This window comes from Sphaeramia orbicularis, chromosome 12 (assembly GCF_902148855.1).
Source record: "Sphaeramia orbicularis chromosome 12, fSphaOr1.1, whole genome shotgun sequence".
Taxonomy (NCBI): domain Eukaryota; kingdom Metazoa; phylum Chordata; class Actinopteri; order Kurtiformes; family Apogonidae; genus Sphaeramia; species Sphaeramia orbicularis.
The window spans coordinates 9,173,024-9,280,360 of record NC_043968.1 but is presented as its reverse complement, the minus strand read 5'-3'; the positions used below and the strand labels follow the sequence as shown (position 1 = coordinate 9,280,360).

Here is a 107,337-nt window from a genome sequence, read left to right as displayed (position 1 = left end):
ATATATATATATATATATATATATATATATATATATATATATATATATATATAGGTGGAGAGGGCATGGGGCACAATAGAAGAAGCTATACACCAGAGAGGATACAGCATATTTATATAAGATGAATATAGAATTATACACAGAGATAAAGGAATACAGAGAGGATTCATCTTCATTAATGGACTAATGAGGGTCAGAACACCAGCTTTTATATCCAGAGACATTTAAAAAATAAAGAAAAAGAAAAAAGATTATTATGACATGTATTTAAAACTTTTAATATACTGTAATTGATGAAAAAATATTACACACATCTACATGTGCACACACACACACACACACACACACACACACACACAATCACATTCATGATCACACAAAATTACTTATTTACATGAAAGGCATATATACATATGAGAAAAAGAGTGAGTTGAGTTCTGTACATATCAGAGCTATTCTGCTTGGATGCTATATTTCAGATATGGATTAATGCTCTATAAAAGTATTTTACCACAGCTGGTTGGTGTGTGTTGTCATTTTGGGTTCAGCTAAATAGTTTTTTTTTTTTTGGATCATTTATTCAAAATGCAAATGCATTCATAGAAATACGCCTGTGTAATTCTGTTTTCAGTGGCAAACATCTGAAAAAAAATGGTTCAGCGTGTGCACAAGCAGAGATTCCAGAATACATGCATCTGTGCCCTAAATGACTGACAACAGATCCAAATAAATTTAAAAAAAAAAAAAAAAAAAAAAAATATATATATATATATATATATATATATATATATATATATATATATATATATATAGAGCAAAAACCCAACATTCACACCTTGGTCTTGGCCGGTAAAAAAAAAAGAAAAAATGTTTGGTGGGTTTTTTTTTTCCATCTATCATGTGAAGTAGTTAATTCCAGGTTTTTTAGGTTAGTTATGAGGTCATGACAAACACAAACATTACCATCAGTGACTTTGTACTTTCATAATGAATTATAATTCCCATTGAAATCATATCATTCTGTTAAGGTTGGGTCCAAGGAACACCAAGTTTATCTTTTGAGTCTTAACCTGAAAGAGTTTTTGAACCACTGTTTTACATTAATAAAACATTTCCACCATAAGCTGACACAGAAAAACTAAATTCAAAGAAGCAGAAAAAAAAAGTGGTTCCAGACACAACAAACCCCGCCCCTCGCATGTAATTTAGTTTATTTTGGCATCGATCCAGCTGATGTCATCATGTCTATGCATGTGATGATGTCAGCATAAGCATATCAACTGCCTCTATATGTGCCAAGTCTGAACCAAATTGAAACAATTTGATGTTTTCATAGACATTTGAAATTTTGCTCATTAAAAGTAAATGGGAGAATTTTTTATTTTTTTTTTAAATCATTAAAAAGTTGAACTTTGACCTACTTTTCCCAAATTGTAACCACATCTATTCTGGATCACTGGCAATCTATAAATCCAACTTGGTATGAATTCAACTAATAGTGTTGTTGCTACAGACATTTGAAATTTCACCCATTATAAGCAAAATGAAAAAAAAAAAAAAAGATTTAAAAGATTCATAAAAAATTTTAACTTTGACCTACTTTTCCCAAAATATAATCAGATCTATTGTGGGTCACTGGCAATCGATAAACCCAATTTGGTATGAATTCAACCAATAGTTTTGCCGCTACAGACTTTTGAAATTTTGCCCATAATAAGAAAATAGGGGAGAAAAAAAAAGATTTAAAAAATTCATTAAAAATTTAAACTTTGACCTACTTTTCCCAAAATGTAACCACATCTATTATGGATCACTGGCAATCTATAAACTCAGTTTGGTATGAATTCAACAAATAGTTTTGCTGCTACAGACATTTGAAATTTTGCCCATTGTAAGAAAATGGGGGGGGGGGGGGGTAAAAATTCATTTAAAAAAATTGGAACTTTGACCTACTTTTCCCAAAATGTAACCGCATCTATTCTGTATCACTGGCAATTTAGAAACCCAGTTTGGTATGAAGTCACCTAGTTTTGCTGCTAGAGTGTTAATAAACAGAGAAACAAACCAAACCAAAAACAATACCCCTTCCCTCCCCTTCCCTCCCCTTCCCTCCCCTTCCCTCCCCTTCAGGGGGCGGGGCAATTACCACAATGTACAGAATTATGCGTTTGATGCACAAGATTACACACTTGGTGAAATTCCAGTTTGCAACCAACGCAGTCCATCTCCAAAGTGGCTGCAAAAAACATGGAATGACTGTTAAATATTTGTTCTGTCTTGGATTTATGTTCATGCAGATATAAACTGTGGTCCGCACTTTTAGATGCTAACAGCTTATTCTAGGGCACAGGTGTCAAACATATTAAAACCGGGCCAAAACCAGTCAAATCTGGCCCGTGGGATGAATTTGTGAAATACAAAAATTACACTGAAGATATTAACAAGGGTATCCAGGGTGTCAAAATCCATTTAGTTCATGTTCCACATTCAGCCCAATTCGATCTAAAGTGGATTAGACCAGGTAAAATACTATCATAATAACCTATAAATAATGACAACCCCCAAATCTTTCACTTATTTAGTGTAAAAAATGTCAATTACGTGAAAATGTAAACTATCCTTTTACTAAATATGTAAATACAATGAACCAATATGAACAACCTGAAATGTCTAAAGAAATGAAGTGCAATTTTAGCATATTCTGCCTCTTACTAAATGTTTTGTGCCTTTTAGATCTTATCAGTACTGTACATGTATAAATGAAAAGTTGAGGTGTAATATTGTTAAAATTATTTTTCTTTAAAAATTTCATTTTTTTCAGGTTATTCACACCTTTTTTTTCTTTGAATAGTTTGTAAATGAAAGTATTTTCTTTTCTTGCACTAAAACAGAGGGAAAAAAATTGTAGGTTGTCATTATTTATAGGTTATTATGTTTTATTTTACTGGTCCAGCCCACTTGCGATCAGATTGGGCTGAATGTGGCCCCTGAAAGAAAATGAGTTTGATCTTGCTGGTCTAGGGTGAGGAAATCACAATGATTTTCCTTTTTCTTGTGAGTATACTCCAATGAAAATATTAAGTGTGAACATTATACTCAGTTTGCTGCAGTTAGATCCTCCTCAGTCTTAGACACTGGACCTTTAAATGATCAAAAACCACTGATCTGTTGTTATCTTTACACATCTGATTATTTGTCAAAAGCAAGAAAAGGAAATGATCGTCTGGCTTCAGCATCAAAAACAACGTGTCACACATGTTTCAAGTGTTGAGCCCCCCCCCCCCATGTGACAGAGGCCTCTCAGTCCTCAGATGGTGTTTTTGACAGCCCACTTTCCTGGACACTTCAGGGCAAGTCTCAGGAAATTAAGCCTCAGCTGTTTGATGGCAGTGAGAAGCCACAAATATTACTACTTAGTAATTCATGACACACATAAGCTGCTTCTAGGAGGCTCTGAGGTTGTATGAGATTCTGGCCTCATTTATTCCAAACTTCGGAAAGTGTTTGCTCTCAGTTTGTTTGCTCACTTGTTTGGATTTTATTCCACTGTTGCCAGTTTCCACTCACTTCTGGAGACATCTGAAGGTTCTTGCTGACGTCCACGGCCCCTCATGCATGTAGGACACAGGTGTCAAACATACGGTCCATGGGTCAAAACCGGCCCGCCAAAGGGTCCGACACGGCAACGGAGGCATGGTTATTATCGTTAACGAAAACTAACGAAATGACAAAAACTAGAATTGAAAAAACATTTTCATTAACTGAAATAAATAAAAACTATAATTAAAAGAAAAAACGATAACTGAAACTGTATTGTGTGCTTACAAAACTAACTAAAAAAGATAAAAATTATACATAAAATTCCCTTCGTTTTCGTCTTTGTCAGTGTTGGATTAATACAAAATCGATTTATTTCACTCTAGCAATTTTAGCTAGCGGGACCATAGGGTACTTCAAGGTCCGACACTTCTCGTTTCCAGTGGTCTTCTGGTCCCCACTCTACCTGGAAACATGGAGACTAAAGTTGGGAGAAAGCAGCAGAGTCCTGTCTGGGATTTATTTGAATACGACGACAGAGAAGAAGAGAAAAGACACGACAAAACTAAAATTAATACTAGAACTAAACTAAAACTAAGCATTTAGAAAAAAAAAATGAAAACTAATAAAAACTAGCAAACCTGCTCTAAAAACGAATGAAAACTAACTGAATTAGAGAAAAAAAGTTAAAACGAAATAAAACTAAACGAAAAGAAAAATCCAAAACTATTAGAACCTTGCTGGGAAGAATTTGTGAAATTCAAAAATGACACTGAAGATATTAACAATCAATAGTGTCAAAGTCATTTTGATCAGACCAGTAAAATATTATCATAATAACCTATAAATAATGACAACTACATATGTTTGTTTTTGTTTTTGTGTAAAAAAGTAAAATTACATGAAAATGTTTTCAGTTACAAGCTATCCTTTCACACAAAAGGTGAATAACTGGAACAAATACGAACTAAATGAAAATATCTTAAGAGAGCTAAGTGTAATTGTAGCAATATTGTACCTGTTACTAAAGGTTTTGTGTATTTATAGATCCACAGTGATCTGGAAGTTATGATGAACATGTATAAATGATGTTAAAAATGCACTCCTTAACCTCCTAAGACCCAGGAAATGTCAGCAAAGTACAAGCTTTTTTTGTTTTTTATTAAATAAGTGCCTATATTGGAAACATCATGATGCAACAGTTTTTTAAATTTTATGGAATGTCCTTTTTTGTGGGGAAGTTTTCTTTTCTTTCTTTTTTTTTTTTTTGTATAAAGTTGTGAAACTCTTGTCCACAAATGTGGACAGAAAAGCCATAGCTGGGTCTGAGGAAGTTAAGACATTTCAGGTTGTTTATGTTATTCACATTTTAAGAAAACTTAGTAGATGTAAACATTTTCATAATGCCATTTTACTTTTTTTACTGTTATTATTTTACTGGTCTGGCCCACTTTAGATAATGATGATAACCCTGATGTAGGGCCTCGTAGCTACCTATGTTTTTTTTTTGTTTTTGTTTTTTTTTGCAGAGCTCAGTAGATGTGAAGCGTGAACATGTACACATGAGCATCACACTTCACTTGTTCAACACAGACCCCATGTTCACTGACTTAACTCCACACCCTGCTGTGCAACACTGAGGTGTAGAAGAAGTTGAAAAGCTTTTCCTGCGCACGTACCACCCATTTAAAATCAGCAACACATTTACAGACAAACCCACACACGATTGCACCCACAATCTCACAACTACACAATTACACCTCACACACACACACACACACGCACACACACAATCTCACAGCTAACATATTGTTCTCAGACCAACACAATGCATTATCTCCCCCGCAGTTGTTCCTCTCTCCCTCACAACCAGGCACACATTCCCTCCTAGTAGCTCTGTGTGCCGTGCGACGCTGAGAGGAGTGTAGAGTTGTCAGTCATTAATCTGCTACAGCACAGCCTGTAATCCTGATGACAGAGCGGAGCGGGCTTACAGAGAGGAGAGAGGATCTGAGCCCAGCCTGGAGTGGGGAACAAAAGAGCCAGAGAAGACTGGCTTTGAATCCATAAAGAGAACGCCATGTGTACGGACGCGTGCATGTGTGTGTGTGTGTGTGTGTGTGTGTGTGTGTGTGTGTGTGTGTGCAAGAAAGGAAAGATTCTGAGGTGAGGTAGGTAACTATTTTGTCAGCAATGCTGCAGTGCTATTCAAGAACGCTGGCACACACAAAAGCCAGAAAAAGCTCTACATCAGGGCTCTCAAACTCATTTTCTTTCAGGGGCCACATTCAGCCCGATTTGATCTAAAGTGGGCTGGACCAGGAAAATAATAGCATAATAACCTATAAATAATGACAACTCCAAATTTTTGTCTGTGTTCTAGTGCAACCTCCCCCCCATTAAATTAGGAAAATACTTACTTTTATAAACTATTCAAACAAATAAGATGTGAATTACCTAAAAAAAAAAAACCTGACATTTCTTAAGAAAAATAAGTGCAGTTTTAACAATATTATACCTCAGCTTAGGTCAGGTTAGGTTAGGTTAGGTTAGTGTATTTCAGACACAGACATAATACAAAACATGAAACAAAAATAAAATAAAAAAAATAAATAAATAATACACACACAAAAAATAAATAAATAAATAAATAAAAAATAATAATAATAAACAATACACAAAAAATCAAATAATAGAAAAAAAAGAACTGTTGTGCCTGAAAGGGAGCTTATCATTTCTACATGTGCATAATGGATCAGATCAAAGACACCAAACCACAGGTGTCAAACATGCGGCCTGGGGGCCAAAACCGGCCCGCCAAAGGTTCCAATCTGGCCCGTGAGATGAGTTTACAAAGTGCAAAATGCCAAAATTACCCTGAAGATATTAACAGTCAAGGGCATCCAACTCAAAAATAATAGCATAATAACCTAGAAATAATGACTCCAAATTTTCTTCTTGGTTTAATGCGAGAAAAATAATAATTTTATGCCTATAAATAATGGCAACGCCAATTTTTTCTCTTTGATTTATTGCAAAGAACATTAAATTCTGATATTCTTTAACAATACAAATGTCAATAACCTGAACAAATATGAACAACCTGGAATGTCTAAAGAAAAATAAGTGCAATTTTAACAATATTATACCCCAGCTTATCATTTCTACATGTGCATAATGGATCAGATCAAAGACACCAAACCACAGGTGTCAAACATGCGGCCTGGGGGCCAAACCGGCCCGCCAAAGGTTCCAATCTGGCCCGTGAGATGAGTTTACAAAGTGCAAAATGCCAAAATTACCCTGAAGATATTAACAGTCAAGGGCATCCAACTCAAAAATAATAGCATAATAACCTAGAAATAATGACTCCAAATTTTCTTCTTGGTTTAATGCGAGAAAAATAATAATTTTATGCCTATAAATAATGGCAACGCCAATTTTTTCTCTTTGATTTATTGCAAAGAACATTAAATTCTGATATTCTTTAACAATACAAATGTCAATAACCTGAACAAATATGAACAACCTGGAATGTCTAAAGAAAAATAAGTGCAATTTTAACAATACTCTGCCTGTTTTGTGCCTTGGTAGATCTGATCCGTAATGCACATGTAGAAATCATAAGTTGAGACATAATATTGATAAAATTGTACTTATTTTTCTTCAGAAATGTCAGTTTTTTCCAGTTATTCACATCTTTTTGTTATGGATAGAAACGGTTTCATCATTTAATGTTATTTTTTGCACTAAAAATTTGGAGTTGTCATTATTTATTATTATTATTATTATGTTATTATTTTACTGGTCCGGCCCGCTGGAGATCAAATTGGGCTGAATACAGCCCCTGAAAGAACATGAGTTTGACACCCCTGCAGTAGACACTTAGTAACAGGCAGAAAATAGTTCAAATTGTGCTTAATTTTCTTTAGACATTTCAGGTTGTTCATATTTGTTCAGGTTATTCACATTTTATTGTTACGGGATAGTTTGTAAATGTAAATATTTTCATAATTTAATGTTATTTTTTGCACTAAAACAAAGACAAAAATTTAAAGTTGTCATTATTTATAGACATAATGTAATATTATTTTCTCACTTCATCAAACCAAGAAGAAAATCTGGAGTCATTCTTTTTTGTAGTTTAGTCTGCTGTTATTATTTGACTGTAGATCATATTGGTCTGTCTGTGGAACCTGAACTAAAATGAGTTCCACAGCCTTGACTGTGAAATTTTTCACTTTGCAAATTCATCCCACGGGCCAGATTGGAACCACTGGTGGGACGCATTTGGCCCCCGGGCCACATGTTTGAGACCCCTGATCTACATGGAAAGCAACCTGAGCTACCGGTGTGTCACAGTGACACATCGGGGGGAAATGGGCTCTGGTCCAGATCGGTCATTACGGAGCTCCGGAGAAATATGGAGGCCTGCAGGGGGAAAAAGCCAAGAAGCAGATTTTGAAGGCCTCTTCAAAGAAACATCAAGGGTCAAAGTTAGCTCACGCAATTCAGTGCAACATCACTAACGGGCTCCGCTGAAAATGAAGGAGGGAAAAAAAAAAACTGTCTTGAGGCATCAACAAGCATGTATAATGGGCATGTGAAAACAACTACAACTGCCCCTGCATGCTGAGCGGAAGCAGAAAAGCTAATACTGCATGAGTCATTGAGCTTAGGCTGCTACAGAGATATTATGTTTCACTTTAGCACATTACAACTAAAGAGGTCATTTCACAGTCAATCAGACCGAGACGTCAGAGGTGCTGCAGATACAACCTGTCCGTGAAAGTGGCAGAGAAATAATATTATTTGAAGGCTAATGCAATAAATGATGCAACATAAACTGTGTCTTTTCTCAATGACTTAATAATGATGCTGATAAACAAGCCCGCAGAGTTGCAATGATACTTGAAAGAATTTTCCTTTCTTTGAACTGAAATGGGAGCCTCATTAGTGACCAAATAAAAGAAAAATGTGGACTGAATGTGGACCAGGGGATACAAATTAAAAATACACCCATGCACACACACACACACACACACACACACACAGACCGACACAATGCCCGCACACATAAACACACAGTTGTCATATCTCGATGTGTTGCAGAGCGTACGCACTGTGCATGTGTGTCACTGGGAAATGGTAAATAATGAATTAAAAAGTACCCATTTCAAGACGACCTGCCAAGTTTCTGAGTTAACTCCGATAGCTAGATTGGTTTAATAAAATATGAGCTAAATTCTCCCCTGACGCTGCTGTCAAAAATGAGCGGTGAAATGTAAATACATCCTGACTGAGTTCAGAAGGATGTACACAGACGTACAACATCAGCGTTCTCTGTTCTGCATGTGGCGGAAAAAAAAAAAAAAAAAAAATCTGATCTGATGTTCACAGCACACATGAAAAGTAATTCAATTTTCATTCTTCTTGAGTCCTCAGGAAGAAGAAAAAAAAAATAACATTAGTATGCATTCAGTTTGTCAATAAGTTGCACAAGCTTTGATTAGTTTTGGACATTTTTTGCTGTCGTGGGAAACTTCAGTCTTGGCTGGAAGCAGCAAAGATTTCAAGACAGTTTGAGTTGATACTAAGGGACAAGAGCCCAGACTGAAATCAAACCGGAGATGTTGGAAAAGGTTCACAAGCATCAGCAGAACTTCCCAGATGTATAGAACCTCAGAGGGGGGGCCTCAGAGGAACGTCAATACAGGACGAGGGTGGTTGGTGTAGTTCAAACTGTGGCCTCATTCCTGAAAATGACTTTTGTTATGTCTTTTTAGGACAGTTGAACTCAGTAGAAGTGTACAATGATACTGTAAAATTAGATTTATTTATGTAAGGATTTAACCAACAAAGTCCCAAACAGCAACTGGCAACCAAAGCCATCTACTGATCTGAAATGTTTAATATCTGTTGATCAACTAAGCCTATCATTACATGTAAATAATTGGTGTAAAATACAGTTTGTCATCTTCTCATGGTCATTAGATATGACCCATTTGGAAATCCAGAGGCCCTGTAGTGAACGTGGAAACACCGTCATCTTCTACAACATTGATTCACCAGTAAAACCCATGGAGTTGGATCAATAACAGTGGATGGACACACTGGGTTTATGTTCAGTTAATGAGAGATTTTGCAGAAAAAAATATATTTTTCTTTTGCAGAATTGTTAAATGCCATTAAGGTATTGGAATATTCTTAATGAAAATCAGAGTATCTTAATGAAAATATACATTAATTATTATTAATCTCATTGTTATTTTGTTGATAATTATTTTCCTAATTACTCAAAGTATTTTAAAGTTTGATGTGTTGACTGACCACTACATCCAACAACCCATAAAGACCCAAACATCCATTGTCGACCAAAACTATCTACTGATCTGAAATGTTTAATATCTGTTGATCCACTAATCCTATCAATACATGTAAATAATTGGTTTAAAATGCAGTTTGTCATCTTTTCACGGTCAACAGATGTGACCCATTTGGACGTTCAGAAGCTTTGTAGTTACCATGGAAACACCGCCATCTTCTCCAGCATTGATTCACCAGTAAAACCCATGGAGTTGGATCAATGACAGTGGATGGAGACATTTATTTTATGTTCAATTAATGATAGATTTTGCTGAAAAAACTATCTTTTTCTTTTGCAGAATTGTTAAAGGCCATGACGATATTGGAATATTCTTAATGAAAATGTGGGAATCTTAATGAAAATATGCATTGATTATTTATTAATCTCATTGTTATTTTGTTGATTATTATTTTCTTAATTATTTATAAAGAAGTCTGTCCATCGATCATCGACCAAAACCATCTACTGATCTGGAATGTTTAATATCTGTTGATCCACTAATCCTATCAATTATGTCAATAATTAGTGTAAAATGCACTTTATTGTTTTTTCATGGTCATCAGATATGACCCATTCAGAGGCTCCACCATCTTCTACATCACTGATTCACCAGTAAAACTGATGGAGTTGGATCAGTGACAGCAGAGACACTTTGTGCTCAGTTAATGATAGATTTGACTGAAAAAGCCACTTTTACTTCAGTTTCTGTTTTGATATAAAACCCCTCAACTTTAATCTGAGCTTATATGAACGTCTACATGATCAGTGAATTAAAAATAATAAAAAATCTGATTTTCACTGTAAAAATGCAAAATACAGAGGAAAATAGTATAATAAATGGTGTTAAATCACACAGGAAAGGCTTAGTAGAGAGAAAAATTCATTTGGGAACTGTCACAAAAGTAGCACTGGGTCTTTCTGGGTTGTCACATACTGTAGACCTGGATGTTACTGGAGTTTTCTCCCCTAAATTGTGATAACCAAGTGTAAGGTTTGACAAAAAACAAAAAAAAAAAAAAAGACAATTGAACAGAAGAGCAAAACCCACATGAACGATGACAGTGTTCAGAGCTTCAAACGGTGAACTTCATGTCATGTCATGTTGCAAAACTCATGACAACCAACAACGAGAGTTTATAGAACGGTACGAAATTGTGAACAAAGACTAAATAGGAGTTCATGCCTTGGCTGCCTTCGGGGCAGGCGGTGTGCTCAGGAACACGCTTGACAATTATTTTCAGGGGAAGGTGTCACTGTTTGAGAGGAGTTTTCTGAACATCAAAGTCAGTCTCTCTGAAGACATGTTAGATAACTTCAAAGTCCTGTGACTGTCTGCTTTGCCGAGAGGTGCTTTTCCTTTGTTTTGTTCTGCTAGTTTGTTTTGTACTCCATTGTGGAGTAGATGATAGAGACTGTGAGCGCATGTTGCATCATGAACCTGTCCTTTTCAATTCAACACTCAAGGACACGGTGGACAGCGAACATGACTTTAAACAGGTTGATGCAATTAGACACTTTTCGGCTTTTTCAACAACAAAAGTTGCCACTAAATTGTTCGGAGAAGTAAAAATAATTCTACAGGTTTTTTTTAGAAACTGTTTTACATTTAATAAGATCTATTTCTTTAACCCTTTAACCACTGAGACATTATTTTCATGTAAACGTGCTGCTGTGAATTTGCGTCTGTTTCAGTGTCATAAAAGCTATTGTGAGTAAGTGCTTGTGTTCCTTTTCTTCAATGGTTTCATTTTACTGTGTGTTTTAGGGTCAGAAAAAGAAAAAAGAGAGGAATTAAAGTTTGACAGGTTTTTACTAAATAAAAACATTCAGAATGTACATCAATAAGATTTAGGAAGTTGAACATGAACTGTGGGCTTGTGTTGAGCCGCATTATGTAATAAATTCCCATTATGTAATAAAAGTTCAAAATGTAATAAGAATGTCACATCATCTTGTAATAAAGCCGCATTATGTAATAAATGGACACATTTTGTAATAAACTACCTCAACGCATTATATAGTAAATTTTTTCACATTATGTAGTAAGTTACAATTTGAGAAATTTATTACAAAATGTACTTGACACATTTTTATTTAAAAAAAAAAAGTAATAACATGGTTCATTATGTAAGAACAATCCAAATTAATATAATTTCAGAGCAATTTAGAAGAAATTAGTCACAGGAGCTACAGGTAATGGAATCAGAACTTTAACCACACAGTTTAAAGATTAATTTAGCACATTGTTATTATATTGCCGTGTCAGCTGTGTCTGATACAGTATCTTACCATCTTGGAAAAATGTTCCTTGACAAACTCAGATTAAACAGCAAACATTTATTGTGTGTTTTATCGATTTATGTCACATAGATAAGCTCCAGTCCATACGTTAACGGTTTTCCCCGTCTCTCTGCGCCTTCCAAAAATTTACTACATAATGCATTGAGGTAGTTTATTACAAAATGCGTCAGTTTATTACATAATGCGGCTTTATTACAAGATGACATGATATTCTTATTACATTTTGAACTTTTATTACATAATGGGAATTTATTACATAATGCGGCTCAACAAGCTGGAACACACCAAGGTTATTATCGTTAATGAAAACTAACAAAATAAATAAAAACTATAATTAAAAGAAAAATCGATAACTAAATGAAACTGTATTGTGTGCTTACAAAAGTAATTAAAACAGAAAAAAATTAAGGATAAAATTCACTTAGCTTTCATCTTTGTGAAAGTTGGATTGATATGAAATCTATTTATTTCCCTCAAGCAGTTTTATCTGCTGGCACCATATGATATTTAAGGGTCCGTCACTTGTGTTCACTTGTGGTTTCCAGTCGTCTTCTGGTCCCCACTCTACCTGGAAACATGGAGACTAAAGTTGGGAGAAAGCAGCAGAGTCCTGTCTGGGATTTATTTGAATATGACACAGAAGAAGAGAAAAGATATGACAAAACTAAACTAAAACTAAGCATTTACAAAATAACAAAAACTATAAAAACTAGCAAACCTGCTCTAAAAACGAATTAAAACTAACTGAATTAGAGAAAAAAAAAGTCAAAACTAAATTAAACTATAATGAAAAATCCAAAAATGTAATAACCTTGGAACACACTGAACAACAACAAGGATTTGAATTGTGGCCCAGTAGTTTTTTCTTTCTAAATCAGTCCAGCTGCTTTTTAGCACCTGGTTGAATTCCAAAAACAGTTACATGGTTACAACTCATTAGAAACACAGAAAAAAATAAATAAATAAAATGAGGGAAAATCACAACACTGCAAAAAAACAGTAAAAACCAAAAACCACAAGGAAAATGGTGGGGGAAAAAAAACGTCTCTTTTCACAGCGAGTCGGTCTCACTCACTGCTCTGTGTTTTACCCCCTATTCCACGGGCGCCGGTGGGTGCACCGAGCATGCTCAGATGGCTATGGAAAGCACATCATCTATTCTATCAGCACATTCTGAAATTTTTCCCATTAAGCAAACGGCTGAATTTTTATGAATATTTAACATAAATCATACATTCCAAACGCTCACCGCAGCCACGTCAGGGGTTAAAGGGTTAATTACATTTCTATTTTCTTTGTCTTTCCTGGAACATTTCTCTACTTACTTCAAATACTGTCAGATCAATATGACTTGTTTTATTTCCATTCAGTCTGTATTTGTACTCGATGTGAGGATACGAGTAGAAGAACCGTCCAATAGACGCTTTTATTATCATGACCTAATGAGAAAAAAAAAAAGTGGTTTTGAAGTGATATGAAATACATACAGCATGTAAACATTGGATATCCCCGCAGTAGCACACTTCCACTGAATATTTCCATAGGTGCCTCTCATCTATTTCAATACACAGCCAGATATCAAAGACCATCTGCTGCCTTATCAGAAGTGATCAGCTGTTGTGCTGACTTTATTTCCCAGAGCATCAAGAGGATGAAGCCTATAACTCCACCTAATTAGTCAAGGTTCCAACAACATGCCGTATACATCACATTATTAGAACCTCATCTATGTGCCACACATAGAGGAATTAGAATTCTCTAGTGACATCATTATATATACAATTCTGCCGCATTAATTGGAATTACTGTCCCAGCAGATCAGTGTCGGTGGATTTTACAGGACTTTATTGGCCAGGAGCTGCTGTAGGTACAGTAAAGAGACACAGTATGTGATGTATATGAGGAGGCAAAGAAGAAAGACAGCCACAGTGGAAATGAAAAAGAACAGGTTGAGTAATATGTGAAATTTACCATTCAGGTGTTGTGCTTGTGCCAGGTATACATTGTGAAACTTTCGAAAATCAGGAAGTATCATCGTATCTATGGTTGTGGAAAAAAAATGGTGGCCCAACATTGTAAAGTCTGGGATGCAGTTCGAACAGTGTAAAACTTCACTTTTATTATGTACTATCTTAACCCTTTCATGCATGAATTATGAGAACTTTAATCAAGATTTTTTTTTCTGGAGTGTATTCCTAGTTTATTCCTCTTTAGGCATGAAAAAAATATCAATGCAATTGATTTGTTATTAATCTATTTTTCATGGCGTTACAAAAATGTTCACTCAGCTGGACACCATGTGTTTAATTTTAGAAGCAAAGAAACATGTATTTACAGATATACTATGTGAAAACTATGAAATAAAAACATTTTTAATGCTGCTAACCTGATGTTTTCTCACATTTTAACATACCTGCATGCTGATAATATGCCAAAAAAAAAAAAAAACAACCTTTTGTTTTAAAAAACAAAAAACAAAAAAAAACTAAACTGTTTATTTCAGTCTCGTAATAATTATCAATTTTTTACACTCAAACATGTTAGTGCAGATCAGGTTTACCTAGAAGAGCAAAGTTACAGTAATGGTATGAATTGCAGTGTATGGGATGACGCACAAAACAACAAATCCATAAATATAGAAAAAAACACCTTTGATCAGCTGTCCACTGTAGTGAACACTATGCATGAAAGGGTTAAATCCCTGTGGATCAGGGGTCTCAAACATGCGGCCCGGGGTCCAAATGCGGCCCACCAGTGATTCCAATCCGGCCCCTGGGAGGAATTTGCAAAGTGCAAAAATTCCACAGTCAAGGCTATTGAATTTGTTTTAGTTCAGGTTCCACATACAGACCACTATGATCGACAGTCAAATAATAACAGCAGAAGAACCAACAAAAATAATGACTCCATATTTCCTTCTCCGTTTGATGTAAAAAAAAATATTACATTATATCTATAAATAATGACAACTTCATTTTTTTGTCTTTGTTTTAGTGCAAAAAATAACATTACATTATGGAAATATTTACATTTACAAACTATCCTGTAACAATAACATGTGAATAACCTGAACAAATATGAAAAACCTGAAATGTTTAAAGACAATTAAGTCCAATTTGAACTCTTTTCTGCCTGCTCCTCAGTGTTTAGTGTCTTTGTAGATCTGATCCATAATGCACATGTAGAAATGATAAGTTGAGGCAGAATATTGTTAAAATTGCACTTATTTTTCTTAAGAAATTTCAGTTTTTTCAGGTTATTCACATCTTTTTTGTTTGAATAGTTTATAAAAGTAAGTATTTTCATAATTTAATGGGGGTTTTTTTGCACTGAAACAAAGACAAAAATTTGGAGTTGTCATTATTTATAGGTTATTCTGTTATTATTTTACTGGTCCGGCCCACTGGAGATAAAATCGGGCTAAATGTGGCCCATGAAAGAAAATGAGTCTGAGATCCCTAATCTACAACCTCTTAAGACTTAACTGACCAGGTTTGAAGTTCATTGAGTTAAATCTCAAGGAGGAGTTTGATCAAATACACTGTGAGGAAGTGGCCAAAAATTCAATATGCTTCACGTTAATGTGGTATTTTAAGCTGGAAGTGCTTCACTGAAAAGAAAACTCCTTCCTGCAGAGTGTGCATAATACTTTATGTTGGTCGACCTCTTGTGTTTTTTTGTACTCAAATTTCCCATCGAGAGGGCCAGTGTGCTGTTTAGCGTCTTCCATCTTTCACTGTTCACTTAATAACAAGTATTTGAATTTTTTCCCAGTAGTTTTTGTTTTGGGCTTTTTTTTTCTTAAATCAGTCCAGCTGCTTTTTGGCATCTGGTTGAACTCCAAAAATCAGTTACACCATCAAAAATAAAGGAAAATCACCACAACATTGCAAACAACAGTAAAAACAAAAATCAAAGAAAACGGTGTAAAAAAAAAAAAAAAAGAAGCCGAAACCGTTTAGTTTAATAGTGACTTGGCCTCACTCACTGCTCTGCCCCCGCCCCACCCCCATTCTACAGTCAACAGGGGGTGCATTGAGCATGCTCAGATGTCTATGGAAAGCACAAGGTCTATTCTATCAGCATGTTTTGAAACTTTTCCTTTTGAGCAAACGACGGTTGAATTTTTATGAATGTTTAAAATAAATCCCACATTCAGAACGCTCACCACAGACTCATTGAGAGTTAAAGGGTTAACCCAGTGTTTTTCAACCTTGGGGTCAGGACCCCATGTGGGGTCACCTGAAATTTCAAGTAATTGATAAAAATTAAAAAATTACTAATAAAAAATATATGGTGAGTTGACAGAGACAATCCCAATCCATAACAGACATGACAAACTGTGAGTATGAAACTGCAGCACTGTGGTTCTGTTTATCTGTCAAATGTTCACTGTGGTCAGTTTCAGATGCTGCAGCTCTTTCATAATTCATAGTTTCAGTTCTTGTTTGTTCAGTATTAATTGTCCTCCTTGTAAATCACAGCTGGACTGACTGGACATATCCTGACCAAGGAAAATCCAATTCTCTCTTTGTGCAGTAATCTACACCTGGATTTACTGCCTCTGTCCATAATGATATACTGTACAGTATATACACTAAATGTCCTCTAAAATTCACATTTGTTTGTAACATAGTATAGCAAACTATTACATAATCAACAACAAATTAATTTAACCCTTTCATACACAAATTATTACCTTAATCAAAATTTTTTCCTGAGTGTTTTTATTCCTCTTTAGGCATGAAAAAAATGAAAAATGTCTTCTGAAAAATAAATAAATAAATAAATAAAAATAATTAAAAAAAAAAAAATTATGATGAAATTTTTTTTTTTTAAAGTTCTTATGAACCTATTTTTCATGAAGTTGCAAAAATGTCCACTCAGCTGGACACCACACGTTTAATTTTTGACGCACAGAAACATGTATTTACTGATAAACAGTGTGAAAACTATGGAGAGGGCTTGTGATTCTGGAGGTTTATGCTCAGGAGAGATCTACATAATGTTACCAGTTCATGTCAGAAAAGATATGTAGTGTCTTAAAACTTTAATAAAGATATGTGTAAAAAAAATAACAAAAAAAAAAGAAAAGGACAACAAAACCCATGAATATACAAGAGAACAGTTCTGGAATAGCTGTCCACTGTAGTGACCAGTATGCATGAAAGGGTTAACAAAAAAAACTGTCTGGGGTCGCCAGAAATGTGTGATGTTAAAATGGGGTCACGAGTCAAGAAAGGTTGGGAACCACTGGGTTAACCACAGACCTCAGCAAAGTCCAGTAGCCGACTCTGCTTCTCATTGGCCCGTGCCCTACCTTTCCACCGAGTTTCAAAAACAGTGGTGCCATAGTTGTTGCGTAATCCTTCTGACTGATACACCAACAGATGGAAGGGATCATATTTCAAGTGCTAATCATATTAAATGTGATGTATATGAAATATTCAGTTGCCTTGTCTGACGTAAGGCAACAACATTTCTATTAAAAATGGACAAAGATGCAGCTAAAATGAACACACTAGGAAGCGTTGCATCACATATTCTTGTAATCCTCATCCAATCCCTGTCATTTGCAGCCATATGCTTCCCTCTACAGTATGTAACGCAGTTTTGAGGCACATGAAACATACCATTATAAGCTACTTTGGCACTGGATGAAAAGTTAAGATGTACTTTCTTTGTTGAACACTATATAATGAGCAGAAACACATCTATCTATCTCGCTCTCTCTCTCTTTCTCTTTGTAGATCATAAAAAGGGTTTCATTTAGTTCATCTCCTCCTCCAGTTGCTTTTCAGGCTTTCATCACAACAGTCCTTTACAAATAACAATGTATATGCAAAACAAGCTCGGATACCAACATGCCTCTGACTAAATGTTACTGCACCTTCAGTAAATAATGAGTCATACCCAAAAGTACGGCGTTGATTAAAAATCTACGGCAGAAAGCTTTACTATGACCTATTTTATGTTTCTGTATATGATTAAAAGTCAGCTCACAGTTATAAGGAGCGCCACGAGGCAAAAGACAAAACACAAACTACAATCAGCAAACACTGTCAGCCTTGGATGAGCTGCTTTGTTTCATATCATGTACTTAGTTCAATAAAGAAATACAGGGCATGTGAAGTCTTACCCTTCAGCAGCAAATCTAGTGTAGGTGACTGTTCAGTAAATTCACTTTCATGCCAAGAATTCTGCACTATTATCATTTGTTTAGATTGGATTTAGATTATTTCTTCATTTTACTAGCTCCTGTTTGTGCCCCAGACTCTATCATCACTGCATTAACTGTGAAGAGTACTACCATGTTGAGCTCTGGATAAAGACCATGGGCTGGATCTGCTGAAGCACAGGTGTCAAACATGCGGCCCGGGGGCCAAATCCGGCCCACAGGATGAATTTGTGAAATGCAAAAATTACACTGAAAATATTAACAATCAATGGTGTCAAAATACCAGTAAGATATTATCATAATAACCTATAAATAATGACAACCCCAAATTCTCTCTTTGTTTTTTTGCTGTAAAAAAGTAAAATTACATGAAAAAGTTGACATTACCAGACTATACTTTGACAAAAAACGTGAATAACCTGAACAAATATGAACAAACGTAAATGTCTTAAGAAAAGTAAATGCAATTTTATCAATATTCTGCCTGTTACTGAATGTTTTCTGCGATTGTAATGCACATGTGTAAAGGATAAACTGATAAACCGAGGCATAATATTGTTAATAGGGATGCACCGATACCACTTTTTTCCAGACTGAGTACGAGTACTTACATTTGAGTACTTGCCGATACCGAGTACCGAAACTAGTACTTAATAATCCCATTCCAGTTGTTGGTTCCTTTTGTAAATGTGCTTTATTGTCGTTGTCATTAGTCTGACCGGAACAAAGTGCTGCTACTGACATTTAATGTGTTGGAATGAGCGTTTGTCAATTAATCCACCAGGGGGCGCCGCTCTGAATTAACCATACTGGACAAATACAACGAAGAAGAGTAAAGTTTTAGAAGAAGAAGAAGAAGAAAGTCAGTAATAACAAACATGGAGACGACAGAGGTAACACTATTGTGATACTAATATTGCAGCGTTTTCACTTGTGAGGTTTAAAAGCAAAGTTTCAGCAGGAAGAGAAAAGAGAAATGAGCCAGAAGTTTGGTTTTCACTTCCACTGGCGCGATCCACACCGCTCTGTTGTACCTCCATAGCAGTGGCGGCAGCTCGTCTTTCAGACAGGGGAAGCTCATTGTCGGCTTACATAAAAAAAAAAAAAAAAAAGTCAAGTTATTTAAACATACATTCGGCCCTCCGTTCCTTTTTAAGAAAATGGTCAGTAACCTTATCGTACACAGTAGGCGTCTTTTCCAGGGACTGGACCAGTGTCCTCTCTGCTTAGATTGCCTTGGCCCAGTGTGTTGTGGGTGTAAGACTTCAGCCTTTTTAAACTACAGATGCTCCTTTCACTCCGACCTAGCCGACAGTATGATTGATTTAATTATGTACAAAACGATATTAAACTCGAACAAGAAATGATTAAATTATGGAACTGAAACAAGAAAACAGTGAAATTATGTTAAATTGAAACAAGGAAGTACAATGAGTGTGTTTTATTTACAGTGCAAGAAATGAACGAGTCATTTCGTAGTGGTTTCTCTGATTTCACAGCAGAATGTGTGACGGTATTAAACTGAACTGTGTCAGTGAAGGAGTAGATCTGAAAACAGCTGTCAATCAAACGGGATTCAGCCTTTCGAACGCTCCTCCAATCAGCACGTGGGATTCTGGCGCCCAGCCCGGTCGAGCTCCGCCCACAGCTCCATTCACCCCCAGAGACGCCCGGCGTCCGGGGGCGGGACAACATCGTGGCATTTATCCAATTACCGTCCAGTTTTGACGCAATGAAAAAAAAACTGTTCCACTCAGTCCCGTTGAAGCCCAGAGACGGACACAGTCTACGGACAAATGCACTGAGCAGAGATGGAGGAGAAAACACAGACACGGGAATGGAGGAGAAGTGAACAACATCGCGTCCGTTGATTTGTGATAAAGCTGATTTGAACGAACTCATCTTTAAGATGAACGTGTTCTAACACATTTATAGTCAATAAAATGTCAACACAACCGAACATATTTAACCATTTAATTTTCATAATTTTAGGGGAAGCTGGGCCTCCCTTGCAGTCTATGAGAAATCGCCACTGCTCCATAGTATCATCAGTAGGATGGAAACCGGCCCAGCCTTGGGTAGCTGTCATAAATATATCATAAATACTACTACTACTACTACTACTACTACTACTACTAATAATAATAATAATAATAATAATGAATATTTGAATTGGAAAAGAACAAGGTCTATTCTGTCAGCACATTTTGAAACTTTTCCTTTTGAGCAAACGGTTGAATTTTTATGAATATTTAAAATAAACCCCACATTCAGAACACTCACCACAGACTCATCGGGAGTTAAAGGGTTAAATCAGTGTTTTTCAGCCTTGGGGTTGGGACCCCATGTGGGGTCACCTGGAATTCAAATGGGTTCGCCTGAAATTTCTAGTCATTGATTAAAAAAAACAAAAAAAAACTTGCTAATAAAAAAATATATATGGTGAGTTGAGAGAGACAATCCCAATCCATAACAGACATGACAAACTGTGAGTGTGAAACTGCAGCACTGTGATTCTGTTTATCTGTCAAATGTTCATTGTGGTCAGTTTCAGATGCTGCAGCTCTTTCATAATTCATAGTTTGAGTTCTTGTTTGTTCAGTATTAATTGTCCTCCTTCTAAATCCAAGATGGACTGACTGTACATATCCTGACCAAGGAAAATAAAATCCTCCCTTTGTGCAGTAATCTACACCTGGTTTTACTGCCTCCATCCATAATAATTTACATTATATAGACTAAAGGTCATCTAAAGTTAATGTTTATTTGCAACATAGTATAGCAAACTATTACATGATCAAAAATAAATTAATTTTAACAAAAAAAAATCATGTCTCCGTTTTGAATGTCTGGGGTCGCCTGAAATTTGTGATGTTAAAATGGGGTCACAAGCCAAAAAAGGTTGGGAACCACTGGGTTAACCACAAACAGTCTGGGTGGTACTGAAAGGCCAAAGCGGTCTGAGGTGGGCTTTTCCTCCACTTCCACCCCAGGTCATTGAACTCCAGCTGAGGAGGCTGCACCAGGTCGGATCCACCCAAAGGACGCTCTTCAGCTGATCCCTGGCTCCCATGTTGAGACAGTAACATGATAGCAGCCATTTCCCACACAAGGAGAGTCAAGACTTCACAACTTGGACCTGTAGAGATCCTTCCGTTTCTGCGCACCTGATCGAGCTTATTTATGTGAAACGACGTAATCCCACAGGAGCGAGAGGGGGAAAAAAAAAAAACAGCTTTCAGCAATGATAAAAACCTTTAAGAGCAGATCTGACAACAACAGAGGAAACGCATGAGACACCTGAGCAGAGTCTGAACTGGAGGAAGCCTATTGTTTGCAGCTGTGATGATGATGCGTCTTTTTGTGTTTCTGTGGATGTGGACTCTCCTCCCGCTGTGTCATGCAGTCATTTACACCAACAAGTGGGCGATTAAAATCAACGGTGATCTTCAGTCTGTGAACAGGATAGCAGAAAAATATGGATTTACTAATATGGGTCAGGTAAGTTTTAGTGATAGACAAATAATCCCCAGCTCATAGTGTCATTTCACCCAGTCTGCGTAGGCCTTAAAGCATCACATGAGCCCACATCCCATTACACTGCTCTATAAAGTCTAAGATAATATCTGCTTCAGACATTAAATGTGCTAAATCTTACATACTTTAATAAGATGAATCAAAAAACAATTGACAAAAGTGCTGGTTAGCTCCTGTTTTAATATATATGATGGTATGTTATGTTGGTTTATGTACATTTATACAATAGATTTATAAATGTTCCACTAGATAGAACCTGTAAACCGGGGCTCTCAAACTCATTTTCTTTCAGGTTCCACATTCAGCCCAATTTGATCTCCAGTGGGCCAGACCAGTAAAATAATAGCAGAATAACCTATAAATAATGACAACTCCAAATTGTTGTCTTTGTTTTAGTGTGAAAAACCCCGTTAAATTATGAAAATACTTACTTTTATAAAGTATCCAAACAAAAAAGATGTGAATAACCTGAAAAAACAGAAATTTCTTAAGAAAATAAAGTGCAGTAAAAAATAAGTGCAGTTTTAACAATATTATGCCTCAATTTATCATTTCTACATTTGCATTATGGATCAGATCTACAAAGACACTAAACACTGAAAAACAGGCAGAAAATTGTTAAAATTGTGCTTCATTTTCTGTAGAAATTTCCGGTTCATATTTGTTCAGGTTATTCATGTTTTATTGTTACAGGATAGTTTGTAAATGTAAATATTTTCATAATTTAATATTATTTTTTGCACTAAAAGACAAAAAAAATACGTTTTTATGTTTATAGGCCTGATGTAATTTTTTTTTTTTCACTTCAAACTGAGAAGAAAATATGGAGTCATTATATTCTGTAGGTTCTTATGCTGATCATATTGGTCTGTATGTGGAACCAGAGCTAAAATAAATTCGCCAGCCTTGACTGTGGAATTTTTGCACTGTGCTAATTGGTCACACAGGCCGGATTGGAACCTTTGACGGGCCACATTTGGCCCCCGGGCCGCATGTTTGAGACCCCTGCTGTAAAGTGAATGTATTCTCATGTGCAAACACTGTTTTGAGGTAGATCTGAGACAAACATTTCTTTTGAATTAAACCCGTTCTCTCATTCATTCAGAATTTGATCTTTTGGCCCAAGACTGTATCTTAGAAAGTACAACCAATAAGCACTTTTGACTTAATTTTTCTTTATTAGTGACTCAAATTTGGTAAAAGTTTAACTACTTTTATTCTGGAGGCTTTTTATTTGTAGACCAGTGTTATCAGATATACAACACATCACATCTTTATTATCAGCTCCACATACAGATGGTTGCACATTTAATTGGAAGAAATAATATGAGCATGGATGTAATAAAAAAAAGCGCAGGCGTCTCATTTCATCAGGATATTTGTAATGATGTACAGTATCAAACGATGGCACAAATCCAACTGGAGCGCTGAAATACACTCGATGTTTTAGTTCACAGTAACTGCAACAGCAATTTTCATTTTGCCATTGTGCTTGTGCATCTGTCCGTCAGAAACGATAACAATATTTGTGGCATATGTGGTTTTACTGCTGTGATGGAGTTTTACCGTCTCTATTGTATTATATTACCAGTTGGCAGCTGCTCAGTCTACAGTACAAGCCTGCGGGATGTTTCATGGTGTGAGAAGGGGAGTGAGCTGCCAAAAAACACAGTTTCATCCCTCACCCATCACCTTTATTTTATTACCCTGACCCTGAATCACATAATTTTAATTATCCAAAAAGTTAACCTTATACAGGGTGTATTAAAAAAAACTACACATTTGGAAAAGTTACCCCCAGGTCCGCATTTGATAATTTTTGGAATTTTCTTTTATGGACATGGCTAATAACGTTCATTTTGTCTTCTGTTTATGTGATTATACTTTTCGTTTTTTTTTTGTTGTTGTTCAGATAAGGTATAGTTTTTTAGATGTTAGCTGCTCAACAGTTCTTTTCTGTCGCTTCTGAGGAAGACTGGAGTCACAGTCGAAACTGTCAAGCAGGTAACATCTAAAAAACTAGACCTTGTCTGAACAAAAGAAAAAAAGAGAAGTGTAATTTCTTTTATGGATGTCTTAAGGTAGGGGAGTGATGGCTACTTGTCCAAATTTACAGACCCAGGTTTTCATGCATGAGTAACCCTAACTCTAAATCTAACCCTAACTCTAACCCAAACTCTAACTCTAACCCAAACTCTAACTCTAACCCTAAACTCTAACCCTAACTCTAACCCTAACTCAAACCCTAACTCTAACCCTAAACTCTAACCCTAACTCTAACCCAAACTCTAACTAACCCTAAACTCTAACCCTAACCCTAACTCTAACACTAACCCTAACTCTAAATCTAACCCTAACTCTAACCCTAACTCTAACTCTAACCTTAACTCTAACTCTAACCCTAGCCCTAACTCTAACCCTAAATCTAACCCTAACTCTAACTCTAACCCTAACTCTAACCATAACTCTAATTCTAACCCTGAACCTAGCCCTAACTCTAACCCTAACTCTAACCCTAACTCTAACTCTAACCCTAAACCTAACCCTAACCCTAACTCTAACCCTAACTCTGACCCTAACCCTAACTCTAAATCTAACCCTAATTCTAATCCTAACTCTAAATCTAACCCTAACTCTAAATCTAACCCTAACTCTAACCCTGACTCTAACCCTAACTCTAAATCTAACCCTAACTCTAACCCTAACGCTAAATCTAACCCTAACCCTAACTCTAACTCTAGCCCTAACTCTAACTCTAAATCTAACTCTAAATCTAACCCTAACTCTAACCCTAACTCTAATTCTAACCCTAACTCTAACCCTAACTCTAATTCTTACTCTAACCCTAACTCTAACCCTAAATCTAACTCTAACCCTAACTAACCATAACTCTAATTCTAACCCTGAACCTAGCCCTAACTCTAACCCAAACTCTAACTCTAACCCTAACGCTAACCCTAAACCTTACTCTAACCCTAAACCTAACCCTAACTCTAACCCTAACTCTAACTCTAACCCTAACTCTAACTCTAACTCTAACCCTAAACCTAACTCTAACCCTAAACCTAACCCTAACTCTAACTCTAACGCTAACCCTAAACCTTACTCTAACCCTAACTCTAACTCTAACTCTAACTTGAATATGCAACAAAACAAAGTAATCCTACTGCAGTCCTTGGAAATAAAACAGATTGCAAGAAAACATGAAAAACTTTTCTATACACACATAAAAACAAAAGATGATTTCATTTGCATATTGGAAAAGGAGTGGGAGGAAGTATATATAAAAAATACACATTATAAAACATAATTTACTGCGAATTATGCATTCATTCATACACACATTTATTAAAACCAACTTTTCTACTACACACAGAAGGTACAGTCTCAACCAAAAAAGTAGGAACGCAAGTAAAAAAGTTAAGGTCTTGGGGAAAAATGTAGCAGTTTTGAAAAAGTCTGGAATTTTATGGTCTAATATTTAATGTTTCTCAGTCTTTTGTTGATATTTTCAAATGGACGAAATTGTAAAAAAACAAAAAAAAACTCACAAACTAACAATCACATCAACAATTGAAGTTTAACCCTGTAAAGCCTGAACCATTAAGTCATTGACAGAAAATTCCAGTTCTTTGAAACTGGAGCCTATATTGGTCCTTCTGAACAACCAAAATAATGTTTTTTTTTCAAATATTAATTTCCATATATGAGTTTCAATTTTGTATCATCAGAATCAGCTTTATTGTCGTGAGCATTTGTAAAAACTGAAGCCAAATTCCCTGTATGTGTTCACATACTTGGCCAATAAAGCTGATTCTGATTTTGATTCAATTTTGTATCATATTTGATACATGGGGTCTCAATGCTCAAATATTATTATTTTGAACAAACAAAAACATAACACAAACATGTCTAACAAATTGGTAATTCCTTTTTAAAATTGTCACAGTTCTTCCTCCTTCGTCATTAATAACGGTCTTGTAGTGTCACCCGAAAGGCCTCTGGTGAATGACTTCCTCCCCCCGGTGGATTATCTTTGTATTGCATGTATCTAATTGTATACATCAGGTTTTTCAAGAAAAAAAATATCACACTGATCATGTAAAGGGCTTCAAAACTCATATATCAAATATGACACGTTTGGCGTTATAGGGTTAAGAATGAACTGTCATTGAAGTGCTCGTCTTGCCAACCCTTATATGTGTGACACATGTACCCAGTAGGACATGAGCTGTAATCAGACTTACACGTCTCGTCTCTATGTTTTACGAAAACTAATGCAAGGGTCTCTGCAACTTAAAAAGTTACTTTGCTTTGTAGTTGTGCAATCAGAAATCAAAGAATGACTTTAAATTTCACATATGCTCCATCTGGGTATAAATTAGGATGAAATAAATTCCTGTCACTCACTTTTTTATTAAACAATAATGACCCAGGGCGTCTTTCCTCATGTGCTTTTGTCATGATTTTATGTAAAGTCAGTATGTACTTGTTCACATATAGTCCCACTCACACATTCAGCAGCTGCAGTGTGACTGGAGTCTTGTGGCTCAGGTTGCCTCGTCTGAAAAACTATCACAGGTGTAAGGTAGCCTCCTCAGTGAAAGATACCACTGACAGATTCATAATTGAAGAGCTATTTAGTACAGCGACAGAGCGGGATGAGCAACACACCTTCACCTGAAAACAAATGAATTTGGCTGATCTCATGTGTGTTTTGTCAGATCGGAGACCTGAAGACTTATTACAGTTTTCATCACCATGAGACTGCGAAACGCTCCACCGTGTTCAACAAAGAGGTGACTGTGACCATCGCCAAGGAGACCAAGGTATAGTAACATGATACAAGACTGTGCTACATTATTAATGACCAGCTTGTCCCCACCTCCCCAATTAAAAAACACATGAGCACACATTCAGGCACCGGCCCCACCTACACACTCACCTACTTACTGACTTGTTGTCTTAAAAAGAAAATGTCTGGTGTGTTACTTAACCCATAAAGACCCGAACAACCACTGGGAACCAAAACCATCTACAGATCTAAACTGTTTAATACCTTTTGATCCCCTAATTCTATCAATACATGCAAATAATTAGTGTAAAATACAGTTTATCATCTTTTCATGGTCATCAGATATGACCCATTTGGACGTTCAGAGGCTCTGTAGTTACCGCAGAAACACCGTCATCTTTAACAACATTGATTTGCCAGTAAAACCCATGGAGTTGGATCAGTGACAGTGGATGGAGACACTTGGTTTATATTCAGTTCATGATATATTGTACTGAAAAAGTCACTTTTTCTTCAGTTCTTTCTGTTTTTGATATAAAAACCCCTGTAGAACATAATAGCTTGTGGCCAATAACATTATAACTTATTACGTTATTGGCTCAGTTATTACATTTGCAAAGAATTTTTTTTTACCGGGCCAATAATGTAATGACCAGCATATAAGTTATAACATTATTGACCAAAAGTTATTACGTTATCGGTTCAGGACTTTTATTACGCTGTTGGCCAGATATTACGTTATTGGCTTATTACATTTTAAAAATGGCAAATTTATTACCTTATCAACCGTTATTACATTATCGGCTGTTATTACATTATTGGCTTCTACAACCCTTAACTTTAATCTGAGCTTTTATGAACATTTACATGATCAGTGAATTAAAAATAGAAAAATATCGGATTTTTCCTGAATAAATGCAAAATACAGAGGATAATATTAAAATAAATGGGGTTAAATCACACAGGAAATGCTTAGTAGAGAGAAATAATTCATTTTGGAACTGTCACAAAAGTAGCACTGGGTCTTTATGGGTTGTCACGCACTGTAGACCTAGATTTTACTGAAAAAGTCACTTTTTCTTCAATTTTTCTCTGTTTTTGATATAATAATCCTCAATTTTAGTCTGAGCTTTTATGAACATCTGTATGATCAGTCAATTAAATATAGAAAAAATACTTGATTTTCACTGAAGAAATGCAAAATAAAGAAAATAATATTACAATAAACCCATTTGCAAACTACCACAAAAGAGTCTTTATGGGTTAAATAAATCAGGGTGGCATAGCTGTTAGCACTTTTGCGTCCAGGGTTTGATTCCTGCATCAACCAGTGTGGGCATTTCTGTGTGGATTTTGCATGTTCTCCCATGCCGGTGTGAGTTTTCTCCAGACATGAATGTGAGAGTGAATGTTTGTTTGTCAGCCCGAGGGGTGTGCGATATGACGATATGAGATGGTGACGGACTAGAACATATCGACGATCCAACAACGCAGAGAGATCACAGAATCATCTATAACAGGGTTTTTCAACCTTGGGGTTGGGACCCCACGTGGGGTCACCTGGAATTTCTAGTAATTGATAAAAATAGTAAAAAAAAAAAAAAAAATCTTACTACTTAAAAATATATGGTGAGTTGCCAGAGACAGTCACAATCCATAAAAGACAAACTGTGAGTGTGAAACTGCAGCACTGTGGTTCTGTTTATCTGTCAAATGCTCTTTCATAATTCATAGTTTGAGTTCTTGTTTGTTCAGTATTAATTGTCAGCCTTGTAAATCCAAGCTGGACTGACTGTACATATCCCAACCAAGGAAAATTAAACTCTTACGACTTCAGACATTCGAAACGGAGACTTTTTTTTTTTTTGCTAAAATTAATTTGTTTTTGATCATGTAATAGTTTGCTATACTATGTTGCAAATAAACATTGATTTTAGATGACATTTAGTCTATATAACGTATATTATTATGGATGGAGGCACAAAAGCCAGGTGTAGATTACTGCACAAAAGGAGAATTATATTTTCCTTGGTCAGGATATGTACAGTCAGTCCAGCTTGGATTTACAAGGAGGACAATTAATACTGAACAAACAAGAACTGAAACTGTGAATTATGAAAGAGCTGCAGCATCTGAAACTGACCACAATGAACATGTGACACATAAACAGAACCACAGTGCTGCAGTTTCAGACTCAGTTTGTCATGTCTGTTATGGATTGTGATTGTCTCTGTCAACTCACCATATATTTTTTATTAGTACGCCTTTTTTTTTTTTTTTTATCAATTACTAGAAATTTCAGGTGACCCCATTTGAATTCCAGGTGACTCTACATGGGATCCCGACCCCAAGGTTGAAAAACACTGGACTATGTGGTTCAGAAAATGGATGAATGGATGAAAGAAACCAGTAGATTACCCAACAGGACAAATGTCATTGCAGGAAAAAGACAAATCAGCTGCAACACTTGGTTCTTCATGCACATCCCTGTTGTAAACAAATGTAAAGCAGAGGTCGAACGCTCCGTCAGTTCAGTGTACAGAATGGTCTGTGGCTTCATTTACAGAGTCAGAGTTTTCATACCTATATTATGCAAATGAAAAAGCTTTTTTCTAGGCCCTTATCTCAGCGTCTGGTGGTTCTCTTGTTCACAGTCACGCTTCTCCATGTTTGAGTCGCTTGCATACCAATTTCCCACCTGCATCTGTACGTTTCAAAGACTGCAGAGTGCATTGTGCAAAGTGTGATTTGCAATTCAACGAATTAAGCGATACAGAATAATACGACACAGTAGTTTTTTTCCTCTCGTCCCCCGGTATATAATTGTGCATCTGTACGCTAGGTGTTTAATTCTATGCACATTTATGAATTATCATGGTTGTTGGTTGAAAGCTTGGTATTTAACAGAAGCTAAACCCCTCGCTTTTTTTTTTTTTCTTTTCTTTTTCTGTCCTGTTCAGCAATTTGGCCTCCTATATAAGTGTACTGGGAGCCGGACAGTTTATTTATTTATTTTTTTTTACTTTTTATTTTAATATTTTAAATCACTTTTACAGTGCGGTAACAAAACAAAAGGAAAAGAAAAAAAAAAACAACAACACACACAATATAACAAGGGGGGATGCTGTGCCTTATGCATTCGGCTGCTTTTCCGTACCTGATCTGATATCAAGAATTAGTGTCCTTGAAAATGGTCCATTTCTCCCATCTTTGCTCAAAAGTTCCCATCTTAATCCTCAGATGAAGAGTAAATTTTTCCATGGTATATATTTCCTCTATAACAGTGGCGGCTGTTCGTCTTTCAGACAGGGGAAGCTCATTGTCGGCTTACATCAAAAAAACTGTCAAGTTATTTAAATATAAATTCGGCCCTCCATTTCTTTTTAAGAAAATGGTCAGTGACCTTATCATACCAAGTAGGTGTCTTTTCCAGGGACTGGACCAGTGTCCTGTCAATGTCCAGCAGAGCTCGGCTGCTCAGATTGCTTTGGCCCAGTGTGTTGCAGGTGTAAGACTGGAGCCTTTTAAAATAGAGATGCTCCTTTCACTCCGACATAGCCAACAGTTTGATTGATTTAACTATCTACAAAACGATATTAAACTCGAACAAGAAATGATTAAATTATGTAACTGAAACAAGAAAACGTTGAAATTATGTTAAATTGAAACAAGGAAGTACAATAGCTGTCAATCAAATGGAATTCAGCCTTTCGACTGATCCTCCAATCAGCATGTAGAAGCTCAGCGTCCAGCCCGGCCGAGCTCCGCCCACAGCTCCATTCACCCCCAGAGACACCGAGCGTCTGGGGGCGGGACAACATCATGGCATTTGTCCAATTACCGTCAGTTTTGAGGCAATGAAAAAAACAGTTCCATTCAGTCCCATTGACGTGCATGGACGCTGAGCGTCTGTGGACAAATGCACTGAGCAGAGATCGAATGAGAGAACAGAGAAACGGGAATGTATGAGAAGTGAACAACACTGAGTCTGTTGATTTGTGATAAAGCTGATTCTGAACGAACTCGTCTGTTAGATGAACGTGTTCTAACACATTTGTAGTCAATGAAATGTCAACACAATCAAACATATTTAACCATTTAATTTTCGTATTTTTAGAGGAAGCTGAGCTTCCCTTGCAGTCTTTGCTCTATAATGTCCAGCCATTGTTGTGGTTGAAGAGGGTCACTTTTTAACCAGTTCCTTGTGACTACCTTTTTGCAGGCAAGAATTAAATTTTAAATAAGTAAGTGTCTTCTCTTTTAATTACATCATCAGGTATTAGACCAAGGTAGATAGTCTGGGGGTCCATTGAAATTTTGTAATTTAAAATGTTCTCCATTGTCTGAACGGAGTCGGACAGTTTTGATCCAAGAGGGTTTTGAACCTTAGATCAATTCCCCCTAATGGTTGGATTTAATTATGTTATTACTGTACAGATGTTACCTGATGGGAGAACAGAACAAGGTTATACACAAACAAACATTTATACAGACCCTGAAACAGAAGCAAACTACAGGCAAAAACAGAACAGTAACGACAATAATAGAAGAACATCATCAGTGAATTGAGTCCGAATAGCTCAAACCCCTCTCTAAACACAAGGCCCAGGTTTATTTTCAGTCTGCTCACACTGCACTACATCAGTACAGTTACTTGCTGTGTGTTCATCTTAAGGTGGAATGGCTCCAACAGCAGGTGGTTCAGAAAAGGGCAAAGAGGACCTCCAGGGCCGGTCACGTCTACTCCACTGACATGAAGAGAAAGCCCTTTCCCACTTCACATCTCCATTCTAACCACACGCAGCAGCTGCACTACAACAGCCCGATGTGGAGAAACCTGTGGTTCTTTGTGAGTCTGATTTTCATTTCCCTGTTCCAAACTTCAACGTAAAACAAACAGAATCTAAATCAGAGGCCGAGTGATTCATTCTTTGCTCCCAATGGCTAACATGGACAGTTTACTTTGATGCGTACTATATGATGAAATGGACAGAGTTTATTTTTGATATGTTGAGCATTTTTGTGTTTTGTGCAGGCTTAGTCAATTTTTATGTTTTTTTTTTTTTATATTTATAAGCTTTATTAAGCGCACTTATGGGAGCTGACATGGGAATTTAAAAAGATAGAGTAAGGGGGGCGGGAGTATGCAGTTGCGGAAAAAATTATTAGACCATTAAAGTCATCGAACACAATGGTTATGCAATCAAGTATTAACTCCTGTGTGTATCATGTGACTAAAACAGACAGAAAAGAAAACATGGAATGCCTAAAAACACTGTTTTGTCTTATTTTAAAGGTGTGGGAGACTTTCGTGACAAGTTTTTCATCAGATCTGTCAAACCTCAGTCATATCCTCAGTATCATGAATCTGTAAGTCTGTCTGTCATTACTCACCTGAATCTCTTGCATTACAGTGAACAGTTTCTTAGTTCCATTCACCAGACACAAACCATGTGTTAACAAACAGAGCCGGGAGGGAACTCAGGCATCTGAGGAATTTTGTTGCGGCATGCATTGTGGGAAAGGGAGGCTCGTGCAGCCATCTGACGGCGGGAGCTGCTAAAGACATGACGCAGAAACGGCAGGAGCTCCATTCCCTCAATGCATATTCCTCCAGCCGTTTCCGCGTTTCAGCCGTTTCTGCATGTTTGTTTCATCCATATAATATCATATGATTGTGCTGCCGCTGCTGATGTCAGGTGGCTGCGCGGACCTCCCTTTCCCACAATGTACGTCACGACAAAATTCCTCAGATGCCTGAGTTCCCTCCCGGCTCTGTTTATAAACACATGGTTTGTTTCTGGTGGATGGAACTAAGAAACTGTTCACTGTAATGCAAGAGATTCAGGTGAGTAATGACAGAAAGACGAACAGATTCATCAAGCAGAGGATTTGACAGATTTGATGAAAAATTGCTCACAAAAGTCTCCCACACCTTTAAGTGTGATGAGATATTTTAACTAGAAATGAGAAAAATACACTTGGTAAGATTTAGATTTTTTTTCCAGTGTTCAAATCCCAAACAGTGTCAAGGACATGCAAGACTCATAAAACAAAAACAATTCCAGAGTTTATACAGTCAAGATAAACCTGTAAAAGTCATGGAAATAAATCAACAAAAGCTGAAGTGGAATTACATTTTTAGGGAAGTGAACTACTCACTGTCTGACTGAAACAAGTGATCAATGAGAATGAAAAGTTGAGAATTAAAGGTGAAATATCAACAGTTTAGTCACAGAAGTAGAAAATAAAATGAAATTAGAAAGAAGAAAAACTAAGGCTCAAAACCTGTGAGTCTACAGCCTACAATTGCGGAAAAAAATATTAAACCATCGAAAGTCCTCAGAAACAATGGTTATGCAATCAAGTCCTAACTCCTGTGTGTATCATGTGACTAAAACAGACAGAAAAGAAAACATGGAATGCCTAAAAACACTGTTTTTGTCAGTACAATGCCAAAGATAGTGATGTAAGAACTGAAGCGATTTTGGTTATTATCAAGAAAACATGGAAAATGGATAGATATCAGCTCTGAAATTAAACTCTTATGAGCTATTTTTGTTGTTGTCATTATATTTGTCCAAACAAATGTACGAGGCATTAAAATGAACAAGAAATTTATGAAAACGAGGGTGGTCTAAATTTTTTCCGTGACTTCATCCCGTTCCTTTTTGATGATGTTTTCTTTTATATTTAGATTTTTCTTGTATTGGTTTTAAATGTTGATATTCGAAATAATCAATCAATCCTGTTCTTTATTTCCACATCAGTGCACTGACGACTCCGCGGGCTGCCGGCCTTATATGAACATCGTAGGAGCCTGGAGACGAGGTTATACTGGGAAGGGTGTGGTGGTGTCCGTCCTCGATGATGGCATTGAGAAAGAGCATTTGGATCTCAAGCCAAATTATGTAAGTGCCCTGGGATGGCACGCTCTTCTCAGGAAGGGGACATTAATCATAAGCAATTTGGCAGAGCTCTCAGTATATGAGTGCATAGCTGAGACAGATATTGCAGGCAGAGCTTTTGGGCCAAAGGTTTAGAAAGGCCGACTAAGAGTATTGGAATGGACATTAAACGTCTGATCCACTTAACTGGCAAGTGGACTGTTGAATAATGCTCTTTGTGATTTGTTTGATGAAACTGAGACAGATTGCTGCTGGCATCTTGTTATGTGCTGTTACTTACTATCCATCTTATTTAGGATCCCCTCGCCAGCTATGATGTGAACGGACAAGACCAAGATCCTTCTCCAAACGACTCCGACGATTCGAACTAGTGAGGACTTCTAATTTCTAGATTTGTCTTTGCACCTGTTTTGCAGTCCACCCCCCCCACCCCCCACCCCCACCATCTTTAACTCAAACTTTAATTAATGCACACTTTCCTTTCCATTTTCAGTAATTACATGCATATATGGATATGAAAATTCCCCAGTCTAAATTCTGTCTTCTCACTGGTTTGATGTAACGGAAATAGCCTGTCTTTTCCTCATGCATATGCATCCACCCTCATGTTCTGATGTTCTCCTCCTTTCTCTGAAGCCATGGGACTCAGTGTGCAGGGATGGTTGCAGCGGCTGCAAATAACTCTCAGTGCACACTTGGAGTCTCTTTCCATGCACGGATAGGCGGTGAGTCCATGTGACAGTGTATGACGGTAGAACGCTGAAGGACTTCTAGAGGTCACACTGTAAGACCGGAGAAGTTGAGTTTACTTAAAAATTCTGAGGTAACCGGTTGCCTTAAAAAATGTAAGTAATGAAAACTTGAGTGTATTGAACTTAAATGCTTGATTTGAATGGAATTGCTATTTTAAGTACAACACACTAAACGCCAAGTTTGTTGCAATGTCAATTGCTTTGTATAATCATTAGACTTAATATCGTCAGTTCACTGGATTCAATTCCAAGTTGATTTTACTTAAAATCTTCTGCAGTATAATTATTCAACTTAATATATTGTAGCGTTGATGGAAGTAAGGCAGGAAGTTAGCTCAATGCACTTTGCCAACACAGGAAGTACTTTTAATTTGGTAAGGCGTAAAGACTTATATTGCTACAGAACTATCATAGATGAAGAGGAAAGCGATTGTTCGGCCTATGGCTCTGACTCATGGCCATGACCATTAGAGCTGCACAATATATCGTTTGAGCATCGTCATCGCAATGTACGTGTGCACAATAGTCACATCACAGGTCCTGCAATGTAGGAGGCAAATGAACTCAGCGAGTTCTCATCTAATTGAAACCTGGGTACACTGTAAGACCAGATAAGTTGAGTTTACTTAAAAATTCTGAGGTAACCGGTTGCCTTAAAAAATGTAAGTAATGAAAACTTGAGTGTATTAAACTTAAATGTTTGATTTGAATGGAATTGCTATTTTAAGTACAACACACTAAATGACAAATTAATTTAACTTAAAATTTGTTGCAATGTCAGTTGCTTTGTATAATCATCAGACTTAATATCATCAGTTCATTGGACTCAATTCCAAGTTGATTTTAATTAAAATCTTCTGCAATATAAATTGCTTTGTATAATTATTCAATTTAATATATATTAACATCGATGGAAGTTATGCAGGAAGTTAGCTCGGTGCACTTTACCATCACAAGGAAGTACTTATAATTTGGTAAGGTGTAAAGACTTATATTGCTACAGATTTAATACTGAGAAAAATAACTGTGTTTTCTGTGAATTTGAAATTGAGTCGTTAGAACATTTGTTTTTTGACTGCTCATACACCAGGACATTTTGGACAGCATTTCAAGACTGGACATCTGAGAAGGACACTCAGTCGCCCAAACTGGAGTATAAAGACATTAAATTTGGAGTTATAATGAAAAACAAAAAAACGAGAAATTATGTACAGCACTTTAATTATTATTGCTAAACAATTTATACACAGATGTAGATTTATGAAGACATACCCACTGTTCTCAATTTACATACATGAAATAAAAAAACTTCAAAAAAACACTGAAATATGTAAAAACCAAACAAGCCTTGATTGTTTGTTAAAATGGGAATTTATTGATACCTGATTAGACCTCTGACTTTATTTTGTTATTTATTTTATTTTCATTTTCTTTTTTTAAAAATTATTATTATTGTTTTATTTATTTATTTATTTTATATTATTATTATTATTATTATTATTATTATTATGATTTTATATATATAACGTTCTTTATAAATACTGCTCTGCATAAGTTTGATGTTGATGCTCCATTTGGTTAAAAAAAAAGTCTTTTTCTATGAAATTCCTAAAAATGTACAAGTTTGATTAATAAAGTTGGAAAAAAAAAACTTGTATTGCTACAGGACTATCTTAGATGAACAGTAAATCCATTGTTCTTCCTCTGGCTCTGACTCATGGTGCAGCTCTACAAAACTACAAAAGCAAACACAAAAAGGCCAATAAACACTGACGTACACACATTCAGTCCAAATTAACACTAACACCACAACCCCGCTGAACCCCTGCACAGAAAAAGAACACGTTCAACAACATGCCCAATACCCACAATGCAATGCACAGATAAAAAGGTGTGGTCATGACTAAAACTGAGTGATTTAAATCCATTCAACTGAAACTTCTTCGTACTTTCGACTATGTCTGCAAATTAGTAGAATATACTGAACATTTTATAGTAATGGAATAAAACTGAAATCATTTAAGTACATTGTAATTAAAGCATTTTAGTAAAAACAAAGTCCAGGCTTACAGTGCAGGATGTTGTTGATAATAGCTTCAGTCATTCTTGTTGCTCTGCTGCCCTCTTTCCTCTTTAGGCGTCCGCATGCTGGATGGAGATGTGACAGACATTGTGGAGGCACAGTCCCTGAGTCTCAGACCACAACATATCGATATTTACCTAAGCAGCTGGGGGCCAGAGGATGACGGGACCACTTTGGACGGACCTGGGCCTCTGACCCGGCTTGCCTTGCAGAACGGTGTCCAAACAGTGAGTTCAAAATGAAAGAAAAGGCTTTATGTGTGAATCAGACAGGACAGAACTGGTTGATATGTTTGTTTATGTCTCTATTCTATAATGGATTTTTATTTCATTTCATTTATTTGGATCTCCATTAGCTTTAACTTAGGCCAGGTGTGTCAAACTCATTTTAGTTCAGTTCCACATTCAGCCCAATATGATCTGAAGTGGGCCGGACCAGTAAAATAATAACAGTGAAAAAGTAAAATTATATTATAATAATGTTTACATCTATGAAGATTCCTTGAAAATCCGAATAGCATGAACGGATTGAAATGACTTAAGAAAACAAGTGCAATTTTAACAATATACATCAATTTATCATTTATACGTGTGCGTTACAACTTACATTACCAATACAAATACACAAAACATTTAGAAACAGGCTAAATATTGGTTTTAAGGCAATTCATGTTGTTCATTTTTGTTAAGGTTATTCACATTTTGATGTATTTTGCTCTAGCAATTTTAGCTAGCGTCACCATACGGACTTCACTAAACGGACGGTCACTTGTGGTTTCCAGCAAGGTTATTATCGTTAACGAAAACTAACGAAATGACGAAAACTAGAATTGTAAAAACATTTTCGTTAACTGAAATAAATAAAAACTATAACTGAAAGAAAAAAACGATAACTAACTGAAACTGTTTTGTGTGTTTACAAAACTAACTAAAACACATAAAAATTATGGATAAAATTCCCTTCGTTTTCGTCTTTGTCAATGTCAGATTGATATGAAATCGATTTATTTTCCTCAAACAATTTTATCTGCTGGCACCATATGATATTTAAGGGTCCGTCACTTGTGTTCACTTGTGGTTTCCAGTCGTCTTCTGGTCCCCACTCTACCTGGAAACATGGAGACTAAAGTTGGGAGAAAGCAGCAGAGTCCTGTCTGGGATTTATTTGAATACGACGGAGAAGAAGAGAAAAGATAAAGAAACTAAAACTAAACTAAAACTCAGCATTTAGAAAATAACAAAAACTAATAAAAACTAGCAAACCTGCTCTAAAAACAAATTAATAAGTAAATAGTAAGTAAGTAAGTAAATTTTATTTATAGAGCACTTTTCACAGACAGAGTCACAAAGTGCTTCATCAATTCAAATCAGAATCAAATTAAGTTTACAGAGACCCAACAGAATCCTTCAGGAGCAAACACTTGTGATTGGTGACAGTGGCGAGGAAAAACTTCCCTTAAACAGCAGAAACCTGGAGCAGACCCAGACTCCTGAAGGATGGCTGTCTGCCTTGACCAGTTGGGGTTAAAGAGAGAGAGAGAGTAAAGGAGGAGAAAAGAGAGAGCGATAGAGATATAGAGAGACGGGGGGGGGGGGGGGGGGATGACACATGGAGTATGTTATGATGAATACATAGAGTGTAATCAGTTTGTGGTGGCCCTGGGTCGGGTAGGAGACTAAAAAGCCTTTTTGAACAGGAGGGTTTTGAGGTGTTTCTTAAAGCTCTCTACAGAGTCCATGGACCGTAGGTGTAGAGGCAGGTCATTCCATAGACGTGGTGCCACAGCTTTAAAAGACCTGTCACCGTGTGTGCTAAAACAGGTGCGTGGAACCATTAATACTAACTGAATTAGAGTAAAAAGAGTCAAAACTAAATAAAACTAAACTATAATGACAAATACAAAACTATTGGAACCTTGGTTTCCAGTCGTCTTCTGGTCCCCACTCTACCTGGAAACATGGAGACTAAAGTTGGGAGAAAGCAGCAGAGTCCTGTCTGGGATTTATTTGAACATGACGGCGAGGAAGACAAAAGAGACGACAACACTAAAATTAATATTAAAACTAAACTAAAACTAAGCATTTAGAAAAAAATGAAAACTAATAAAAACTAGCAAACCTGCTCTAAAAACAAATTAAAACTAACTGAATTAGAGAAAAAAAGTCAAAACAAAATGAAACTAAACTATAATGAAAAATCCAAAACTATTAGAACCTTGCTTAGCGCCCTCTATTGACGAGCCTCCACTGCTATTAATGCAAAGTATGTGGTAAACTAATCTGCTGCCAAATCCAACGGCCCCTCCGACCACCACCAAACATTTATACAGTAGCAGCACTGGAGGAAAGGTGGGCGAAGTGTCTTGCCCAAGGACACAGTAACTAGGACAGAGCAGGATTCAAACCGCCAACCCTCTGGTTATTGGACAACCCACTCCTCCTCCAGAGCCACAGTCATCCAGCCTACACCTTACCTGTATATTTACTGTTATAACAGGTATTTTTCTGTCCTAAAAGTGTAAAAATCATCATGCTCCCCATTTGTTGCATAGTTTGCAGCCAACTACTGCTGCAGTGAGTTCCATGAATCTTGCTGAAGGGTAGGGCATGGGCCAAGGACATGTGATAGGACATAGATAAGGCATTTGATTTGACTGCAGTACTATAGGGCCTTGGCAGAGGTATGTGTTCTACTTCTAGTTAATAATAATTAATCACCGCTCTCTCCGCTTTCCCAATTTGTATCAGGGTCGGCGTGGACGAGGCTCCGTTTTTGTCTGGGCGTCAGGGAACGGAGGGCGAAGAGGTGACCACTGTTCCTGCGATGGATACAGCAACAGCATCTACACCATCTCTGTGAGCAGCACCACGTGGAGGGGAACCCCGCCAGGATTCACAGAGCGGTGTTCCTCCACACTGGCAACCGCTTATACGAGTGGAGATGCAAAAGACACGGTGAGTAGAGGCTGAGGGGGGAAAGGCCGAGATGAAGGAGAGACATGTTTTATGTTGCGCTACAGAGAGTAATTAAAGTCCATTTAACTAGGGATGCACCGATCCGATACCAGTATCGGGCATCAGCTCCGATACTCAGTGTGTGTACTTGTATTCGTACTCATAAAAGTAATCCGATACAAATGCACCGATACCACTTACGGCCATGTGACATTCACAGTTCAGTGCAGCAGGTACACGACGGTGGAATAATGTGTGGGGAGTGTGAAGAGTGTGGAGATTTTTCAAAAGAAACAAGAAGAGCACTCGGAGAGCGCAGACCGCCAAGACAGATCTGCCTCCCGTGCGTGCGTGTTTGTTTGTTTGTTTGTTAGCAAGATAACTCAAAAAGTTGTGGATGGCAAGCCCCCCCCCGATTGCCACCAAACTTTAATCATTTCTTCCTTGTGCCAGTATCAACATTTCCTGAAAATTTCATGACAATCCGTCCATAACTTTTGGAGTTATCTTACTAACAAACAAACAAACACGCACACAGCAAAGCGATCACAATACCTCCTAGCGGAGATAATGACGGTGATAAAAGTAACGCTGACTGCAAGTAACGTTACAGACACAGACAGATACAGACGCAGCGCTCTGTTCGTCCTCTGCGTACATTCCATCCATTTTCCAGGTGCTGGCGGATGAGTACCCAGACGGAGAATACCAGTGAAACATACCAAACATATTAGAACAGTGGATGCTGTTGGTTGTCGACAGTTGTTTCAGTCTTTGAAGGTTAAAAAGCTCAACATGTCACTCACAAAACAACTTTTTCATACATCAGTCACCCATATGAGAAAACATGCTATAAAAAAATATATTATCATATATTTTATAAGAATATTATCTTTTAATGGGGGCATTTTTCACGTCTGTTTGAGTTTAAGGGACGTTTTAAAGCCTGTAGTTTGATTTAATAATCCCACTCATGCTGCCAGACACTTTAAGAAACAAAACACACTTTGGGGAAATAAGGTGGTGGTGGTGTGTGTGTGTGTGTGCGACAACTACTGCACTGGAGTGTGGAAGTGTGAGATGTCTGTCAGTCAGAAAAGTGCTCCCCAGGTATGTCTTCTGTAAATGCAGTAATGAGGCAGAGCTGCTGAGGGAACGGTGGGAAGTGTCTTCCCCTCTAACGCTGCCTTTCCTACAGTGAAGGATGGGTCATGCAGGTGTTTTTATTGGGTCGGCAGCTGTCTGAGTACAACGCAGAACAACGCTCTGGTATTTGAATAGTCTGGAATTTACATCTGCCAAATCATATTATGGTAGATTTTACATTTTGTTGAGTAAATCTTCCAAAGCTCATCGTCATCACTGGCTGCTAAATGTTTACATTAAGGAAGTAATAAAAGAAAAAACCTCCTTTGACTGTTTTTAATGTGATTTGTATCATTTATCTGCACAGTGATTAAACTTTCTGCAATTTTTGTTTTTCCAGATTCAAAGATTCTTAGTTGTCAATTAGGCCTGTAAGAAAATATTAGTTCTGCAGTATATCGTGATATTTCATTTCACAATACTGTATCAATATTAAAAAGTACTGTGTTGATATTTTTAGGTATTTATTCAACGTAGATATGGTGGAGGTTCATTTTAGTTTTTTGTTTTTCTTTTTTGTTTAGATTTTATTTATTATTATTTAACACTCTTTTATTAAATAATGTTAGTTCCTTTGTTGGGATTGCACAAAAATAATGTTATGATGTTAGTTCTGAACTAATAGAATATGAACATTTGAACAGGATCTGAAACTGTAATGTCTGTAAAACAGAATTTAAATTTTAACACAGGAACATTTTGTGATATAGCATTAGATCCTGTTCTGATAAAAAAAAAAATGTGTTTAGTATTTGTGCATATTTCTGGTGTAATTCAATTCTTCAAGGAAATAATCGTTTTAAAAAAAGAAACAAATAAAAAAAATTGCCTTTTTGACAGTATCGTGATATATCGTGATATATCGTATCGTGATCTTAGGATTGTGATTTGTATCGTGTTTCCAGATTCTTGCCAATACACAGCCCTACTTATTACTGCACCTTAGTCACTTTTACACCTTTATGTATATAGTGTATTTTTACTTCCATTTCCTGTAGATTTGTCCATATGCAGACTTTTTTTCTGTTTTATTAGTGTATTCTATTTATATTATTTGTTGCTTTTATCTCCTCACACCTACTTGTTTTTTTGTTTTTTTTGCTTTTTTGCTAGTGTTTTTTTCAAGAGTGTTTTTATATGCAACTAAGTTATTGTGACCAAGTAATTTCCCGTGTGGATCAATAAAGTTTGTCTAAGTCTAAAATCTGGCAACTACTATGTACACTACAAACAAAAAGTTAAGGATATTTAACCCTTTCATGCACAGTGGTCACCCCAGTGGACAGTTCTTTTCCAGCTGTTCTCTTGTATATTCATGGGTTTTGTTGTTTTAGTTCCATATCAGCCAACACAGTGGACACTTATGCATCATCCCATACACTGTAATTCACACCATTACTGTAACTTTATGTTCTTGATAAACCTGATCTGCAGTAACATGTTTGAGTGTAAATCAATAAACAAAATAGTTTTTTTTTTGCATATTATCTCCATGAAGTGAATAATAACTAGCATTAGAGTATGTTAAAATGTGGGAAAACATCTGACTAGCAGCATTAGAAATGTTTTTATTGCATAGTTTTCCATATCACTTCCTGATAGTAGGTTTTAAATACATGTTTCTTTGCTTCAAAAATGAAATGCAAGGTGTTTGGCTGAGTGGACATTTTTGTAACTCCTTATAAACAACCTGATTGCATTGGGGTTTTTTGTTTTTTTTTTCATGCTGAAACAGAAATAAAAACACTCAGGAAAAATATCTTGACTAAGGTTCTCATAATTCATGCTTGAAAGGGTTAAAATTTTTGGGCTATTTTTTTCAGTAGGGATTCTTGCACAACGCTTTTTACTTTTTTGTGTGTGAATTGAATTGAAACACATTTTTTAATGACCAGACCAGTTTTATTTACAAATGGCAAAAATGACCAAAAAAAGAGAGAAAAAAAAAAAAGAAATATCCTTAAGTTTTTGTTTGTAGTGTATGTTGAATGTGTGACACACAGTTTAGAACTGGATACCCAGAAACATGACGTCCACTAATGGGCTGTCCACCTGCATGGTTTCTGTCCGACGTCTGTTGGATTCAGTAATAATAGGTCATTAGCGCTGTCATTCACCAGCACCGAACATGACCATCAGGCACAACTCTACCAGATGAAACCAGCAAAGACTGAAATCACTTTTAGGAAAACCTATTCAATGTCCAATTTTTAGTTGTTTTTTTTAAAAATTTGACTGAAGGTATATACATCTATAACACCATTAGGAACATGGACCATGTCTGCAAAGGTTATAGGACACTTATTGAAATACTCTGAAATTCAAAATTTCAACCTCGGTGTGTTATTAGACATGGTCATCTACCTCCTCTTGCAATAAAATATCTGAGCAGCACTTGCTAAAAAGTACACACATGTAATAAAACAACTGTTATAAGGTCATAAACTGACAAAAATCATTCATATTCACTATTTACAGCTTGAAAATGTCAATAAAATCACTCAAAATTACTGTATAGTGTTTCTAAAAACACAAAGCACATTTTCAAAAGTAACTAAGAACTGTAATAGTATTGTTAAGTACTCATATCAGTACTCGGTATCAGCAAGTAATCAAATGTAAATACTTGTACTCTGTCTGGAAAAAAGTGATATCGGTGCATCCCTAGTTTATTGTGTATTTTTAGTCTGAGGACGATATCAGCTTTATGGTTTGGGTCCTGAGCTGAAAAGGAAAAGGCCTAACACGGTTCAACAGCAGCAAAAACTGAAAGGTTAAAGATACGTTGTCCTTGACAGGTGACTCTGGGTCGGCATCAGAGCTGTACCAGGGCCGGTCCAGGCTCCTCCCTCTCCTCCTCCATGGCGGCAGGTGTCATCGCTCTCACTTTAGAGGCCAAGTAAGCAGCTCCCACACACACAGTCCATACCTACACACACAGCTTAAACCATTAAGTGCGATCTCCAGATCCAAGTATGATTCTTTTCTCTGACCTTTTCTCAGCCCCCTGCTAACCTGGAGAGATGTGCAACATATTATTGTCCAAACTTCAAAACCTCACCGCCTTCATGCACCAGACTGGAACATGAATGGAGCTGGATACATAGGTTCTCCCCTTGGATATCTGTTTATTTTCTAATTACAGTGGTACCTTGACTTACGAGTTTAATTTGTTCCATGGCCAAGCTTGTAACTCAATTTGCGCATATGTCAAATCAATTTTCCTCATTGAAATTAATTGAAATGCCATTAATATGTTCCAGCCCCCCAAAAACCACCCCAATCCAGAGATCCAGAGACATATGTGGCTCTTTCATCCCTCTGCTGCTTAATAATGCATATTTAATTTTATCTTGTAAGTGTTTTAACCCTTTCATGCATAAGTCACTCCAGTGGACAGTTATTTTCCAGCTGTTCTCTTGTATATTCATTGGTTTTGTTGTTTTAGTTTCATATCAGCCAACACAGTGGACACTTACGCACCATCCCATACCCTGACATTCACACCATTACTGTAACTTTGCTGTTCTTCATAAACCTGATCTGCACTAACATGTTTTAGTGTAAATCAGTTGTTATTTGTTAGACAAGAAGGTTTTTTTTTTTGCATATTATCTCCATGAAGTGAGTAATTACTGGCATTAGAATATGTTAAAATGTGAGAAGACATCAGATTAGCAGCATTAAAAATATTTTTATTTCATTGTTTTCATATCACTTTCTGATATTGGGTTTCAAACACGTTTCTTTTCTTCAAAAATTAAATGCATGGATATTTTTGTAACTCCATAGGAAAAAAAAAACTGGATCACATTGTTTTTTTCATGCCTAAGGAGGAATAAAAACACTGAAGAAAAAAATCTTGACTAAGGTTCTCACAATTCATGCATGAAAGGGTTAATGTAATTGGGTGCTTCTATGAAACTGGTCCCTAAAAACAGGACGTGGAGGCTAAACATTTAAGATGTAGAACACAAGTGCCAAACATGTGGCCCAGGGGCCAAATCTGGCCTGCCAAAGGTTCCATTCCGGTCCGCGGGATGAAAGTGCAAAAATTAACCTGAAAAGAGTCGAGGTTGTCAAAAATCATTTGGGTTCAGGTTCCACATACAGACTAATGGGATCTATAGTAAAAATAACAACACAAGAACCCATAAATAATGACAACTAAAAATTTTCTTTGTGAAAAATTATGTGGAAAAAATTTACACTGTGAAAATATTTACATTTACAAAACTATTCTTTCACAATAAAATGCAAATAAATACACAAATAAAAACAAAGATGAACAACCCGAAATGTGCAATTTGAACAAAATTCTGCCTGTTACTAAATGTTTGGTGCATTTATGGATCCACTGTGATCTGGAGTTGCCATGGCTCAGTTGGTAGAGCGGGTCACCCACACTGGTGTATGAATGTTCGGTGGTGGTCGGAGGGGCCGTAGGAGCAAAATGGCAGCCACGCTTCTGTCAGTCTGCCCCAGGGCAGCTGTGGCTACAGATGTAGTTTACCACCACCAGAGGGAGAATGTGAGCGCGAATGAATAATGGGTCAATAATGTGAAGCGCTTTGGGTGTCTAGAAAGGCGCTATATAAATCCAATTCATTATTATTAATAATAAGATATTTAATATTGTAGAAATTGTTCAAATTTTAGTTCCAAACTCCAAAATTTTAACAATATTCTGCCTGTTACCAAATGTATATGTAACATTGTGTGTAATGTACATGTATAAATAATAAGTCCAGGCATAATATTGTTAAAATTGCAACAATTTTTCAAATGAAATTTCTGTTTTTTCAGGTTGTTCACATCTTTTTTGTAAAATGTAAATATTTTCATAATTTAATTGGGGGTTTTTGTACTAAAACAAAAAGAAAAACTTGGATTTGTCATTATTTATAGGTTATTGAGTCATTATTTTACTGGTCGGGCCCACTTGAGATCAAATTGGGCTAAATATGGCCCCTGAACCAAAATGAGTTTGACAGCCCTGATGTAGACTAATGCTATAAAGCAAGTTTGGAAGCACTTCGGGTCTATTTTAAAAATAAACAGTTTCTGAAATAAAAGAAAAACTATTTTTCAGATAAAACACATTTTTATATTATTTTTATTTATGCAAAAATCTGCATGTAACACAGTCAAAAGGACACAAAAATTACGTATGACTATTTTTTTCAAGTATCTTTTTATTCTCTCACAGGTACATTTTGGGAATTGAACTAATTATGAAAGACAGAGTGCTTCCCACAAATGACTGCTGTTGCAAAATCACTCGCGGTTTATTTGTGTTTAAATGGGCAGGTTCTGCGTGTAACACAAGTGGACATGATGGCTTGCACATTCAAGTTAACTGCTACTAGCTAAATATATACAGTTAACAGTAGATGTACTAGAAACACATTAGTTGTAGGGCATTTTTTGCTGTTATTCAATAAAAATGTCTATAAATATAACTTTTTTTAAAAAATATTACACATAATATAACACTTCAGACAGCAGCAACAGCAGAATACTTAAGCTACATATATTGATGTAGCCTTTTTCAGCCAATACAAGGACATTTTGCGATTCAAACTAATTGTGGAAGGCAGAGTGTTTCACAAAAATGGTTGTTGTTGCAAAATCACTCACGATTTATTTGTGTTTAATTGGGCAGGTTCTGCGTGTAACATAGACACAAAACCAGGAATGAGACTGAGAGTCATTAAAATCCTGCATGTCTGGATTAGAAAAACTAAAAGGATCATCAAATTTAACACAGTGTCTTTATTTATAGCTTTATATAAGACCATTTACAGCCATGTGATCCAGATCAAATGTACTGACACCTATAGGTAGCTTTTCATGTCAAAATTTTGGTCCTGTTTTTGGAACTGGTATTTGATTAAAAATTCATTCATTTTGGGATGGCTCGGAGCAAGAGTATATATTTTTCGTATTTATCTGAAGTCATCATTAGGTACATCCTGGGGGAAAATATGTCTAAATTTCTGTTTTATTATTAAGTCTAAAAAGCTGGTAAAGTGCCAGATACCAAAATGAACCCAGTTTCATAGAAGCACCCAGTTCTAAATTTGAAGATTATGGTGATATTAGGTATTACAGGTATGATCTCCTGCTGTCGCTGTCCAGAGGGGAGGTGCTGAAATGCTTTGCCGTGTGTCTGGAAGAGGTGAAAAGAGGTCGGATCCATGGTTAGGAAAAAGAAATTTGGCAAAATAACTGCACAAAAAGCACAAAACTCGAGCACAACACAACAGAGATGTTTCCACGGCGAGGTAACCACCAAGGTTCTAATAGTTTTGGATTTTCATTATAGTTTAGTTTTATTTAGTTTTGACTTTTTTTTTTCTTTAATTCAGTTAGTTTTAATTAGTTTTTAAAGCAGGTTTGGTAGTTTTTATTAGTTTTTGTTATTTTCTAAATGCTTCGTTTTAGTTTAGTTTTAGTTTCGTCATATCTTTTCTCTTCTTCACTGTTGTATTCAAATAAATCCCAGACAGGACTCTGCTGCTTTCTCCCAACTTTAGTCTCCATGTTTTCAGGTAGAGTGGAGACCAGAAGACGACTGGAAACCACAAGTGAACACAAGTGACGGACCATTCAATATCAGCTAAAATTACTTGAGGGAAATAAATCAATTTCATGTCAATCTGACATTGACAAAGTTGAAAACGAAGGGAATTTTATCCAGAATTTTTTCCGTTTTAGTTAGTTTTGTAAGCACACAATACAGTTTCAGTTAGTTATCGTTTTCTTTTAATTATAGTTTTTATTTATTTCAGTTAACGAAAATATTTCTTCAGTTCTAGTTTTCGTCATTTCATTAGTTTTCGTTAACGATAATAACCTTGGTAACCACGTGGAGTGAACAAGTCAGACGCAGGACGCTGGGAAAATGTTGTGCCAACTAGTATCTGAAGCTCGCTCATAACTCAGACTTTGGCTCGCAACTTCAACTTGCAGGCTCGTTAACTCATAGGTTGAGGCACTCGTAAGTCAAGGTACTACTGTACTTCTAAGTGTTTCTTCCAGTATTTGTAACTAGTCTGGAAAGCATAAACATGAATTATATGACATATTCGAATGCAGTTATCTCATGGTTTTGAAATGAGGAAGATGAGCAACGATAAGTTAAGCTTGATAAGCATATTTTGGTAAATGTTCTCTCAGCTCTTTTTAGGGAAACTATAAAACAGCGAGCACACAAGCTAATGAGATACTCTGAGCAGAACAGTGATAAACGCCTACAAAGTCCCAGGAGTGTGTGAGGTCTTTTATAAGATACAGCAGCTTTTATGCCTGAACTAATGTGTATGTGTGTGTGTGTGTGTGTGTGTGTGTGTTTGTGGATGGGGTGGGCTGTCTATTAGTGAGCCACCTGTACGGCTTCGGCCTGCTGGATGCTGAGAGCATGGTGAAGGAGGCTGAACGCTGGAGACGAGTCCCCTCGCAGCATGAGTGTGTGGAGGAGGCTCCCAGCCGACAGAGCAGGTATCACACCAACAGCACAGCCAGATCTGCGCTTTGAGTTAGGGTTTCCCTTGATTCCCCCACCTCTTTTATCTCACTTTATCTATTTCTGTCTCAACCCTCACATGGATTTCTCTCACACTGGTTCTCATCCACTTTAATGGGTGTCATTTTCTCTAGCGCTCCTTTCTTGTAACTTCTTGTTTTCTGCCTCTTCTCTTATCTCTGCCGCTCTCTATGACTCTTTATTCTTTTTTTTCATGACAGTGTTATTCATCCGGGCTCGGTGCTGACGTCTGTGCATGAGACTACAGGCTGCTCTAACAAGCCCTTGCAGCACGTTGTTTATGTGGAGCATGTCATTGTCCGCGTTACCATCGTTCATAGTCGTCGTGGCGACCTATCCATTAGGCTCTCATCACCTTCAGGCACCGTGTCGCAGCTGCTTGATAACAGGTAACAACAAAAAGCAACTCCATCTTACATTCATCTGTGGAAGCTAAAATAGTACCACACTGGCCCTTATGTGTTTATCACACAGTGAAGTATAAGCATTAGTTTTAGTTTTTAAAACTCCACACTGGTAAATTCCTCAATTTGGCACCTTGTTCAATATTGAAGGGAGAAAAAAAAATTCTGAAATTTGGCATTTGCTAGTAGAAAATCTCTAGAGTGGTGCTTAGTTTCATTGGTGCCTAGTTTCAAGGGAAGAAGTATCTTGGCAAGCGTGTTTTCTGGCACTTTCTACTCGAGCAGCAGTTTACTTTGGGCAAACTATGCCACATGGAAAGTATCGCACAGATTAACAACACGACAGACCCAAATTGCTGAGGCACTGTGGTATAAAGCACAGTGGAAGAAACTAATCTGACTACATTACTGTACTTTATTTCAAGTCCAACATTTCATATAATACTGCTGTCATGTCTGACTAGTACTGGGCAGCATGACCAACATATTATAACATATGTTAAAATATAGGCTACTGCCACTGTACTGTGGCACAAAATATGTGTTTTCTGTTGCTACAGACCGATCAAATGTTAGCATTTGTACTAGAGCCAATCATGGATACTGTTCCATGAACTCATTGTCCTCTTGCTGCCACAGTCCTGTGGTGATATATGGCATATACTTCAGTGCATTCTTTTTTTTTTAACAACTTTATTTATAATTTTTCCTTAACATTGACATCATTAAGGCATTTCTTACACAATTTGTGAACTTGTGTCCCCCCCCCCCCCCCATCCAGGCAGCATCCCCACAAATACATCCCCACAAAAACATACGCTTCAAGTGGGCAAACAGAACACCAAAACAAAAAAAAAAAGAAATAAAAAAAAGAAATATACAAGTCAAAAAAAAAAGACTCAAACCAATCTGTGTTGATCATTCTGGTCATATCACCAACATTCTGGACCTCTGGCATAAGAAAAAAAAAAAAGTCCCAGCAGCCAGACTGTGGGCATTGAGAAGACTAGGATGGCAGTAAAAGAGTGAGGAACTTCAGTGCATTTTTTTGTGTATTTTGCTACGACAGTACTGTGGCAACTGATGGAAGAAATGACAAATTGGTGATAGTATATAGAATAGAATAGGATAGTTCTAAATACTCTATATGTTGTTTTATGGTGCTCTTTGCTCTGGAGGCTGGAGAAGGTGGGTACATGTTACATGCATGTTATGTGACTTCAGTTCTGTGTCAGTTCAGTGTATCGAGTGCTGTGGCCCTGTGGAATCCTGCACTCTGAACATTGTTCCAGTGGCTGATTTATGTCACAATGTCGGATTTACTTACCCCTTTCAAAATCTTTAGAAACAAAAAGGAAATACTACTCCAACTGGGAATTCAACCTAAGTCATCCACATTGCAGTCTGATATGTTAAAGAAGGAATTATATCAATTGTGTGTTTTAGTGTTAAAGGAGTGATATTTAGCTTTTTTTTTTTTAAATGGAATTCTTAATTTTCAAACATTTCCCTGTGGTCTACATAAACTGTAAATACTCTACTTGGGTCTGAATTCTTCATTAATTCAACTCCACAGGTCCATCTTCAACCCTATTTCTGAGTAATGACACCAGAAAGGTCATTTTGAGCACTGGCCCTTTAAATGCAAATGAGCCACTTCATGCCCCACCCCCTCCAGGTTGTTGACTGTGCTTTCTTCAGCCACTTGTGTTTGTTAATACAACCAACAACTGAACATTTTAGGTAATCAGCTCAAAGTTTGGACATATTTTCATTTCACCATGGACTTACAACCGCTGCTGCTGACAAACAATTATGTCGTACTCGGAGAAATGTTCGTCAGAAGTCTTGACCTTATATGACCTTATTTTGACGTAACTAGTTATAAAACATAACAAATCAAGCAGGAATTAATACGGGTTGTAGAAATCCACTCGATTTTTGCCAAAATGAATGTAAAGCTAGCTTTGCAGCACCTGGAGGGTTCAAATTCAAACAGTATGAACTATTAGGGTCCAAATACACAAATAAATGAACTGAAGTCTAATAAAAGTGGGTTTACCAAAATATGAGCCCTTTAAAACTAGGAGTGTGTATTGGCAAGAATTTGGCGATACGATTCAAATCACAATACAAGTGTTCAGAGAACGCAAACCTCCGCCAAGCACCCCGAATGGTGTGCATGTGTGGATCAACTATTTCTTCTTAAATTCAACAGTTTCCAGGTTGTTCCATACAGCAGAAGAAGTTGAAGCTTGGTACCAGTCATGTGTATGTCAAATTATATTCAATTCCAATCAATATTTGTTGAGTTCTAATGAAAAATGTGTGGTAAATGGGATTTTCAGTGTTAAATGTAAATGTCCACGGAGTCCACATTCCACAGTGGATGTGGACAATTTTGTGCCAGATACAAGATATTGTTCTAAGCTACAGGTGGATCCAATTGAAGGCTAATCGGAGTCGTTTTGAAATTTGTATGAATTTTCGAAAATTGTTCAAAGATGAGAGATAGGAAAATTGCAGATGTTGTGACCTTGCTGTGACCTTGAACTTTGGCCTACTTGGCCCAAAATTTAGTGAGTTGGTCCCAGGGCCTAGGCCTATCTGTGGGGAAGATTTGGGAAAGATGGTTGGAATAGTTTTCTTGTAAAGTTGCTAACAAACAAACAAACAAACACGCAAATAAACACACAAAGCAAAGTGATTACAATACCTCCTGGCAAAGGTAATAACTAGGATCACGTTACGATATATCATGATACTGTTAAAAAGGCAATTTTTGTTTGTTTTTGTTTTTTTTTTTTTTTAAAGATTATTTCCTTGAAAAATTGAATTACACCAGAAATATCCACAAATACTAACCACATTTTTATTTGATCACAATAGGATCTAATGCTATATCACAACATTTTCCTGTGTTAAAACTTAAATCATATTTTACAGACATTTTAGTTTAATATCTTGCTCAAATGTTCATGTTCTATTAGTTCAGAACTAACATAACATTATTTTTGTACAATCCCAACAAAGGAACTTACATTATTTAATAAGAATGTTAAATGATAAATAAAATATAAACAAAAAAGAAAAACAAAAAAAAACAAAAATTAACCTCCGCCATATCTGCATTTGGGTAAATTCCTAAAAATATCGAAACAGTACTTTTTAATATCGATACAGTATCGTGAAATAAAATATCGCGATATATTGCTGAACCGATATTTTCTTAAATCCCAATTTAAAACTGAAGGGGGTGAAGACTTTGTAGAGAACCAAAGTCCTGCCCTTTCAGCTCTGCCCCATGGGACTGAAAAAAATAGGAAATGCAGTCAACGGCGAAAGATAAATAATTTTGATCCCATTTGCATGATGTCACCAGTTACATATGTGATATTATCGATATGGATGGACAGACGGACAGACTTTACTGATCCTAAACTGATAAACTGTAGTGTTGTGTGCCGTGTTGTAGTGTCTGTAGTATCGTGCTGATGTGATGTTTTGGTTTAGGCCTCTGGACAACTCTACCGAGGGATTTCAGGATTGGGAGTTCATGACAACTCACTGCTGGGGGGAACAGGCAGCAGGGGAGTGGACTTTGGAAATCCAAGATACTCCCTCTCCAACAAGGAACATCATTGCACTAGGTGTGCTCTCTCTCTCTCTCTCTCTCTCTCTCTCTCTCTCTCTCTCTTCTCTCTCTCTCTCTCTCTCTCTCTCTCTCTCTCCTCTCTCTCTCTCTCTCTCTCTCTCTCTCTCTCTCTCTGTCTCTCTCTCTGTCTGTCTGTCTGTCTGTCATATACAGCCGTTAAATGTCAGCTGGAACAGACGCTCAAATACAGTATGGGGCTCCTGAGAGAAAACCCATCCCGCTCTCTTTTTGTGTTTGTCTGTTGTTTCCTAGGGGCGCTGAAAGAGTGGTCCCTGGTGATTTATGGCACCGCAGAGCAGCCGTACCCTGTGCACTGTAAGCAAGTGCGATCAGCTGAGATGCCGATGGATAGTGACCCCACTGAAGAATACAGTGGTGAGTCCTGTTTGAAGCTGCCTCCCGTTTCATGTCAGACCTCTGAGACCAGATCTGGACCAGTATCTGTGCACATTTATGTCAGCACAGGTCACGTCCATGTTGATAAGTACATAAATAGTGGTTTTTCTTTTCCTTGTGATGTGTGTACATGTACATGCCAATGACCACATTGAGCTTTTTTTGTTTGTTTGTTTTTTTCAAAAATGTTATTAACATAATGCCATATACAAAATAAATCAACAGCAGTCAACAGTAATAAACATAACATGGAAAACATAATGCTCGAGGTGAGGCAGGAAGAAATTAAATATAAATACATAGATAGGTAACTAATTTAGATAAATAAATAAAAGTAAAAAAAAATAAAATTACAACTTAAATTCGTTACATAAGGCTTTAGTTTTCACAGCTTTAGAGTTCATGCAGAAGTTAAGAGTGTCCAAGTAGGATTTTAAGTAGGATTGAAAGACCACAAAGTTTGGTTTCTGTTTGGCAAATTTGCTCGCATGCACATGAGATTTTGCTAATAATGAAATGAGATTAAGAATAAACAGTTTCTTAACAGGCAGATCATTAATAAAGAAACCAAATAAAATATATTCAGTTTTCAAGTTTAGAGAAATATCCAGTTTTCTATTTAAAAAAAAGTCTGATATCACACCAAAAAATTAGACTGAAGGCACATTCCCAAAACAGATGAGCTCATGTTTCATCAGTATTGTGACAAAATGAGCAAAGAGGGTCGACATTGATTTTATACTGAACCAGAGCTGAATTATGACCACACTGAGCTGCTCACACCGACAGTATTTATGATGATGATGATGTCTGAAAGATTAGATTAGATTAGATTAGATAATAAATAATAATAATAATAACAATGATAAATAGCTAATTATGTTGTATATATGTATGTATAGTTTAATAATCACACCATAAACCAGTGGTTCCCGACCTTTTTTGGCTCGTGACCCCATTTTAACATCACAAATTTCTGGTGACCCCAGACATTTTTTTTTTTTGCTGAAATTAATTTGTTTTTGATCATGTAATAGTTTGCTATACTATGCTGCAAATACACATTAATTTTTAGTCTATATAATGTATATTATTCTGGACGGAGGCAGTAAAGCCAGGTGTAGATTACCACACAAAGTGAGAATTTTATTTTCCTTGGTCAGGATATGTACAGTCAGTCCATCTTGGAATTACAAGGCTGACAATTAATACTGAACAAACAAGAACTCAAACTATGAATTAAGAAAGAGCTGCAGCATCTGAAACTGACCACAATGAACATTTGACAGATAAACAGAACCACAGTGCTGCAGTTTCACACTCACAGTTTGTCATGTCTTTTATGTATTATGATAGTCTCTATCAACTCACCATATATTTTTTATTAGTAAGTTTTTTTTAATTTATTTTTATCAATTACTAGAAATTTCAGGTGACCCCAATTGGGGTCCCGACCCCAAGGTTGAAAAACACTGCCATGAAGGTTATAATAAGGTGGTAACAGTAATAGTCATAATGATAAATTATAATAATAATAATAAGAAGAAGAAGAAGAAGAATACTGTACTATGATTTGCTCTTAAACCGTATTTGGAGACTGTTAATGGAATTGCTCACTGTGGGATAAGTAAAGTTATCTATCTATATCTATCTAATGTTTATGTTTGTTACGGAAAAGGAATTGTTTCTCTGCTGTTGTTGATGCAGCGACTTTGCACAAATGTTGTCCTTCCAGGACCCTGCGACCCAGAATGCAGTGACGATGGCTGTGAGGGGCCCAGCCCCCAGCAGTGTGTCACATGCTTACACTTTTTTCTCAAGTTCAAGAACAACACAAGGTTAGTGTGATTACATATAATGTAGAGTACAGTAGACTCATTCATAGTACAGAGCATATGTTTAGACAAGTTTGTAATTGCAATGTTTCATCTGTGATTTTTATTTTGAAAACATATTAATTTACGATGTCAAATTATTCTTTCTTTGTATTATTTTATTTATTTCTTTAATGACAAAAATCACTATTCTTTCTTTTTTCTGGAAGAGATAGATGAGTACATTTCCAGCGATAAGATATTTTACCAACTACTCAGTTCCCATAGTGTTCAGTTCAGTTCAGTTTAGTCTTCTAAACTGCAATTACTGATTATGAGGGAAATGAGTAAAAGTCACTGTCATCTACATTTACTTTGATTTTCAGTTTCCCCCTTTATTGGTTAATTATTTTGAGTTTGATGTTCAGTGATGTATTTATTCAGGTCTTGCATTAAATTAGAATTTCAGTCAGTTATTTGGTTTCTAATGAAGTGAAAGTTCATTTCAGACAAACACAATGCATGTTCAGTGTCATACTATGAAACAGGGCCAGAGGTTTTTTTAATTAATTAGCTTTATTATCATATCAGCCTTTAAAAATCCATTATTGGTTGAATTCTATAACCTATATCAAACATTTCCAACTGGTCCTACGTTCAAATTCAGAAAAATCCACAACTGCAGTGAAAACTCCTTTTATTAGGTCACTGGTCAATGATGCCCTATCAAAACATGGTAAAAGGGGTGTAATGGTGCACTCGTTTGTTCCAAACTGGTTCGGTTCTGGGCCTTTGATACATTATGGAGGTGTGCTGAAAAAGTACATGCAGCCTATGTGAAGAACGCGAACACTCAGGAAGCAGGGTGGCTGCAAGCAGAATCCATGTGTAGGGTTTCCTCTGTATACATTCTGCAGCGGCGGTGCTGCTGAATTTTCAGTGAGGCTGGGGCACTGATGGGGGGGTAAACATGACAACAGAGAGTATAACAGAGGCACAGAAGCTGACCGGGTCAGACGTTTGAATCGCCTTAAGTTTCACTTTTGGTTTTCTGGATCGAACTGGAATTTTTCTGTACCTTAACACCTCTAATGGTAAACATTGCATTTAACATGCATAACATGTTCCTTGTAGTTAGGTGGGGGGGTGGGGGTATAATAATGTACAATAAATTATTGTATGCTGTGCATACTATAGGTGTTTTGTTTTATTGTATAATTTTACATTACCTTTATTGTACATATGATATATTGATGTATCTTTTATTCTGTTTTTAACACTTCTTCATTTCATTGTTGGTTATATGTGGGATGTGTGTTGTGATGGGTCTGTATGTTTTTTTTGCTGCAGTCGTAACCAAACAGTTTCCTGCAAGGGATCAATAAAGTATCTATCTATCTATCTATCTATCTATCTATCTATCTATCTATCTATCTATCTATCTATCTATCTATCTATCTATCTATCTATCTATCTATCTATCTATCTATCTATCTATCTATCTATCTATCTATCTATCTATCTATCTATCTATCTATCTATCTATCTATCTATCTATCTGTCTGTCTGTCTGTCTGTCTGTCTGTCTGTCTGTCTGTCTGTCTGTCTGTCTGTCTGTCTGTCTGTCTGTCTGTCTGTCTGTCTGTCTGTCTGTCTGTCTAATATAATGTAAATATACAAAATATTCTTTCTGTCCTTCCGTGTGTCTGCCTCAGATTTCTGTCCATCCCATTTCCTGGACAACATTCACCTGATTCTTTTCAAACGTCGCACACATGTTCTTTACATGTGTCTTTCAGTCTTTGCTTTTCATGAAGTATAAATGGCATAATGTAAATATTGATTACTCTATGTAATGTGGATAAATGAGAGAAACAACCCCCACAGTTCCATGCTAATCCTCAAGGTCATCAGTTACTTCTTTCATAATTGTTGTTCTGATTAGCAGATCCCCCTAGTGGTAGAAATGACACACTGACCATTGTAAATATATCATTTATGTTTGGTTTCTTGGTGAAAATGGTTCTAGTTTGTCCTTTCTTTCATTCACAGTTAATTAATTTGTGTTTTGGCCCATGTTCCTCCCAAAGAACATGCGTATCTGAGTGTCCCAGGGGATTCTGGGGGGACCGCCGGCGTTGTAAGAGGTGCTACTCGTCCTGTGAGAGCTGCACCGGGAGTCGCAGTGACCAGTGTACGTCCTGCCAACCCGGTCATCACCTGACCGAGGGGATGAACACCTGCACCGCTATCTGCAGCGATGGCTACTACCTGGACCACGGTTGGATTTCTGCTCATTCCATACATTGACACATTATTTAGAAATGAGAGTGTTTTGTAGTTATTGTTAAGACGACAGCAGTAGTACTGTCAGGGAGACCTTTGAGGATCAATGGCATACTAAGGAGCCACTTGGCTACAGCTGCACATATGCCCCGCTAATGAATAGTCAGTTGACGTAACTGCAGTTGAGGGCTGTGTGAGTAAGATTGATTAATTGTACTGATGCGTATTGGGTGTGTATTGTTTTTGATTTCCCCACAGATGCAAATATGTGCAGAATGTGTAGTGAAAACTGCTTGAAGTGCACCTCCTACAGCATCTGCACAGAATGCAAACCAGACACAAGGTGAAACAAATTCTCTGATGATGCTTGAATTAACTGCTCGCTAAATACGTCTCCTTGCCTTCCAGCCGCTGAGAATACTGATTCTCCTTGAGCACTCACTCTGTGCAGCTTCATAACAGTTTGTAAATGCCACGATATGTTTTCTTTGACTTTTTACCTTTACAAATAGCTAGGGATGTAACGATAGGAAAATTTCATATCATGGTTATTGAGACCAAAATTATCACGGTTATCATTATTACCGCGATATTTATACTTATACACACACTGAAATAATGTAACCAAGTTGTATTTTGAAAAAATAAAAAAATGAAATAATAGGTACAATGTACTTTTTGTTGGCAGAAACATTCAAATATTAACATGTAAACATCAAACATGTAAATGTGCATTAAAGATGGAACCTTATGGATACTGTTTGACCATTTTCTATACCAAGTTTGAGTTGTTTTAGTTTCTTTTTCATAGATAGATAGATAGATAGATAGATAGATAGATAGATAGATGCAAACAAACTTAATAAAAATGTTGAATATAAGCTACAAATGAACAAAATAAGGAACAAATTAGACAAAAATGTGCAAACATAAGTAGCAAAATCAATGAAAAATGAACAAAAAATTCAATAAAATGAATAAAAACTGACCAAAATTGGCAAGAAAATAAATAAAAATAATTGTAAATAAGTAGCACAGTGATCCAGGAAATGTGCAGTACTGTGACTTTTCAAAGTGCAGTAATCAAACACGGACATCATGATAATTAGAATTTAAATGGTAATACTAACCGTCGGGAATTTTACCGCGGTTTATCATTATACCGGTAATCGTTACAACCCTACAAATAGCACTGAAAGAAAAATGTGTTTCAGTTTGCAGCAGCTCAGGAAAGGATAAAGCTTCTCAGTCAAATGCACACAGTGTTGAGTTAGATGTTTCCGGAATCCAGTGTTCCCTGACTCAGTGTACCAAGTGCTTCTGGTGGTGTGTTGTGGGTTGGAAAAACCGAGCCTGCGGTCTAACGGCAGTGAGTCATCTTTAGGGTGTCACATGATTGGCTGTGTGTGTCAGAGTGCTACATGCTCTCTCCGCCCTCTCCAGTCTGCAGGGGAATCGATGCCAGCGGAGCTGCGCGCCAGGATTTTACCACGATAAGCAGGAAGGAGCGTGCAAGCCCTGTCACCAGGCCTGCGCTACTTGTTTAGGTGAGAGTGGCGGCCAAGAGTACGAAAAACAACCCTTCCATACAGTTTAACCCAGGGGTCTCAAACATGCGCCCCGGAGTTCAAATGCGGCGCGCCAAAGGTTCCAATCCGGCCTGTGGGATGTTTTTGCCAAGTGCAAAAATTCCACAGTCTTGAACTGAATTAAGCAAAAAAAAAAATTAGCTTGAATTAAGGAAAAAATCTTGAATTAAGCCAAAAAATATTTGATTCCAAAAACACAGGATAAGTTGTTGATACCCTTTGTGCGAGCACGTACAAGAGTTCATTGGTGAAAGTCAGAAAATTGAAAACACAAACAGGAGGCTTGCGTCCAGCCCAGGCTCAACCCAGGGAACAGGATGCCCCCCTAGGGCAAGCAGGGGGGGCCACATCATCAGTAGTGTTCCTCCGGATCATAGGGTGTTTCAGCTATTCACACTATACACCCTCACCGGAGGCGGCCGGCTGCAGGGTGATCAGCCCCAGCTTGCTCAAATTTAGCAAAAAATCTTGAATTAAGCAAAAAAAATCTTCAATTAACAACTTCAATTTTTTTTGGTTTTAGTGCAAAAAAATAACATTAAATTATGAAAATATTTACATTTACGAACTATCCTGTAACAATAAAATGTGAATACCCTAAACAAATATGAACAACCTGAAATGTCTAAAGACAATTAAGCACAATTTCAACTCTTTTCTGCCTGTTACTAAGTGTTTAGTGTCTTTGTAGATCTGATCCATAATGCACATGTAGAAATGATAAGTTGAGGTATAATATTTTTTTAAAATTGCATTTCAGTTTTTTCAGGTCATTCACATCTTTTTCGTTTGGATAGTTTATAAAAGTAAGTATTTTCATAATTTAATCGGGGTTTTTGCACTAAAAAAAAATTTAAAAATTGGAGTTGTCATTATTTATAGGTTATTATGATAGTATTTTACTGATCTGATCCACTATAGATTGAATTGACCTAAAATGATTTTAACATCCTTGATTGTTAATATCTTCAGTGTCATTTTTGCATTACACAAATTCATCCCAGGGGCCGGATTGGACCCTTTGGCACGCCGGATTTGGCCATGTTTGACACCTGTGTTGTAGAATGTTGTTCACTACTGAGCCTCTGAACGTCCAAATAGGTCACATCTGATGAACATGAAAAGACGACAAACTGTATTTTACACCATTTATTTACATGTATTGATAGGATTAGTGGATCAACTGGCATTAAACAGTTTATATCAGTGAATGATTTTGGTCGCCGGTGGATGTTTGGGTCTTTATGGGTTAAAATACCTGAAATGATGCAGTTGCAGATATGGTTTTTCTTCCTTGTGTTTGTACATGTTGATAATTTTTTGTCTCATGCGGCATCAGGTGCAGGTTTTGAAGCATGCAATCATTGTGCAGAAGGATACTTCATGGAGGGATGGAGGTGTGTGTCCTCCTGCAGTGCTGGCTTCTATGCTACAGAGCCAAACCCAGAGATAGCTGATGGGCACAGGATATGTAGGAGGTGAGCTCACTGGTGTGTGTTCAGGTGTGGGTGGTTTGTTTATCTGCTGATTGCAGGCCTTAGTCTGGTGGTTGGCTTCTGTGCGTGCATTCATGCTTGTTTTTCATGTTTGACGACGTGTGCCCGTATGGGTGGAGTTTCTGAATCCGTGTGTGTGTGCGCTCAGTCTGTGTGTATGTGCGGTCAGTCTGAGTGTGTCTCTGTGCCCCCCTCCTCAGGTGTGAGTCCAGCTGTCTCACCTGTGTGGGGCCGAGCCAGGGGAACTGCAGCAGCTGTTCCAGCGGTCACAGCCTGCAGGAGGGAGTGTGTGTGCTTAACACCCAGTGTGCAGACGGTCAGTCAACCATGTTCTTCTTCTATTACGTGTTGGCTCACTACTTCTAGATAAGTAAACTACACCCTGGACACATTTAGTACTTCACTAACTTCTAGAACTGCAATATAAAAACTTCATATATCCTCAGGTACTGACAGATATGGGCAGATATGGATAGCTCCAAGTAATATTTACTAGGCCTGTAACGGTACACATATGCTCAGTGCCAATGAAAACGCAACACTTGCTGTGAAAGGTTTTTGAGAAGAAGAAAGTCAGTAATAACAAACATGGAGATGACAGAGGTAACACTACTGTGATACTATACTCTGCCAATGAAAATGCAACACTTGAAGATTCTTCTATTTTTTTAAATTGATGAGGATTTTTATTCCATAAGCTCTTTGGAATTAATCATAGGCCATTTCTATACAGTAAAAATAAAAAATCACATCCAAATTTGTTGACAAAAAATAAGGATAAAGAAAGAAACTCAAGGACCCCCAAACCCAAAAGTCACAAAGCGGTCCCGGAGGTGCTGCAGCTCAGTGTAGTGGTCCTGCTGTGGCGTGGTCATATGTGCTGGTCCAGGTCCAGGTCTGTCTGCAGTTGTCCAGTTTCTTCATGCCTCTGTTGCATCCTGACTATGGTGGACACATTGCATCCAAAACGGCGCGCCACCTGCCGAGCAGAGATTCCGACCTCCAGGAGCCCCATAGCATGGCATCTGTGGTCACGTGTCAGTCTGGGCATCGCTGAGTTATTGCAAATGATTTTGGTGCTTTTCAGTTTGCCTTTATATACAGAACATGACCACTCCTTAACTGACCACAGTTCCTTAAGTTGAGCAGTTCATTGCTGAGCAATGAGAAAAACAAGTCTTATGAATGCAGACAAGTTCATTCAAGCGTGACAATAGCACAACCCGTCTCAGGTTGTTAAGAAATTGTCTGGGATTATCTTATACACGTGAAACTGAAACATATTGATGCAGCTCAGGAACAATAAAACACATTCAAGTGTTACGTTTTCATTGGCACTGAGTATACCAAACCATCCTGTTTCAGTACGCACCTGTTCGGTTCAGTACACAGCTGTACCCAAACGGCACGGTATGTTGAGAAAAAGACAAAGTAACGAAAGACGTCGGTTGATGCGGAACTTTAAATCAATACAAGTTCCACACGTATTGAAGGAGCGCACATTGATCTGAAATATGAAATAGCAGCTGATATAAGGTAAAAAAAAAAAAACAACAAATATGATGTGAACCTGGAAGGAAGAGACTGAAGACCCTCCACCATCAGTCCAGTCCAGTTTGGGATCACTACAGGTTCAGGTGAAAGACGACCGCCTATGTCCGGTAGTTCTCAAACACTTACACTAGCTCTGTCTGTCTCATACAAACACACACACACACGCACACACACACGCTGTATAACAGAGGAGTAGTTGAAGTTGACGTTGAAAGTATGTAAAGTTTCACTTTCGTTTCACGCCAGCGTTAGTTATGATCCGTACCCCCACGTATATTAAGGCCCCCCCCCCTCGCTCCGCCAAAAAAAAAGACTCCTGTGTTTTTGACAAATCACACCCTGCACACACACACACACAAATACACAAAGTGTCCTAAACACTTTGGTTTCTGTCCTAAATAAATAATTTGGTTATTTTTGTTGTCAGTGTTTCTCTTCAGTTTGTTTCAACAGAATACCAGTTTACCCTTTTCTTAATGTTGCACTTCATGTGGATTTTTTTTTTTTGTTATTTTTCTGCAGAATGTGAACTGACAGAACTGGGATTAGATTTTGGTTGCTTGTTCAAAACTACCTAGGGAAAAGTGTAATACTAATGTTTAAAATACATTTAGTAATGTTTTATTTATTTTATTTTCTATTTAATTTATAGCAGCAGAATTATATTATTCCCGTTTTTCTATATTCTTTTGTCTCCAAAAATTGGGGGGAAAATGTTCAAAAATTCATAATAAATGCATTAAAGACATTTTAAGGGGTTTTCTTTCTTCCCGTACTGAACCGGAAAAAAAAAAAAAAAAACGAACCGTGGCTTTCAAAACTGAAAACGTACCGAACCGAAAATTTGGTGTACCGTTACAGGCCTAATATTTACCTCTGCCAAGGAGGTTATGTTTTCATCAGGGTTTGTCTGTCTGTTAGCAAGATAACTCAAAAAGTTATAGGAGGATTTTGTTGAAATTTTCAGGAAATGTTGATACTGGCGCAAGGCACAAATGATTAAATTTTGTTGCTGATCGGGGGGGGCTGATCTGCCTTGGCAGAGGTCTGTGCTGTCCGACTGCTTTTCTAGTCTAATATTGTATTAGATTAATTGCCTTTTTCATTTTCATGTCTGAACAGCAGTATGATATAGAGTATATGGACAAAAATATTGGGACACATCACGTCTGCAGTTTGTAGGATTTCCCATTTCTGTTGATTTGAAATACTATCATGATAAAAAAAAATATCCATGTCATACGTTAATAATTGTCAAAAAATAAATGTTAAATCAATATTTCTTTAAGTTTAGAGGCAGATTTTTCTTCCTCTGTGAAAGGCGAAGAAGCCACAAAGTTACTGTGGTTTAAAATGATTATTAATGGTCAAAACATCACAAATATTTCACAAATGTAAAGGTAGAACCCCTGATCACCACCAAAATTTAATCATTTTTTCCTTGTGCCAGTATCAACATTTCCTGAAAATTTCATCAAAATACCCCACCCCCCCAATCACCACCAATTAATTATTTGACAGAACTGCCCACACTCTGATTTTGTTTTCATCATCTCACACACAGATTTCACTCTGTTTTCCTGAGCACATCATCTGTGTTCTGTCTGCTATAAAGACAGGAGGAGATTTCATCTCTGTTTCAGATGTGCTGCTGCTCTCCAGTCGTAACAACACGTTACACAAACAACCGCAGATTGAAATTGATTAACAGAACGCTGTTAGTGCTGAAAATCAATATAAGTGGACTTAAATAAACCCAAAAGCCTAGCACCATTAACGCTACAAAATCTGTGATGTAACACTCCAGCAATAGTCTGTCACTCTGCCCGTTCTGAAAGAATGTGTCTGTGAGAAGCAGAGCTGTAGGAGACAGCCACAAAAGCAGGGACTTCAACAAATTATTTGACCATTCACCACCTGATGTTGGCAGTGCAATTATTTACTGCTTCCCACGAACAACAAGACACAATACGTTGAGTACATTTTGAGATAAAAAAACAAAAAATGAACCTCATTAATTTCAGTTACAGTAGCTCACATAACAACCACAGTCGGTCCTTCCATTTTAGTTCTAGTATATGAGAAAAGAAGCTTTGTATTTTGGTTTGTAATTAAAAAAAAAAACACCTCTAGCAGTAGTTCTTCATTTTCTATATATGACAAAATAAGGAGTTATGGTGAATAAATGGCAAATATTTCAAATTAAGTATAAATTTCAGCTCCTCGGCTCTAGACTGACCGCACACTGCAAAAATCTAAATCTTACCAAGTGTATTTTTCTCATTTCTATTCAAAATATCTCATCACACTTAAAATAAGACAAAATCACCTAAAGAGTAACTTGTAAGTAAGACATAAGAACTTATTTTTTGACAATAAATCTGGAAAAACTTATTTCAAGAAATCTTACCAAGATCATTTTCACTTGTTCCATTAGCAGATTTTTTTGCTTGAATTAAGCAAAAAATATCTTGAATTAAGCAAAAAAATCTGCCAATGGAACAAGTGAAAATTACCTTGGTAAAATTTCTTGAAATGAGATTTTCAAGATCTATTGTTTAAAAATACATTCTTATATCTCACTGAAAAGTTCCTCTTTGGGTGATTCTGTCATATTTTAAGTGTGATGAGATATTTGGACTAGAAATGAGAAAAATACACTTGGTAAGATTTAGATTTTTGCAGTGTAGGTAATGTTCTGACATATGTGTACAGTACATTTAGTACTATATATATAGTTTTTTTTATTATTATTTTTGTTTTATTATATAATCAGCAGCCTTTGTTTAAAGTGTTTATCTGTTTGGTGTTTATGTGTCTGTCTTTCACTGGCATCTGACATTTACGTTGAGTACATTTTGAGATTAAAAAAAAGCAAAAAAATGAACCTCATTGTTAATCTCAGTTACAGTAGCTCACATAACAACCACAGTCTGTCCTTTCATGTTAGTTCTAGTGTATGAGACAAATAGCTTTGTATTCTTGTGTGTAATAAAAAAACACCTCTAGCATTAGTTCTTCATTTTCTGAATATGACAAAATAAGCAGTTATGGCGAATAAATGGTAAAATGGTCAAATAAAGTAAGGATTTCAGCCCCTAAGCTCTGGAATGTGTTTAATACATTTAGTAATAGTACATATATATTTTATTATTTTTGTATAATTATATGATTAGTAGTACTTGTTTGTAAAATGTAAAGGGTTTATCTGTTTGGTGTATGTGTGTCTGTCTTTTACTCTGGCATCTGACATTTGGTTGACTTGTGCCTCAGATGGTTATTTATTTCTGAGTCAGGACTGTTCTTTTACTGTCCGTCCCTCAGGAGAGTTTCAGGACAGTAACGGGAAGTGCCATGCCTGTGATGAAACATGTCTGAAGTGCACAGGGCCGCAGAGCAAAGACTGCATCAGCTGTGTTTCCTCACGGTTAGTTGGACTTTTTGGCTTTTTTGGGTGCAGGGGAAATAAATACATTCAATACGTATTTCTTATTTAAAAAAAGTGTCTGTGGCACTGTGGTATGGAGTCAGAAATGTTACTTTTATACAAATTACTTAAGATGGTGATCAGTTTTATATAAGATAATACAAAAAAATTGAGTATATAATTAATAATAAAAAAAAAAAGCATGATATTAAGCTAATATGGGGCAGTGTTCATAATGATAATAAGATAAGATGTACATCAGTAAGAGATTTAGGATGTTTAACGTGAACAGTGAACTGGAACACACTGAGCAACAAGTATTTGAATTTTGGCCCAGTAGTTTTTAGCTTACCAGCCGACAGGTCGTAAGCTCTTGTCGTCATGCGGCGTCCGGCGCCGGCGTCTGTCGTCCGTTACAAAAATTTCAGTCGTCTTCTTCTCCAAAACTACAATTCCGATTGACTTCAAACTTGGTATACAGCTTCTTTATGATGATGTCAGCAAAAGTTGGTGAAATTATTTGGATCCGGATCTGATTCTGGATTTGGTGCCACTCTGAAAAATTTCCCCATTATAAGAGATAGGAAGTGGATGGATGCAATAACTCAGTAAATATAAATGATATCCAGTGTAAATTTCTACAGTCCAGCCCTGATGGGGAGATGACCAAAACATAATGGCCACATGCTGATCAGGATCTTCTTCTGGATCCGGGAACTTACACAAAATTTAACATGGTATTGAAATTATTTCAATCTGGATCTGATTCTGGATTTGGTGCGACTTTGAAAAATTTTCCCATTATAAGAGATAGGAAGTGGATTGATCCAATAAATCAGTAAGTATCAATTATATCAAGTTGGAATTTGAATTTTTTACAGATCTGATTGGAATATGGCCAAAACATGGGCTGTTTCTGTAATATAATAAATACACAGAACTGGGTGATAATAAATGGCATCTGGATACATTTCCCAGTAAAAAAAAAAAAAAAAAAAAAAAAGAGAAAAACAAAATCATGACAACACTGCAAACAACAGTAAAAACAGAAAAATGAAAAGGAAAACAGTGTTTTGACCCCCATTCCACAGGCAGTGGGGGGTGCACTGAGCATGCTCAGATGTCTTTGGAAAGAACAAGGTCTATTCTATCAGCACGTTTTGAAATTATAACTACTGGGCAAACAGTTGAATTTTTATGAATATTTAAAGGTGCCGTATGTAGCATTGTGGCCCAAACTGGTACTGCAATCACATTCCAAATACTGTAGAGCGTGGTATCCCCACCCCCACCCCCAGCATCTACTACTAGTGTTTCCACTAATCCTTGCCAGAACACTATAAATTTCATACAAAAAAATCATCACCACACTGATTCTACAGAAGTCTAATATATAATAGAACAGGACAAACGTCCTGTTCACTCAAATGAAAGTTTACACAGATTCAGGACATAGAGGAAAGGGAAATGAGCCTTAAGTTTCACTTTTACTTCCACAAGGAGGAAGGTTATAATAGTTTTGGATTTTTCATTATAGTTTAGTTTTATTTAGTTTTGACTTTTTTTCTCTAATTCAGGTAGTTTTAATTTGTTTTTAGAGCAGGTTTGCTAGTTTTTATTAGTTTTCATTTTTTTCTTAATGCTTAGTTTTAGTTTAGTTTTATTTTTCTCATATCTTTTCTCTTCTTCTCCGTCATATTCAAATAAATCCCAGACGGGACTCTGCTGCTTTCTCCCAGCTTTAGTCTCCATGTTTCCAGGTAGAGTGGGGACCAGAAGACGACTGGAAACCACAAGTGAACACAAGTGACAGACCGTGAAGTTCCGTATGGTGCTGCTAGCTAAAATTGCAAGAGTGAAATAAATTGCTTTCATATCAATCCAACATTGACCAAGATAAAAACTAAGGGAATTTTATCCATAATTTTTATCCGTTTTAGTCAGTTTTGTAAGCACACAATACAGTTTCAGTTAGTTATCGTTTTTTTCTTTTAATTATAGTTTTTTATTTATTTCAGTTAAGGAAAATGTTTTTTCAATTGTAGTTTTCATCATTTCGTTAGTTTTCGTTAACGATAATAACCTTGCTGTGGAGTGTTCACTGTGTCAGGGCTCAGCATCAGTATTATCTGTGAAATGATCTGTGCCGTATGTTACAGACAGTTTGAGTTCAGTCCACTTGTGTCAATACCATTCATGCCTGTGGATTTAGTGGTGTAGACGCTGAGAGCAGTTATTGACAGAGTTGTCATCTGCAGGGCTCTGGATGAAGGCCGCTGTGTGGAGGCGTGTGCCAGAGGCCAGTACCAGTCTGGAGGCCAGTGTCACCTGTGCGACCACACCTGCGCCACCTGTTCAGATGCAGGGCCTGGCAACTGTACCAGCTGTGACAAAGGTCAGGTGACACACAACAGGGTTGACCATGATACAGTATGAGTGTGATGTTTTTCATTTTTAAAATTATTTAATTAGTGTATTAATTAGTGTATGAGTGTGTGCGTGAATGGGTGAATGTGAGGCTTTGTAAAGCACTTTGGGCACTAGGGATGGGAATCGAGAACCGGTTCTTTTTGAGAACCAGATCCCAGTAGCTCGATTCCTTGGAATCGTTTGCCTGCCTGCTTAATGATTCTGCTTATTGACTCCACCTTCGTTGCGCATGCGCGATGACGTCACACATGCGCTGCATTGTTTTGGTCAGAATGTAGCCAACATGGCGTTGAGGCAGAAACGGTCTAAAAAGACGACACCAGGTCCACTGGAACACTGTCAAAGCTTCCATTTGTTCAAAAGGGTGGAATCCTTCCAATATACTCAAACATTTGTCCACAGCATGTGAATCATTTACAGGAATGTCACATATTTGATTTGGTACTTAGCGACGCTTGTGAATGTAGCAGCAAAGTGAAACCTGGGCCCAGTTCCGGTTCCGGTGTGGGCAACAAACGTCGTACCCCTTCAAATCCAAGTTTCTGAAGGTAGGGGAAAGGAAATGAGGAGCACAACAACAGGAGACGAGCAGAGTCAAACCGGTTCCACGTAGTGGAAATGCGGCAATAGAGGAATTAGTAAAGTGTCTTTAGTTTCACACTTTCACTGCATGCCGCCGCCGACAAACAGGGCCCGGTGTCATCTGTTCTTATTTTTTCTACATACTGTATATGGTATATTTTCTGTGCAGAGGTGGAAATATAAAAGACAGTTAATGCACACTCTTTTATTCCCTCACCCAATGAGAATCACTAAGAGAATTGATAAGGAATCGAATCGATAAGCAAAATCGATAATGGAATCGGAATCGTTAAATTCTTATCGATTCCCATCTCCATTAGGCACCATGAAGGGGTGGAAAAGGCGCTATATAAGTGCAGTCCATTTTACCATTTAATTAATTAACTAAATTTACAGGGTCTCCCAAAAAATGTATACACACTTTAAGTAATTGTAAAGTAGGTGTTTATTAAAATTCATTTAATTTTCCAAATGTACAGAATTTGGTGAACGTGAAGGGTATTCAACAAAACCCCTCCGTCGAATCCACCTGTTTGGCAAGTTCCCCAGCCCTCACACCACTAGACTGTTTTTTATGGGGATCCCTAAAAGACAAAGTCTACACTATGAGACCTGCAACAGTCACTGAATTGAGAGCAGCCATTGAACGTGAATGAACGCAAATACCGAGGGAATTGTTTGGTGATGTGTGTGATTCCATTGGTTGGCGTTGTCAGCAGAGTCTGGACCAGAACGGACGTCAGTTTGAGAACAGGAGGAACAGACAAAACAATAAAATGATATTTGTAAATTCTATTACATTTTGAAAATTAAATGGATTTGAATAAATGCCTACTTTACAATTATTTAAAGTGTGTATACATTTTTTGGGACACCCTGAATATACATATATTTTTTTAACCTCTTTAGCCCTATCAGCCCGCCCGCGGGCCAAAAAAATTATATTAATATTCATCTACTATAAAAATATAATAAATCAGGACAATGAATGTCTTTTTCAACTTTTGCTCAAAGTTTAGACCCTAATGTTAATAAAAGTACATCAAAAGTGTATTTTAGTGCAAACTTTAATGTTCAAACATGATTTTTAATCTTTGTGGGGTGAAATATACGCTATTAAAAATTTCTGACACGAACAATTAATTTATGCATATCATCGTCAATCCAGCCAAAAAAAAAAAAAAAAACAGACGAGGATAAAAAATTCCAATTTCTGTTTTAGTTTGTTACAGTTTACTCAGGCATAGTAATAGATACAATATTTTAGACAATGGGAATAGATTCTGTGAGGTCTCTAAATGTCCACAGACACCAAGAACATCCATATGAACCTTATTGTGAAGGAATTCTTCATTTACTTTGGGTATGTCTGTTTAGGCGTTTTTCCCCTGAAAATATGGTCAGGGTTTAACAGGTTAAATGGTAAAATGGTTAATTAATTAGCTGTAGGGTGACATGGTGGTGCAGTGGATAGATACTCAAGAAGGTCCTGGGTTTGATTCCAACACCAGTCAATGGGGGTGGGACCTTTCTGTGTGGAGTTTGCATGTTCTCCCCGTGTCTGCGTGGGTTCTCTCTGGGTACTCTGGCTCCTCCCACCATCCAAACACACGCACTGATAGGTTAATGGGTTGATCTAAATCACCCATAGGTGTGAATGTGAGAGTGATTGTTTGTCTCTAAATGTTCAGAACTGTGATGAACTGGTGACATGTCCAGGGTGTACCCCGCCTTCACCCGTAAGTAGCTGGGATAGGCTCCAGTGACCCCCGTGACCCTAGTGGAGATAAAGCGGGTTCAGAAAATGAATAAATGAATGAATAATTAACTATATTCTTCCACTGTGATGTTTCTGTTTCAGATAAGTTTGGCATGGAGCGGTACATGTATGAAGGTCAGTGCGTGGACACTTGTCCCTCAGCTTTTTACCACACCAAGGAGAGCTGTGAGCCGTGCTCCGACCACTGCAGGCTGTGCTCCAGCTCCACCCGCTGCCTCAAGTGTAACTCTTCCTATTACCTCTCTGATGGAGCGTGTACAAGGCTGGAGTGTGGAGAAGGTAAACAAGGTCACTCTGGTATTTATCCATCATACACTGTAAGCCCGGACTTTGTATTTACTAAAATGCTTTAATTACAATGTACTTAAATGATTTAAGTTTTATTCCATTACTATAAAATGTTCAGTATATTCTACTAATTTGTCTAATACTAATTTTTAAATCATTCAGTTTGAGTCCTGACCACACCTTTTTATCTGTGCATTGCATTGTGGGTATTGGGCATGTTGTTGTAAATGTGTTCTTTTTCTGTGCAGGGGTTCAGCGGGGTTCTGCTGTTAGGGTCAGGGTTTATTGGCCTTTTTGTGTTTGTTTTTATAGTTTTGTACAGCTGCACCATGAGTCAGAGCCAGAGGAAGAACTATAGATTTACTGTTCATCTGATTGCTCTTTGGCAATTTAAAACTTTACATCTTGCCAAATTAAAGGCACTTCCTGTACTGGCCACGCTACGATATACAGACCTGATCAAAATCTTAAGACCAGTTGAAAAATAGCTAGAATTTACCTTTTGCACATTTGGATCTTAATGAGGTTTTAAGTAGAGCTACAATATACAAAAGCAAGAAGGGGGAGTGAGACAAAAAGCACTTTGAAAAAGTCGTTTATTGAAAACAACAAGTAAACTGAAATAGGCTGTTTATCAGCTGATCAAAAGTTTAAGACCGCAGGCTATAAAAGCCAAAATCTGCTCAAAATTCTCATTTTCTGTCGGGCATTCACATGGTCATGCCCTCCTGATGGCTAAAGCTAAGAAGCTTTCTCTTCTTGAACGTGGTCGAATCGTCGAGCTGCATAAGCGAGGCCTCTCGCAGCGTGCCATTGCTGCTGAGGTTGGACGCAGTAAGACAGTCATTCTAAATTTTTTGACAGATCCTGAGCATTATGGAACAAAATGTCAAGTGGTAGACCCAAAAAAATGACACCTGCGCTGAGCCGGAGGATCCGATTGACTGTCCGTCAAGACACAGGGCGGTCCTCGACCCAAATGGAGGCCCTTACTGGTGCAGACTGCAGCGCAATAACCATCAGACGGCATCTGCAGGAAAAGGGTTTCAAAAACAAAAAACGAATTCAAAGACCTTGTCTCCTACAACGCCACAAAACTGCCCGTTTAGACTTTGCCAGGAGCATCAAACATGGGACACTGAAAGGTGGAAAAAAGTTTTATTCTCTGATGAGAAAAAATGTAACCTTGACGGTCCAGATGGCTTCCAACGTTACTGGCATGACAAGGAGATCCCACCTGAGATGTTTTCTACCTGGCACAGTGGAGGGGGGTCCATCATGATCTGGGGTGCTTTTTCATTCAGTGGAACACTGGAGCTTCAGGTGGTGCAGGGTGGTCAAACGGCGGCTGGTTACGTGCAGATGTTGCAGCGGGCGTCCCTCATGACTGAGGGCCCTGGTCTGTGTGGGAACAGCTGGGTTTAAAAACAGGACAACGCTGCAGTTCACAATGCTCGCTTGACGAAGGACTTCTTCAGGGAGAATAACATCACTCTTTTGGACCATCCCGCATGTTCCCCTGATTTAAATCCCATAGAGAACATTTGGGGATGGATGGCAAGGGAAGTTTATAAAAATGGCCATCAGTTCCAGACAGCTGATGCCCTTCATGAAGCCATCTTCACCACTTGGAGCAATGTTCCCACCAGCCTCCTGGAAACACTTGCATCAAGCATGCCCAAACGAATTTTTGAAGTGATTAACAAGAACGGTGGAGCTACACATTACTGAGTCCTACTGAGAACATTTTTTGTTCTGGTTTGGAGAGTTTTTTGTAATTTTTTGAGCGACGGTCTTAAACTTTTGATCAGCTGATAAACAGCCTATTTCAGTTTACTTGTTGTTTTCAATAAATTACTTTTTCAAAGTGCTTTTTGTCTCACTCCCCCTTCTTGCTTTTGTATATTGTAGCTCTACTTAAAACCTCATTAAGATCCAAATGTTCAAAAGGTAAATTCTAGCTATTTTTCAACTGGTTTTAAGATTTTGATCATGTCTGTATAAAGTCGAATAATTGTGCAAAGCCATTTATATTGTAAAAGATTTTTGTGTAAATCAACTTGGAATTGAGTCCAATGAACTGATGATATTAAGTCTAATGATAAGACAAAGCAATTGACATTGCAACAAATTTTAAGTTAAATTAACTTGGCATTTAGTGTGTTGTACTTAAAATAGCAATTCCATTCAAATCAAGCATTTAAGTTTAAAATGCTCAAGTTTTCATTACTCATTACTTAAATTTTTTAAGGCAACGAGTTACCTCAGATTTTTGTAGTAAACTCAGCTTATCTGGTCTTACAGTGTTATATGTATACATGCAGCTTTTTAATGTGTACAGAATCCAGTGTTTTTTATGCCTAGCCAAATTAAAAGCACTTCCTGTACTGGCAAATTACATTGAGCTAACTTACTGCCTAACTTCCATCAACACTACAATATACTAAGTTGAATAATTATACAAAGCAATTTATACTGCAAAAGATTTTAATTTAAATCAGTCAGTCTGCCCCAGGGCAGCTGTGGCTACAAATTTAGTTTACTACCACCAGAGTGTGAATGTGAGAGCGAATGAATAATGGGTCAATAATGTAAAGCACTTTGGGTGTCTAGAAAAGCGCTATATAAATCCTATCCATTATTATTATTATTATCATCATCATCATCATCATCATCATCATCATTATTATTATTATTATTAAATGTACTTGGAATTGAGTACAATTAATTGATGATAATAAGTCTAATGATTATACAAAGCAATTGATATTTGTCACAAATTTTAAGTTAAATTAACCTGGCATTTAGTGTGTTGTGCTTAAAATAGTAATTCCATTCAAATCAAGCATTTAAGTTTAATACACTCAAATTTTCATTACTCATTACTTAAATTTTTTAAGGCAACGAGTTACCTCAGAGTTTTTAAGTAAACTCAACTTATCTGGTCTTACAGTATATATCTGTTGTGTGACTGGGTTGGAGAAGCATCAACACCGACCTTGAAAAACATCGTCTCACACCCGTGCACCCTCCATTTCTGATTGTTTCTTTTGTTGTATCTTTCTCTCTTTCTATTTTTTCACCCTCAGGGGAGGTGGAAGATCCAGATTACAATAACTGCATGACCTGCGAGGAGGGCTGCAAGAAGTGTGTCCTGTGTAAGTCACGGCTCAGTACCCATAATAAAGTTTTCCCAAAGTGAATCGTGCCGACGCTAGACCGAGCACTGTTCCCAGCACGTCGCCGACTGTGTACAAGGGTTTACACTGGAAATTCACATCTGAAGGGAGAGTTGAGGGTTTTTTTGTGTGCTTTCAACAGATAACCCCAGGCATTGCCTTTCCTGCATTGAGGGCTTTTACAAGTAAGGCTGTGTGCCCTCGCTGTGCCACGTGTGATCTTGCCTTTCGCTCTGAACTCACTCTGCCTTCTAGTCCATTGACACATCAGAATTAACCCATAAAGACCCAAACATCCATCGCTAACCAAAACCATCTACTGATATAAAATATTTAATACCTGCTGATCCACTAATCCTATCAATACATGTTAATAATTGGTGAAAAATGCAGTTTGTCGTCTTTTCATGGTCATCAGATACGACCCATTTGGACGTTCAGAGGCTCCGTAGTGAACATGGAAACACCGTCATCTTCTACAACATTGATTCCCCAGTAAAACCCATGGAGTTGGATCAGTGACAGTGGATGGAGACACTGGGTTTATGTTCAGTTAATGATAGATTTTGCTGAAAATGTCACTTAGTCTTCAGTTTTCTCTATTTCTGTTATATGATTATATTACAAAAATGGTGAGAAATCACTTAAGAAAGGTTAAATAAAGAGGAAAAAAAATCATTTGTGAACTGCCACAAAAGTAGCACATGATCTTGATTTTTTTTTTTTTAAATTTCCCAAAATTTTATTTACATAATACTGTATACACAATAGATCAACAGCAGTCAACAGTAATAAACATAGCATGGAAAACATAATGCTCGAGGTGAGGCAGGAAGAAATTAAAAATAAATATATAGATAGGTAAGTAAATTAAATAAATAAATAAATAAATAAATGTACAAAAAAATTAAATAAAAAACAAAATAAAATTCCAACTTAAATTCGTTACATAACGCTTTAGTGTTCACAGCTTTAGAGTTCGTGCAAAAGTTAAGAGTGTCGAAGTAGGATTTTAAGTAGGATTGAAAGACCACAAAGTTGGGTTTCTGTTTTTGCAAATTTGCTTGCATGCACATGAAATTTTGCTAATAACGAAATGAGATTAAGAATAAACATTTTCTTAACAGGCAGATCATTAACCCTTTCATGCATTAATTATGAAAACCTTTGTTAAGATTTTTTTCTTGAGTGTTTTTATTCCTCCATAGGCATGAAAAAAAAACCCAATGTGATCAAGTTGTTGTTTTTTTTTCATAGAGTTACAAAATGTCCAATAATTTTCGAAGTAAAGAAACGTGTTTAAAACCAAATATCAGAAACTGATATTAAAACAATGATATAAAATCTGACGTTTTCTCACATTTTAACATATTCTAATGCTAATTATTACTCTTTTCATGGAGATAATATGCAAAAAAAAAAAAAAAACTTTTTTTTCTAACAAATAGCAATTGATTTACACTGAAACATGTTACTGCAGATCAGGTTTATCAAGAACAGCAATGTTACAGTAATGGTATGAATGTCAGTGTATGGAATGATGCATAAGTGTCCACTGTGTTGATATGGAACTAAAACAACAGAACCCATGAATATATAAGAAAACAGCTGGGGAATAACTGTCCACTGTAGTGACCATTATGCATGAAAGAGTTAATAAAGAAACCAAATAAAATATATTCAATTTTGAAGTTTAGAGAAATATCCAGTTTTCTATTTAAAAAAAAAGACTGATATCACACCAAAAAATTGGACTGAAGGCACATTCCCAAAACAGATGAGCTCATGTTTCATCACGCACTGGGTCTTTATGGGTTAAAGGCCTTCTTTGCTGTGGACGTCAGATGTGAGCGTGTAATCGAATCGGTGGTGGTGGTGGGGCACACGTATTGACTGTTATGCCTTCTGTTATCAGTTTTCAGGACGGCTGCTACAAAACATGTCCGGCTAAGACGTACAGTGTAGATGAGGAGATGACCTGTGTTCCCTGTGATGACAACTGTGTGAGCTGTGACGAACATGAGTGCTACTGGTGTGAGACAGACCTGTTCTTATCAGGTACAGCTGCACTCTTCTTCCTGAGGTCACCATGTGGGGTTTATACTTAGTTGTGGGGGCAAGGGCAGCAAAATGTACTTACTGTAGGTCCATCACATAGTTATTATCAAGGTTATTATCGTTAACGAAAACTAACGAAATGACAAAAACTAGAACTGTAAAAACATTTTCGTTAACTGAAATAAATAAAAACTATAATTAAAAGAAAAAAACCATAACTAACTGAAACTGTATTGTGTGCTTACAAAACTAACTAAAACAGATAAAAATTATGGATCAAATTCCCCTAGTGTTCAGTCCCTGAATTACACTGGGTTACAAAAAAATGTTTTTTGCAAGTTGTCTAGGTTTTTTCAACTGAATTAGGACCATTTTGCACCGCTAAATCCAAAAATTACATCTGTTTTTCTCAATCAGGTCAGGTTTTTTTGCTAATTTGATTTTGAAAAATTTGATCTTCTCACAAAATATAATAATTAATACCAAAATAAGATTGGTAAGCACACTTCATGAAACTTGTGACTTGATTCCTGTTAGGTACAATGGTGTATTCACCGCAGATGTAGCAGAATACGTCAGGCTTATTTTTTGCAAGATCTTCTAGTCGAAGCCATTTCATTCACCTGTAATATTAAGAAAACCATTAATCATAAATTGGCAAAAGTAAAATCTTCAGAACTCGTTTATTGCAAGAAATATGAAAGAATTTTGTATCATATGATGTGAAAATGCCCATAAATGTAAGCAAAAATGTTAAAAAGCCAATATGTAGCATAGTTCAGAAAGTTGACCTGATTGAGCAAAATGAATGTGATTTTTGGATTCAGCACACCAAAATTATCCTAAATCAGCTCAAAAAACTTAAACAATAAATTTGTTGTTGACCAGTGTCATCCAACATCATAACATTATTTTTTTGCATTCCCAATAAAAAAAACAAACATCTGCCTTTTTCAGACAGTAAAAAGTGCTTTTAGGATGAACCGAATTATCCATTATTTAACAAAACAGCATTATCAATTTCAAAAAAATACATTTATGACCTGCAATATCACAATACTTTGTATATACAAACAACAGAACAAAACACCCACATGAATATAGAAATAAAAGAGCTTAAAATTAAAAAAAAAAAAAAAACTTCCGCCATGTCTGCATTTGACTAAATACCTAAAAATATTGATACAGTACTTTTTAATATCCATACAGTATCGTGAATTGAAATATCACAATATATTGCAATACTGTTATTTTCTTACACCCCTGTTTTCAACGGGGTTCAGGTCTGGACTCTGTGGTGTCCAGTCCATGTGTGAAAATGATGTGTCATGCTTCTGAACCCCTCTTCGACAATCTGATCCTGATGAATCCTGGTTTGTCATCTTGGAATATGTCTGCGTCATCAGGGATTAAAAAAAAATAATAATAATCCACTGATGTCCAGACCTGGTCATTCAGTATATTCAGGTTCAGGTGACTTCAGTTTATGGACAAATAACATTGGGTATAGACATGAACCAACCCCAGATCATAACACTGCCCCCACAGGCTTGTACTGGAGGCACTAGGCATGATGGGTAATCACTTCTCTTCCACCTCTCTTCTTACCCTGATGCACCCGTGATTCTGGAACAGGGTCAATCTGGACTTATGAGACCACATGACCTTTTTCCATTGAAACACAGTCTAGTCTTTATGCTCTACTCACTCCCATCACTTAAAGCACAGGTGTCAAACATGCGGCCAAATCCGGCCCGTAGGATGAATTTGTGAAATGCAAAAATTACACTGAAGATATTAACAATCAATCAATGGTGTGAAAATCATTTTAATTCAGGTTCCACATACAGGCCAACTGGATCTCAATTGGGTCAGACCAGTAAAATAGTATCATAATAACCTATAAATAATGACAACTGCAGATTTTATCTTTGTTTTAGTGAAAAAAAGTAAAATTACATGAAAATGTTTACTTTTACAAACTATCCTTTTATAAAAAATGTGAATAACCTGAACAAATATGAACAACCTGAAATGTCTTAAGAAAAGTAAATGCAAGTTTACCAATATTCTGCCTGTTACTAAATGTTTTGTGTATTTGTAATTGTAATGTAAGTTGTAGTGCACATGTGTAAAAGATAAACTGATAAACTGAGGCAGAATATTGTCAAAAATGCACTTGTTTTTCTTAAGACATTTCAAGTTGTTCATGTTTTTCAGATTTTTAAGGAGACGTTGTAGACATAAACATTATAATGTCCGTTTACTTTTTTCACTGTTATTATTTTACTGGTCCGGTCCACTTTATATCATATTAGGCTGTATGTAGCCCCTGAACTAAAATGAGTTTGACACCCCTGAGTTAAAGGGTTAACGAACTGAAACAAACATTCGTGGAAAAAATTACAGGACCACCCCTTGTTTTCTTCAATTTCTTGTTCCTTTTAATGCCTGGTACAACTACAGATACATTTGTTTGGACAAATATAATGATGACGACAACAAAAATAGCTCATAGTAGTTTAATTTCAGAGCTGATATCCAGACATTTTCCATGGTTTTCTTGATAAAAACTAAAATCACTTCAGTTATTATATCAATATCTATGGCATCGTACTGTCGAAAACAGTGCTTTTAGGCATTCCAGTTTTCTTTTCTTTTGTCTCCTTTCTATGTCAATAATCCCAAAAACCACCTAATTCATAAGAAACCAGAACCAACTGCTACATGCAGTTTGGCTGGTGCTAATTCCGTTTTATGAAAGCTGGTTTTAACTTAACACAAATTCACCTCTGGATCACTGTCTTTCCTTTTCTTTACAAATATCCATTTCCATGTATGAGTTTCAATTTTGTATCATATTTGATACATCAGGTCTCAATGGTCAAACATTATTATTTTTGAACAAAAAAAACCCCATAATATAACAAACATGTCTAACAAATTGGTAATTCCTTTTCAAAATTGTCAATGTTCTTCCTTCTTCCTCATTAATGATAATCTTGTAGTGTCACTGGAAAGGCCTCTGGTGAACAAATATCTCCCCCTGGTGGATTATCAGTGTATTGCATGTATCTAGTTGTATACATCAGGTTTTTCAAGAAAAAAAAATGTCACACTGATCATGTAGAGGGCTTCAAAACTCATGTATCAAATATGATACGTTTGGCGTTATAGCGTTAGGTAATTACAGTGGTGGAAAAAATTACTGGACCACCCCTTGTTTTCATCAATTTCTTGTTCCTTTTAATGCCTGGTACAACTAAAGATACATTTGTTTGGACAAATATAATGATAACAACAAAAAGTAGCTCATAACAGTTTAATTTCAGAGCTATTATCTAGACATTTTCCATGTTTTCTTGATAATAACCAAAATCACTTCAGTTCTTACATCAATATCTATGGCATTGTACTGACAAAAACAGTGCTTTTAGGTATTCCATGTTTTCTTTTCTGTCTGTCAGGAGTTAGTACTTGATTGCACAACCATTGTTTTTGATGACTTTTGATGGTCTAATAATTTTTTCTGTAACCATTAATCACTGCAGTAATTATCCAATGGAAGGACCTTAGATATTTGCTTAATAAATCCAGGTGGTAAGTTTTTTTTCGAGGCTGTGTGTATTATTATTATAGAGACACAGACAAATGTTTAAGATGCAGCAGATGGTTGAGGTGAACTAGGTTATATTGTATTGTTTAGCAAAATAGGGCCCAGACGCAGATGTGGGTTAGCAGACAGGATCAAAATATATTCATTTACAAGAAAAACCAGGCAGTCCACCTTAAAATATGACTCAACAAAACACATAAAGAGAAATACAAGCACGAAAGGAAGGTGAGTTGAAATTTGTTAGTGTTAATGCTAGTTTTGTGTTAACATTTACACATGCACCATTTTTTATTCTTTGTACAATGTGGGTAACACTTTATAATAAGTACACACTTTGAAGCATTAGTTTAGCATTAACAAATACTGAATTCATCATTTATAAAGCATATTTCTGACACGAATACTCATTAATATATGGTTTATAAGCACAGTTACAATGGTTTTACTAATCATTCATAATCATAATCATTCATCATTCAATCATGCAGTTTGTTTGATAATCCCATGTGCTGTGTCTTTCTTTTGTTAGAATAACTCAGATTTTTGTGAGTCTTTAGGCATTGCCAACCTTTAAATCTCATCTGTAAATGCTTTAGATGGCATAGTTAGTCCACACTTTAGATGAGCTCACACCTTAGACTTAATTAATGAGTAGTAAGTGCTTTATAACTACCTGAATAATAAGGAATTCCTGTATTAATAACTGTTTATAGGACATCTATTGGAAAAGAAATGTGTGAGTTAGTATAAAATACCTACTAACATATTCACTAACCATTAGTACATGTCTGAATAGTGGATGTGCGAGCATAAATGCACATCATAACTGGTTCGTAGATGATGCAATACTAAATTTTTAAATGCTGAATCCATAATTTTCAAAGTATTGCAGCGCATTGAAATTAAAAAAAAAAAACAAAAAACTATTTACACGGTAATAGGATTTGGTCAGTTATAAGTACATAATTATAAATTCATATATCATTGGAGAGGTTAAAACGTTATTCATATATATACACAATTGAGTAATTCTTTTTTTTTTTTTATTCTAAAACTGTACCTATGTAATAACATGATCATGTTCCTTTAAGAGCGAGACACGAAAGGACTCATGGGTAGTAGAGTCAGTGCATTGTTGTGTATTCGCGCAGAAACTAAAAGAATGCTTGATGTAAACCGAACTGAGGACAGTAATAAAAGTTGTCCAAAACGAAGAAGAACGTGAGTCGGGTCGTTCATTTCAAGGGTGCAACAGTATGAAAATACAATCATTAAGCACATTGTAGATGAGCTTATGAATGATGAGTAAAACCATTATAACTGCTTATAAACCATATATTAATGAGTATTCGAGTCAGAAATACACTTTATAAATGATGAATACAGTATTTGTTAATGCTTAACTAATGCTTCATAGTGTGTACTGATTAGAACGTGTTGCCCAAATGTGTGCAAATCCTGTTGAGCCGCATTATGTAATAAATTTCCATTATGTAATAAAAGTTCAAAATGTAATAAGAATGTCACGTCATCTTGTAATAAAGCCGCATTATGTAATAAACTGACGAATTTTGTAATAAACTACCTCAGTGCATTATGTAGTAAGTTATTACAGTTTGAGAAATTATTACAAAATGCACTTGACACATTTTTATTTTCATCTTTAAACTGTGTGGTTGAAGTTCTGATTCCATTACCTGTAGCTCCTGTGACTAATTTCTTCTAAATTGCTCTGAAATTATATTAATTTGGATTCTTATTACATAATGAACCATGTTATTACATTTTTTTTTTTTAATAAAAATGTGTCAAGTGCATTTTGTAATAAAATTCTCAAATTGTAATAACTTACAACATAATGTGAAAAAATGTACTATATAATGCGTTGACGTAGTTCATTACAAAATGTGTCAGCTTATTACATAATGCAACTTTATTACAAGATGATGTGACATTCTTATTACATTTTCAACTTTTATTACATAATGGGGATTTATTACATAATGCGGCTCAACAAATCCTGACATATGTTTTTGTTGTATGGATCTGTTCTGTTTCACTGTGTGGTGGCTTTGAATGTTTGCTGGTGTTGTTAAATTAAATGTAGTTTTTTTTTCCTTTATTCACCTGAAGCTGCAGGTGAGTAAAGGATTATGTAGATGTTCAAAACAGAGAAACTCTTCCTTCCTTCCTCCCTTTAGAGGGGAGATGTGTTTCAGATTGTCCTGATGGTTTCTATGGTGATGAAGACACCAACGACTGCGAGGAGTGTCACCCGGACTGTGTGACATGTAGCGGCCAGGAGGACGATGACTGTCTGTCGTGTGAGGAGGGAAAGATTCTAGAAAATGGAGAGTGTGTGTCTGACCACGAGGCCTGTCCCATTAAGACGTTTCGCAGTGGTGAGATTAATACTTATGTATTCTGCTAATCCCACTGTCTGCTCATAATGAATCAGGGATTTGGGCACTTTCACAGGGGCAGAAAAGAAACGTCGGAGGGTAATTGGTCTGTGTGCCTTCGTCCCTGAACCCAGGACTAACTTAAGTACTCAAAACAGAGAAGTACAACTTTGAAATAATTGATTATATATGCTGAACATTAAGTCCCTCCCAAAAAGTAGATGAACAGAACTTTAAACAACATACTGTAATTAGTGAGAGGCAAAATATCATAATTATAAGGACTTAAATAGCATAATTATAAAGCGTGTAGGTTAATACAGAGGTCAAAGGTGAACAGACTGAAGTGAAGTTAGTCTGAAAGTGAGTAATATCATCCCACAAAACTTCACAGTGGCAGTTCTGGGAGTAATACCTGAAGGTCTGGGTAGAAAGGCAGATAAACCTTTTGAATATATTACTCACTGCTGCCTTAAAGTCTAGAACCATCAGCTGGATGAAACCAGAACCTCCCTCATATAATACATGGATTCAAAAAGTTTGGGATATTTATCAGATGGAGCAGATCACATACTTGTTCAGGCTTCAGAAAACTATATTTACTAAAAGATGGGAACCTATGTTACACTGTAAGCCCAGAATTTGTATTTACTAAAATGCTTTAATTCCAATGTACTTAGATGATTTAGGTATTATGACATTACTATAAAATGTTCAGTATATTCTACTAATTTGCAGACATAGTTGAAAGTACGAAAAAGTTTAAGTTGAATGGATTTAAATCTCTAAATTTTAGTCCTGACCACACCTTTTTATCTTTGCATTGCATTGTGGGTATTGGGCATGTTGTTGAAAATGTGTTATTTTTCTGTGCAGGGGTTCAGCGGGGTTGTGCTGTTAGTGTTAATTTGGATTTAATATGTGTATGGCAGTGTTTATTGGCCTTTTTGTGTTTGTTTTTGTATTTTTGTAGAGCTGCACCATGAGTCAGAGCCAGAGGAAGAACTATGGCTTTACTGTTCATCTAGGACTGTTATTGAACAATGGAAATCTTAATGTTTTATCACATTAAAAGCACTTCCTGCTCTGGCACATGACATTGCGCTAATTTCCATTCAGGCTACAATATAAGTAGTTGAATAGTTTCATAACTATTATGGTCAGGAAGAGGATTTTGAGTGTGATTATCTTAATAAAAGTTGTTTAATTAATGATTAATTAATCTGGCTGCAATTGAGAAAATTAGTCAGTGTAACCTAAAATGCTGAGTTGAATGGTTGGATAGTGGGGTTGATTTTACAACAGATTTAAAGTACAAATAACTTGTCTTTTAGTGTTTTCTACTTAATAGTTTAAGTTCAATACTTTTAGCATTAAAGTTGAAACTATTTAAACCAATTGATTAGTCGATCATTACTCAAATTTTAAGTGCAATCAATTGCCTCAAATTTTTGGAGTAAACTCTACTTATCCGGGCTTACAGTGATCAAGGTGTTGTCATTCCGCCTCTGACAAAGATATACATCTACAGCCTTATTTTTGGAAGTGGACATTGTCTGTTTGCTATAATTGTTAATGTTTTCTTTAATTTTCAGCCTGTGTTGCTTGTGGAGGTTTGTGAGAATACATTTGCAGCTGTGAAGGGGGAAAAGAAACTAACTGAACTGTACTTGAATGTATACATTGTATTGTACTGAAAAAAGACAAAATCTAATACGAGAAATGCACTCAGAGAGCACAGACCTCCGCCAAGGCAGATCTGCCCCCGCCCTCCCCATATCACCACCAAAATTTAATCATTTGTTTCTTGTGCCAGAATCAACATGTCCTGAAAATTTCATCAAAATCCATCCATAAAGTTTTCAGTTATGTTGCTAACTAACTAACCAACAAACAAACAAACAAACAAACAAACAAACCACCCCTTGCAAAAACACCTCCTTGGCGGAGGTAACTAAGTTAAAAAAAAAAAAAAAAAAAAAAAAGAAGTAAGTAATATTAGAATTAAACTCTTAAACTAAGTACCATTAAAAGCTCCACTTCACTGTTGCGTTGTCATTGTGAACACACTACACATTTAAGATCTGTTCTGAAGCAGTGTGCAGCTTGGAAACGGGGGCACAGCTCATGTAAAATTAAAAGTAGTGTAGGATTTCTTCTCATATCTGACTTGGGTGCTGATCAGTAGCTGCCCACTCTGTACTGGTAAGCGGAAAGGTTTATAAATGATTCTTCTAGTTTTATTCCAAGGAAATAGCTTCCAGCCATCCAATCCCTGCAGTATTAGTCAGAGTATGAACACAGGTTCATGTCCAGTGATTTTTATATTCGTTTATCTTGTTCTAAATGTTCCAATCTCCAGATGTTTGCAGCGCTCACTTTATGTATTTAATTGTTCATGAACTACAGTACGATGCTCCTGGATGAGGGCTGCGTTTTTCTTTAAGTGTTGTGTTCAGTGTTGGGAGTACCATGTTACAAAAGTAACGCATCACAGTAGCAGATTACTTTTGCTGTAACGCAGCAGTGTAAGGCATTACTAATCAATTTTCAGTATTATTTTACTTCAGGGGTCTCAAACTCATTTTCTTTCACGGGCCACATTCAGCCTGATTTCATCTCCAGTGGGCCGGACCAGTAAAATAATAGCATAATAACCTATAAATAATGACAACTACAAATTTTTGTCTGTGTTTAGTGTAAAAAAAAAACATTAAATTATGAAAATACTAACTTTTATAAACTATCCAAACAAAAAAGATGTGAATAACCTGAAAAAACTGAAAATTCTTAAGAAAAATAAGTGCAATTTTAACAATATTATGATTCAACTTATCACTTCTACATGTGCATTATGGATCAGATCTACAAAGACACTAAACACTGAGGAACAGGCGTAAAATAGTTAAAATTGTGCTTAATTTTCTTTAGATATTTCAGGTTGTTCATATTTGTTCATTTTATTGTTACAGGATAGTTTGTAAATGTAAATATTTTCATAATTTAATGTTATTTTTTGCACTAAAACAAAGACAAAAAATTGACGTTGTCATTATTTATAGGTATAGTGTAATATTTTTTTCACATCAAACCGAGAGGAAAATACGGAGTCATTATTTTTTTTTAGATTATTATTATTATTTTACTTGAGATCATATTGAACCTGAACTAAAATGAGTTCCACAGCCTTGAGTGTGGAATTTTTGCACTATACAAATTCATCCTGCAGGCCGGACTGGAACCTTTGGGGGGACACATTTGGCCCACGGGCCACATGTTTGAGACTCCCTTTTTTACTGGGTACATGTTCAATAGCACTTGCATTACAACACACTTTTGACCCATAATGTAATTGCTAAAATGAAAAAAGAAAAAAAAAACAAAACAGCTAAACTGTGAGACCTTTAGGAATCAAAAATGCATCAGTACAGTTCTATTTCCTGTTGGTGTTCAGCCAATGGGTGCAGACGGCAGAAGACAGTCCATTGTCCACATGGACGTATGCTCATTACTAACCCTAACCCTGCTTTACAGAAGATAGTTAGCATGTTAGCATGATCCCTGTGATCAGCAATGACAAGGGAAGATAACGGTTCTATGACTAGTTAGAATTCTTTATTGATTGCAGATTTATTAATATGTAAAATGTTGAAAAAAACACAAGCGTTCCTGCTTCAAGGTTCAAGGTAACTTTATTTATACCCGTGGGTAGATTTGTTTTGCAGCAAGCTCTCGCTCACTGCTTGGATTTGAATGTCCTCCACTGTAGCGTTACTTACTGTGCTATCCGTCCACATGTACTTTGGGGTGCAAATTTATACATCCCAAGGCTCCCCTATCTCTTGGGGGCAGGGGGGGTTCTACTGCGCACGCACCATTTATGAGGAGAGACTGTATGTAACTCAAAAGTAATACAGGAGTCATGTAACGCATTACAATACTGAGACAGTAATATTGTAAGATAAGGACTTACTTTTAAATAACAGTAACAGGTAATCTGTAATGTATTATATCAGGGGTCTCAAACATGCGTCCCAGGGCCCAAATGCGTCCCACCAAAGGTTCCAATGCGGCCCATGGGATGAATTTACAAAGTGCAAAAATTCCACAGTCAAGGCTGTGGAACTCATTTTAGTTCAGGTTCCACATACAGACCAATATGATCAACAGTCAAATAATAACAGCAGAAGAACCAACAAGAAATAAGGACTCCACATTTTCTTCTTGGTTTGGTGTGAAAAAAATAATATTACACTATGCCTATAAATAAAGACAACTTCAAATTTTTCTTTGTTTTAGTGCAAAAAATAACATTAAATTATGAAAATATTTACATTTACAAACTAAATGTGAATAACCTTAATAAATATGAAAAACCTGAAATTTCTAAAGAAAATTAAGCACAATTTTAACAATTTTCTGCCTATTACTAAGTGTTTAGTGTCTTTGTAGATCTGATCCATAATGCACATGTAGAAATGATAAGTTGAGGCAGAATATTCTTAAAATTGAACTTATTTTTCTTAAGAAATTTCAGTTTTTCAGGTTATTCACATCTTTTTTGTAATAAAAGTAAGTATTTTCATAATTGAATGGAAGTTTTTTGCACTAAAACACAGACAAAAATATGGAGTTGTCATTATTTATAGTTTATTATGCTATTATTTTACTGGTCCAGCCCACTTGACATCAAATCGGGCTGAATGTGGCCCCTGAAAGAAAAAGAGTTTGAGACCCCTGTATTACAGTGTGGAAGTAATTTTCACAACGCTGTAGTAAAAAGCCGTAGCTTACACTTTCCTTTTTCTCTGCAGATGACGGTGCATGTGAGGACTGCCACCTGTCCTGTGAATCCTGCTCTGGAGAGGAGAAGAATCAGTGTATAACCTGCACTAAAGGTCTGAATCTGAGTAGCTTAGACCAGGTGTTTGTGTGCTTTCAGCAAACAGATGTCACATCAATACATTCAGGTTTACACGGCAAGAAGTGCATCTCATGAGCAGTGTTAATGTTGACTCTTTCTTTATTCTCCAGGGCGGTTTCTGACTCCACAGCAAACATGTGTGTTAAAGTGTCCGGGGGGTTTCTTTGCCAGTCGACTGAGCGGCGTGTGTGAGGCCTGCCCTTCAGGATGTTTGCAGTGTGTGGACGCTCAGCACTGCACCCGCTGTCTGAGCTCTCGCAAAGCTTTGTTATTTCTACAGGACGGACAGTGTGTGCAACAGTGTGTCAGGTCAGAGGTTATTGTTGTTGCTGTTTGTTGTGTTTGTTTTTTTTTTTGGCCCAATGAATCCTCACACTTTTTAGCCCACTGTGACACACACTGCCTCTATCAAGATAGTGATGGGCAGGGATTTACCCTGCTGGCAAAAAGTCATAAATCATGTCACATGTTTTTTAACATCAGCCTGGATGTGTGTGTCATGTCCTCTGACGAGCCAAAAATAAAATGTCAGGAGACATATTTGCTGGCCATGACCTGCAAATGTGTCTCCCTGTTGATGTTTATGTGCCATTAAATTGTAACATCCTTGAGACTTGAATGGCGTGCCCTTGCACAAGAAGTCCTTCAAGCTATTATAGCAGTGAGACGACCAAATTACTGCATTACTACCGGAATTTTGTTGTGGATTCTGCCAAGAACTACGGGGCAGCTTTGTTCCGGTTCTTAGAAGTAGCAAAAGTAATGGTGCAAGAATTATTCAGATCATTAAGTAAACATGCTAAAACTAGACTGTGAAAGTATTCCACTACAAACGAATGTTCTGCACCGAAAGCTTCAAGTATACAAGTATTATCAGCAAAATGCACCTATAGCAGTGGTTCCCAACCTTTTTTGTCTCGTGACCCCATTTTAACATCACAAATTTTTGGCAATCCCAGACATTCAAAACGGAGACATTTTTTTTGCTAAAATTAATTTGTTTTTAATCATGTAATAGTCTGCTATACTATTGCTGCGTTCCAGTCCACCCGTAACTGGTGTTTTTCCAACCTTCTACTGGTGGAAATGCACTGGAATGTCAGTCAAACCTGCGACTTCCCACCCGTGAACTCGTACTAGATCGATGTTCTACCAGTTACGAATTCTTACGTCACGTAGCAATGGCAGCCCCCATGGATGCGATGTTTATGCAGATTATTTATTAAAACAAGGTATTGCTCTGACGTTATTTATCTGCAAATGTTCTGCATAATCAGCAGCTGCTCTATCGTTAGCTAGTTTTCAGTCCATTGAGTGCAAGAATAAATTAATACCAAATATGTATCCAAATATACAAATAACATAACATAAAAGGTAGAACAGCTTCTCTTGCCTTATGCGCAATTTCTCCTCCTCTGTTTCCCTCATACAAGCAAAAAACAAACACCTTTGGCGATAGAAATGACTGTTACGCTCGGTCTAGGGGTTGCCAAGGCGCAACATGGTGTGAGACTCCCCTCCCTCCATGTCCCTTAACAAACGAGCAAATTAACAAAATGACCAGCAACCACGCCACTGCAATATGAGATATGTATTTACAAAAAAAGAAAAATTAAATCAGGTAGGGAATCATAATAGTCTACAAACACAAACGAAGGAAACCAAAATACACCAATCTTACCTAACAAAAAACTTAAAGAAAAAGATTCTCTCCTTCTATAGCTGATTTCACAAAGTTCTAACAAAAATTACAACAGGCTGGTCTGCACAGAGGGGGGGGGGGGGGTGGTGGTGGAATGAGAGGAGTCTCCTGGGAGGAAGGAAGATCTGGCTTTAAATTTCCCAGTTCATCTGTGAAGCACCAATCAGCTGCAACCAGCAGAGCAACACCACTCCTGCAGCTCATCCTCAATCAACCATTATCTGTTGGAGGGAAAAACAGAACACACCTGCACAAGGAAGAGAACAGAAAAACTACAAAAATATAACAGAATCACAAATGACACAGCACACGACAGAATCAACAAAATACTAACCCTTAACAGATTGTAAATGACCATAACATACGGTCCACCATGCTGGTGTGTTTACATCTTGCTCCCACAATTCCTTGCACTCAGGCAGTTTGGCGTTACTTGCCTGGAACGTTACAAAGTCGTGAGTCGTGGTTTGAAGTCGTGACTTACAGGCTCAAAAAACGGCCTGGAACGCAGCATATGTTGCAAATAAAGGTTAGTTTTAGACAACATTTAGTCTATATAATGTATATCATTCTGGGCAGAGGCAGTAAATCCAGGTGTAGATTACTGCACAAAGGGAGAATTGGATTTTCCTTGGTCAGGATATGTACAGTCAGTCCAGCTTGGATTTACAAGGCTGACAATTAATACTGAACAAACAAGAACTCAAACTATGAATTATGAAAGAGTTGCAGCATCTGAAACCGACCACAATGAACATTTGACAGATAAACAGAACCACAGTGCTGCAGTTTCACAACCACAGTTTGTCATGTCTGTTATGGATTGTGATTATCTCTCTCAACTCACCATATATTTTTAATAGTAATTTTTTTTTTTTTTTAATCAGTTACTAGAAATTTCAGGTGACCCCACGTGGGGTCCCGATCCCAAGGTTGAAAAACACTGACTTAAACCATGAACAGTCGAAGTCGCTGTGCAGTAAATGGTCCCTGTCATTGTTTTACTGGTATTCATGATGGTTTTGGATTCATGTCACTGCTCTATTCATGTATATGTTACATTTTACTGCTTTAGACATTTAACCCTCTGGAAATTTGGTTTGAAATAGCAGAGATGCACATGTAATGTCAGTGTGTTCCTCATGAAGGATCTAAAAATTCAGACTTAAATTAGACATTCATAACAGCTCTTTCTGCTCTTTAGCCCATTTGTCAGACTTCATAGGAAGATCCCGTTATGCTGACCATCTTATAAGCTAGTAACGTTAGCAACACCATCACCAGGGCTAAACATGTTAGCTAAGTTGAGCAACACAGTGGCAGAGTGGTTAGCACTCAGACATTCAAAGCACCAGTACTGTTGTACAGCAGGGCTGTCAAATTCATTTCACTTCAGTTCCACATACAGCCTAATCTGATCTAAAGTGGGCCGGACCAGTAAAATAATATAAATAATAGGATAAGAACTGATAAATAATGTCAACCCCAAAGTTTTCTCTATGTTTTTGAGTGAAAAAAGTAAAATTCCTTAATGAAAATATTTACATCTACAAACTGTACTTGAACATAACATGAACAAATATGAACAACCTGAAAATCCTTAAGAAAAAAAGTGCATTGTTAACAATATTACACCTAAGTTGATCATTTATACATGTTCATCACAACTTAAAGATTTAGTAGCAGGCAGAATATTGTTAAAATTCCACATACTTCTCTTAAGACATTTCACATTGTTCATATTTGTTCAGGTTGTTCATATTTTTTATCAAAGGATAGTCTGTGAATGTAACTTTTTTTCTAATTGCACTTTTTTTTATACTAAAACAAAGAGGAAAAATTGCAGTTTTCATTATTTATAGGTTATTATGATAATATTTTACTAGTGTGATCCACTTTAGATTGAATTGACCTAAAAGGATTTTAACATCCTTGATTATTAATATCTTCAGTGTAAATTTTGTGTTTCACAAATTCATCCCAGGGGCTGGATTGGACTCTTTGGCGGGCCGGTTTTGAGCCCCGGGCCACATGTTTGACACCTGTGTTGTACAATGTTACATAATATTTCATGCAGATTGCCACATGAAGGCGTGACCCTGTGTATTTACTGTCCACAGGGGTTATCCTGCTGGTCAGGTGTGTCGTAGCTGTGCACCAGGCTGCTCGTCCTGTGTGAGGAACGCCACCCACTGCCTCAGCTGTGACGAACCTCTTCTCCTACACAAACACCAGTGTGTGGAGGACTGTCCTCCAGCACATGCTGTCCAGGACGGGGAGTGCCAACACTGTCCCTCAGCCTGTCAGGAGTGTAACCCACTGGGCCAGTGCACAGGTACACACCCACTGGACAGGACCATGTTGAAGCTCTTTCATGCTTTTGCCTGTCTTTAACCCTTTCATGCATGAATTATGAGAACCTTTGTCAATATTTTTTCTTGAGTGATTTTATTCCTTTTTAGGCATGAAAAAACAATGCAATTGATTTTTTTTTTTTGTTTTTTTTAATGAACGTTTTTTTCATGGAGTTACAAAAATGTGCACTCAGCTGGACATCATGTGTTTAACTTTTGAAGGGAAGGAACATGTATTTAAAATCCATCATATGATGTTTTTCGTTGTCATATGATGTTGTCATTGTTGTTTGTCAATACTCTGTTGTTGTTGTTTTTGGTTTGTTTGTTTGATTTTCCCTTTGTTTATGTGTTGTTGTTTTTTTTCTGTCCACGTTGTCTTGTTAACTATCACTAATTTAAAAAAAAGAAAAGAAAATTGTTACCACAGACTAAAGGCTTTTTTACCTCCGCCAGGAAGTATTGTGATCACTTTGCTTTGTGTGTTTGTTTGTGTGTGTGTGTGCATGTGTGTGTGTGTGCGTGTGTGTTTGTTTGTTTGTTAGCAACTTTAGGGGAAAACTCTTCCACCCATCTTTCCCAAATCTTCCCCACAGATAGGCCTAGGCCCTGGGACCAACCCATTAAATTTTGGGCCAAGTAGGCCAAAGTTCAAGGTCACAGAAAGGTCACAAAATCTACAAATTTCCTATCTGTCAGCATTGAGCAATTTTCCAAAATTCATCAAAAATTCGAAACGACTCCAATTAGCCTCCAGTTTGATCCACCTGTAGCTTAGAACAATATCTTGTATCTGGCACAAAATTGTCCACATCCACTGTGGAATGTGGACTCTGTGGACATTTCAGTTTAACATTGAAAATCCTATTTACCACACATTTTTCATTAGAATTCAACAAATATTGATCGGAATTGAATATAATTGGACATACACATGACTGGTACCAAGCTTCAACTTTTTCTGCTGTGTGGAACAACCTGGAAACTGTTGAATTTAAAAAGAAATAGTCAATCCACACATGAACACCGTTCAGGGTGCTTGGCGGAGGTTTGCGTTCTCTGAACACTTGTTATTGTTTTTGGTTTGTTTGTTTGATTTTCCTTTTGTTTATGTGTTGTTGTTGTTGTTTGTCTGTCCACATTGTCTTGTTAACTATCACTAATTAAAAAAAAAAAAAAAAAAAAGAAAATTGTTACCACAGACTGAAGGCTTTTTTTCCTCTTGTATTCCTGCCCATGGTTTTATTAAACTATTCTCCCATCAACTCTAAATCCTGTTGTTTGTGCAGACTGTGAGGAGTATCATTTTCTCCATGAGGGCCGTTGTGTGCTGGACTGTCCTGAGAGGTTCTTTGAGGACAACGACCAAAGGGAGTGTTCACGTTGCCACTCTGATTGTGATTTTTGTGATGGACCGAACAATGACGACTGTGACAGCTGCGTAGATCCGGAGGCCGTGCTGTACAACGGGGCCTGTCTGGAAGCCTGTCCCTCACATACCTACAGGGACGCCACGTCTGGAGATTGTAAAGGTGCGCACATTCATTCATTATTGTTGTTTGACTTTGACTTTTATTCCAGAACTCTCGCTCCTTCTGATGGGCCAAATCAAAGACGCTTCATCTCTTCTGAAACTTTCTTCAATCCACTGACGCAATATTTTCCGTCCTGTAGAGCATCCTTCGTACATTTTCTCAGTTGTATTTTCCACTCTGCCTGAGTGTGTTTTCCAACTTTAGCTGGAGCAAAAATAGCTCTGCTTTTTATATGGTTAACAGACAGCTGTCAAACCATGAAAACAGAACAACGATGCCAAAGACATTTCCCTAGAGAACGACACACTGCTTTGCATTCTCTATCCAAAAACACAGAGTGAAGTGTGACTTTCTCTGTAAAATGTTGCAGGCGATGCCCACTTTTGTCACTACATAAAGTAACTCCAGCAGTTAGACATTTTCAGGACCAGTACGCTACTGTTCAGCAGTATTTCTATTTATTTATTTTCCTCCTAAACTGAAAACAGGCTGCGGTAAATGTTTTCTCAGCCCACAGTCCCAATAATAAGGAGCTGCCAGGTGAAGTGGGTTGGCACAACGAAAGTGAAAATGATTAAAATGTTTGACCAAGGTTTACCTCAGCAGTGTCTGTGACAGCAAGGGAACTTGATGTGCATGTAAAACACCTAACTTAAAAAAAAATCTGTCAGACAAAAGGTGGATGTCCTTAATCTTATACAACCTGTTCTCACATCAAGGTTATAATAGTTTTAGATTTTTCATTATAGTTCAGTTTGATTTAGTTTTGACTTTTTTTTTCTCTAATTCATTTAGTTTTAATTAGTTTTTAGAGCAGGTTTGATAGTTTTTATTAATTGTTGTTTTTTCTGAATGCTTAGTTTTAGTTCAGTTTAGTTTAGTTTTAGTATTAGTTTCAGTTTTTTCATATATTTTATCTTTCATCCTATTCAAAGAAATAAGAGAGGTTACCCTGGACACTTTATTTGGGGGTGGGGTTAGGGCAGCTCTGACTGAGCACAGACACAAACACATGTACAATACCATGGATAAATTCCCTATAGCAGGCTGGTGGGGGGGCGTAATGTAGGTGGGGGTGTGATCCATACACAACGTCACTTACGTGAAAACAAAACTGAAACTTTCCGTACTTTCACCGTTGGCTGCCTGACTTCTATACCTCTGTTATACCGCTGATCTGAGACGAAATTTTCACATGTTCTCTCCTATATCAACATTGACAAAGATGAAAACGAAGGGAATTTTATCCATAATTTTTATTTGTTTTAGTTAGTTTTGTAAGATATGACAAAACTGAAACTAAACTAAAATGAAGCATTTAGAAAAGAACAAAAACTAATAAAAACTAGAAAAACAGTCGGAGAGCACAGACCTCCGCCTAGGCAAATCCCCCCCCCCCCCCATCACCACCAAAATTTAATCACTTGTTCCTTGTGCCAGTATTAACATTTCCTGAAAATTTCATGAAAATCCGTCCATAACTTTTTGAGTTATCTTGCTAACTAACCAACAAACAAACAAACCCTGGCAAAAACATCACTTCCTTGGTGGAGGTAACTACCAAACCTGCTCTAAAAATTAATTAAAACTAACTGAATTAGAGGAAAAAAAGTCAAAACTAAATAAAACTAAACTATATGAAGAATCCAAAACTATTAGAACCTTGTTCTCTTGTGGCACAAAATAGCACGAAGACTGAAATGGCGCTGGTTTTGATTTGTTTACAGAATGTGATGCGACTTGTCTAACCTGCTGGGGGCCCCACCCTGACGCCTGTACCTCCTGCAGAGAGGGCGAGCACCTGGAGGGCCACGGGCGCTGCGGGCCATCACCCAAGTGCACGCCTCGGCAGTACGCAGACCAGGACGGGGAATGCCACCCGTGTCACAAATACTGCCACAGGTGCTCCGGTCCAGGCACAACCGACTGCCTGAGCTGCAACCAGAGACATCTGCTGCTCAGTGAGTCCAGTTTGGTCTTTGTTTGCTTGTCAGTTTTCTCTGCAGTCTTGTTGTTTTCCTTTCAGAATATCTCGGACATCTGTGACTGTTTGAGACGCTGAATAATGGTGTGTTTGTCGGTACAGATGGCACCTGTGTGGATGAATGCCCAACAGGCTACTATCAGGATGAGGTGGGGCAAAAATGTGAATCATGTCACCCTTCCTGTCAGTCCTGCGTTGGAAAGCACAGCCATGAGTGCCTCACCTGCGAATCCAATCTATTTCGAGAGGGCAAAGAGTGTGTGGTGACCTGCCAGCACAGGTACTTGAACCTGCTCATCATCCAGCTGTGCTGGTCATCCGTCACATTAAGCGCAGCCATACAGCTTCACCATTAGTAAGAGATCAACGGAGTCACGAAATGTCATTATGGACGCTAAGCCCTGACATTTCTGTGAGGTGCGGGGTTGAAATGCAAGCTAATTTGGCTTGAGATTTAAATAGCCCTTCATGTGCCCTGTAAAAATGCTAATTAGGTTTGATTTTATTTGGGGTGAGGTAGCTGTGAAAGTTAAATTAATGTGCCGGTAAATTGATTTGTATTTAAATACTCAAGAGGAAACACATAGAGGATACAAAGTCTGCTTATTCCTGTAACACACGACCTTATACTTTGAAAGCTTTGCGCTAAAAGGCACACATAAGCAAGCAAACACTGCAACTTGAAAACAGCCGAATCTCATGAGGAACCTCCATATTTCCATACATAAATACATCTGCTCTCCACAGTAATGATGTGAGGTGTTTTCTCTCTGCATTGGTCTGCGTCATATGTAAATAGTTTGAGTTGTGAATTTCTGTCTGAGCGGCTGTGGAAATGTATTTCCTTTGAGAACTAATAAAGTTCTAATCTCATTTTATTTAATTGAATCTAATCTATCATAACTTTCTCATCATGTATCTGGTAGTCACTATGGAAACAGGGAGTCGAGGATGTGTGAGAAGTGTGACCCCAGTTGTGGAGAGTGTACCGGGGGTGAGGACGACAGCTGCCTGAGCTGTGCTCTGGGCCTCATCTACCTGCGGAAAGAGGGCCGTTGTGTGCCCTCGTGCCCTCAGGGATACTACCATGACACTGTCCACAGGACCTGCGAGGTCTGCCATGCCACCTGCAAAACCTGCTCAGGTACGAGTACCCACTCTGCCCTCATCTAATGTGATGCAGACAAGCAGATTTTAATGTGGCTGTTTTCTCCGTGGACTGCAAGTGTAGTGCAGTGCATTGTATTAAAACGGTGTAGGTTTGGTGTCAGCATTGAAAGGAATCAAGGTTCTAATAGTTTTGGATTTTTCATTATAGTTTAGTTTGATTTAGTTTTGACTTTTTTCTCTAATTCAGTTAGTTATAATTAGTTTTTAGAGCAGGTTTTCTAGTTTTCATTAGTTTTTGTTATTTTCTAAATGCTTAGTTTTAGTTTAGTTTTAGGTTGTTGTTGTTTTTTTATATCTTTTCTCTTCTTCTCTGCCGTCATATTCAAATAAATCCCAGACAGGACTCTGCTGCTTTCTCCCAACTTTAGTCTCCATGTTTCCAGGTAGAGTGGGGACCAGAAGACGACTGGAAACCACAAGTGACGAGAAGTGACGGACCGTTAAATATAATATGGCCCCGCTAGCTAAAATTGCTTGAGTGAAATAAATCAATTTCATAGCAATCCGACATTGACAAAGACAAAAACGAAGGGAATTTTATCCATAATTTTTATCTGTTTTAGTTAGTTTTGTAAGCACACAATACAGTTTCAGTTATTTATCTTTATTTTTTTTTCTTTTAATTATAGTTTTTATTTATTTCAGTTAATGAAAATGTTTTTACAATTTTAGTTTTCGTCATTTTGTTAGTTTTCGTCAACGATAATAACCTTGATTTTGGCAAATCTCCGTTTTCGTGGTTGAGTGTAAAGGGAGATTCTCGGATGAACGTCACAGTTTTTTCGGGGTTTTTTTTATGTCTTTTTATTCTCTTACAGGTACATTTTGGGACTCAAAGTAAATATGCAGGGCAGAGTGTTTCACAAAAATGACTGCTGTTGCAAAATCACTCGTGATTTGTATGTGTTTAAATGGGCAGGTTTCGCATGTAGCGCGAGCAGACACGAGATAGGTCACCCACGAAATCTGAAATGAGACTGCCGATTCATATCCTTGATAGGAATACAAAAAAGTCTCTATCACTATTAAATAATTCTTGCGTCCTGTTTTGTTTGTAAGATATATATAAATAAAAACGATATATAAAGTCAATACAAAACACTTGGACTTTCAGAGATTATGTGATGAACATGCAGGTGCTCAGTCTGTTTCTTCCATGTGTTCTACTTCTTTAACCTGCTGCTTCCTTCATAGTCACAAAATAATGAATTAATGATGGCACTGCATGGGTTTTATAGACTACAGGTCGGATCCATGGAGAATGGATTCCACCCACTAATTGCACAGGGAATTGCACAGCATTTGCTCTCACAATCTGCTCCATTTTATGCCCTTATTTACAAAAGATTTTGTACCATTGATAGGCTGGTGCAAACACACCCATCAGGTTTTGGACTTGGGTACATTTTGCCCTTGTTTCATGTTGGAGTTTTTCTTTTTTTTTTTTTTTTTTCTCTCCATTTCAATACAGTGATTGGTCCATAATGGAAACTGCAGTATGGGCAAAAACCCTGAAATTGCAGGTCTTTAATTGTCTTTGCTGAGCAGAAATGTGCACACCGAGCTTTCCCCACCGGAACAGTATCACTGGTGCTTCTATAGGATTTCACATCTGTAACACAATCGACTGAAATATCCATAAAAATCGACACCAGACTTTAGGGTAATCCAGGCAGGTCTGAGATGTGTTAAATGATTCTAAAAGCAATGTTGTGTTACTGAATAGATCCACAATTTCACATTTCAATTTATGTGTGTGTGTGTTTGTGTGTGTAATATAGCAGTCTGATCATCTGCTCTTTTTTTATTTAAGTACAAGAACCTCACATAACACACAGTCGCGGAAAAAAATATTAGACCACAGGTGTCAAACATGTGGCCCGGGGGCCAAATCCAGCCCTCCAAAGGGTCCAGTCCGGCCCTGGGGATGAATTTGTGAAATGCAAAAATTACATTAAGACATTAAAAATCCTTTTAGTTCAGGTTCCACATTCAGACCAATTCAATCTCAAGTGGGCAGGATTCAGTCAAATACTATCATAATAACATAGAAATAATGACAACTCCAAATTTTTCTGTTTGTAAATGAAAATATTTTCATGTATTTACACCAAAACAAAGTACGATTTTGCAAAAAAAATGTGAATAACCTGAACAAATACTCATTTATTTAAGATTGCTTTTAATGTTTAATTGTTTTATATTCATATACCTGCCTTTTGCACCTGCTTTTTGTGTTTTTAATGTGTTTGGTTTCTGTTTTTATCTGCTGTATGTAAAGTGTCTTTGACTTCTATGAAAAGCGCTATATGAATAAAATGTATTATTATTATTATTATTATTATTATTATTATTATTATTATTATTATTATTATTATTATTACCTCCACCAAGGAGGTTATGTTTTTGCCGGCGTTGGTCTGTCTGTCTGTCTGTCTGTCTGTCTGTCTGTCCGTGTGCAAGATAACTCAAACATTTATGGACAGATTTGGATGAAAATTTCAGGAAATGTTGATACTGGCACAAGGAAGAAATTATTAAATTTTGGTGGTGATCGGGGGGGGGGCACTGACATCTGCGCTCTCTGAGTGCTTTTCTAGTTATTATTATTATTATTATTATTATTAATAATAAATATGAACAACCTGAAATATCTTAAGAGAAGTTAGTACAATTTTACCAATATTCCACCTGTTACTAAATGTTTTGTGTATTTGTAGATCCACTGTGATCTGTAAGTTCTAATGTACATGTGTAAATGATCAACTGAGGCAGAATATTGTTAAAATTACAATTATTTTTTCAGTTTGTTCATGTTATTCACATCTTTTGAAAGGATAGTTTCAAGAGGTAAACCTTTTCATAACGTAAATTTACTTCTTTCACTATAAAACATAGACAAAAGTTTGGAGTTGACATATAATAACATAGTAATATATAAATTTTACTGGTTCGGCCCACTTCAGATCAAATTTAGTTGAATGTGGCCCCTGAACCAAAATGAGTTTGACACCCCCGGTATAAAACATGTTGGCATGGACAAATTTTCATTCTGTGTGCATCACTGTGTGTCTAACATGAAGAGATAAAGAGTCATTATTTCAACTGGGGTTCTGTGAGTGTGTGTGTAACAGGCTTCACCGTCAGACCAGATAACACAAATGAGTTCCTCAGATATTGATAAGGACATGTCAATGCAGTCCATGAGCAAAACCACATCCCTGCTGCAGTATGCATGACCAAATAAGATCGTATGTAGTATAACCACATGCAGCACGACTAAACATTTTTACTCTGCTACTGTCTGTACTGTGTCTGCAGCAAAAGATTTCCAGTCCTGTGACTCGTGCCACCCTGGATACCTGCTGTCAGACGGTGTGTGTGAATCTATGTGTGACGGAGGCCAGTATCCTGTCATAAAGGTAACAGCATCAACACTGCTTCCCTGAGTTTTAAAGGTGCGGGAGACTTTCGTGACCAATTTTTCATCAAATCTGTCAAACCTCAGTTTCATGAATCTGTTCGTCTGTCTTTCATTACTCACCTGAATCTCTTGCATTATGGTGAACAGTTTCTTAGTGCCATCCACCATGAACAGACTATTTGTTTACAGAGCCGGGAGGGAACTCGGGCATCTGAGGAATTTTGTTGCGATGTGCACTGTGGGAAACGGAGGTTCGTGCAGCCACCTGACAGCGGCAGCGCAACCATATGGTATTACATGGATGAAACAAACACGACGCAGAAACGGCTGAAACGTGGAAACAGCTGGAAGAATGTGCATAGAAGGAAGGGAGCTCCTGCTGTTTCCGTGTCGTGTCTGTTCCAGCTGCCACTGTCAGGCGGCTGCGCAAACCTCCCTTTCCTACAATGCACGTCACAACAAAATTTCGAAGATGCCCGAGTTACCCACTGGCTCTGTTTGTAAACACATGGTTTGTTTCTGGTGGATGGCACTAAGAAACTGTTAATGCAAGAGATTCAGGTGAGTAATGACAGACAGACTTACAGATTCATGATACTGAGGATATGACTGAGGTTTGACAGATTTGATGAAAAATTGGTCACGAAAGTCTCCCGCACCTTTAATTTTTTTTTTGCCGGCGTTGGTTTGTCTGTTTGTCTGTCTGTTTGTTAGCAAGATAACTCAAAAAGTTATGGACGGATTTGGATGAAAATTTCAGGAAATGTTGATACTGGCACAAGGAACAAATGATTAAATTTTGGTGGTGATCGGGGTTGGGGGGGCTATGGGGGTCCACTGATCTGCCTTGGCGGAGGTCTGCGCTCTCCGAGTGCTTTTCTAGTTTCACAAATATTATTACCCCGCCCCTGAACGGGTGGCAAGGGGTATTGTTTTTGATTCAGTTTGTTTGTTTGTTTGTTTGTTTGTTTATTTGTTTGTTAACACTCTTGCAGCAAAACTATTGGTTGAATTCATACCAAATATGGTTTATATCAGTGATTCTCAACCTTTTTTGGTTTGTGACCCCATTTTAACATCACAAATTTCTGGCGACCCCAGACATTCAAAACTGAGACTTTTTTTTTTTTTTTTTGCTAAAATTAATTTGTTTTTGATCATGTAATAGTTTGCTATACTATGTTATAAATAAACATTAATTTTAGAGGACATTTAGTCTAGATAATGTATATTATTATGGACGGAGGCAGTAAATCCAGGTGTAGATTACTGCACAAAGGGAGAATTTTATTTTCCTTGGTCAGGATATGTACAGTCAGTCCAGCTTGGATTTACAAGACTGACAATTAATACTGAAAAAACAAGAACTCAAACTATGAATTATGAAAGAGCTGGTCAATATAAAGTGACTCCTTGTTTTGGATAATCCCTTATGGTCCAACTAAAGCAAAAATGAATTTATAAGTAAAAATGTGGATCTTTTAGCTACACTAAACTGTCAAATTGCCTCTAAAATGTCCTGTCAGAGAGATTTCAAATATCATGTTTTGACCCTATTTTTTATGAGACCTTTATTTAACCAGATACAATTCCATTAAGATGTCTTTTACAAGGGTGACCTGGCCAAGAGGTCAGCAGTACACACCATGAAGGAAGACAGGTTTTACAGACAGGTAATAACCAAGGGTCTAATAGCTTTGGATTTTTCAGTATAGTTTAGTTTTATTTAGTTTTGACTTTTTTTTCTCTAATTCAGTTAGTTTTAATTAGTTTTTAGAGCAGGTTTGTTAGTTTTTATTAGTTTTCATTTTTTTTCTAAATGCTTAGTTTTAGTTTAGTTTTTAGTATTAATTTTAGTTTTGTCGTCTCTTTTCTCTTCTTCTCTGTCGTCGTATTCAAATAAATCCCAGACAGGACTCTGCTGCTTTCTCCCAACTTCAGTGTCCATGTTTCCAGGTAGAGTGGGGACCAGAAGACGACTGGAAACCACAAGTGAACACAAGTGACAGACCGTTAAAAATCATATGGTCCTGCTAGCTAAAATTGCTAGAGCAAAATAAATGGATTTTGTATCAATCCGACATTGACAAAGATGAAAACGAAGGGAATTTTATCCATAATTTTTATATGTTTTAGTTAGTTTTGTAAGCACACAATACAGTTTCAGTTAGTTATCATTTTTTCTTTTAGTTATAGTTTTTATTTATTTCAGTTAACAAAAATGCTTTTTCAATTCTAGTTTTCATCATTTCGTTAGTTTTCGTTAACGATAATAACCTTGGTAGTGACAATAAATTAAAACAAACTGTAATACTATTGCAATATCAGAAAAGTTAGACAGGCTTTTTTAAAGTACAGTTGATAAAGTGCAAAAATGTAGTTCAGGTCACAGCAATTTAAAAACACGGGGAACTCTAATAGTGGGTCCAGGGTTAACCTGAGGCACTTGAACTCTTTGACCAAATCAAGTTCCACCCCTTCAAGAAAGATGTTGGACTGTTTAAGTTAAGTTATATTAACTATTTCTTTAAAAAAAAAATGCCCTTACCTCGCCAAAATAATTACTCCTAATGTTTTGGCCCCAGGTATCATATAATGTAATTCAGACTGACTTATTACTGCACCAGGAGAAATCTCAAACAGCAAGAGTGAAAATTATATCCAGAGTAGTAATTTCTAAATAAATCTCCTGGGTGTTGCTGTGAGGTAGCAGACTAAAACGCTCTGACAGGTGAAGATGAATATTAATTGTTTAAGCTGAGAGGCAAAGCATCACTTACATTTATTGGTTTTATAAATGTTAGTTTTGCATATCTTCAGAACGGAGGGATGAGTCCAATAATTCATTCTGTATGTGTGTGTGTCTTCTTATTAATGCCAGTACTTCCTTCTGTCTCTCATTAGGGTTCAGGACACGACTGTGAAGACTGTGACAGCTCCTGTCTGGAGTGTCGAGGCCCCGGTCCGACCGGCTGTACCGTGTGTCCTGCTCAGGCCATACTAGAGACCGGGGGGCGCTGCCTGCTGTGCTGCCGCCACAAAGACGAAGATGAAGAGGCGGCAGACCAAGCCCTGCAGCAGGACTGTTGTAACTGCACTGAGACCCGAGGTAAGACAGCCTGACCTGTTTGTTAGCAACGCAAGAAAATAGAGGAGATGGGACAGGATTTCACTGAACTACTAAAAAAGATATCTTAGGTAGTGACATTCACATTTCCTGTCTGTGTGTGTGGATGTTCTGTGAGTTAACCCATAAACACCCAAACATCCACCTCTGACCAAAATCATCTACTCATGTCATAGTAATAATAATGGTGTAGAGCAGGGGTCTCAAACTCGCTTTCCTTCAGGGGCCACATTCAGCTCAATTTAATCTAAAGTGGGCCGGACCAGTAAAACTAGAAAAGCACTAACAGAGCTCAGACCTCCACCAAGGCAGTTCAGTCCCCCCCCCACCCACCCCACCCCCACCGATCACCACCCAAATTTAAGCATTTGTTCCTTGTGCCAGTATCCACATTTCCTGAAAATTTCATGAAAATCTGTCCTTAACTTTTTGAGTTATCTTGCTAACAAACAGACAAACCCCGATGAAAACATAAAAAAACATACCTTTAGCAATTGGATTCATTTTGATATCATGATTAGTTCAGAATTTATTAACGAAAATCACTTTTTCGGAAATGGCGGTTTTCTCCTGGCTCTACCTCCATAGTTGTTGAAAACAAATCCGTTGGTACACTTCAGATTTCACACTGTCATTGCTATATTTTGGTGTTTGTTGCATGTCAATACTATAATTTGTTCCCTTGTTAGGATGAAAATTCCAAAACGCCGCTATTTTATCCTGTTCTGGATCATGGTATCCAGAATTTTATGAGGATCCAGATCAATCTTCAACATCTTGTAAAACCTGTTGGGAACTTATTTTGGTTTTTTTTTCCAAGCATTCTGACCATTCATTGTGGAGTTACACATACATATGTTGAAAATATCCTTGATAAAGAATCCTTTTAAAAATTCCTGGATCCAGACAGTGATCCGGATCATTCCCAAAATCTAATCATTTGTTACTCGTCCCATTTCGGGTATTTCCTGAAAATTTAATCAAAATTCGTCCATAACTTTTTCAGTTATGTTGCTAACTAACCAACAAACAAACATTCCCTGGCAAAACACAACCTCCTTGGTGGAGGTAATAATAACATAATAACCTATAAATAATGACAACTCCAAATTTTTGTCTTTGTTTTAGTGTAAAGAAAAAAAAACATTAAATCATGAAAATACTTACTTTTATAAACTATCCAACCAAAAAAGATGTAAATAACCTGAAAAAAATGAAATTTAAAAAAAAAAATAAGTGCAATTTTAACAGTATTCTGCCTCAACTTATCGTTTCTACATGTGCATTATGGATCAGATCTACAAAGACACTAAACACTGAGGAACAGGCAGAAAATAGTTAAATTGTGCATAATTTTCTTTAGACATTTTAGGTTGTTCATATTTGTTCAGGTTATTCACATTTTATTGTTACAGGATAGTTTGTAAATGTAAATATTTTCATAATTTAATGTTATTTTTTTGCACTAAAACAAAGAAAAAAATTGAAGTTGTTAATTTAAGATTTTTTTGCTTAATTCAAGATTTTTTGCTAAATTGAAGATTTTTTTTTTTTCTGAATTCAACATTTTTTCCTTAATTAAAGCTTTTTTTTTTTTTTTTTTTTGCTTAAAGCTCTACCTACCGATGTGGCATTTCTCACAGCACTTCGCAAAAGTTTGAACATGAACAACCCGCCTCCCTCCAAAGCCCCGCCCCCTTCCCTCTGCCTGAGCTCTGAGGCTCCTCCTCCTCTCTCCTCCTCTCTCCTGATGCGCGATGGAAACAGAGGAGGAAGCAGAGGCGGAGGTCCGGTCCGTTTTGGCGTGTCCACGGACCCCTCCCTCAGTAATCAGATGCATCATCCACCTGCCGTGGGCCCGCGGCCCCTGTTCCATCAGTAGACCTGGTCTGTGCAGTACTGGGTCAGGGTCTTCACTGCAGTGCCCAGGGGATGGGCACACGCACTGTGAACGCGCAGCCTCCGCGAATTTTCCGTGGACATTTGAGGTTTCATAGTCCATACAATTATCATCCTACATCATCTTACATGTGTGACACCATGTACATGTACCTGTATGAGTCCCACCGTCATAAAAGCTGAGCTTTATGCAGACCTGTTCAGTCCAGTACAGCTGACTTCCGGACTTTTATCTCCATCCTTCATTCATCAGACTCCCGTTTGTGCCCCTCAGTTGTCGTTTTTGTTCATAAATCCGTTTTTTTCCCTTCCACATGTGCATGTCAGTTCTATCCAAACACATCCTAGACAGTAGACTGTGGTCAGTGACAGGAGAAGCAGCGTGAGTGAAGCGTCAGATTCAGAGGGACACATATCGAGTGTGAGGCGGCGATAATGGATCGGATGCTGGACAGCCGTAATGGATGACTGACAGGAGGCTCAGTCAGGTTCGGCCAATTATTTTATTCGGACCAACTAAAATGATTGGTCAGACTTTTATCAGAAATATATGAGAATTAAACATTTTTGAGTTTCAATACCTGGTGGATTTCTTTTACATTTTAGTTTGACACACACTTATTAGGAGCATTTTAAGATGACAAAAGAAAAGTGTAAAAATGCCACATCATACGGTAGAGCTTTAATTCAATTCAAGACTGTGGAATTTTTGACTTTGCAAAAAACATCCCAGGGACCAGACTGGAACCTTTGGTGGGCCACATTTGGTCCCCGGGCTGAATGTTTCAGACCCCTGGAGTAGAGGCAAATCTTAATGTTCCTTTTAGTTTCTTAATTCTTTCTTTTTACCTCTTCTAAAATAAATAGACGTCATAGAATGTTTTTACACACTGGACAACATACAAAATACAATAAGTAAATATAAAAAATACAAGAAAAACACATGTAAGGTGAGAGGAACATGACTTTAAGAGCGGAAATGACCAAAAATAGTCATTTGCCCGATAAAGGCTTCATTAAACAGCTCTAATTTGATGGTGTTTACAGGAGAGTGCGTCCTCAGCACCAACTTGGCGTTCAGGAACGATGAGGAAAAGGAGGACAGAGGAAACCTGGCCGTCTTCATCACCGCCTGCGTCCTGCTGGTGCTTGTACTCGGGGTAATTGTTTTCCTCATTAGACACTCCCGCTCCAAAAGCGCGGCCCGTGACCTTCCTCCCCGCGGCTACGAGAAGCTGGGCTCCGGCGGGGGGTTTGGAAGCGGCGGCAGAGGCTACAGCTCGGCGTCATCGGCGTCCTACAGCGGCCGCGCAGGCTCCTCCAGCGGACGCTTCCAAGAGTCTCAACTAGTCGACATCAGCGACCGTCACTCAGGGAGTAAGGACGATGACGATGACGATGATGAAGATGAGGACATTGTGTACATGGGCCAGGACGGCACCGTCTACAGGAAGTTCCGGTACGGACAACTGGGAGACGACAACGAGGACGAGCTGGAGTATGATGATGAGAGCTACACGTTTAGATGAAGCACAAGAATTCGTGTGTCGTCTTTCCTTTTTTTTTTCCTGTCTCATTTTCTTCTTTCTTTTTTTTTTCTGTCTCATTCCTTTTTCTGGGCTGTTTATCTCCCCGAGGCCCCGAGGGACATTTATCCTTCACTGAATATGAGCTGACCAAATGAGACATGAGAAGCTATTTATAATGAGCAGTAATCGTTCACCAAATGAAAAGTGCTGCAGAAAAATGAAACATGTTTCTTAAATGGCACTTTTTACACAGTTAAGGTTGATTTTCTAGGCTGGTTTGAAGTATGTTTTATGCCTTCCCACATATATTACACCATTTATCACTGGCAGTTTACTAGTTTGGTCAATTTCATCTATCATAGTAATCGTTCTTTAATTGCTGTGGTGTTGGATTAGCATTTTAAATGTGACTGTTTATTCCTTTTCTGTCTTATGTGTTTGCTGTCATTGGCTTTTAATTTGAAAATATATTATTCTGTTCCAAAAAAAAAAAAAAGAAAAATTGTGACTTCACAAGACAAAAAATGGCTGATTTTGTCATTTACCGCAAAAGCCGATTAAGTCTTCTGTAAAACCAACTTACAAATCAAACACGATTAAAAAAACACGGCTGAAAACAGTGTTCAGACTTCAGTCGATTTTTATTGAATTATTTGACAGTCATCCATAATTTCTGTGGCCTCCTCTGTTCTCCACAGCAGAAGCGTTGTGGATCAGAGGATCGTCAGTTATCTACGAGGAGACATGCACTGAAGTACAAGACGCACACACAAACCACAGAGAAGATATTGTGCTTTAGGGAGATCCTGTCTTTATTTCTTTCTGAGGTCACTTCCTGATGATTCAGGAGCAGCTGAAGAGTTGTTTATGTTTCTGACAAAAAGACTGAACAGACACATACACACACGTGTTTCACTATCCCTGTGAGGACACTGATTGGTCTGATGCATTTGCTGCTCCACTGGTTCTCCTCTGGTTTCATCCTGAGACGCAGATTCTCCCAAAGTCATTAAGTCACCGATACAGAATTGAAAACAACTGAAAATATTATTCAAAAATAGACTAGATAGCAAATGTATGTCAGTACGCATATCATCATGTCAACATTCAGAGCACGTTGACTGTCACACCTGGATAATCATGATTCATGACCATCACAGCACAGATGTTTAACTGTGTTAACACACTAAATAAGGAAGGCCAACATGAGAGGCCGCTTCCATTTAAAACATTTGAACACAACATAGGTCATCTAAAATGCTTTTTTTAGTTTGATGCTGTCATGATTGTTTCATTTTATACACTGGATTTTCTGTCCATTTTTATCGTAGATGTATTTGAAGCCAGATTTAACTCCATGGACAGTACGGTACAACTCTTACGCAGCCTTTAGCTTTGTTTTCTTTTGCAACATTGTAATGGGTGTGTGTTTTTATTCCTAACTAGAAATATGCTTAAAATATATGGAAGCCTATTGCATTCACACAAAAAAATAAATTTGTCTCCATTTTTCCAAATTAACGAGATAATTATCTCATAATTACAAGAAAAAATAATAAAAAAATAAATAAAATCAGCTCTGTTTTTTTTAATTAATGAGATAATTATCTTGTTAATTCAGAGAAATGGAGCCAAATTAATTTTTTTTGTGTGTGAATGCTATACGCTTCCGTAAAAATATGTGCACAGTATTGAAACACTTGCACCAAAAAACTAATAATAAAAATAATTCAGAACTAAACGATATTTAGCGTCTTCAACTCTCATATTTCTCTCTGAAATGCATTTTTGTTTTTAATACTCTTTATATGTTTGCTGTATATTCAAGTTGTAGGTATGTTAGCAAAAACACTGACAAATGCATGTGTGTGGATATGTATTTCAGGAAAAAAAAAAAGTATATGAATATTGTAGAAGTGATATGGGATCATGTAGAGCACAGGTGTCAAACATGGGGCCCGGGGACCAAAACCGGCCCACCAAAAGGTCCAATCTGGCCCCTGGGATGAATTTGTGAAATGCAAAAATTACACTGAAGATATGAACAAACAATGGTGTTAAAATCATTTTAGGTCAATTCAATCTAAAGTGGGTCAGACCAGTAAAACACTATCATAATAACCTATACATAAAGAAAACCGCAAATTTCTCTGTTTTTATTTTGGTGTAAAAAAGGTAAAATTACACAAAAATGTTTAGATTTACAGACTAGCCTTTTATAAAAAATGTGAACAACCTGAAATGTCTTAAGAGAAGTATGTAGAATCTTACCAACATTCTGCCTGTTACTACAGGTTTGGTGTATTTGTAGATCCACTGTGGTCTGTAAGCTGGGATGCACATGTATAAATGATATCACTGGTCAACAACAAATTTATTGTTGAAGTTTTTTGAGCTGATTTAGGATAATTTTGGTGTGCTGAATCCAAAAATCACATTCATTTTGCTCAATCAGGTCAACTTTCTGAACTATGCTACATATTGGCTTTTTAACATTTTTGCTTACATTTATGGGCATTTTCACATCATATGATACAAAAGTCTTTCATATTTCTTGCAATAAACGAGTTCTGAAGATTTGACTTTTGCCAATTTATGATTAATGTTTTTTTTTAATATTACAGGT

At 37.0% G+C, this 107,337-nt stretch overlaps 1 protein-coding gene across 1 annotated transcript; it reads left to right on the top strand.

Moving 5' to 3' along the window:
- Positions 1-21,731: 21,731 nt before the first annotated feature.
- pcsk5a (proprotein convertase subtilisin/kexin type 5a) lies at positions 21,732-105,278 on the top strand. Its single transcript, XM_030148757.1, has 37 exons — positions 21,732-21,884; positions 26,645-26,749; positions 31,391-31,468; positions 33,495-33,626; positions 33,920-33,993; positions 34,260-34,348; positions 36,513-36,685; positions 39,206-39,412; positions 43,357-43,457; positions 43,562-43,665; positions 47,941-48,061; positions 48,308-48,496; positions 52,025-52,161; positions 52,419-52,541; positions 54,298-54,400; positions 56,467-56,657; positions 56,921-57,005; positions 58,106-58,209; positions 59,591-59,729; positions 59,948-60,063; positions 64,626-64,728; positions 66,987-67,123; positions 69,602-69,799; positions 72,898-72,966; positions 73,130-73,172; positions 74,903-75,045; positions 80,863-81,063; positions 85,878-85,961; positions 86,098-86,296; positions 89,810-90,024; positions 91,333-91,575; positions 93,306-93,539; positions 93,665-93,842; positions 94,489-94,706; positions 98,054-98,154; positions 101,061-101,265; positions 104,230-105,278. Exons 1-37 carry the CDS (start codon positions 21,732-21,734, stop codon positions 104,709-104,711), a joined length of 5,577 nt encoding a protein of 1,858 aa, XP_030004617.1. The 3' UTR covers positions 104,712-105,278.
- Positions 105,279-107,337: the final 2,059 nt, after the last annotated feature.

What these genes read in the sequence shown, in the direction of transcription:
- pcsk5a (XM_030148757.1), top strand. Translation starts at nt 21,732, where the DNA reads ATGATGCGTCTTTTTGTGTTTCTGTGGATGTGGACTCTCCTCCCGCTG. An exon ending in GTGGAGATGCAAAAGACACG is followed by an intron (nt 39,413 to 43,356) that starts GTGAGTAGAGGC and finishes TGTCCTTGACAG; the next exon opens with GTGACTCTGGGTCGGCATCA. An exon ending in TAACTGCACTGAGACCCGAG is followed by an intron (nt 101,266 to 104,229) that starts GTAAGACAGCCT and finishes TGGTGTTTACAG; the next exon opens with GAGAGTGCGTCCTCAGCACC.